Source organism: Staurois parvus, unplaced genomic scaffold (assembly GCF_062004578.1).
Source record: "Staurois parvus isolate SC_StPar_1 unplaced genomic scaffold, SC_StPar_1.0 ptg001171l, whole genome shotgun sequence".
Classification (NCBI taxonomy): Eukaryota; Metazoa; Chordata; class Amphibia; order Anura; family Ranidae; genus Staurois; species Staurois parvus.
This window is the reverse complement of record NW_028318967.1, coordinates 307,667-451,845: the sequence shown is the minus strand read 5'-3', so window position 1 is coordinate 451,845 and position 144,179 is coordinate 307,667. Positions and strand designations below refer to the sequence as shown.

General features: G+C 42.0%; 1 protein-coding gene and 1 long non-coding RNA gene across 2 annotated transcripts; one reads left to right on the top strand and one right to left on the bottom strand.

The window, feature by feature from the left end:
* Nucleotides 1-20,933: 20,933 nt before the first annotated feature.
* On the bottom strand, nt 20,934-27,570 carry LOC149438983 (uncharacterized). Its single transcript, XR_016307885.1, has 2 exons — nt 26,412-27,570; nt 20,934-22,625 (listed from the first exon to the last, which is right to left on the bottom strand). It is a non-coding gene; the product is annotated as an uncharacterized LOC149438983 (long non-coding RNA).
* Nucleotides 27,571-49,769: 22,199 nt separating this feature from the next.
* LOC149438982 (rho GTPase-activating protein 7-like) lies at nt 49,770-143,488 on the top strand. Its single transcript, XM_089659606.1, has 14 exons — nt 49,770-49,828; nt 50,354-50,496; nt 53,786-53,867; nt 54,352-54,415; nt 69,486-70,768; nt 82,638-82,781; nt 96,839-96,998; nt 106,744-106,942; nt 109,564-109,780; nt 122,551-122,665; nt 127,749-127,961; nt 130,788-131,008; nt 136,968-137,141; nt 143,139-143,488. The coding sequence occupies exons 1-14, from the start codon at nt 49,770-49,772 to the stop codon at nt 143,227-143,229; spliced, it is 3,165 nt and encodes a 1,054-aa protein (XP_089515732.1). The 3' UTR covers nt 143,230-143,488.
* The last annotated feature ends 691 nt before the right edge of the window (nt 143,489-144,179 follow it).

Sequence of the window (144,179 nt, the reverse complement as noted above, 5' to 3'; positions counted from 1 at the left end):
CTGTTAGCAGTGTAGCGATCCAAAGGTCATAATTAGAGATGAGCGAAGAAATGAAAAATTCGATTCGACTGATTCGGCGAATTCGTGGACAATATTCGATTCGAGTCGAATAAATTCGCTGTGAATTTAACTTAAAAAAGGGTGTTTCTAGGCTTCAGAGAGACTTAATATTAGTGCAGAACACTGTACCTTTAATTTAAATGCCCTTGGAGTCTGCTGGGGAAGAGAAATAATACTGTCTGTCAGTATGACATGCAGATGAGTGCCGTCGATCTTAGAATCACTGCACACTTCACTCCTTTGGCCAGTCACGGGGCCAAAACCAGTGTTTGGAGCCACAGTGTGGCGGTGGAGGCAGCAGCAATGGGAGGCCATACAGCAACCTATGACAAAATGGAAACCAGCAGGAGCGTGAGGAGACCTGAAAGTGGCACATGGCAGAGTGGGAGCAATGGGAGGCGGTACAGGGACCCAGGTCACACTATGGGCCCAGCAGCAGCGTGACCAGGCGGTACGGGGGCCCATGGCCGATATGGGGCTTGGTGGCACCTATGGAAGGCCTGTAATCTGCCAGCAACCTATGACAAAATGGACAACCGCAGGAGTGTGAGGAGATTTCAAAGTGGCACATGGCAGAGTGGAAGCAATGGGAGGCCGTACAGGGACCCAGGTCACACTGTGGGACCAGCATCAGCGTGAACAGGCGGTACGGGGGCCCATGGCCGATTTGACCTCATTCATCCCATAGTCCTGCCGACTCACGAATAGCGTGGCCTCCTCAAAGGGCCTGAGCAAGCGCAGGTGTCACACATGAGCTGACAATGGCTGACATCTAAGTTACACAGGGAGTACCTTTATCCGCTTTTAACATCAGGAAATCTGTGATGGCCTTTAGCTGTTCGTAAAGGCGGTCTAACATATGTAGGGTTGAATTACACCTTGTTGCAACGTCACAGCATGAGGAGTCGGTACGGGGGCCCATGGCAGATTACATGTCTGGCAGCAGCAATGGGAGGCCCGTAATCTGCCAGCACCCTATGTCAAAAAATTTAACACACCAGCAGTGTGAAGAGACCTGAAAGTGGCACATGGCAGCAGAGTGTGGCGATGGAGACAGCAGCAATGGGAGGCCGTACAGGGACCCATGAGAGACTCTGGACTTGGCAGCAGCATGAGGAGGCGGTATATAGGGGCCCATGGCAGATTAGGGGCCTGGCAGCAGCTATGTGAGGCCCGTAATCTGCCTGCACCCTATGTCAAAAAATTTAACACACCAGCAGTGTGAAGAGACCTGAAAGTGGCACATGGCAGCAGAGTGTGGCGATGGAGACAGCAGCAATGGGAGGCCGTACAGGGACCCATGAGAGACTCTAGACTTGGCAGCAGCATGAGGAGGCGGTATATAGGGGCCCATGGCAGATTAGGGGCCTGGCAGCAGCTATGTGAGGCCCGTAATCTGCCTGCACCCTATGTCAAAAAATTAAACACACCAGCAGTGTGAAGAGACCTGAAAGTGGCACATGGCAGCAGAGTGTGGCGATGGAGACAGCAGCAATGGGAGGCCGTACAGGGACCCATGAGAGACTCTAGACTTGGCAGCAGCATGAGGAGGCGGTATATAGGGGCCCATGGCAGATTAGGGGCCTGGCAGCAGCTATGTGAGGCCCGTAATCTGCCTGCACCCTATGTCAAAAAATTTAACACACCAGCAGTGTGAAGAGACCTGAAAGTGGCACATGGCAGCAGAGTGTGGCGATGGAGACAGCAGCAATGGGAGGCCATACAGGGACCCATGACAGACTCTGGACTTGGCAGCAGCATGAGGAGGCGGTATATAGGGGCCCATGGCAGATTAGGGGCCTGGCAGCAGCTATGTGAGGCCCGTAATCTGCCTGCACCCTATGTCAAAAAATTTAACACACCAGCAGTGTGAAGAGACCTGAAAGTGGCACATGGCAGCAGAGTGTGGCGATGGAGACAGCAGCAATGGGAGGCCGTACAGGGACCCATGACAGACTCTGGACTTGGCAGCAGCATGAGGAGGCGGTATATAGGGGCCCATGGCAGATTAGGGGCCTGGCAGCAGCTATGTGAGGCCCGTAATCTGCCTGCACCCTATGTCAAAAAATTAAACACACCAGCAGTGTGAAGAGACCTGAAAGTGGCACATGGCAGCAGAGTGTGGCGATGGAGACAGCAGCAATGGGAGGCCATACAGGGACCCATGACAGACTCTGGACTTGGCAGCAGCATGAGGAGGCGGTATATAGGGGCCCATGGCAGATTAGGGGCCTGGCAGCAGCTATGTGAGGCCCGTAATCTGCCTGCACCCTATGTCAAAAAATTAAACACACCAGCAGTGTGAAGAGACCTGAAAGTGGCACATGGCAGCAGAGTGTGGCGATGGAGACAGCAGCAATGGGAGGCCGTACAGGGACCCATGACAGACTCTGGACTTGGCAGCAGCATGAGGAGGCGGTATATAGGGGCCCATGGCAGATTAGGGGCCTGGCAGCAGCTATGTGAGGCCCGTAATCTGCCTGCACCCTATGTCAAAAAATTAAACACACCAGCAGTGTGAAGAGACCTGAAAGTGGCACATGGCAGCAGAGTGTGGCGATGGAGACAGCAGCAATGGGAGGCCGTACAGGGACCCATGACAGACTCTGGACTTGGCAGCAGCATGAGGAGGCGGTATATAGGGGCCCATGGCAGATTAGGGGCCTGGCAGCAGCTATGTGAGGCCCGTAATCTGCCTGCACCCTATGTCAAAAAATTTAACACACCAGCAGTGTGAAGAGACCTGAAAGTGGCACATGGCAGAGTGTGGCGATGGAGACAGCAGCAATGGGAGGCCGTACAGGGACCCATGAGAGACTCTAGACTTGGCAGCAGCATGAGGAGGCGGTATATAGGGGCCCATGGCAGATTAGGGGCCTGGCAGCAGCTATGTGAGGCCCGTAATCTGCCTGCACCCTATGTCAAAAAATTTAACACACCAGCAGTGTGAAGAGACCTGAAAGTGGCACATGGCAGCAGAGTGTGGCGATGGAGACAGCAGCAATGGGAGGCCGTACAGGGACCCATGAGAGACTCTAGACTTGGCAGCAGCATGAGGAGGCGGTATATAGGGGCCCATGGCAGATTAGGGGCCTGGCAGCAGCTATGTGAGGCCCGTAATCTGCCTGCACCCTATGTCAAAAAATTTAACACACCAGCAGTGTGAAGAGACCTGAAAGTGGCACATGGCAGCAGAGTGTGGCGATGGAGACAGCAGCAATGGGAGGCCGTACAGGGACCCATGACAGACTCTGGACTTGGCAGCAGCATGAGGAGGCGGTATATAGGGGCCCATGGCAGATTAGGGGCCTGGCAGCAGCTATGTGAGGCCCGTAATCTGCCTGCACCCTATGTCAAAAAATTAAACACACCAGCAGTGTGAAGAGACCTGAAAGTGGCACATGGCAGCAGAGTGTGGCGATGGAGACAGCAGCAATGGGAGGCCGTACAGGGACCCATGAGAGACTCTAGACTTGGCAGCAGCATGAGGAGGCGGTATATAGGGGCCCATGGCAGATTAGGGGCCTGGCAGCAGCTATGTGAGGCCCGTAATCTGCCTGCACCCTATGTCAAAAAATTAAACACACCAGCAGTGTGAAGAGACCTGAAAGTGGCACATGGCAGCAGAGTGTGGCGATGGAGACAGCAGCAATGGGAGGCCGTACAGGGACCCATGAGAGACTCTAGACTTGGCAGCAGCATGAGGAGGCGGTATATAGGGGCCCATGGCAGATTAGGGGCCTGGCAGCAGCTATGTGAGGCCCGTAATCTGCCTGCACCCTATGTCAAAAAATTTAACACACCAGTAGTGTGAAGAGACCTGAAAGTGGCACATGGCAGCAGAGTGTGGCGATGGAGACAGCAGCAATGGGAGGCCATACAGGGACCCATGACAGACTCTGGACTTGGCAGCAGCATGAGGAGGCGGTATATAGGGGCCCATGGCAGATTAGGGGCCTGGCAGCAGCTATGTGAGGCCCGTAATCTGCCTGCACCCTATGTCAAAAAATTTAACACACCAGCAGTGTGAAGAGACCTGAAAGTGGCACATGGCAGCAGAGTGTGGCGATGGAGACAGCAGCAATGGGAGGCCGTACAGGGACCCATGAGAGACTCTAGACTTGGCAGCAGCATGAGGAGGCGGTATATAGGGGCCCATGGCAGATTAGGGGCCTGGCAGCAGCTATGTGAGGCCCGTAATCTGCCTGCACCCTATGTCAAAAAATTAAACACACCAGCAGTGTGAAGAGACCTGAAAGTGGCACATGGCAGCAGAGTGTGGCGATGGAGACAGCAGCAATGGGAGGCCGTACAGGGACCCATGAGAGACTCTAGACTTGGCAGCAGCATGAGGAGGCGGTATATAGGGGCCCATGGCAGATTAGGGGCCTGGCAGCAGCTATGTGAGGCCCGTAATCTGCCTGCACCCTATGTCAAAAAATTTAACACACCAGCAGTGTGAAGAGACCTGAAAGTGGCACATGGCAGCAGAGTGTGGCGATGGAGACAGCAGCAATGGGAGGCCGTACAGGGACCCATGACAGACTCTGGACTTGGCAGCAGCATGAGGAGGCGGTATATAGGGGCCCATGGCAGATTAGGGGCCTGGCAGCAGCTATGTGAGGCCCGTAATCTGCCTGCACCCTATGTCAAAAAATTAAACACACCAGCAGTGTGAAGAGACCTGAAAGTGGCACATGGCAGCAGAGTGTGGCGATGGAGACAGCAGCAATGGGAGGCCGTACAGGGACCCATGACAGACTCTGGACTTGGCAGCAGCATGAGGAGGCGGTATATAGGGGCCCATGGCAGATTAGGGGCCTGGCAGCAGCTATGTGAGGCCCGTAATCTGCCTGCACCCTATGTCAAAAAATTTAACACACCAGCAGTGTGAAGAGACCTGAAAGTGGCACATGGCAGCAGAGTGTGGCGATGGAGACAGCAGCAATGGGAGGCCGTACAGGGACCCATGAGAGACTCTAGACTTGGCAGCAGCATGAGGAGGCGGTATATAGGGGCCCATGGCAGATTAGGGGCCTGGCAGCAGCTATGTGAGGCCCGTAATCTGCCTGCACCCTATGTCAAAAAATTAAACACACCAGCAGTGTGAAGAGACCTGAAAGTGGCACATGGCAGCAGAGTGTGGCGATGGAGACAGCAGCAATGGGAGGCCGTACAGGGACCCATGACAGACTCTGGACTTGGCAGCAGCATGAGGAGGCGGTATATAGGGGCCCATGGCAGATTAGGGGCCTGGCAGCAGCTATGTGAGGCCCGTAATCTGCCTGCACCCTATGTCAAAAAATTAAACACACCAGCAGTGTGAAGAGACCTGAAAGTGGCACATGGCAGCAGAGTGTGGCGATGGAGACAGCAGCAATGGGAGGCCGTACAGGGACCCATGAGAGACTCTAGACTTGGCAGCAGCATGAGGAGGCGGTATATAGGGGCCCATGGCAGATTAGGGGCCTGGCAGCAGCTATGTGAGGCCCGTAATCTGCCTGCACCCTATGTCAAAAAATTTAACACACCAGCAGTGTGAAGAGACCTGAAAGTGGCACATGGCAGCAGAGTGTGGCGATGGAGACAGCAGCAATGGGAGGCCGTACAGGGACCCATGAGAGACTCTAGACTTGGCAGCAGCATGAGGAGGCGGTATATAGGGGCCCATGGCAGATTAGGGGCCTGGCAGCAGCTATGTGAGGCCCGTAATCTGCCTGCACCCTATGTCAAAAAATTAAACACACCAGCAGTGTGAAGAGACCTGAAAGTGGCACATGGCAGCAGAGTGTGGCGATGGAGACAGCAGCAATGGGAGGCCGTACAGGGACCCATGAGAGACTCTAGACTTGGCAGCAGCATGAGGAGGCGGTATATAGGGGCCCATGGCAGATTAGGGGCCTGGCAGCAGCTATGTGAGGCCCGTAATCTGCCTGCACCCTATGTCAAAAAATTTAACACACCAGCAGTGTGAAGAGACCTGAAAGTGGCACATGGCAGCAGAGTGTGGCGATGGAGACAGCAGCAATGGGAGGCCGTACAGGGACCCATGACAGACTCTGGACTTGGCAGCAGCATGAGGAGGCGGTATATAGGGGCCCATGGCAGATTAGGGGCCTGGCAGCAGCTATGTGAGGCCCGTAATCTGCCTGCACCCTATGTCAAAAAATTAAACACACCAGCAGTGTGAAGAGACCTGAAAGTGGCACATGGCAGCAGAGTGTGGCGATGGAGACAGCAGCAATGGGAGGCCGTACAGGGACCCATGAGAGACTCTAGACTTGGCAGCAGCATGAGGAGGCGGTATATAGGGGCCCATGGCAGATTAGGGGCCTGGCAGCAGCTATGTGAGGCCCGTAATCTGCCTGCACCCTATGTCAAAAAATTTAACACACCAGCAGTGTGAAGAGACCTGAAAGTGGCACATGGCAGCAGAGTGTGGCGATGGAGACAGCAGCAATGGGAGGCCGTACAGGGACCCATGAGAGACTCTAGACTTGGCAGCAGCATGAGGAGGCGGTATATAGGGGCCCATGGCAGATTAGGGGCCTGGCAGCAGCTATGTGAGGCCCGTAATCTGCCTGCACCCTATGTCAAAAAATTAAACACACCAGCAGTGTGAAGAGACCTGAAAGTGGCACATGGCAGCAGAGTGTGGCGATGGAGACAGCAGCAATGGGAGGCCGTACAGGGACCCATGACAGACTCTGGACTTGGCAGCAGCATGAGGAGGCGGTATATAGGGGCCCATGGCAGATTAGGGGCCTGGCAGCAGCTATGTGAGGCCCGTAATCTGCCTGCACCCTATGTCAAAAAATTAAACACACCAGCAGTGTGAAGAGACCTGAAAGTGGCACATGGCAGCAGAGTGTGGCGATGGAGACAGCAGCAATGGGAGGCCGTACAGGGACCCATGAGAGACTCTAGACTTGGCAGCAGCATGAGGAGGCGGTATATAGGGGCCCATGGCAGATTAGGGGCCTGGCAGCAGCTATGTGAGGCCCGTAATCTGCCTGCACCCTATGTCAAAAAATTTAACACACCAGCAGTGTGAAGAGACCTGAAAGTGGCACATGGCAGCAGAGTGTGGCGATGGAGACAGCAGCAATGGGAGGCCGTACAGGGACCCATGACAGACTCTGGACTTGGCAGCAGCATGAGGAGGCGGTATATAGGGGCCCATGGCAGATTAGGGGCCTGGCAGCAGCTATGTGAGGCCCGTAATCTGCCTGCACCCTATGTCAAAAAATTAAACACACCAGCAGTGTGAAGAGACCTGAAAGTGGCACATGGCAGCAGAGTGTGGCGATGGAGACAGCAGCAATGGGAGGCCGTACAGGGACCCATGAGAGACTCTAGACTTGGCAGCAGCATGAGGAGGCGGTATATAGGGGCCCATGGCAGATTAGGGGCCTGGCAGCAGCTATGTGAGGCCCGTAATCTGCCTGCACCCTATGTCAAAAAATTTAACACACCAGCAGTGTGAAGAGACCTGAAAGTGGCACATGGCAGCAGAGTGTGGCGATGGAGACAGCAGCAATGGGAGGCCGTACAGGGACCCATGACAGACTCTGGACTTGGCAGCAGCATGAGGAGGCGGTATATAGGGGCCCATGGCAGATTAGGGGCCTGGCAGCAGCTATGTGAGGCCCGTAATCTGCCTGCACCCTATGTCAAAAAATTTAACACACCAGCAGTGTGAAGAGACCTGAAAGTGGCACATGGCAGCAGAGTGTGGCGATGGAGACAGCAGCAATGGGAGGCCGTACAGGGACCCATGACAGACTCTGGACTTGGCAGCAGCATGAGGAGGCGGTATATAGGGGCCCATGGCAGATTAGGGGCCTGGCAGCAGCTATGTGAGGCCCGTAATCTGCCTGCACCCTATGTCAAAAAATTTAACACACCAGCAGTGTGAAGAGACCTGAAAGTGGCACATGGCAGCAGAGTGTGGCGATGGAGACAGCAGCAATGGGAGGCCGTACAGGGACCCATGAGAGACTCTAGACTTGGCAGCAGCATGAGGAGGCGGTATATAGGGGCCCATGGCAGATTAGGGGCCTGGCAGCAGCTATGTGAGGCCCGTAATCTGCCTGCACCCTATGTCAAAAAATTTAACACACCAGCAGTGTGAAGAGACCTGAAAGTGGCACATGGCAGCAGAGTGTGGCGATGGAGACAGCAGCAATGGGAGGCCGTACAGGGACCCATGACAGACTCTGGACTTGGCAGCAGCATGAGGAGGCGGTATATAGGGGCCCATGGCAGATTAGGGGCCTGGCAGCAGCTATGTGAGGCCCGTAATCTGCCTGCACCCTATGTCAAAAAATTTAACACACCAGCAGTGTGAAGAGACCTGAAAGTGGCACATGGCAGCAGAGTGTGGCGATGGAGACAGCAGCAATGGGAGGCCGTACAGGGACCCATGAGAGACTCTAGACTTGGCAGCAGCATGAGGAGGCGGTATATAGGGGCCCATGGCAGATTAGGGGCCTGGCAGCAGCTATGTGAGGCCCGTAATCTGCCTGCACCCTATGTCAAAAAATTTAACACACCAGCAGTGTGAAGAGACCTGAAAGTGGCACATGGCAGCAGAGTGTGGCGATGGAGACAGCAGCAATGGGAGGCCGTACAGGGACCCATGACAGACTCTGGACTTGGCAGCAGCATGAGGAGGCGGTATATAGGGGCCCATGGCAGATTAGGGGCCTGGCAGCAGCTATGTGAGGCCCGTAATCTGCCTGCACCCTATGTCAAAAAATTTAACACACCAGCAGTGTGAAGAGACCTGAAAGTGGCACATGGCAGCAGAGTGTGGCGATGGAGACAGCAGCAATGGGAGGCCGTACAGGGACCCATGAGAGACTCTAGACTTGGCAGCAGCATGAGGAGGCGGTATATAGGGGCCCATGGCAGATTAGGGGCCTGGCAGCAGCTATGTGAGGCCCGTAATCTGCCTGCACCCTATGTCAAAAAATTTAACACACCAGCAGTGTGAAGAGACCTGAAAGTGGCACATGGCAGCAGAGTGTGGCGATGGAGACAGCAGCAATGGGAGGCCGTACAGGGACCCATGACAGACTCTGGACTTGGCAGCAGCATGAGGAGGCGGTATATAGGGGCCCATGGCAGATTAGGGGCCTGGCAGCAGCTATGTGAGGCCCGTAATCTGCCTGCACCCTATGTCAAAAAATTTAACACACCAGCAGTGTGAAGAGACCTGAAAGTGGCACATGGCAGCAGAGTGTGGCGATGGAGACAGCAGCAATGGGAGGCCGTACAGGGACCCATGAGAGACTCTAGACTTGGCAGCAGCATGAGGAGGCGGTATATAGGGGCCCATGGCAGATTAGGGGCCTGGCAGCAGCTATAGGAGGCCCGTAATCTGCCAGCACCCTATGTCAAAAAATTAAACACACCAGCAGTGTGAGGAGACCTGAAAGTGGCACATGTTTGAGGCATGATTCATGGCGGATTTAGTCAGTTGTGTCAGGAACTGGTGGTTTGAAATCCAGACTAATCCACGCCTGATTCATTTTCACAAACGTGAGTCTCTCCACACTTTGGGTGGACAGTCGTGTCCTCCGCGGAGTTACAATACCTCCTGCCGCACTAAACACGCGCTCCGATGCCACGCTACTGGCCGGGCATGACAGCCTTTCAAGGGCAAATTCAGCTAGTTGGGGCCAAAGGTCAAGTTTCGTTGCCCAGTAGTCAAGGGGATTGTCTACCTCGGTTGGCAGGGTGCTGTCCAAGTAGGCCCAAGCCTGTTGTTTGAGCTCCTGCTCCAGGTCCACCTGATGCTGCTGCTGCTGCTGCGGCTGGTTAGTAGTTTCCTCACTGCGCTGGTGAAGAAAGCTACTCATCATCGACTGCAGACTGAGGCAGCCACTGCTGGTGGAGCTGCCACTGCTCCTACCACCCCACCCCTCCCCTGCTGCCATGCCAGCGGAACGCGAGCGCACAGGGCCCACAGTGTCTGAGGATGGACGTTGGCGCACAAAGGCAGAGACCAACTGACTACATAGGTGGTTTTTATAGTACGTAATTTTGGCCTCCCTCTCAGCAGGTGTGAAAAAGGCCACCATTTTGGACCGGTAGCGAGGGTCCAACAAGGTGGACAGCCAAAAGTCATCCCTCTGTCTGATGGTTATTATTCGGCTGTCGCTACGCAAGCAACCGAGCATGCTATGGGCCATTTGTGCCAAGGAATGCGAGGGACTCCCTGCCTCCATCTCCACAGCATACTGCCACGGTGCGTCTGGGTCCTCTGTCTCCTCCTCCTCCTCCTCTACCAGATGCTCCTGCTCCTCCACTCCTGTCCGCTGAGTGGAAAAACCACCCATTTCACTCAATAATTCCTGAGCACAAATGTCCTCCTCTACCTCCTCCTCTTCTTCCTGTCCTGCCCCCACAGGGGTCATGTGGCGTTGAGATCTGTGCGCCACGTCTACCGCACCCTGACCAGCCATTGTTAACAGCATTTGTTCCAGGACGTGCAACAGAGGAATGACGTCGTTCATCCCATAGTCCTGCCGACTCACGAATAGCGTGGCCTCCTCAAAGGGCCTGAGCAAGCGGCAGGTGTCACGCATGAGCTGCCAATGGCTGACATCTAAGTTACACAGGGGAGTACCTTTATCCGCTTGTAACATCAGGAAATCGGTGATGGCCTTTCGCTGCTCGTAAAGGCGGCCTAACATGTGTAGGGTTGAATTCCACCTTGTTGCAACGTCGCAGATCAGGCGATGCTGTGGAATTCCGTTCTGCCGCTGCAGCTCAATGAGGGTGTTCTTTGCGGTGTAGGAATGGCTGAAATGCATGCACAGTTTACGTGACATTTTAAGGATGTCTTGCAGTGGGATGGTGGATTTTAGGAACCGCTTGACAACCAGATTGAACACGTGAGCCATGCATGGCGCATGGCACAACCTTCCTTGACGCAGAGCAGACACCATGTTCTTTCCGTTGTCAGTCAACATGGTTCCGATTTTTAGTTTGCGCGGAGACAGCCATCTGTCGATTTCTCTGTTCATTACACTCAGCAGTTCCTCCCCTGTGTGACTACGTTCGCCAAGGCATACCAGGTGCAGCACAGCGTGACACCGTTGCGCCCTGCACATGTGATATGCCGGTCGGGTAATGGGACTTGGCACGGGGGTGGCGGCTGAGGACACGGCGGAAAAAGAGGTGGTAGAGGCGGACATGCTTGCTGGACCAAGGACGTGCAAACGTGGAGGCAAAAGCGTCGTGACCTGTCCAAGTTGCTGGTGCGGCTGTGCCGGCACCACGTTCAACCAGTGGCCCGTAAATGACATGTACTGTCCCTGACCGTAGTTACAGCTCCACACGTCGGCGCTGCCGTGCACTTTGGCAGAGACCGACATGCTCAAAGACTGGCCCACCATCTCTTCTACATGTGAATGCAGGGCTGGCACTGCCTTTTGGGCAAAGAAATGACGGCTTGGCACTCTCCACCGCGGCGCGGCACAAGCCATCATTTCTCGGAAAGGTGCTGAGTCCACCAGTTGGAAAGGGAGGGACTGCAGCACCAGCAACTTGGACAGGAGGACGTTCAGCTTTTGCACCGTCGGGTGCGTGCTCGCAAACTGTTGTCTCTTGGATACGGATTCCAAGAAAGACTGTTGACGGAATCCGAGAAGAGGAGTAGCAGGAGAAGGAGCATCTGAACGAGCGGAAGATGCCAATGAGCGACAACTCCCCTCAGCAGAGGTGTTGGAGCCTTGACTGGCTGATAGAGGGCGATTGACGACGTCGGGTGACGGAGCAAGTAACGGAGCGGGTGATGGAGCGGGGGCTGGGGCAGGCAGAACCGCCGTATGTTTATCACGGTTTTCCCAGGCCACCGAATGGTGACGCTGCATATGCTGACGCAACGCTGTAGTCCCAACATGGGCCCCCTGGCCACGCTTGCATTTCTGGCCACATAGTCGACATACGGCTACGTTTACTTCCTCGGGCGGCTTGAGGAAAAATTGCCACACCACCGAGTAGGAAACTTTGCCCCCGCTACTCTTCACTGGCTGACTGCTACTTCCTCCGTGCGCACCGGCACCACTACTGGCCGTGGTGGTAGGCTGCAGTGGAGCTGGTGCTCTACTCCGTGGACGTTTGGCTCCACTGACACTGATGCGACCCTGCTGCTGTCTCCTGGGCAACCCACCGACTGTTTTGCTCGCTGCCAAGCTGCCACCCTCTTCTCCTGATGATGCGGAAGAAATTGCCTGATGACGACGAGGCTGCCAAGTGCGATCAACCTCCTCATCATCAAGTAGGGTCTCCGCCTCACTACTAGCCCCCTCGGCTGCGTCTGGGTCAGGAGACAGACCTGTCTCTAGACCGGCTACCGAGCCACTCTCCTCGCCAGTACTTGTTCGCTTGGCTGCTGAAAAGGCCGATGTCTCCCCCCGTTCCTGACCGCCCTCTGTTAGCTCTTCCTCACTGTACAGTGGGGCTGAGCCCACAGCATGCGATACTTCGCTTGGTGAGGGAACAGCAAAGGACAGGGGCAGGTAGAGGACACGTGATTTCAGTGGGCTTGGTCCCGGGCCATGCCAACTAACGGTTGTGTCTGACGTACCCACCGACCGTTGGCTGTAGGTGTCAGAGGTGACCTGGGAAGAGGAAGACGACCGAGCCAACCAATCAATGACGGCAGGGTTGTCGGTGGAGACACGACCGCTGGATGACACCGGGAGCACTGGCCTCTGGCTGCGAATACTGCTGCCTCGACCCCTTCCTCTGCTGCCACGTCTGCTCGCTCCTAAAACATTGCCTCCTCTGCCACTCCTCTGCATGTTGTCTGACATACTATTTAATTCAACGATTAGGTGTCCCTGAGTAACAATTCTCTGGCACTCAGTAACAATTCTGTCTGTCCCTGAGTATGAATTCTGTGGCCCTGAGTAACAATTATGTGTCTGTGCGAGTAACAATTCTGTGTCTGTGCGAGTAACAATTCTGTGTCTGTGCAAGTAACAATTTTGTGTCTGTGCGAGTAACAATTCTCTGGCACTCAGTAACAATTCTGTCTGTCCCTGAGTAACAATTCTCTGGCACTCAGTAACAATTCTGTCTGTCCCTGAGTATGAATTCTGTGGCCCTGAGTAACAATTCTGTGTCTGTGCGAGTAACAATTCTGTGTCTGTGCGAGTAACAATTCTGTGTCTGTGCAAGTAACAATTTTGTGTCTGTGCGAGTAACAATTCTCTGGCACTCAGTAACAATTCTGTCTGTCCCTGAGTAACAATTCTCTGGCACTCAGTAACAATTCTGTCTGTCCCTGAGTATGAATTCTGTGGCCCTGAGTAACAATTCTGTGTCTGTGCGAGTAACAATTCTGTGTCTGTGCAAGTAACAATTTTGTGTCTGTGCGAGTAACAATTCTCTGGCACTCAGTAACAATTCTGTCTGTCCCTGAGTAACAATTCTCTGGCACTCAGTAACAATTCTGTCTGTCCCTGAGTAACAATTCTCTGGCACTCAGTAACAATTCTGTCTATCCCTGAGTATGAATTCTGTGGCCCTGAGTAACAATTCTGTGTCTGTGCGAGTAACAATTCTGTGTCTGTGCAAGTAACAATTTTGTGTCTGTGCGAGTAACAATTCTCTGGCACTCAGTAACAATTCTGTCTGTCCCTGAGTAACAATTCTCTGGCACTCAGTAACAATTCTGTCTGTCCCTGAGTAACAATTCTCTGGCACTCAGTAACAATTCTGTCTGTCCCTGAGTAACAATTCTCTGGCACTCAGTAACAATTCTGTCTGTCCCTGAGTAACAATTCTCTGGCACTCAGTAACAATTCTGTCTGTCCCTGAGTATGAATTCTGTGGCCCTGAGTAACAATTCTGTGTCTGTGCGAGTAACAATTCTGTGTCTGTGCAAGTAACAATTTTGTGTCTGTGCGAGTAACAATTCTCTGGCACTCAGTAACAATTCTGTCTGTCCCTGAGTAACAATTCTCTGGCACTCAGTAACAATTCTGTCTGTCCCTGAGTAACAATTCTCTGGCACTCAGTAACAATTCTGTCTATCCCTGAGTATGAATTCTGTGGCCCTGAGTAACAATTCTGTGTCTGTGCGAGTAACAATTCTGTGTCTGTGCAAGTAACAATTTTGTGTCTGTGCGAGTAACAATTCTCTGGCACTCAGTAACAATTCTGTCTGTCCCTGAGTAACAAATCTCTGGCACTCAGTAACAATTCTGTCTGTCCCTGAGTAACAATTCTCTGGCACTCAGTAACAATTCTGTCTGTCCCTGAGTAACAATTCTCTGGCACTCAGTAACAATTCTGTCTGTCCCTGAGTAACAATTCTCTGGCACTCAGTAACAATTCTGTCTGTCCCTGAGTATGAATTCTGTGGCCCTGAGTAACAATTCTGTGTCTGTGCGAGTAACAATTCTGTGTCTGTGCAAGTAACAATTTTGTGTCTGTGCGAGTAACAATTCTCTGGCACTCAGTAACAATTCTGTCTGTCCCTGAGTAACAATTCTCTGGCACTCAGTAACAATTCTGTCTGTCCCTGAGTAACAATTCTCTGGCACTCAGTAACAATTCTGTCTGTCCCTGAGTAACAATTCTCTGGCACTCAGTAACAATTCTGTCTGTCCCTGAGTAACAATTCTGTCTGTCCCTGAGAATGAATTCTGTGGCCCTGAGTAAGAATTCTCTGGCACTCAGTAACAATTCTGTCTGTCCCTGAGTAACAATTCTCTGGCACTCAGTAACAATTCTGTCTGTCCCTGAGTAAAAATTCTGTGGCCCTAATAACGTTTCTGTGGCCCTAAGTAACAATTCTCTGGCACTGAGTAACAATTCTGTCTGTCCCTGAGTATGAATTCTGTGGCCCTAACTAGCGTTTCTTTGTCCCTAAATAACGATTCTGTGGCCCTCATTAACAAGTCTGTGTCCCTGAGTAATGGTTCTCTGTCCCTAAGTAACTTCTCTCTGTCCCCAATTCTCGTTTCTGTGGCCCTAACTCTGTCCCTGTCCCTAGTACAGAGCGGTCTGCCTCTGTACAATGACTGCAGGCAAATGAAGATTTCCAAAATGGCCGCTATATATACCTCGACCATTACACAGTGCTGGCTGGCTGGCTGCTGATTGGCTGATGCGATCACATGTCGTTGAGGAATGCATTATGGGGCAGCGCGCCTTGTCTGCGCGCCTTCCCCGACATCCCCGCTCCGTCGCCGCACATGTCAGCCGCCATTTTCGGAAAAATTTCGATTCGCGCGTCCGAATTAGGCTGTTTTTCGGATTCGGCACGAATCGAAATTTTTCCGATATTCGACTCGAATTCCACTTCGGATACTTCGATTCGCTCATCTCTAGTCATAATCTAGGAATTATACAGGATTTATATATCGCCAACAGTTTGCACAGCTCTTTCACAAAATAAAGGTAGAGATTACAGTTGCAATAAAATTTTGTACAAGAGGAAGCAGAGGTCACTACTCGTTTTAGAGTTTAGAATCCTAAGAAAATCGTGTGCTTGACTCCAGACCTCCCTTTGAGGCAAATATAAGGCATTCTATAAACCCTGCACCTTGGGGAAATTCATGACAATTGTAGTTTTATAAGATGGTCGAGGCTTTTTTTTTTTTTTTTTTTTTTTTTTTTTTTTTTTTAGGTTGTAGAGACCCTGTACACAGATTAGCCTAGGACAGAGTGTGACAACGATGAATGAGAGAATGGAATGTGTCTTGTACTGAAATCAAGCAAACACTAGAACAATAGAATTGCTGTGGAGACATTTGTACAGGATAGACATGAGATTAAAAGGGTATGAGGGCAGGCACCTTACATTGAGGTGAATTGTAGGAAACGGTGGTTTCCTACAAGTGGGGGAGGGAGCAGGGGGGACGTTAAGGGGGCAGTGATGTGTATGCAGGGGTGATTTTGAAGGGGGGGCAGATGTGAAGAGTGCAGAGCATATTATTGTGGTGGGAGGGTGATCTGAAGGATATGCAGAGGGCAGGGTGATGTGAAGGGGTGCAGTGCTGTGGGGTAGATATAAATGAGGAGCAGTGCTGTGGGGGGGAGATGTAAAGGGGGGCAGTGCTGTGGGGGGGAGATGTAAAAGGGAGCAGTGTTGGGGGGGAGGGGGGCGTGGGGTGTGAAGAGGGGTAATGCTGTGTGTGGGGGGGGGATGCAAAGGGGGGAAGTGTTGGGGGGAAATGTAAAGGGGAGCAGTAGTGCAGGGGGCATGTGGGGGGGGTATTCTGAAAGGGGCAGTGCTGTGAGGGGAGATGTGAGGTAAAGGGGGGCAGTGCTTAAGGGGGGGGGCTGATTTTAAGCAGGGTGGTGCTGTGGGCAGAGAGATTTGATGTGTATGGGGGGGGATGTAAAGGGCGCAGCACTAGGGGGGTTATGTAAAATGGAAGCTGTGGTTTGAAGGGGGGGGGGTTATGTTAAGGGGGCAGTGGACACTAATGTGAAGGGGAAACTGCCGTGAAGTGGAGGACTGAGGACAGGATTTGAATATAAATTGGGGGGGGGGGCTGTGATAGGAAGAAACATCGTACATGCAATTCAGATCTCTGCAAGAAGAAAATTTTTCTGATTTGGCCCTCCCATGAATTTTAATGAATTACCCCTGTATTCATGTTTTTATACACCCTACATTGGTCTATTATGATTTGCAGCAAGCTGAAATAAGATTTCAAGTGTCTTTAATGCATAGCCCTGTCAGTTACATAGTTATTAATCAGGCTGAAAAAGACACAGGTCCATCTAGTTCAACCAATCTAAATAGAAACCTCCATATTCAGAACATGCTAAGCAACAGTTTAATAAATGGCTGTTTTTGCAGAGCTGAGGCTGGGTTAAATTGATTTCTTTTACTGTGATATGCGTTTTTTGTTAAATTACCCGTTGACAGATGTGTGATAAGCATGGAAGGCTGCATGTAGGTTTGTGATTTTGTAAACCCTTTTATATTTCCTGTAAACTTTCCAAAGGATTCTGTATTAAATTTTAGGAAGGGGTTTCTTGTCACCACCCTGCAATGATTTGACAAGTTATCTATTCGCCATCTTTCTGTAAACACATCTTATGTTCCAAAGACAAAACGTAATGGAGAAGCTTTCCTTTAGTTAGACAATTACAGTATAAGATTCAGAGTGGGAACATTTTGGCTTTTTGGCCTTGCATTTTTCTAACTCAGCCTTCGAGTTTTCACAGTCTGCCTGTAGACATTACACAAAGGCAGCCCATGAGTATAAGAAAATACGTGTTTTAAAGTGGTTGTAAAGGCTCAATGGGGTTTTTTTTTGTTTTTTAACCTTCATGCATTCTGTGAATGAAGTGTAGCACTGCTCCTTGGGACAAGCTGGAATATATTATGGGTCCTGCGCTCAATAGATCCAACCCTAAGCAAACCCAATCCCTCTGGCACAACTGGTAATGAATCGCAAATACCCCGCCAAGAAATTTGCTGACACAGGGTTAAATGAAACAAGAACAATTTTATGGAGAATGAAATGCAGTGTAGAGGGGTGGGGTTCCCCTTTCAACTTCAAAACTTACTTTTCTTCTTTTATGCAATGCAGTAAATTTGGTCTGCCACTAGAGGGCTTCACAGCCAAAAATCTCCTGATGGCAGAGTCGCACTTTAAGCAGAATACAACTGATATCAAACAAATAAACTTACTTATACTCTATCAATGAAATGTATTACCCACACCGGTGTATGATTCTGCTTCTGAGGGGCGTTAGCCAAAAATCACCTCAGAGTCAGAACAGAATGCAATAAAGAGTTACCTCTAATAAAGCTACTAAGCCAGATTCCCCCACTTCAGTCCTTCTAACGGTGGAGCTCTAGTTGGTGCACGTTTAGTCCTTACAATGAAGTAAATAGCAGCTGAAGGCTTCTTTGGAGTTTCAGCTGGTGTGGGTTACATCCGATTTCACTAGGTTTCTGGGCTGAGAGGGTCCAACCTCAGTGTCTAAAAGCAACACAAAGCACCCCAAGACCAGGGGCAGTCCCAGGATGCAATCTCCCAGTATGTGTTAGTCCCTGGGGCAGACAGTCTCAATTACACTGGTGGTGAGGGGCAAAGCAGGCAGAGGGATCTGTGGCTTGCACAGGGCCCTGGATGGGTGAGATCCCAGCAGTGGGGTGCGGATGTCCCAGTCTATATGCAAAGTGTAAATGGTATGTCTTACTCTCTCCAGTGGGACAGCTCACCAGAGCTGAACTCTGAACACACAGCAGGGTCCCTCTATCCGCGCTGAGTGCTGTAGTGCCTCCTCCTCTGCTTGGACGGCCTCCACATGTCCCTGTCTTTTCTCCAGCCTGGTGTCTCTCTGTTCTCCCCTTCACTTCCTGCTTCCTCCCCTTCCCAGCGTTCTTTTCTGTGTAGTGGATGAGTCATGAACTTGGCAGAATGCCCAGGTTTTACAAATAGGGGAGAGAGAGGAAGGACTGACTGCTGAACATGTGATTCCTTCTGAATCCTCTTGTACAAGGAGCCTGCTACAGAAGGTAAAAATCTTCTTTGTGATGCAGCCCCCCTAACACCTGAGCCCCTCTTGATCCAGTGATTGTCCACGACAGGTTCAGTTCTCCGTGGACTCCCACTCCTGATTGGCTGAGGCAGGAGCCAATGTCAATCACAGCCAGTGAGTCAATTGGGAGAGGAAGGGGGCAGGGCCAAGCTGTGGCTGTGTGTGTTTATGGACACATAGAGCCATGGCTCAGGAGCTCATCTGCTTGGGTGCCCTCAGAATAAGCTGTTTGCTATGGGGGCATCCAACCGAGAGGGTCCAGGTGTGCCGGTGGGGGACTCGAAGAAGAGGATCCGGGCTGCTCTGTGAAACACCACTGCACCGAGCAGATAAGTATACACACGTTTGTTATTTTTAAGAAAAAAGGCTTTAGTATCACTAAAGTGTAAATATGGGTAAAGAGAAAAATTACATATATAATGAAGTCAGTAATTGGCATGTCCCAGATGTAAAATTTTAGTTATTGCCCGTTGATCCTGCAGTAAATCTGTTTTTCCATCTTTTTGCTACAGGCCAAGCTGTCCACCAAAATTGCCAGTTACAGGGGTCATTAACTTGTCCATGGGTGCATACCACATTCGGCCTTTGTTCAGTTGCTGAATCCCCCTCAATGGAAAAAAAAATCAAAGAATTGCCTGTGCTCAAGAGTAATGTGCTGATGGATAAATGTCAGGTCTTTGTCACTTCCAATGCCGGCACAGTCTTTACTGCCCTCTAAGGGTCAGGGAACCCAGAAGAATAGCTGTAAAATAAGGGAAGAGGATAAGTACAAACTCACAAACAACTGATAACAATTGCTTGTCAAAGTCCAAAGCAACCTGGTCACCAAGTCAACTCCCAAACCTGACTCTGAGGAAGAGGGGAGTACCCCTCGAAATGCTGCACCCATCTAGAATGTCCTCTCATAGTTTGGGTGTTGACTTGGTGACCATGTCGCTTTGGACTTTGACAAGCTATTGTTATCACAGTTTGTGAGTATGTACATATTCTTGTACTATTAACGTTTTTGTGTCTGATACTGCACTAGGCTGGTGCTGCCTTCTTCCCTTATTTTACAATGTCCAATCCCCCTCACCCTGTATAAATCACCAGTAGGTAACAGGTACAAAATGTACTTGTAAAGAAAAAGTTAGATTTATACTTGCCTTATCCCTGTCTTCTGCCGTTGTCACCTAAGCAAGGTTGTAAAAACTGTGGCTCTGCACCAGTAGTGAACTTAAAGTGTTACTAAAGTCAAAAATATTTTTTAATTAAAATAACAAACATGTTATACTCACTTGCTCTGTGCAGTGGTATTGCACAAAGCGGCCCCGATCCTCCTCTTCTCAGGTCCCCCACCAGCAAATTTGGTTCCTGCTCTTATTCATGTGCCCCCATAGAAGGCTGCTTATTATGGAGGCACACAGTGTCTGCATGCTCCTGAGCTGTGTGTCTATGGAGCCCAGCCCCCCACTTCTTCCTCACTGCATTTGATTGCTGTTCAAGCCCCTGTGTGAAGAGGAAGCAAGGGGAGGAGAGATGAAGTGCACAGCGCTGGGAAAAAAGGTAAGCATTGGTGGTCAGTGGTGTTTTCCTCCTTTCCCTTACTAGCATTAGTGGCCAGTTATGTCTGCCCTTCCCTCATTGACAGGTGGTCAGTGATGTCATTCCTAAAGGCATTGGTGGTTAATGGTGTTTACACTCTTTTTTTCATTGACATTGGTGGTCTGTCCCCCCAAATGCATTGATAGTCGGTGGTGTAAACCCCCCATACCCAAATTAATGGTCCGCGATATTCCCTCTTCCTCTGTAAAGGCATTGGTGGTCAATGGTGTTCCCCCACCCCTCATTCCCCCTCTAAAGGCATTGGTTGTCACTGAGGTTTCTTACCCCCCACTTCTCAAGTGGTAGGTGGTATAGTAGTAATTGTTTTTTCTCTTCCAAAGGAGGGAAGGGGCTGGTCTTTGGTAATCTGTCACATGCTCTAACTCCTCCCTAAGCCTTTTGTCATCAATGTTGTCACTGGGGGATGCCCCTGACGTCGATGAAATGCGTAGGGAGGAGTTATGGTGTGACATTGCGCATGGGGACGCAGCGGCCATCTTGCTGGTTGGAAACAACATTGTGGTATACTGAAAATTAACTTTTTAAATGTGAATGGTTTTCTTTGACTAAAATTCTTTTGCTATAATCTTATTACACTATCGCTTTTTCCTTTTAATATATGCTGAAATTACTGCTGTCTATTTGACTGGAGCCAATTTGCCCAAAATTGGTGGTGCCACTGTGTTGGATTTTTAGACACATATAATACTGCTTCTAGTGTCTTGAGGCGATTATGAATGAAAGAGCCATTGAAATAAAAAATGAAGTGTGATTTTATTCTATCACACAATGGTGTCAAATAACAATGTAAAGCGTATTATGAACAGTTCCATGTAGATAAAACTATTGTAAAACTGACAAGCGAAAGTTCAAAGAAAAAGTCACCATTATCTGTCATGGCTGTCCTGGCCATGTGCGATGCTCCATGTCCTTGTCCTTAATGCTGTCCTTCTAGACTTTGTAAAGAAGCCGGAAGTAGATGGAGATGATGATCTGGTCTTGCAGCACCTGGTTCCAGCATCTCAGACGTGTGTATGCTAGAGTGTCATGTTAGTGTGTGAGTGAGTGTGTGTTCCCCTGTCTCTGTGTCTCATGCACTTTTAAGAGGCAAATGTACGTCATACTTCGTGATCTTAATACCTTCTATGGAAAGTATTACTGCTTAGCAAAGCCAATTCATAAAAGGGAAAGATGCTATACATATGATGTTTGATGGACAGGAACATATGTATGCTGATGTACCAATGATGTAACCCTCAGCTATATATAAAGAATAATTATAGCTTAAGAACATATCAATGTATAATCACTAAACTATATATGTATCAGTGTTAGAGACGTATACTAAATATACACAGAAAATACGTAATGTAATAGTAAGTCACTTCTAATAACCTTGACATAACTACCAAATACTTTTAACCAACTATCTCTAAATATAGTCTACTCAACTTTCAACTGGTATATACTATTTCAGCTTAACTTGTATATCTTTTGGTCTCAGCTATAATTGAAGAATAGTAAACACTACCATTTGTCACAGACCACTTACATATATTAATATTAATTATGACTAATCATAAAAACCAAATATTTTGCAAGCTTGCCATCAATATAAATGCCGAATCATAATTTAGATTTAACATTTCCCCCTTATTATGATTAGTCTAAAATTAATGCCAAATCAATGCACACTTCATTCATGTCCCATACACACCGTCTTATACCAAATGATCGTATATATTCTTCATAACTGGACCAATCAAAAAATAACTTTCCTTCAGAACTCTATACCTTATCTTTAGTTTCTCTTCCTAAAAATTCTTAATCATAATGTTAATTGATATATGATAATATAGTAATAATAATAATAATAAAAATAAAAATAATAATTAATGTATTATATTTCCATATTTGTATAATATTTTAAGGTTCCGGAAATATACTTTCCATTCTAAAATGTGTCATACGTTTATATTGCTCCTATAAGAGTAATATGTTTCTTGTATCTTTTAACAAAAGATATTCTAATAACTGGAATAACTCTATGAAGTTTTAACCAAAAAATATTCCGTATATGAATATGTAAAAAATAAAAAATAATAATAATAATAATATCCCAATATGGATGTAAGTATCGGAATAAAAGGATCATTACAATGTATATGTGACCTATAACAATATTTTCAATAATAAATTGTTTTATCACTAATAAATAGATTTCCTCTTGATGAATCTTTTCTTCATGCAATGTCTATAAAATATCTTCGTTAAGTTCTGTAAAGTAGAAACATCTTTGTTGAACGCAATAAATCAGTCACAAGTGTGAAGTATTAAGCTCTTGTTCAATCTTCTTCCATATGAAGAACTCTTCTTTAACGTTCAAATTCCTTCACGTTGGCTTGTAGGAGATTGTTACGCTTCATATTTGATTTTAGATGTCATTTCTGTAAAGAAATGCAGTATCATTACTTTGGCACAAACATTGCATTATTCTTGCACCTATTTCAACAAATATGAAAGATTATGGAACAATCAGTGTATGAGTTTGAAACACATATTGTGAAGTATCATTACTTCCTATTTCCTTTTACAGAAAACTTCTATATATCAATCAAAATACTGTCCTAATCCTGTCTAAGATTACCTAAACTAGAATACAAAAGTAGTGTGTTATTTAGGTATGACAGGACGCAATATTTCATCATAGGTCATGACCGCAAAACCCTGTTTTATTAAACAAAGAAAGGTTTTGTATCACCCCAGAGATGACAAAGGTTTATACCTTTGTTCTCATCCCTATAACTTTAGAAATATGCGTAACTGTTTTCTGTGCTGATGTCATTACTCTAGTGTTAGAGTGTTCTTCATTACTGCATGTGTTGCTGTGAATGTGAGGTAGAGACTTGTCTGATGCAGCTGTACCTATCACACTGTGTTTGGCTAACAGTGCTCTTATCCACTGAGGATACTTTTCATGGCATTCTCTGAATGTATCTTCCTCAAGAATTCTTCTTAGTGAACTGTCAGGAGACTGTAATATGATACTATGTGACTTTACTGTGCTTTGTGAAGCTTTGATTGCATAAAAGAAACTCAACAGTTGTTGTGCCTCTGATGTAAAAGTTCTTTCCAATAGTGATAAATTTCTGGAGAAGTAACTAATTAGTCTCTCATTACCTTCTTTTAATTGAGACAAAGTTACTGAAATTGCATTATCAGATACATGAGTTTTCACAACAAAAGGAGCATTGGAACAAACCTCAATAGTACTTAATGCTGGCGCATTCTGCAAATCCTTTTTCAACACTTTTAAAGCATTATTCTCATTTGGACCCCATTGGTCAACTAAGTTATTTTTACTCTTCAAAAGATGATATAATGGCTTAACTTTCTCTGCAAAACCATGTATAAACTCTTTGCAATGATTTATGTTTTTCAAAAATTGTTGCAATGCTTTATGTGTTGTAGGAACTGGAATGGCAGTGATAGCTCTGACTGTTTCCTGCAATAATTGTCTCTTTCCTTGACTGATCTGCATGTGAAAGCATTTCACCTGACTTTTCATCAGCTGAACTCTTTCCGGGTTTAATTTAAGACCTGCATCCTGTAACAACATAAATAGCTCAGACAAAAGAGTAATATGTTCGTTAACATTCTGCGTACTTAGCATAATTGTATTTACATGCTGAAAAATGCATTCTGGCCTTGAAAATTGTGATAGAATTTTTTCTATGGACTCATGGACTATACCATCACTGATGTCTAAACCAGCTACTAATCGAGTGAATGCATAGGTCTCTTTCTGAAACTTAAAAGCTAGCTTGTATTGACAACTTTTAGCTAAGGGGATCGAAAAATGACTGTTATCGATTTCCAAAACAGAAAACACTTTGGATTCGGCCTTTAAATGTAACTTGATATTAGAATGATCAGGAACAACTGCTTTGTTATTTGTAATATGTTTATTCAGTGTCCTGAAATCAACTGACAAGGAATATGAATTGTCAGCATTTTTGATAGGCCAAATACAGTTATTTACCACTGATTGTGTTTTCTTTACAATGCCAAGTTGTACAAACTCTTGAATAATGGCAGAAAGTGGTCCTATTGATTCTCGTGGTAATTCATATTGAGTAAATGGTATGGGATCTTTACCCTCAATATTCAATTCTGTATCTTTCAAAGTTCCTATGTCATTTTTAAATTTTGACCACAATCTTGGAAAACGTTGTACCAATTCTTGTAAAGCATAATTACCATCAATATCAGGCCATTTTTGTGCTGTAGACATTTTAGAGTTGAAACCAACATCACTGTATATAGAAGGATCCATTAACATTGATTTGGGCCTAGAAGGGTTCCTCCAAATAACTTTCGTCATAATATCAATAATCCACTTTTGCTTATTGATAAAATCAATGCCAAGAATATTCTCGGTGGCATTACTATACCAAATATCAATGTTAGTTTTCACTAGCCCAGGTATTTCAAATGTTACATTAGGCACCTGTCTAGCAGTGGAATGACCTGTATTATTAAAACCTTTTATTTTACACATGGGTGAATTTGGTTTCACAGGTACGTTTTCTCTGGTCAGATTAATCTCAGATCCGCTGTCAATTAGGAATTTGATCTTTTTACCATTTAGTAATCAGTCTATAAAAGGCCTTCCATTGTCATCCAATACAATTGGAGCGACAAATTCTAACGATATCGGGGATGAATGTGGACGTGATTCTATTTTTGGAACTAGTAATAAACCATTTCTGTCAGTGACAGCCCTTCTCACCCTGTTGTCAGAACAGTTGTTTCTAGTCAAAGTGTGGATTTGTTTAACTGATGAGGCATAAGGCAGTTCAGTTAAATTTTTATCATTACACAACACAGCAGGTTGTACAAAAGCTGCTTTTTCACTGTTTATTTCCAGTTTCTTTATTTGTGAGTTAAATATAAACTTCCAACAATGGCGCCTGATATGACCTTGTTTATGACAGTGAAAACATGTGGTATCCTCATTATGACTCGCTTGCTTGCATCTGTCGTTGTCATTCTTACTGGGACCTGTAGTTCCTGGCATAACTGTAATCTGACTGTTTTTGTCACTTTGAAGCGCAGCCACCTCATAAGTGATATTGCTATTTTTCAATTTTCTTCGAATTTTGTCAATGAAACTTACTATATCATTCAAATTTTGTTTTTCCTCTGCTATGACAATGGTTACTGGGTCTAAATACGTGAATTTCTTTACAAAAGCTTTGATCATAGCTGAGTCTTTCTCATTTTCTACTCCAAATATAATTTTATATGCTTTGGAAAACTTGCTTTTAAATTCAAAAGGGTCTTCGTCAGCAGTAGTCTGCAGTAAGTCGAGCATTTCTACAGAAGGTACGTCTTCACCTGTTGAACATAACAGCAATTGTCGCAGTCTGTCTGTCGCGTCATTATGTTTTTTCTGATCTTTATCGTTAACAACAGAATTTTTAATTCGAGACATAAATTTAATTGGGAGCCACATCGGAAACAAATAATTTATGTCATGATCTGAAATCTGATGGCATTTGACATGCATTTCATATACTTCCATGTTGCTATAGATATCTTTATCTGGATCATAAGCAGGAATGTCTTTTAAAACTTTCATTAATTGATTATGTATTTGCAACTTAAGTTTTGCAGTTTTACATAACAATTCTTTATGTTTAATTTGTGTTTCGTCATCAGAGTCAATATCCGAACTTTCAGAGAAATCGGACAGACGTGGCTCTGATTTTGAATCACTCTGTTTGTCATCTATGTTAATCATGGCAACCTGTTTACTGTCATTCTGCAGTCTTAACAAAAGATTTGTCTTTGAGTCAATTTGTTTCTCAAGATTTTCTACGTAAGTACAGAAAATGTCACAGTTTGGGCAACTAGGAGCATCTTGAGACAAATTTTCATGCTGTACAGTGCTACATTCTGTCTGTTTTAATGTACAAGCTTTTTTAACAGGTAAATCAACATTCAAAATCATTTTGTTGAATATTCTTACTAAATTTAAGATGTTAGATATCTTTTTACGTTGTCTGTGCACAGTAAATCTAGATTTATCTATCTGAATATTGGCCTGTAAACATTCATTATACATATAGTGCCATAGCTGACTGTCTTCAGGATATAAAGAAACATCTTTAAATTCTAGCTTACTTTCATTAACTAAGTCATCAATAAATTCCATAATTGTTACTCACCGTAATCAGAAGATTTTCTCGTTTGACCCGGCTCAATCACTGGAATTCTCGTCCAAGTCTGTATAATCGCCTGTTCTGCTAGGTACTTTTCACCGTGTTTTCCCAGGACTTGACAATCACAGAATTGTGCGTAGTGTTCCCCCTTAACAAGGCATGGGGAAATCCGAAGAAAAAACGTTCGGCGGTGGCTGGCTCACCAAAATGTTGGATTTTTAGACACATATAATACTGCTTCTAGTGTCTTGAGGCGATTATGAATGAAAGAGCCATTGAAATAAAAAATGAAGTGTGATTTTATTCTATCACACAATGGTGTCAAATAACAAAGTAAAGCGTATTATGAACAGTTCCATGTAGATAAAACTATTGTAAAACTGACAAGCGAAAGTTCAAAGAAAAAGTCACCATTATCTGTCATGGCTGTCCTGGCCATGTGCGATGCTCCATGTCCTTGTCCTTAATGCTGTCCTTCTAGACTTTGTAAAGAAGCCGGAAGTAGATGGAGATGATGATCTGGTCTTGCAGCACCTGGTTCCAGCATCTCAGACGTGTGTATGCTAGAGTGTCATGTTAGTGTGTGAGTGAGTGTGTGTTCCCCTGTCTCTGTGTCTCATGCACTTTTAAGAGGCAAATGTACGTCATACTTCGTGATCTTAATACCTTCTATGGAAAGTATTACTGCTTAGCAAAGCCAATTCATAAAAGGGAAAGATGCTATACATATGATGTTTGATGGACAGGAACATATGTATGCTGATGTACCAATGATGTAACCCTCAGCTATATATAAAGAATAATTATAGCTTAAGAACATATCAATGTATAATCACTAAACTATATATGTATCAGTGTTAGAGACGTATACTAAATATACACAGAAAATACGTAATGTAATAGTAAGTCACTTCTAATAACCTTGACATAACTACCAAATACTTTTAACCAACTATCTCTAAATATAGTCTACTCAACTTTCAACTGGTATATACTATTTCAGCTTAACTTGTATATCTTTTGGTCTCAGCTATAATTGAAGAATAGTAAATACTACCATTTGTCACAGACCACTTACATATATTAATATTAATTATGACTAATCATAAAAACCAAATATTTTGCAAGCTTGCCATCAATATAAATGCCGAATCATAATTTAGATTTAACACACTGAGAAAATGACTGGAGGTTCTGCTGTGTTGTTACTACCGCACTTTTTGACTGTTCCCGGTTGGGCGGTCAAAATACAGGGTGAGGGACAGTTTGTTATGGAGGTAGAGGTTCTTTCTTTGTGTATTCTATCCCTCACCATAAACTATGGCTTATTCAGTAAGGATCTTTATGGACTGTCAGCTTTTCTTTTAGTTTTTTTTGTACCATCCTTTTGGACTTTTATTTGCACCTTTATTTGCACCTTATGATGAGGTGCTTATGAACTAATTTTATGTTTATCGTTTATAGTTAGCTCTGTACCGCCACTTTGTATAATTTGCATTTGCACATTTGCGGTGCAAAAAAAATGCAGCATGCTATATTTTTTTTTTTTTCCTCCATGCACATGAAAGCCCTGCAGTGGTGTAAACTAGGCTCATTGGAATACATACATTTGTTTGCATATGGGTTTGTACTGCACTTTAAAACACGCCTGATTGCATCTAGTGTAAATGTACCCTAAAACCTTGTTGAAAGGTTTTCTGCCGTACACACTGCTTTCATTCAAGCTAGAGTCTGTGTGAAACTGTCCAAAGAGAGGATTTATCTTTGCATTCTTAACCATAGGCCTACAATAAAGGAAAGGACATTTTTCTCAATGGGACGCGGGCAGCTGAAAAAGCCTTACAGGGGTTTTAGTCCTTTATTGAATCTAAAACAAAATGGTTTGGCTTCAGATACATTCTTTAGGCTTGGTTCACACTACTGTGACCTGAAAGTCGTGCGACTTTGCCAGGTGACTTGCTGGTGACTTGAGTATGATCTTGATGCGCGGCTTTAATACCATGTAACTTTGCCTGGGAATTCTCTCTGTAATGTTGGATCCAAATCACATCAATGTAGATTAGCATCCGACTTGGAGGCGACTTCCATTAAAGTCTATGAGCACATGTCAGCTAGAAGTCGCCTTGTAGCACAGGAAACTTTTCTAAACTTGGAGCAACTTCAGTAGTGCTAATTAAGATGGCTATCATTGACAAACATGGGATTTCACATGTCATCCAAGCCTTTAAGGATGTTTAGGCAGTTGTAAACATTCCACATGTTGTTGTTTTGGTGATCTCTCGCCAATTATCCCTGCATATCTTTAAATAGAAACCTACAAATTTTGTTTTGACTTTCTTTTTGCCTGTGATAATGGTGTCTTCTTCTACACCTGTTATGGCCTTGGCTAAGTAGATCAAAGAATTACTAAAGTTTCTCTTTCCCTGGGCAACTAAATTGTTCTATGGCTTGCTTTACCCACTGTAAACAATCACAATCTTTCATGGGTTGCAGGAAAGAAAATCTCTTGATTCCCCTCATCAACACAGTCAGCGTTGATAAGGTAATCCCTCCCGTAGCACTGTTGTGCTCTTCCGGCGTGGAACCTTCCCTGCCAACAGAACAGAATGATTACTGCCTACTGCTACATCTGCTGCATGTGAAAAATGAGACAGGCTGGTTGTACTGAAGTGGTTCGATAGACAACTCAAATACAACCAGCCTTCCCATAGATGGGTCAAATCTTAGTCGGTCCCTGCTGAACCAACTAAGATGGATTTGATCCATCTATGGCTAAGTTTGCATCATCTGTGGCCCTCGCAGTTTGGGAACTTCAAGCCATCTGTCGCAGTGGCAGATGGGACTTGTAGTTCATTCGTTCACAGATTGCTGTGAATAAATTATGTGGCTGTGTGGGTAGTGCACAGCCGCACGCTTTTTAAATTATGATGGGGGTGCAGGAATAAGATCCCCCTGCTGTTACAATGGGGGATCAGGGTGCAGATATGTGCGTTTAGTAACTAACATGTTAAACTCTGAATATAGATATAACATGTTACTAAAGGTGAACTTATCCTTTTAAAATGTTTATACATACTGTACATGTATAAAATCAAGCACCTAGGCATGCAGACTGCTTCTACAAACATTTTGTGAAAGAATGGGTCACTTTCAGGAGCTCAGTGAATTCAAGTGTGGTACCGTGATAGGTTGCCACCTGTGCAATAAGTCCAACTGTGAAATTTCCTTGCTACTAAAGATTCCACAGTCAACTGCTGGCGGTATTATAACAAAGTGGAAGCAACTGGGAACAACAGCAACTCAGCCATGAAGAGGTAGGCCACGTAAAATGACAGAGTGAGGTCAGTGCATGCTGAAGTGCACAGAAGTTGCCAACTGTCTGCAGAGTCAATGGCTAAAGACCTCTAAACTTCGTGTGGCCTTCAGATGAGCACAACAGTGCATAGAGAGCTTCATGGAATGGGTTTCCATGGCCAAGCAGCTGCATCCAAGCCTTACATCACCAAGTGCAATGCAAAGCATCGGATTCAGTGGTGTAAAGCACACCGCCATTGGACTCTATAGCAGTGGAGACGTGTTCTCTGGAGTGAGTTCCAGTGAAGAACTCTTAAGGTGTCAGCATACCAAGACATTTTGGACAATTTCATGCTCCCAACTTTGTGGAAAGTTTGGGGATGGCCCCTTCCTGTTCCAACATGACTGTGTACCAGTCCCATAAAGACATGGATGTGCAAGTTTGGGGTGGAGGAACTGACTTGCCTGCACAGAGTCCTGATCTCAGCCAGATAGAACACCTTTGGGATGAATTGGTGCGGAGACTACGAGCCAGGACTTCTCGTTCGACATCAGTGCCTGACCTCCCAAATGCGCTTCTGGTAGAATGGTCAAACATTCTCAGACACACTCTTAAACCTTGTGGACAGCCTTCTCAGAAGAGCTGGAGCTGTTATAGCTGCAAAGGGTGGGCCATCTCAATATTGAGTTGGCCCATCCTATAGACGAAGACCCTATGGACTAAGACTGGGATGCCATTAAAGTTCATGTGCATGTAAAGGCAATACTTTTGGCAATACTGTATAGTGTAAGTGCAATGGGTACATGCTGTGTGAAATGTTAAAATCTGCAAAAATGGAATACTTTACAGTTTACCAGTCCTTAACACAATGAACTGCAAGTGTGCTGTGTGTTCCTGTGCAATTCACATGCAGTTCTGTGCAGTGCGTTTTCAGCCTCTTCATTTTGAATGGTCTGAAATCACATCACACCAACTGTAGTGCGTACACTATTTTGGAAATGCACTGCAACTGGATTGCATGGTATTTTTTTCTACCATGTGATCCGGTGCTGGCAAACGCACTTTTTGCGGCCTGCCTTTTGGGGTGTCATTAACTTTGCACTGACACCTGTTGCACATTGCAAGGGCAGTGCGATTTGAATACGGTGCGGGAAACCAGCACATAATGCAGGTTTTCCACATGGCATTCTAGTGTGAAAGGGCCCTAAATGTGGTAGCTGTATTAGTTTTCTTTTGTTAGGCTTTTTCACCTGGTGATCCAACTTGTAAGTCTATTTTTAAGCTTCCTTTACCGTTTTCCCACCACCCTATAGTAGAACTACTGCTATTGGGCGGGAGGGCTGCACAAAATCCTGTCTGTGTCTGTCTCGCCCTTGGTGAGTCAGCAGGAGATTCACTGGCACCCGGTGATCGGTCAAAGCTGACAGGGGAGAGACCTGTGTGTAAACATACTTCTCTCTCCTGCCGGCAAGGACATGCTGCTGAGTATTTCTCTACACAGCAGTATGTTTTCCTAGTAAAACACTCACAGCACATTCATGTGAAACTGTATACTGTAAAAATACACAGCAGCATGTTTCCCAAGTAAAACACACACAGCACATTATATAAAACGGCACACTGACCCTTTTGATTACCCCAGATGTTAACCCCTTCCTGCCCAGTGCCCTTTAGTACAGAGTCAGTGCTTTTTATTAGCACTGATCACTGTATTATTGCAATTTGGATGTCAGTAGCTGTTCCCACCCAGTGTCAGAATGCCCGCTACAGTCCTGCTATAAGTCGCTGATTGCCACCATTACTAGTATGAAGAAAAAAAAAAAGAAATTCAAGTATATATACCGCCATTTATAAACGCTATAATTTTCATGTAAACCAGTTAATTTACATGTATTGGGAATTTTTTTTTTTAGCACAGACATGTAGCAGAATATATTTTGGCATAAATTTGATGCAATTTTTGATTTTTTGATTTTTTTTTTCCTACTGGATATTTTATAGCAAAAAGTAACAAAAATATATATATATTTATTTATTTATTTCCTTTAAATTGATCTTTTTTGGTTTTTAGTGCAAAAAAAAAAAAATGCACAGGTGATCAAATACCACCGAAAGAAAACTCCTATTTGTGTAAAAATCTCATTTATGTACAGTGTTGCATGACCGCGCAATTGTCAGTTAAAGTAGCACAGCGCCGTATCTCAAAAAATGCCTTGGTCAGGAAGGGGGGTAAATCCTTTGGAGGGCAAGTTGTTAACAGACCAAACTTGGCATGTACAGAGTTGTGGCAAACTATATAAAGTAGAATTCCAGGATATACCTAACCAGTATTTAAAATGCTCCCCTCCTAACACCTATGCTGACTAACCTGTGTAAGAATAATGTATATACTTACCTTTTTCCAATCGGCTCTGGTTTGGTCACGTGATCTGGCTCCCCTGTGTCAGTCAGCAGCATCTGCAGGGGAGAGGAGGGAGTGATAATGGATGAGCTGTAGGAGCCTATGACATCACCAGGCTTTTTCTAGGGGATTTTCAAGGCCAAAAACTCCCCAATTTGATGCAGATGGCAAGAAAAAAAACCCGACTTGGTTTTTACCTTCCCTTTTAGGCTTGGTTCACACTAGGCAACTCCAAAGTCATGCCATTTTCAATGTGACTTTCGAGTGTGACTTTTAATGCAACTTTACAATCTCTGGCACTCAGGTCACATCAGATTCACTTCAAAGTAGTGCAGGCACCTTTTTTCAAAGTCTTTGGGATTTCAGGTCACATAGATCAGAATTATCATCAGAAGATTTAAAACCATAGGATGTGACTTTTGTGACCAAATGCGCATGGAGCCTTACTTTATCCAAAATAAAACCACCTTTTTGTTACATTTAAAAGCCTGCACTATTTAGTGGCACAGTGTCCAGAGCATGTGTCCAAAGTAGAACTCGGAGCAAAGAAGACATCAAGGATACCTCTATAGACTGCATGCCCACAGTTGTATTAAACTACTCCCAACTACACTGGAGCTAGCAGAAAAATCACATTTTTATACTAATTTTAGCCCATATTTAAAGTGATATTCAAGGCAATTTTTTTTTTTTTGTTTGTGTTAAAATAACAAAATAACAATCATGTTATACTTACCTGCTCTGTGCAGTGGTTTTGCACAGAGCAGCCCCAATCCTCCTTTCTCTTTTCAGGTCCCCCGAGGTGCTCCTGTCAAGTGCCCCCAGAGCAAGCATATTGCTATGGGGCACCCAAGCAAGCTCGCTACTGTCTATTCACACACAGCTGTGGCTTTGCCCCGCCCCCTCTCCTCGTCTCACTGGCTGTAATTGACAGCAGCGGTAGCCAGTGAGGAGGGAGGGAGAGTCCCTGGACAGCCAGCAAAGGCTCTCGTGCATATCGCTGGTACGCAATAGGGCTCGGGTATGAGGGGTCTGGAGGGACTGCTGGGGAGTTGTAGAATGCATGAAGGTAAACATTGAGGCTCCATTCATATATAGGCGTTTTGAATTGCGGGTGGAATTGCCGCAATTTTGCCTGTGATTTCAAAATGTGCTGTTAAAATGTCAAATAGCACATCAGTGTATTCAGGTACCATGCATTTCAATGGTAGAGTGATTCTGCCACAATTGTCATGGAACGCATGATCAGAATTTCTTTTGGGTGATGCGCATCACGCGATTTTGGTTTGCGCGATTGCAGCGTGCTTTGTCACATGACAATTGCTGTAGAATCACCCCACAGTTTCAGGTGCCATTGAAATGAATGGCACCTGAACACGCTGTGTGCAATGACTAATAGAGCATTTTTAACTTTTGGGGAGAATCCAGGCGATTCCACCTGTGATTCAGAACTCCTATATGTGAACGGAGCTTGAGCCCTTACAAGCACTTTAAGCACGTAGCATTTAGATGTGTATATGTAAAAATTCATTCCATTTGTTTGAATATTCATTGACTGTAGACACCAGAATAAATGATGCCATTAAGCTTCTCTTGGAATGAAGGTTTGGAACTTTTTTTTTTTTTTTTGCCCCTGAATGCTGCTTTAAATCTCAAATTAGAACAGCACAATGTGCATAAACACATTGGCTGAAATAAAGCTGCATTCAGAGGGATAATAAAAAAAGTGGCATGTTTTATTGCCTTGTCTGGAATCACAGGAGATGGAGGATGGACAAGGCAAAAATTCTGTTTATCCACTTTTTTGACCACGCTATAGCTGAATGACAGTCTAGTTCTGGGAGGGCGTCTATTGACATCCTCCCAGAACCTTGCCCCCCACATGCCTGCTGCGGCGTGCACCTGGTGCTGTCTGTGATTGCTGTGTCCTTCAGACACAGCTGATCGCAGGTCACGGTAAAGGGCCAATTACAGCAGCCCTTTACCGCATCATCCACTGTATCCAATGACACAGCTGATCACCATGTAAACACACTTGTCGGTTATCGGACGTTCGTTCCTCATGCTGTCACAGCGTGAGGAGAGGAGAGCTGGTAACAGCAAGTGTGAAAGGGGACATCAGTGCCACCTATACGTATTGCCTATCAGAGCCGCCGATTTGCGCCCTTCCGCATATTAGTGCAGCATCATCAGCGCACATCGGTGAAGGAGAAAAAATATCGGTTTACAGAAACTAAGAACTTTTTTTTTTTTTTAAAAATAAAAAAAAGCAGTGGTGATTAAATACCACCAAAAAATTCATGATATAAATGTAATATAGGTACAGTGTTGCATGACCGCGCAATTGTCATTCAAAGCTGAAAATTGGCCTGGGCAAGAAGGGACTGAAAGTGCCCGGTAGGCAAGTGGTTAAATTTTCTTTGCAAAGTGATGTTTCCCCACGTTCCCTTGCACATTGCAACTTCTCAATGTGATCAGCCTATATTTGCCTTTGGTAAATCAACCCTTTGCATCAAACACCATGAGATCTGGTATCCGGAGCCACTACAGAGCTAGATTGCTTCCTGTGAAATCCTTTTTAAATAGGATCTGAACATTTTTGAAACTTCAGATACATAGATGTCAGTACAGTAATGGACAAGTTTGCAAAGATACCGATCTCATAACAAGTATGGGAAAAAAAAAATTATATATATTTTTATTTTGGATGAGTGACAGAATAGGGTAGACAGAGACAGGTTTGCAACATAAGAGACGTAGCACTGATAATATTTTGTCATGTTTACACTCTCCTACAGAGTTTAGGACTCATTTGTCATGGATAGTCCACATGAATGAAGCACTAAGCATTGGCTAACACTGTCCATACACAAACAGATTGATGATTAGTGATTTCCTAATCTCTTGAATCAGCTGCAGCCTTTTGTGAATGGTTCCATGTGTTCTGAGGACGCAGTGATTTTATATAATTTATAGCAATGTACAGGCTGGCTTCAGATATAATCATGGACTGCATGGGGTGGGTGGCCTCATCTGTAATAGATTATATCATTGAGTTGTTTGCTGTATATTTTTTAAATGTATTTAATGTGTCAGAAGATGAAATTCCTGTACAAGTTGCCTAGAACAGCAGTTTAGAAAAGGTTGGAGTCTCGATTCCTTCTTTTTGCCTCTTCCTGGCCCCTGTGAAACAGATGGCCTATGTGAAACATCTTGAAATTTGTGTTGCACTCCTTAGATTTTACTGCTGTTCTTTGCTGCTAAAACCTACTAAAGTTGTTTACATTTTTCAGGCATCTGGTGTGTGTAATTGTGGAAGGTTACAGCCTGACCCTGCTCCTGTGGGAATGGAAAAGCATTGCCTCTAGAGTGTTTTTATTAATTGCCGCAAAATGAGCAGTTAAATCTCAACATCTGTTGCCCGTAGGCTAGAAAGCAAGTAGAATAGTGAGGTGAATTTGAAAAAATTGTGGAGAGAAGCTAACAATTTATTTTATATTACATGTTTTTTTTTTTTCTTCCTAATCTTAATTTATAGCTAATTGTTTGACTAACCAAATGGAAGTAAATGTTATGTACAATAATTCCAAGGTGTGATCTTTGTATTTCCTATTTAACTTCTAACATCACCCTCAGCACAGTAGCTGTAGTATAGTTATTAGAGAGCGTGTTCAACCTGCGGCTCTAAAATAACCTAAAAATCACATTAAGTATTGCATAGGTTTCCCAAAAAAAGAATACAATAAAGACACAACATGCCCCCCAATATGTAGGGTTAGTGTATGTTTACAGCAGGGCAGCTCGTATAAAACTGTTCCACTTTCAAGGTAAAATCTGCAGCTTAAAGTAGAACTTCATCCTAAAGGGGAAGTTCCACTTTGTCACGTAATGTCCCCCCTCTGCCACATTTGACACAATGTAATTTTTGGAGGGAGCGAGTACTTGGTTTTGACAATTGCCTACTTCCAATTCTGCTCATATCTCCTATGCTCCCCCTTCCCTTTTGCCCACAGCCTCCTGGGATATGTCACAGGTCCCAGAAGGCTGCGGGACCATTCAGAGTGCAGCACAGCTCGAACAGGCACAGTGGGAAGCTGTGAAGCTGCAGCTGGCTTCAGGGACCTGAAGACTGGTGAAGATAGCGCTGGATCCCTGGGCAAGAAAGTTGTGTTTTTTTGGGGGGGGGGGGTTTGTAGCTGCTGACTTTTCATTTTTTGTAAGTGTGTGTGTAAAAGAATGTGCTATATATTGCCTAAAGATAAACCAATCTGAAAAACCCCAAGCACTTGTGGCTTTTTGAAGTTCTTTCATTCTGATACTAACTTTATGAAGGCGAAATTGTATAATACATTTGAAGTGCTACCCCTAAAAGGGCCACTGGTAATAGTTGGTTCTTCCCAAATAGTACAGAGGTTTCCCACCAACACAAGCACGAGTCCGTACACTCCAGTTCCAATAACAGTCTTGGAGATTTCTTTTGAAGACTTATTGCTTGAAGAAACTTCAACAAGAGAGGGGTTAGGACATGGGATACTCCAAAACACTTGGCACATAATGTTTTAGAGGACGCTCTTCTCCTTGAGTAATAGTGGGTCTTGAACAGTCTAAGTCAGGGGTCCTCAAACTTTTTAAACAGGGGTCCAGGACACCGCCATGCACTGTACTCTTTAACGCACTGGACACTGCCATGCACTGTGCCTGGTGTGCTTTCCTCCTCTCCTGTTGCTCCTCTGGCTGCAGCAGGTGAAATCAGGGGCTTCCAAGCTGCCGCTCGCTTGGTCCTGGCCGAGGACCCAGTCAGCAGCCTAGCTATTTGATGTCTGGCGCCGTGGTGTTTTTTTTTTTTTTTTCTGTTTTTGTTTTGTGGGTTTTTTTTTCCCGTGTATGAGTTTTTTGCCTTTTTTTTTTTTTTTTTTTTTTTCTTCCGGCGGGCTGGATAAATGGCTTCAGTGGGCCGTAGTAAGGCCTCATAGATGAAGACCATATGGGGGGGGGGGGGGGGGGAGTCTTTTGGGTGTCTGGTTACCTTGTTCTGATGCACAACTGCTGGTCCCAGCAGTGTTTCCAAAATGCTATACAGTCACAGGGATCTGTTTATTTTATGCACAAGTCCCCAGGACAGCTGCCAGCTTCCTCTGGGCACGGTCCAGTGAGTGAGATGGTACCTTTCAAGACCAGATCCTCTGTGGAAACCCACAGCAGACCAGGGAAAAAAACAATCAATGCTCCCTTGATTACAGAAGGAGCCAAAAAATGTAATTTGCCTAGCATCCTACACTATGAGAATGCTACAATTGCATACAAAGTGAAATTCCATATCCAAACATTTACACCCCAGAATTCAATTTTTAAAATTCACGTGCATAAGGAGACTAAGAGATAAAGACCATGATGATAAAATTTGAAATAAAATGAGAGACATGCAAAGAAAGAATTGGGAGATACAGTGAGGAACAGAAGTATTTGAACACCCTGCGATTTTGTAAGTTCTCCCACTTAAAAATCATGGAGGGGTCTGAAATTCACATTGTAGGTGCATTCCCACTCTGAGAGACAGAATTAAGAAAAAAAATTCAGGAAATCACATTGATTTTTAAAGAATTTGTCTTGCACTGCTGAACATAAGAATTTGAACACCTAAGAAACAGCAAGAATTCTGGCTCTCAAAGACCTGTTACTGTGCCTTTTAAAAAGTCCACCTCTACTCCACTCATTAATCTAACTTAGTAGCACCTGTCTGAGCTCTTTAAAGACACCTGTCCACTCCACAGTCAGTCAGACGCCAACTACTACCATGGGCAAGACTAAAGAGCTGTCAAAAGACGCCAGAGACAAAATTGTGGACCTCCACAAGGCTGGAAAGGGCTACGGGGCAATTGCCAAGCAGCTTGGTGAAAATAGATCAACTGTTGGAGCAATTGTTAGAAAATGGAAAAGGCTAAAGACTGCTGTCAGTCTCCCTCAGACTGGGGCTCCATGCAAGATCTCACCTCATGGGGTATCACTGATAAGAAAGGTGAGGAATCAGCCCAGAACTACAAAGTAGGAGCTGGTCAATGACATGAAGAGAGCTGGGACCACAGTTTCAAAGGTCACAAATCCTGCATTGCACGGAAGGTTCCCCTGCTCAAGTCATGTCCAGACCCGTCTGAAGTTTACCAATGACCATCTGGATGATCCAGAGGAGGCATGGGAGAAAGTCATGTGGTCAGATGAGACCAAAGTAGAACTTTTTGGTCTAAACTTCACTCATCGTGTTTGGAGGAAAAAGGATGAGTTGCATCCCAAGAACACCATCCATACTGTGAAGCATGGGGGTGGTAACATCATGCTTTGGGGGTGCTTTTCTGCGAAGGGGACAGGATGACTGCACTGTATTAAGGAGAGGATGAATGGGGCCATTTTGTGAGATTTTGAGCAACAACCTCCTTCCCTCAGAGCATTGAAGATGGGTCGTGGCTGGGTCTTCCAACATGACTATGACCCGAAGCACACAGCCAGGATAACCAAGCAGTGGCTCCGTAAGAAGCATACCAAGGTTCTGGAGTGGCCTAGCCAGTCTCCAGACCTAAATCCAATAGAACATCTTTGGAGGGAGCTGAAACTCCATGTTGCTCAGCGACAGCCCCGAAACCTGACAGATCTAGAGGAGATCTGTGTGAAGGAGTGGGCCAAAATCCCTGTTGCAGTGTGTGCAAACCTGGTCAAGAACTACAGGAAACGTTTGACCTCTGTAATTGCAAACAAAGGCTTCTGTACCAAATATTAACACTGATTTTCTCAGGTGTTCAAATACTTATGTTCAGCAGTGCAAGACAAATTCTTTAAAAATCATACAATGTGATTTCCTGAATTTTTTTTTTTTTTTTTTTTTTTTTTAATTCTGTCTCTGAGTGGGAATGCACCTACAGTGTGAATTTCAGACCCCTCCATGATTTCTAAGTGGGAGAACTTGCAAAATCACAGGGTGTTCAAATACCTCTGTTCCTCACTGTATACTATAAATAAGATAAGACTTCTATAGTGATGGAGACCAAAGGGAAAAAGCTAAGGACTTCAGTTGTGTGATAAAGAAGCATTGCTGGTCTGGCAGAAGAACAAAAGGTCTTTTTTAGACCAGTTTTCACACATGTCCACAGCTCTTTCTCAGGAATCTTCTCATATTTATTTCTAATTTAATTAAATTGCTAAAACATACAAATCCTGGGAGAAAGTTGTGTGAAAATGTATTTGTAACTAGACTCCATTGTTTCTTGTTTGGTCATGGTTTTCAGGAGTGGGGAGGTAAATTGAGGCAAGTTTATTTATATGGAGCACAAGATAACAATCAGGTGTGATGTGAACCTCTGCAATCAGGAGTTTTGTCATGCTGCTCTACTAGCCATTTGTGTTCCAGACCAGAACACAAACTATCCCTCAGCTTGCATAGATGGGAAAATACAGTATACTTTCAGATGAGTGAAAATGTGTAGGTGGCAAATTCAGAGAGGGCAGTTCAGGCACAGGTGACAGGTGTGTTTTACCTACAGTTGAGCTATTGTTCAAGCTCTAAGACTACTTTTTGCTTTCCTTTGACTTGTATGGAGAGCAAAGCAAATCTGGCAAACACAATCAGATGTTCCCAGGATCAAAAATTGTTAGTGTTATTACCTACAGCAGGGTTTCTCAACCTTTTTTTTTAGTCAAGGCACCCTTTACAGTTTAGAATGGGGTGTCTCCAGATAGTGCAAAAATTTGAATAACTAAACTAGTAGTTTTACGCATCACAGCAGCATCCGACGTAGAACACCCAACATTAGATGTGATGTATTCTTCCAAAGCAAATACACCTTTTGCATAGTGGTACTGACTAGTATTCCAATGTTTCTCTCCTCCAGTTTCTCCCCCTCTCAGCTTATGTGACTCCCAGGGCTGACCTAGAGGGGCAAACAAGGTTTCTGTGCAGGGGCCCAAAATCCTCTAAAATTAATGAGGTGATTGGTTGTTAGGATTCCGGTGACTAGAAGGTTGTAATGGTGCACAATGAAAACCTGCGGGTTTGTGTAACTAAAAGATAGTCTTTCCCCTCTCACTGACTGCTATACAAATTTTTGTAAATTTTTAGGCATTTTGCCATGGAACCCCTGAAGACAAGTGAAGGCACCCTGGTTTAAAAAGGCTGACCTACAATATAATGATAATATACAGATATATGTTGTGTTTTTAGGAATGCATTCAGCTTTTTTTTTTTTTTCTTTCTACTGAGCTGTCTATTCTAGCTGAACTATTCTACGTTTTCACAGCCTTTACTGGGAGGATGTGGATGTTAAATCTTTCTCCAGACCTAAGTGCCCCTGTCAGGGATCCGGGTATGACCAGAGATGTGTGGACTGACACAGGGAAACGCAGGCTTCAAGTATGGTGTAAAACAATATAATTTATTAAGACTATACAGTACATCCAAACACACAGTGCAAAAACCAAACCTCCAACAGATCACAATATGTGCGGAAACACAAGCGTAGTCAGGCAGGCCGGGTAGGTAACTATCGGGCAGACAAGGTACAAAGGAGCAAGCAGGAGAGTGGTAAGGAATAGTCGGGGTCGGTGCCAGCAGAGTTCTAGCACAGTCAAGATCAGGCAGGAAGCAGACAGGATGCAGGTACAGGGACTCATGGGAACAAACACCAATGCACTGATTGCAGGCCTGGTCCTGCTTAAATACACCTCCTGCAATCAGCCTCAGGTGATGGCTTGACTGCAGGAGTGAGATTCTGGCTGCTGAGAGCACTCGCTGGCCAGCACTGGTACTGCAGCCCACAAGGCAGGTGAGCCCCAGAACCACCTGTGGTGAGTCCATTCCTGACAGCCCCTCTGTCCTTTTTGCAATGACTTTAACGTGAGTAAAGCTGGCTATACACTAGTAGATTTTCCAACAAACATTTGTACCATACAATATATATATATATATATATATATATATTAGCTTCTTGGTCTTTCGGCTAGCATCAAGTGTAGTTACATATAGTTAGTCTGGATGAAAAAAGACAAAAGTTCAACCATAGAAAAAAAAAGTTATAATCCTATACCCACAGTTGATCCAGAGGAAGGCAAAAATAAACCCAGCAAAGCATGATCCAATTTGCACTTGCTGGGAAAAAAATTCCTTGCTGATCCCCCGAGAGGCAATCAGATATTTCCTGGATCAACTTTACCTATAAATGTTAGTATCCAGTTATTCTGTGTATCTAAGAAATAGTCCAGGCCTTTTTTGAAGCAATCCACTGAGCTGGCCAGAACCAACTCTTGAGGGAGTCTATGCCACATTTTCACAGCTCTCACTGTGAGGAAACCTTTCCGTGTTTAGAGATTACACCAAGTTCACTATATGAACCACTGATGTATTTATACATGTTGATAATATCCCTCTTAATCTCCTCCTCAAGAGATAATAAATTCAGTTCCTCTAATCTTTCCTTATAACTGATCTCCTCCATGCCTCGTATCGGTTTAGTTGCCCTTCTTTGTACTTTCTCAAGTTCCCCAATGTTCTTTTTGTGAATTGGTGCTCAAAACTGAACTGCATATTCCAGATGAGGTGTTACTAATGATTTGTACAGGGGTTATATGATATCTCTCTCTGGAGTCTATACCTCTTTTAATACAAGAGGATTTTGCTCGCTTTAGAAGACGCAGCTTGGCATTGCATGCCATTATTAAGCTTGTGATCTACCAGAACCCCCAGATCCTTTTCCCCAGTTGTACCCCCCTAGTATGTATGATGCATGCATATTCTTAACCCCAAAGTGCGTAACCTTAAATTTTTCAACATTGAATCTCATTTGCCACATAGTTGCCCAATTAAACAGTGCATTGAGGTCTAATTTCTTGAGGTCCAAGAATGTCAGAACCGTACAGATATCCCCCAAATTACCCCTTTTTGCAAAGTAGACAGTCTGACGTATTTCATAACAGGCATGGAATGTTTTTTGAAGTTGTCATTTTTTTTGTAATTTTTCGGAAATGAATAAAAAAAAAAAAATATATATATATATAATATATATATATATTTTTTTTTTTACATACTGTCACCAGTGCAGTACAGTGTCATCATACAACTGGCATGGTGGTGATCAGGCACACTGACTGGTGATGGTACAAAAAATAGATTTTTTTTAAACATTTTGTATTTATTAATTTTTTTTTTTCAAGATTTTTTTTTTCATATTTCACTATGACCAAAGTAGTACAATGTTACCATAGTAACATTGTACTACTTTGGGGAAGTGATCTATATATATATTTTTTTTTTTACACAATTTGCTTGTAGCAAAGAATTACTTTGCTATAAGCAAGCATTTACCTGAATGAAATCGATTCAGGATTTTTTTTTTTTTTTAACTGTGATTTGGCCACAGCTAATCACATGACACAGCTGGGCTGTGATTGGCCCAGCTTGTGCATGTGATCGCTGTGATCATTCACAGCTAGCCACATTTGTAGACAATGGATGGCTATCATGCCATCCATTGTATACAACTGTCATGTGACCTGCTGTGATTGGTCAGAGCAGGTCACATGGTACTGGCAATGAGGCCGGTACACAGATCTTTCATTGGCCATGTCCGAGGTACACAGCTGGTGACAGATCGCGCTGCTAGCATGCAAACTGCGCATGCCTGAAAGGATGCCATATGGCGTCCACCCGGAGGGACGAGGGTTTTTGCTGGCTGCCATTCGGCCATAGGCTGGGTGGGAACCGGTTAAATACTCCAGCCTTCCCATAAACCTCTCCCCCAGCACAGCAGACCCCCTTCCATTTAGTTGCAGACCATCTCTAGCATATAGGTTGCACCTCAATGAAAAGTCAGCCTAGTGCTCTAGAAACCCAAATCCTTCCCTCTTACACTAGGTCTTCAGCCATGCATTGAGTTCTCTAATCTCCCCCTGTCTCTCCTGAGTTGCGCATGGCACAGGTAATATTTCAGAGAATATCACCTTGGAGCCTAGTTCTTTAAATTCTTAAGGAGCCTCCACCTTCCATGTATTCTTTCATTGGTTCCAACATGAAACAAGACAGCTGGGTCATGTACAGCCCCTCCCAGTAATTTATCAACCCAGTCCACCACATGCCAAACCCTAGCACCAGGGAGACCGCAAACCATTCGGCTGAGGTGATCCTGGCGACAAATTATTCTATCAGTCCTTCTGATCATAGAATCCCCTACTACCACCATCTGTCTAGGCCTCCCAGATGGTCTGCCCTCCCGGCTGTTAGGGATAGCAGTGCCATCCAGGGCTGCCACCCCCACACCTTCACCCAACTTGGCAAATCTGTTTGGGTGCTCAAACCCAGGGCCAGCCTTCCTTTTCTGTGAGCTCCTACCACTCCCTCTCGTTACAGTAACCCATCTTCCTACCTGATAATCCTGATTAGTCTGTCCGCCCTCCACATCAATCCCATTAGCTATATGCTCAGAGAGCAGAAGATAGCTCTGCCCAGTGTTGCAACTTTCTCCTCCAGACCTCTAATGCGAGATTCCAGAAGGGCAAGCCGCTCACATCTGTCGCAGTGGTATCCATCCTGGAGCTATTGCTGCATACATGCAGCACACTATGCACTGCACAAAACCCTCAACCCTGCTAGCACTCATATCCCAGTTACAATAATAACAGGATAGATCAGTTATCAGTTACTTACAGGTTAGTAGACTTGATTTAAAAAAGCAAAAGATTTTAGCAAGACCCAAAGAAGAAAATAAAACAACTGCAATCACCAGCAGTCAAAAGTAAAACTTTTTCAAATTTCCCACTCTTTTTAGTGATCAGCCAGCATAAAGTGTAGTATGTATGGTGATTGTACCCTCCATTCATTGCCTCCTTTTCAAGAAAAACAATTCAGTTACGCTAATTTTTCAGTTCATTTAGCCGCCAAGCGCATAACTTTGGATGTTGGGCACATACGTTTTACCTCTACCTAACCCTTTCACTGCCGGAACCAATTTTGCATTTTTTTTTGCACACGTATAAAAAAATCATGTTAGGCCTGAAAATTGCACAAAAACCTCAAACGTATATTTTCTGAAAGCCGACACCCTGGAGAATAAAATAGTTGCAGTTCCAATTTTTTATGTCACAAGATATTGTCGCAAACGTCTGGGAAACTCAAAATGTTAGTAAACACCCTAAACTGAATTTTACGGCAAAGAAACACAACAAATTATCCAAATTTGTGATGAAATGTAACAGATGAGGTTGCACTGAGTAAAAGATACCCAACATGTCAAACCTTAAATTTGTGTGCGTCTGTGAAATGGTGACAAACTTCAGCATGCTATATTTCCTATAGGCGACACTTCAAAAGCCCCTACAGGTCATCAGTTTAGTGTTAAAGAGGAGGTCTTTGGGGGGAGACCCCCCTGCCCCAAAGCACCCCCCCATATTGAGGGCATGTGGCCTGGTATGGTTCAGGAAGGGTTCCCCCGCCTGACCTGCATGATCGGGTCTGGGACCCCCATGTGTGTGGTGTTTTTGTTTCTTTGTTTTTTATTTATTATGGTGCTGGTTTTTAAATTTAATTAGTGCTTATTTTTTGTCTTCACTATATAGCTCAGTAATTCAGCTGTCACTCCCCCCCCCCAGCTAAAAGTGTTTTTTCCCCAAGGTGAAAGAAACAATGTTTCCTTTTAGTTTCTTAAAAGAAACAAAGCCTCCTTTTAACTCCGGGGAAAGTGACAGCTAATTCTGTGAGCTACAGTGAAGGAAAAAAAAAGTCAGCAATTGCATTTAAAAATCGGCACCGACATACACTTCGTATTGCATTAACCGCCTCCAGCCCGCCATATAAGGTAATGACGGGCGCAAGGTGGTTCCCTCGTTCTGGGAGAGACGTATGACGTCCTCCCATCCACGGGAGCGTGCAGCGGGGCGATCGGTGGTGTGCTGTGTCCCTCGGACACAGCGGATCACTGATCAATGGAAAGAGCCAAAGCTGTCAGCTCGGTCATGTGATCAGCTATGTCTGATCACATGTGAATAGGGAAATACCGGTTATCGGCATTTCTCTCCTCACGAGCTGTCACGCTGACAGCACGAGAGGAGAGCCGGTAATCTGCTTTACTCAGAGGGGACATGTACACTGATCATCAGGACACTGATGATCTGTGTAGCCCCAGCAGTGCCACCTGCCAGTGCTCATCAATGCCACCTGCCAGTGCCCATCAGTGCCACATATCAGTGCCTACCAGTGCACATCAATGCCACATCAGTGACCATCTGAGCTGCCTTTTAGTGTTACCTACCAATGCCTATCAGTGATGCCTGTCAATGCCCATCAGTGCCACCTACCAGTGCCTCCTCAGTGCAGCCTATCAGTGCCCATCGCTGCAGCCTCATTGGCGCACATCAGTGAAGGAAAAAAATCAATTATTTACAAATTTTATAACAAACTAAGGTATAAAATTTTTTTTTTCTTTTTTTCAAAATTTTCAGTGATTTTTGGTTTGTGTAGCAAAAAATAAAAAAACCCAGAGGTGATTAAATACCACCAAAAGAAAGCTCTGTCTCAAAAAAAAATTATAAAAAATTTCATATGGGTACAGTGTTGCATGACCGCGCAATTGTCATTAAAAGTGTGACGGCGCTGAATATTGGCTTGGTCAGGAAGAGGGTATACAGTAAGTGCCCGGTAGGCGAGTGGTTAAAAAAGCGAGGTATTATTTTCATTCGTAAACCGAAAATTGTTAACTGAGGCATTTGTAAACTGAGGTACACCTGTATTAAATGAAATCCTTTAACGGTTCCTGCTACCGAGATTCTTTTATATGAACTTTAGTAATAAGCTTCACATTGAGATTGCCAGGTCCAGCAGAACATCATTGTCACTGTTCCAGCAATACCATTACTCCAGTCAATTTCAGGGTAATTGAAATCTCCCATTACTACCTCTGGTCTAACCCTTGCAGCCTATTCTATTTGCGCAAGGTATTGTCTCCACTCCCTCATTGACACTGGGTGAACTTTAACAAACTCCAGTAACGAACTTTGAAGTATGCACACCCCCTGTGCAGTTCCACCCATTATGCATCAGCCCAATCACACTCTCCCATCAGCAAGGTTCTCTGTTACAGTTACGCCCACTTTCGATCACCCCACACATAGACAGACACCACATCCAGATTCACAATCCGCAGTACCGATAAAATCACAGTTTTGTCCATTCACCAAAGCTTCCAACTCACCTATTTTACTTGGTAAACTTCTTCATTGGTGAACAAATGTTTAATCCTTTGTTGCATTTTTTAACTTGTATTTTCCATGTCTTTTTTGTAGTATTGTAATTACCAATGGTTGTTTGTAACATGGCAATCTCCTTATCACCTGCCTTGGCTCTCCCCCATTCCTTCCTCTTGGTGTCTGACCCATTATATTGTACAGTAACTCCCTCTATCCCTAATCCTAGTTTAAATACGCATCTCTCCTAGCACAGCAGACTCCCTTCCATTTAGATGCAAATCCTATTTAGCATATATGTTGTACCCAAAGTAAAAGACTGCATATGGATTGCCAAGATCACATTGCTGAGCACCGACATCCATTAGAATTACATTGCTGGCCACCAACATCCATTAGGCTTTGTGGGTGTCCTGGCATATATAACACTGTACACCACAGTTAGAATGTCAACATTTTAAACACTCGACCTGCATGTTAAACCCCCTTCCTGTCCAGTCCTTTGTTCAGTTTTCAACACTGACATACTTTGGCAATTAATCAGTCATGCAACACTATACCCAAATTAATTGTTTATAATTTTTTGAGACAGACAGAGCTTTCTTTTAGTGATATTTAATCACTGCAGGGTTTTCAATTTTTTTACTATATAAAGTAAAAAAAAGACTGAAAATTCAGAAAAAAAGGTTATAAAACTTTATAAAAGCTTGGTAAATCGCAAAACAACAAATAGGTGTATATTATTTAGTATATGCGTCATAGTCTACAAACTATGGTGTATGTATGTATGTATGTATCGCTCCATAAGACGCACCTAGGTTTTAGAGAAGGAAAATAATAAGAAAAATATATTCTGAACCAATGGACTGTGGGCATGGTACAGGAGATGACCAGAGACTGCGTACAGTGGGGATCGAAAGTTTGGGCACCCCAGCTAAAAATTTGTATTAATGTGCATAAAGAAGCCAAGGAAAGATGGAAAAATCTCCAAAAGGCATCAAATTACAGATTAGACATTCTTATAATATGTCAACAAAAGTTAGATTTTATTTCCATCATTTACACTTTCAAAATAACAGAAAACAAAAAATGGCGTCTGCAAAAGTTTGGGCACCCTGCAGAGTTAATATCTTGTACTGCCCCCTTTGGCAAGTATCACAGCTTGTAAACGCTTTTTGTAGCCAGCCAAGAGTCTTTCAATTCTTGTTTGAGGTATCTTTGCCCATTCTTCCTTACAAAAGTCTTCCAGTTCTTTGAGATTTCTGGGCTGTCTGTCACGCACTGCTCTTTTAAGGTCTATCCATAGATTTTCAATTATGTTGAGGTCAGGAGATTGTGAAGGCCATGGCAAAACTTTCAGTTTACGCCTCTTGATGTAATCCCCCGTGGATTTCCAGGTGTGTTTAGGATCATTATCCATTTGTAGAAGCCATCCTCTCTTTAACTTCAGCTTTTTCACAGATGGCATCAAGTTACCATCCAAAATTTGCTGAAATTTTATTGAATCCATTTTTCCTTCTACTCGTGAGATGTTCCCTGTGCCACTGGCTGCAACACAACCCCAAAGCATGATTGATCCAACCCCATGCTTAACAGTTGGACAGAGGTTCTTTTCATTAAGTTCTGTGCCCCTTCTTCTCCAAACGTACCTTTGCTCATTCCGGCCAAAAAGTTCAATTTTAACCTCATCGGTCCACAGAACTTGTTTCCAAAATGCATCAGGCTTGTCTATATGTTCATTTGCAAAGTTCAAACGATGATTTTTGTGGTGAAGACCATATTTGTACAAGTATCTCTTTATAGTGGAATAGTGTACCACAACTCCAGTGTCTGCCAGATCTTTCTGGAGGGATCGTGCAGTCAAACGTGGCTTTTGAATTGTTTTTCTCACAATCCTGCGAGCTGTTCTGTCTGATATTTTTCTTGGTCTTCCAGATCTTGCTTTAACTTCCACTGTTCCTGATGACTGCCATTTCTTAACTACATTCCGAACAGAGGATATAGACATCTGAAAACGCTTTGCGATCTTCTTATAGCCTTCTCCAGCTTTGTGAGTGTCAACTATTTTCAGTTTCAGTTTTCTAGACAACTGCTGAGAAGAACCCATGGTGCTGATTGTTGGGGCAAGGTCAGATGAGTCTGGGCATTTAAAACCTTTGAGACTGACATCACCTGGTCTTCCCAGACAATGATTGAGAACAATCCATGACACTGGCAGGTCTCAGCTTTGCAAAGGGGGCAGTGCATGCTATAAATTCTGAAGGTGCCCAAACTTTTGCAGACGCCATTTTTTTGTTTTCTGTTATTTTGAAAGTGTAAACGATGGAAATAAATTCTAACTTTTGTTGACATATTATAAGAATGTCTAATCTGTAATTTGATGCCTTTTGGAGATTTTTCCATCTTTCCTTGGCTTCTTTATGCACATTAATACAAATTTTTAGCTGGGGTGCCCAAACTTTCGATCCCCACTGTACCTTGGTGGAGCGGGTACCTGAATTTGACAAGTACCTGCTCCCACGTCCACTGCGATCGCATAGGCGAGCGGAAGTTGTCTTCCCTCCCCGTAGTCTTCTGGGACACGTCAGGTCCCAGAAAAAGCCGGAGAAAAGCCCCCAGAAAAAGCAGGTACTCAGTGCAACCCAATTAGTATGACTAAAAGCACACAATGTTTATTATGGACTTCAGAGTATTAAACACAATTACAATAATTACCACCTCCACCCAACACTAAAAGGGGACAACATTGCCAATGCTAAAACACCAGAGTCCGGACTCAGAAATGACTACATTCTATTAGTTTGTCACCATACATCTATAAGATCCTTAGATACTCCCCGGCTCAGTCAGGGCATTCACCAGTAGCTAATGTGTCTTTTAACCAGAATAGGGAGAAAAAGAAGGGAGCAAATATCTAATGGTGACCGCTTTCATGGCTAATCAGCAATCTGGAATGAACGTCTGGCACTAGCAATGACATAATCAAGCTGTAAGCAAAAAAGAGAGCATTAACAAGATTAGAATTGAGTCAGGTAGGGCAGGCATATATGCATCAAACAGTGAACAGTCATTTAGGACTAACTATCAGGAGCATATCTGCAGTGAGGCAAACAAGGCATTTGCCTTGGGCGGCATTTTACAATGGGGTGGCACTGCCCCCAGGCAGAAGGGACACTGTAGGTGAGTGGCAGGGCCTCAATTGGGGGAGGGACAGCCGAGCCGTCGCACAAGTAGGGACCAGGGGACCGGCGGCAGAGCGTGGAGTGGTGGGTACATCCCCAGTGTGTGCAGAGAGTGGTCGAGGGCTGAGGCCAGCTGTCAGTGTGTGCGTGTGTGTGTATGTGTGTGTGCTGGGCTGTGCAGGGTGGCTGAGATCAGGAGGTGCCAGCAGACAAGGTCAGGGTGGAGGAGCCCACCCTGCTTTTTGTTGCAGCTGCCGCCAGAGATCCTGGTGGAGATGGGACACAGGCTCAGCCACCACTCCTGGCACCATCTGGAGGAGCCGTTGCTGGACAGGTAAGAGCTTGAAGGACTGGTGCTTCTCCACTCCTGTCACGCTGTCCCCCTCCCCTATGACACTGCCCCCTCCCTTTTTTTTTTTTTCTTCTGCTGTCCCCCACCTGTTCCGCTGCCCCCTCCTGTCCTGTCCTGTCCTGAAGGGGTGGATCTTAAAAATGAAGGGAAAGGACATATTTAGATGGGGTACAAAACCATAATACACCACTGCTAATGGCAGCAATCTCTGCATGAGGTGTCCCCATCAGAGATATTCCATACATATATTCCCAGAGATTGTTACTCTACCTACTCTTTAAAAAAGGAAAATGTTTTGGCTTTAAATTTAGTGCCAGGTGGGCAAGCATTTATATATATATTTAGTTATGAATGTTAACCTTTGATCTCAAGAGTCACTAATTGTGTTAACATTTTTCTGCTTCCTACTGTTGTACATACAGTAACTTCTATTTCCAGCTATGCACAGAGGTAGCCTAATGTATTGTGAGATTCAAATGTGTACAATAGACGTGTATATTATCTCAGTTGTTCTATACAGGTTGTCAGTCAGATTTACAAGTGTGTGTGTGTGTGGTTTTTTTTTCTTTTGTCATTAGAGATTGAAGCAAAAGAAGCCTGTGACTGGCTGCGAGCAGCTGGATTTCCTCAATATGCACAGTTATATGAAGGTAATTGTATAGACTAGGGTTGGCCAGCCATTCACTACTTCTGCTAGAATGCTTAGGACTCAGTTAAATGAAATCAGTGCTGCTGGAACTGATAACAATTTTAAAGCTAAGGAGTATGCTTTGGTAGTATACAGCTCCAGGAAAATATTATTTTACGTTTTTGTAGCATTGCAAGAAATAGTTTTCAAAATGCCTTTTACTATGCCATGGTTAAAAAAAAAACAAAAAAAAACATAGGGGGTGGTTTACTAAAATTGGACAGTGCATAGCCTATCTATAGAAAATTCAGCTTCTGGTGGTGGTGGTGAAAACTTAACTGAATAAGCTGAAAGTTGGCTAATTGGCTACCACGCACGGCTGCATCAGATTTTGCACATTATCAAAAGAATGGATCGCAGAATAAAATTTGCATTTGTCAAAATGGATGCACATAAATGTCACCTTCTAATTCCATAATATCCAGTATACTAATTTTGGGGTCTAATGTGAGGTTGAGTTGAAAAACAATTTAGAGTGGTAAGAAGTACACTCAAATATCATGTATTTTACAACATCTCCACTGTATATGAATCAAATGTCCAAAGATGCCTCTGACATCTACCACAGAGTGGCTTGCCAAGTTTACCCATCTTCTAAATACTGTAATGCCAAAAGTATTGGGACACCCCTCCAAATCATTGGATTCAGGTGTTCCAATCACCTCCATGGCCATAAGTGTATAAAATCAAGCACCTAGGCATGCAGACTTCTTCTACAAACATTTTGTGAAAGAATGGATCTCTCCCAGGAGCTCAGTGAATTCAAGTGTGGTATCCTGATAGGTTGCCATCTGTGCAAGAAGTCCATTCGTGTAATTTCCTTGCTACTAAATATTCCACAGTCAACTGTTAATGATAATATAACAAAGTGGAAGCAACTGGGAACAACAACTCACGTAAAATGTCAGAGCTGAGTCAGCGCATGCTGAAGCACCAACTGTCTGCAGAGTCAGCAGCTAAAGACTTCTAAACTTTGTGTGGCCTTCAGATTTGCACAACAGTAGTGTGTACAGAGTTTCATGGAATGGGTTTCCATGGCCCAGCATCTGCATGCGAGTGCAATGCAAAGCGTTGGATGCAGTGGTGTAAAGCATGCTGCCACTGGACTCTAGAGCAGTGGAGACCTGTTCGCTGGAGTGACAAATCACTCTTCTCTGTCTGGCAATCTGATAGACTTGTTTGGGTTTGGCAGTTGCCAGGAGTATGGTACTTTCCTGACTGCATTGTGCCAAGTGTGAGGTTTGATGGAGGGGGGATTATGGTGTGGGGTTGGGCTTGGTCTCTTCCAGTGAATGGAACTCTTAAGGCATCAGCATACCAAGACATTTTGGACAATTTCATGCTCCCAACTTTGTGGGAACAATTTGGGGATGGCCCCTTCTTATTCCAACATGACTACGCACCAGTGCACCATGCAAAGTTACAAAGACAAGCGAAAGTTGCAAAGATGTTGATGAGCGAGTTTGGGGTGGAGGAACTTGACTGGCCTGCAGAGTCCTGCCCTCAACCAGATAGAACACCTCTGGGATGAATTCGAGTGGAGATTGCTAGCCAGGCCTTCTTGTCCAACACCAGTGCATGACCTCACAAATGTGCTCCTGGAAGAATGGTCAAACATAGACACATTCCTGAACCTTGTGGACAGCCTTCCCAGAAGAGTTGAAGTGGGCCAACTCAATATTGAAAGGTTAAACCCTACAGACTAAGACTGGGATGCCATTAAAGTTCATGTGCGTGTAAAGGCATGCCTCCCAATACTTTTGGCAATATAGTGTATGTAGCGTTACCCCTCAAAGAGCCACTGGATTTTGGGCATTTTCTACACACTCCAAATAGCTCCAGAAAACAGTCTAGGGGTTTTGGTTTTTATTTTTGGGGAGAACTTGGGTAGGGATTAGGATACATGGAATGCCCCACACTGAAGGAATGTTGCAAACTATGATGTTCTGGAACTCACCTCCTCTGTGTCTTTTCCTCCTCTCTTTTTACCCCCAGCACAGGAGGTTCCTCCAGACGACTGGACCCCAGATTCTGCTCCCAGACTGCCAGGTTTCTCAGTATTTATGGGTTGTTTCCACCACTTCTGGGACCTACCTCCCCAAGGATTGGTGGAAACGCCATAAATATTCAGGCTGCATCCTCTGTCCCTCTGCCCACTAGATTTTGAAACTATCCAGAAAGTTCCAGAAGACGTGTGGGTGGGGGAGGTAACAAGACCACAGCCTATGAAGCTCTGCACAGACTTCTTAACCAATGAACTCCTGCTCCTCTGGCTACAGAGGAGCTAAACTAAATTTATCTACACTAGCAATCTCAGAGGGTGCTACATATACTGTGCTGTGAAAACGTATTTGTCCCCTTCCTGATTTTACATTTGTTTGCATATTTGTCACACTTAAAAGATTAAGATCATCAAACAAATTTTAATAATACACAGAGTAAATAAAAATGCAGTTTTTAAATGATTTAATTTATTAAGGGTAAAAAAGCTGTTCAATCCTGCCTGGCCCTATGTGAAAAAGTTAGGGTTGTCCCCACTTTCAAACGCGCACACACACTTTTTGGAAATTTCACTTGCCGCACTCAGGCCTGATTACTGTCAGACCTGCTGAATCAAACCATTACCTAAATAGAAGCTGATAAAGTGCTGCATAATGAGTTGCTTTTTGAGATCTTTTAGCGTGTTTCAATCTAAAGTAATTCAAGAACAGAAAATGTGGAACAGTGGTGAACCTTCCCAGGAGTGGCTGGCCTACCAAAATTACCCCAAGATCACAACGACTCATACAGGTGGTCCTAAAAGAACCCAGAACCCAGCATCTAAAGAACTGCAGGCCTCTCTTGCCTCAGTTAAGGTCATGATTCAACAATAAGAAAGAGACTGGGCAAAAATGGCATCTACGGGTGCGATCAAAGACGAAAGCCACTGCTGATCAAAAAGAACACAAAGGCTTGTCTCATATTTGCCACAAAAATCTGGATTATTTCCAAGATTTTGGGGCAAATATTTTGTGGACTGATGAGACAAAGTTGAACCTTTTGGAAGGTGTGTGTCCCATTACATCTGGCGTAAAAACAAAGCATTTCATTAAAAAAATGCTATACCAACACTCAAATGTGGTGGTCTGGGGCTGCTTTGCAGCTTCAGGACCTGGACGAATTGCCATGTGTTCAACTGAATGATGATGATAGTACTGGTATTTCTGAAAGTTTTGCAATTCACAACTTTCATTGCTTCTCTTCTGTTTTAGATTCTCTGTTCCCCATTGACACAGATTTTGTGAAGTACGATCATGAATTCCTTGATCGAGATTCGATGGAATCACTGCTCAGGCAAGTTTTTTTTGTAGAAGATGACCCATTTGAGGAAATGTTACACCCCTGTAGCTATGACTGTCCTTACAGATACAAGCTGCAATCACTACTGATAGGAAAATGTAACTACTCTCCTTACTAATGATTCTATTTGAGAAAATCTGGTGTTACCGCCCTTATTGTCCTTACCTATTCTTTACCCAAGAGGTAGTCAACTGTGGTAACAAGATTCTAGAAGTCCAAATGAATGAGGGGTAGAGCTGTTCATCCTAGCACTAGGTAGCTTGATTAGCCTACATGTTTTTCTGATTGACTGGCCCTAGACTGTTTCACTGCTAGAAATTGGTAAACCATTAGATTTTCATACATGGCTTCGTCCATGTGTGTTGTTTCCAGTCTCTACTGATTTCTCGTTGGGGATAAAATTCACAGCTGACTGTAGGATCTATGTATTTCAGCATACTTTTTCACACTGCATTACCAATAGAACTTCTTTTTCCAGGCGTCTGAACACCTTGAATAAATGTGCAGCTATGAAAGTGGAGATAATTCATCACGGCAAACAAGTACGTTTTTTTTATTTGTGTTAGTACATTTTCCCTTTCATAATTTATTCTATTTGACAACTATTTGAAAATTAACATCTGTGTGCATATTACATTTTCTCTGGAGTAAAATATACTTCTTATCCGATTATTACTTATTTTATACAGTATTTATCAAGTTTTGGCTTGAGATAAACAAAGTGGTTGGAAAGGCTCAAGGTTTTTAACCTCTATGCATGAAGGTAAAAAACCTTCTCTGTGCAGCATCACCCTCAGCTCCCCCTAATACTCACCTAGGCCCCCCCCCCTCGATCCAGCGATGTGCACTGGAGTCTTGACCCTCTTCTCATTGGCTGAGACAGAAGCGGGAGCCATTGGTTCTCTTTGCTGTCAGTCAGTGAGCCAACGAGGAAAGAGGGGGTGGGGTCGAGCCATGGCTCCATGTGTGAATGGACACACAGTGCAGCGGGTGCCCCGATAGCAAACTGCTTGCTTTGGGGGCACCCGACAGGAGGGAGAGGCCAGGAGAGCCTGCGAGGGACCTAAGAAGAAGAGGATCCAGGCTGCAAAACACACAGCAGGTAAGTATAGTCATGTCTGTTATTTTTTCTTTAAAAAAAATAAGACTTTAGAATCACTTTAAATATCCATTTTTAAAATGGTTTACTTACAGCTAAGTGCTATCACAAGTTCTGCTTAACCAGCTTCAGCCCAACCACTCTTACCATAGAGAAATTGGTTCCTAATAAAGAAAATAAACTTGCAGCAAAATATTATTTATCCTTCATTTTTGATAAACACTCCAAATAGTGTAAATCCAGGGAACCACCATTGCAGCTGATACATTCATTCACTAATGGGGATTGGGCAGAATTTCAAAAATATCTCATTCTCCCACAGTGATCGCCTATAAAGACAAACTAATCCTAAATAGCATCCAATTTAACCTCTCAGTGGCCTTTCCAAAACATATGTGCATTAAGCTGGCCATAGATGAATCGAAATCCGTCGGGTTTAGCAGGAACCAGACAAATTTCGATCTGCTCACAAACGGACTTGCTGGAAAATCTTTTAGTTCGATCAAAGCTGTGGCCAAAAGGCTACAACGATGATCACTGTATTCTGACAGCAGAGGGATCCAGTTGACAGCAAAGAGGATTCCTGCATGCACCTTAAATGTGTGGATGGGGGAATCCGTTCAGTTTTTTTTTTTTTTTTGTTCAGCCTACCAGAACGAAACAAAAAAGAGCTATGTATGGCAATCTTTACACCTCAGTGCTCACTCACCAGGGTATGTGCCTTTATCCACACCTCAGTGCATGTGCACTAACCTTTCAGTAGCCACTCAAGAATATGTGCATTTAAGTGGAACTCTAAATGATTAGACAAGCATGGGTCAGGCCCCAGTGTATGTGTGCTAACGCCTTGCTGGCAACTATGTAGCGCATGTATACAAAATTATAAACATCCGAGCAAAAGTTTTCTATGAAAAAGTAAAACCTATACAGAGAGATTTGTATGCTCCTGGGTCTAGAGCAAGGGTGTCAAACTGGCGGTCCTCCAGCTGTTGCGAAACTACAAGTCCCATCATGCCTCTGACAGTTACAAGCATGACTCCCAAAGGTAGAGGCATGATGGGACTTGTAGTTTGGCAACAGCTGGAGGACTGCCAGTTTGACACCTGTGGTTTAGAGGAAAAGGCCCAATCACACACACTATTTAAAGACTCCCCCTTCCCACATTGTTTAAACCTAAAAAAAAAAACTGACTGGCATTTCAGATCACCAGATCAACTCTAGTAAGCTGATATACTCTCTATTCAAGCTTGGATTTTGGAAATACAGAAAGTACATTTATTTATGCAAATGTGTATATCTCTTTTAAAATCATTAGTTTAGTTTTAAACAGGCGAGTACTGTTCGTGATATATATATATATTTTTTTATTTTTGCACTAACATACAATTTTCAGGACAAGCTTTTGTGGCATGTCCCCTTCCTCAAGGTCCAAAAGCAGTACTACTTCACAAAGTTTTAGCAGATTGTTAAAAAAAAAAAAAAAGTCTGAAGGCAAAAAAAACCACAACAAACCAATGTACACAGCAATGGTAATAAAACTAAGATAGGTAGGGAGATAGTACAGAGCAAAAGTGTAGACTGGGAAGAGGGAGGTTGAAAGTCAGAGGAGTCGTAAAACTGTTGGATAATGAGTGAGAAAACCCATGCCTAAATAAAGGCCGATATTTTTTTTTTGTATCAAATAGAACTATCATTCCTAGTTCAAAAGTCTTCCTTTCCTTAATAGTTTTGAAAGTCCCTTTTTAAGAACTAAGATATTAAGGTCTTCCATAGTGTGGTCTGGTTGTGGGAAATGATGTCCTACAGGTGTGCAGAACTCATCTTCTTTGTTCCTTGATGGTGTGTTTGTGCAAATTCTGCCCTGTTTTGCCAACATAATATCCATTGCTACATTTTTTTTTTGTACTGAATAAGGTACACAACATTACTGTAGATGCAGCTGTATGATCCGGTGATATTGAAGGTTCCTTTTGAGTGTGCAACACTTTTTTTTTTTTTTATTAATTTGGTTGCACAGTTTGCATAATTTTTGTTATTGCAGGGTTGGCTTCCATTTGTGACTTCATAATCAGAATGAAGTTTCCTACTGATTAGAGTTTGCTCTAAGGAAGGGAGTATGGTCCCCGAAATGCATCATGATTTAATACATCTTGCCTTCAGTTGGAGGTGGAGAGCGATCCACATTGTGTACTCATGCAGTTACAAGCTAATAGCTCACTTGGTTTGTGAGTATAACCTTTTTTGTCTCTTCTTTTTGTAGTAGTTTTTAAAGTAATGCACTAGGTGTTTGCTCCCTCTCTGTTTTCATGTTTTTGTACTGATTAGTTTGTCTGAGGTTAGGGGGTTGTCTGGAAGCTAGTGTTGGGGGTTGCTGAAATATTTTTCAGTTTTATCCTCTGTTGTGATGAGTTGTAAATCTTTGATTATTTTTCTTATTTGTTTTAGTGCTGGAGTGTATGTGCTTACTAGAGCTACGTGGTTGTGGTTGTTGGTTGTTGTGATTGTTTGTTTTGTGTTTTTTTTTTTTTGTTTTTTTCTCTCTGCATTGGAATAATTTTCTCTTCAGGTTATCAAAGCTGTGTTTATGCTGGTGTTGATTGGTTTTGTCCTTGGTGTTGTCTTGTGGATGGAGTCTGCTAGTGTTCTGAGATATTTCTCTGTCTTCATATTTGGTGATATCTGGTGGCCGGACTGTGTATGATGGCCCCTTTAGTGTGTTGGGGGTGAAAGCTGGAACTGTGGCGGTAGTTAAATCTGTCTGTGGGTTTCCTGTATATTGAGGTGTGAAGCTTGTCATCCTTGATGTATACTGTGGTGTCTAGAAAACTGACGTGTGTTTGAGTATTCCATTTTTACTTTGATGGGTGAAAAGTGTTGATCAATCAGTAAAATTATTTTAGATTTTCTTCACCTTCTGTCCATATCATGAAAATATCATTGCAATATAGCGATAGTATCTGTGAGTCTTTTGTTGTATGCTGTTCAGGAATTTTTCCTCCAGGTCAGCTAGAAATACATTTGCATACTTGGGTGCCATTTTACTTCCTATAGCTGTACCCATACATTGAAGATAGATGTCATTATTGAAAGCGAAGTAGCTTGTGTGTAAGAATGAATGCAATGAGCTGTGCAACATCCTCAGCACTGTATTTATGGTTTGGTGAGGATGATGGGAATCTGTGACATGCAGCCTAACTCATCCTTGTGAGGGATGTTGCTGTATAGAGATTGTACATCCATAGTGGCTAGAAGTGTATTTGGTGGTAATTGCTGTATGTTGATCTTGTTCAGAAAATCAGTTATATCTTGGAGGAAGCTAGCAATATTCATGACTAACAGTGTAAACATTTTTTTCTACAAGGCCTGAGATATGTTTGGTAAGTGTGTTATGGTGGGTCTCCTTGGATTTCCTAGCTTCTGGATCTTGGATAACATGTAGAAGTCCCTGATTTCTGGATTATCAAGAATTACATTGATAAGTTCTGAATATAGGTGGGCTGGTAGTGTTTTAATGAGACCTTTTAATTACTTGGTCAAATCCTGGGTTGGTTCATAATCTAGTTTTTTATAGTAAATATAATTTTCCAGCTGCCTCTGCCCTCTTGTATGTATTTGTTTGTATCCGTCACAGCTGCTCCCCCTTTATTCGCTGATTTGATGGTGATGGCCTGATTGTTGCCAGATTGTGTCTTGCTCTGTCTTATCTCACTACTTATCCTAGTTTTATTACCATTGCTGTGTACATTTGCTTTGTGTGTGGGTTTTTTTTTTTTTTTTTTTTTTTACCTCAGAGATTGTGTCTGTCTGTCATCCTGCTAAAACTTTGTGAAGTAGTGCTGCTTGGACCTTAGAAGGAGACATACAATTTTTAAGACAAGCTTTCGGGGGTATGTTAGTGCAAATTAAGAAAAAAAATAAATCATGGTCAGTACTCAATTGGTTCTGTTGCAAGTGCACCCATATGGCTACAAACACCTTAAGTTTAACCGCTTCCCTCCCACCCGCAATGTACTGCAGCAGAGCGACCATTACAGGCAAAGCAATGTACCCGTACATCGCTCAGACTGTACTAACACAGCAGAATGAAGATCCCGGTGATCACTCTGTGATCACATGATCACAATGTAAGTAAAGCTGGTATGAATCAATCTCATTCATAACAGCTCTGCTTCTCATCCTAGTGAGCTGTGAGTGGCCCACAGCTGTCACATAATACATGGGGGTCAACCACAGCACTCTGTACCATGTGACCAGCTCCAGCCAATCACAGATCACCATCCTGAGCTGTCAAAATTTAACTCAGTTCATGAATGAGTTTGGTTCTGACAGCAAGCTTTGCATTGAAGTAGAAATTATCTTTTATATCTCCTGCAAAACAAAGTGTAGAAAAAAAAATAACTTTACTATGGTAACATTGTACTATTCTTCTTTTTTTTTTTTTTTTTTTTTTTTATAAATATTTATTAGTTTTCAATCCACATACAAGTCATTTCAACATATCTCTTGAAATATTTATCAAAAACATACCGTATTTATTCGAGTATAACGCGCAAAATTTTCTACCAAAAAAAGAAATCAAAGTTTGGGTGCGCGCTTTAAACGAGGGCTGGGGTGGGGTGACGCAGTGGCGGCCGATCCATTGAGGGCGCAGGCGCTCACTGTACGCGAGGGCGAAGAAAAAAAAACGTCCCCTGTGCCGGCCCCGCCCCTTTAAGGGGCGGCGAAAACAGGGGATCGTTTTTTTTTTCTACGTCCCCTCGTCGCATACAGTGGGCGGCCCGAACTGGCGAGATGCACTGGTGGGGTGACGCAGTGGCGGCCGGTCCATTGAGGGCGCAGGCGCTCACTGTACACGAGGGCGAAGAAAAAAAAACGTCCCCTGTGCCGGCCCCACCCCTTTAAGGGGCGGCGAAAACAGGGGATCGTTTTTTTTTTTCTATGTCCCCTCGTCGCGTACAGTGGGCGGCCCGAACTGGCGAGATACACTGGGGGTGAGAATTCTTATCCGCTGTAACATATGGTCGCCTCTTCATTTCCTTTCCTCGCCTCGCCCACACGTTACGGTAAGCATTGCTGTTTTGCTGTTTTGCACAATTCAGTGTTCTTCATATTTTTGGTTCTTCAAAAAGTGAAACAAAATTTTATGCCGATTTTTTTAATCGAAAATTAGGGGTGCGCATTATACACGTGTGCGCGTTATACTCGAATAAATACGGTATTTTCTCCTTATAAAATTTATTCCTATATATGACTTTCTTTTCATACCATCCCCCCTCCCAAACACCCCCCCCTCCTTCTCCCCGTCCCCTCCCTTCCCTCCCTCACCTTCCCACGCTCTATATTCTCTCTTCTCTCATTTACTCCATATAATTCTATTATTCCTAAATCCAATTCTGAACCGACTACCCAGGACCTTATCTCTTCACCTTTTTCGCCATTTCTTTATATTCTCCCCATCCTTTCCATTTTTTATTGTACATCTCCAGCTTATCCTCGTGCGTATAATACAATCTCTCTGTCCCAGAAATCTGGTTTACTCTACCCATCCAGTCTTCCTCCGTTGGCACCTCTCTTTTCTTCCAGTACCTGGGTATCAAGCTCTTTGCTGCGGTTAAGTAATACCATATCCCTGACCTCTTATATACTTTTACTGGGAGTTCTGAGATATGGAAGAGGCATAATTCTGGGTCTAATCCTATTGATTTTAGTAATCTTCCCTATCAAGTAAACTATCCTTCGCCAGAACACCTGTATTTCTGGACACTCCCACCACATATGATACCACGTGCCCACCTCTCCACAGCCTCTCCAACACATCTGTGAAATTTCCGTATTCATCTTGTGCTCCAGGTAAGGGGTAATGTGCCATCTATTCAAACACTTATAATTTATTTCCACTTCTCTCATACTAATATTTTCGTGAATTAATGTGAACATCTTCTTCTCCTCCTCCTCTATTTTTCTTCCCATATCTCTTTCCCATTTATCTATGTGCATTAATTCTGTGTCTGTGTCAAGTTCCATTAATATCTTGTGTATTTTTGCCGTTCCGTGTCTACCATTTCCCCGTGACTCAAAAGTTCTCTCAAATGGATTCCAGTCTTTTCTAGTTCTTATAGGTTTTGGAAGGCTTTCAAAAAAGTTCTTCAGTTGGTAATATCTTAATCTATCCATCTTATTAAAGACTTCACCCTTTCTTTCCTCCATATCCTTATATGACCCAATTTCCTCTCCTACCATTATATCTCTCAATTGCGCCTCCTGTTTTATAATCCATTTCCCTGCTGCTATACTATCTTTACCCGGGATGAAATATTTTGTGTTCCTAAGTGGTATTAGTTGTGAATTAAAAACCCACCCCTTTTGTCTATGTAATAAATCCCATTCTTTTAAAACAATAAAAGTATACGTGCTTGTGCTCTCCTCTAATTCTCTGTATTGTGCAGGCACCCAGATACTATTACTCAAACCTATTCCACTCAGTGTTTTCTCAATTTTGACCCAACTTTTCTCCGGATTATGAATCCAGTCAAAGATTCTTGCGATAATCCCCGCTTTGTAATATCTCCTAAAATCTGGTACCCCCAGTCCTCCTCTTTCTTTACTTCTAGTCAACGTTTCATACCCTATTCTAGGCTTTTTATTCCTCCATATACATTTTATTATCATTTTCCTCAGTTCTTTAAAATATGCCTCTGGGAGTTTGATTGGGATCATTTGAAATTTATATAATACTTTGGGGACAATTACCATCTTTATCAAGTTTATACGACCTATCCACGATGGATTTCCATTTCCCACTCTCCTCAATTCCTCCTTAATTTCATTTAATAACATTATATAATTGGCTTTATAAAGGTTTTTATTTGAGGTTGATAGTTTTATTCCTAGATATTTTAATTCTTTATCTCTCCAAAGGAAAGGGAATTCTACTTGTAGTCTTTCTTTTTCACTGTTTTTGAGATTTATGTTTAAGATTTCGGTCTTTGTCGGGTTAATTTTCAGGTTTGACAGGTCTCCGTACTCCCTCAATGCTTTCATTAAATTTGGAAGTGATGTTCTAGGGTTTCCAACATAAAACATCAGGTTGTCCGCATAGGCCGCTACCTTATGTTCTCTATCACCTATCCTTATTCCTTTTATGTCTATGTTCTTTCTAATCATGGACAGTAAGGGCTCCAGTGATAACACGTATAGCAGTGGGGACAATGGGCATCCCTGTCTTGTACCATTTGACATCTTAAAGTACTCTGATCTTCCTCCATTTACCATTATGGTAGCGGTAGGCCTTCTGTACAACTCTCCAATCCACCCTCTCATTCTATCTCCCACTCCCAACGCTTCCAGAGTGTCCATCATAAAACCCCAACTCACTCTGTCGAATGCCTTCTCAGCATCTATCGACATCAGTATCATTGGGGTTTTCCCTTTTTTGCCCTCCTGTATAAGCAACAGTGATCTCAGAGCATTATCTCTACCCTCTCTTCCCGAGACAAACCCCACCTGGTCTTCATGTACCCACTCCGGCATCAGCTCTTTCAGTCTATTTGCCAGAACCTTTGCATATATTTTAGTGTCTACATTCAGCAGCGCTATGGGACGATAACTTGCACATTGTGAGGGATCTTTATCTTCTTTCTGTATCAATACTATATTCGCCTGTAAAGACTCTCCCCTTATCTTCATCCCGTTCCCCAAGGCGTTCATATAAATCTTCATTTTGGGAATTAAAAGCTCTTTATATTTTTTATAGTATTTGGCCGTATATCCATCCGGACCTGGGCTTTTCCCTCCCGCCATGCTTTCTAATGCTGATTTTATTTCCTCTGTGGTTATTTCTGCCTCTAGAGAGTCCAGTTGTGTTTCGCTTAGTTTCGGTAGGCTCCTCTAGGTATATCTTTCTTTTCTCTCTATTTACTGTTTCCGTTTTCCTAAACGTATCCTGAGGTATGATATTATACAACTCATTGTAATACTCTTTAAATATTCTAGCAATATCCTTGGTTGAGTGTACAAATTCCCCCTTGGGGTTTCTTATTTTCTCAATATAATTTCTATTTTTCTTCTTTCTTAAAGTTCTCATTAAATACTTTCCCGGCCTATCTCCCCATCTGTACCTTTCACTTGTTATTTTATTAAAGACTCTTCTTTTTTCCTCCTCCATTACATTCTCTAATTCTTCTTTCTTCTTTATTAACCTCTGCATTATCTCCTTAGTTCTTTCCCTTTTATGCACCTGTTCAAGATCATATATTTCATTTAATAATCTATTTATCTTTTCTCTCCTTTCTTTTTTCTTTTTTGCCCCCATTGCAATAAGTAGGCCTCTGATGTAAGCTTTATGTGCTTCCCACACCGTTGCAACCGACACATCCTCTGTTTCATTCTCATCAAAAAACCATTCAATTTCTCTCTCAATCCTTTGACCAATCTCTTCCTCCATGAGAAGTGCCTCATTCAACCGCCATACATAACCTTCTCTCCCTTCTCTACCCCATCTTAACTTCATAGCAACTGGGGCATGATCCGACTGGGTGCTTCCTTCAATTTTCACTTCTACCACCCACTCTATCACTCGATGTTCTACTAATATGTAATCTAGTCTAGAATAAGTCTCATGAACGTGCGAAAAGAAAGTATAATCTCTCTCCTTCATATTCCTAATTCTCCAGATGTCCACCAACTGACACTCATGCATCAATTTCTTTAACATTCTCAAGGATTTGTTTTCCTCCCTCCTCACAGAGGAAGTGGTATCTATCCGTGGGTCCATGCAGATGTTAAAGTCTCCCGCTACTATCATACACCCACTTTTAAAATCCATCAATCTCTTCAGCACTTCTCTCATAAACCTCTCTGGTCTCTTATTTGGGCTGTATATATTTGCTATTGTACACTCAATTCCCTGTAGTTTACCTCTCAAAAATAAAAACCTCCCCTCCGGATCCGTTAATCTCTCCTCCACCTCGAACCTTATATTCTTTGCGAAGCCTATAGCAACTCCTTTTGCTCTTTTAGTTGGTGAATCTGCATAGAACCATGTTGGAAAATGTCTAGTCTTCAGTCTAACCTTTGACTCTATCTCTAGATGTGTTTCCTGCAAGAATACCACTGAGGATTTTCTATGTTGAAGTTCTTTAAATAACCTGAATCTCTTTCCTGGGCAGCTTAACCCTTTTACATTATAGGTTATATATTGGATTTCTTCCATCTTACTCTTTTCCTACCGTCTCCCTCTTCCTCCTTCCCTTCCTCTTTCTTATTGCTATAGAGCGTTTTTATCCCTCTACCCTTTTCTCTCTCCCTCTCCCTCCCCCCCTCTCCCAATACTCCCCCCCATTCCCTTTCCTCTCCCCCCCTCCCCCTCCCACACCACCTCTCCCCCCCTCCCTCCCCCCTCTTTTTAGGCCTTTACTTTGCCTAACCATCATTTGTGGAAGTAGCATCCACCTTTGACTTAAACCTTAGGGCTTTACTCTTCCCATGGACAGCCTCCCCTCCATCCAGATCCCCCCTTTGACCCCCTCTCTACTCATCTTTCTATAGGAGGAAAAAGGAGTCAAGCTGGAGGGACAAGGGGGGAAAAAAAAAACAAAAAAAAAACACACACTTCTCTCCCCTTCACTCTCCTTCCCCGCCCCTCCCCCTCTCCCCGATCCGTCTCCACCCCTCCCCTCTTTCTGCTCTTTCTTCCCCAGATTCTTCTTCCCAACCCTTTATTTCAATTTTCTGCATTTCAAGTCTATTGCAAAAATTTCTCAAGTCCTCTGGGAGCCTCAAATGGGCTGTTATTCCATTTTTCCATCCTATTAAACACTCGAACTCCCCATCTATATTGCACCTTCTGTTTTTTCATCTGCTCCAGCAAAGGCCTCAGAGCTCTCCTCCTCCGGAGAGTCTCTGATGACAAGTCCGCATATATTTGAATATCCATTTCTCCATACTTTATTACTGGTTTTCCCTTAGTGTTCCTCCAGATTTTTTCCCTTTGTTGTAATTCATAAAATTTTACAAGTATGTCTCTCGGCCTGTCTTTCTCATGATTCCCCTGGAGTTTCCAGTTTCTAGAGATTCCTTCTATATTAGTCCTTTCGATTTCAGAGTTTCCCATTATAAAGTTCAGTATTTTGCAAACCATCTCTTCTAGTATTTCTCCTTTTAAACTTTCCGGTACCCCTCTTATCCTTATATTTCTCCTTCTTTCTCTATTTTCTTGAATTTCCACCTTGTACTGCAATTTTTCCTGAGCTTTTTCCATATTAATTATCTTCTTCTCTAATTCGGAAATAATCTGGGTCTGGCTTTTAACTTTCTGCTCCGTTTTTTCCACTCTTAACAACAACTGCCCCAGATCATTCCGAATTTTTACCATTTCTTGCTTTATTGTTCTCTCCAGATCTTTGAACATTTCTGTCATCTCTCTTTTATTTGGGATTTGTAGTTCTTTTTCTGTCTCTGATATTTGTTGATTACTGATATCCAATTCCATTGACTGTTTAGGACTATTTTGCATACTTAAATCAGACTCTCCTTTATCTTCTCTGCTCTGGGGCCTTTCTGGGGTCACATTTCCCTGGGATGCGTACTTTTTAATTGTCCCTGTTTGTGTCCCTTTAGGCCCGGTTCCCTTTGCACTTTTATTTTTCATTTCTTCTGTAACCTTTATTTTCTCTTATAAACTTATACTTTGCAAAACGAAGAAATTAATAAGGTGTAGAAATAGAATTCCCAGCTTTGTCTTCCCACCTTTCTGTATGCCTTTGCCTGCACCTTGCGTTCTTCTCCTTATTTTTTATTCTTATTCTCTGGGGGTCCCCCCCTTTTCTTTCTCTCCCTGCTTTCCTCCAACTCTATACAATTTTTGTGTTTGGGGCCACCGCCAGACTCACTCACCCCTCCAACTCGTGAGACGGCTCCAGGCTCCTTCCTCCAATTCTTTTCAGCAGGTCCGCTCTCTTCCTCTCAGGGGGACCCTCCAGGACTTTCCTCCATGCTCTTCTTCTTTGTCTTTGTTGGGGAGGCTCACCATCGACCGCCTGTTAGGGCTCCCTGGATTGCAGGTCGTCCGGCAGAGCAGAATCTCTCCTGCTCCCTGTCAGCCTCCGGCCAGGCGGCCGGCTTTCTTGCCTCCCAGAGGTGCACTGCGGCCGGTCGCATGTCACAGCCGCGCCTCCCTGTCACCCGGCAACCAGACTCGGCGTCCAGGCTCAGCGTCCCTGCCACACTCCGCTGGTCTCCGCTCTCAACTCCGGGGAGCCGCTCAGCCAGAGGAACCCGCCCGGTCGAGGTAGGTCTCTACCCTCTAGAGCTCCATCTGCTAGGGGGGAATTTTAGAGTCCAAGGGGGGGTCGGTCGGAAGAGGCCCGTGCGGGAGCTCCTACCACGAGCTCTCCGCCGCCGCCATAGTCAGGCTCCGACTCCGTACTGCCTGTCCCCACACATTGTACTATTCTGATAAAAGTATTAAAGGTTATAAAAAATAAAAATATTGAGAATTAAAAAAAAAAAAAAAAAAAAAAAATGTAACTACTTGCCAACCGCTTACCCGCATTTTGCGGGTGAGCAGCAGCTCTTGGCAAAGCGATGTAATCTTGCATCACTTCCTATTTTGGGGTGTGAACGCACCTCTGCCCACCCCACCCGTTGGTCCAGGTAGAGAAGTGAGAACGCGGCACCGAGTAAAAGCACCAATACATTTTACACACACGTTAGCTTAGCACATTTAACACTTTGATCAACCCTATTAGCCCTTTGGTCACCCCACCAGTGCTATTAGTACAGTGTATATAGAATTGTAGTATAATGTAGTGTAGTATATAGAATTTTTCACTGTATTCCTGCCACTAGCAACATCAGTTAACGTCAGTGTTAGCACACCACCCAGCCAGGGTCAGCTAGCGTTAGGTTGCCTGCACACTATCGCACTCACGCTATAGGTCACTAATCACCACCATTACTAGTATAGTGTTTGTACGGATCAAGATATTGATCACGTACAGAACTATACTAGTGCCTCCTTTGTATAGTGTTCACAAAAACGCAGAGTTAGTAGGATTGGCCCCATTCACTGCCAGCACTAGCATTTAGACCCTCCACTGTTTTTCATGGAAGATTTGTACCAATTGATTGTGGGCCAAGGCAATTTATACGCACAACAATACATGGCCGCCCACCAAAATTCAGCTCTTTCCAGACAATTTTCATGGAAACCTATCATGGTTTCTGAATTTAAAACTCTTTTGGGCCTAACCCTCAACATGGGAATTACAGAAAAGAATGAATTGCGGTCATGTTGATCCACAGAGCCAATTCATCGTATGCCTGTGTTGTCTCTTACATATATGCCCAACATGGACCAGCAATGTACTGGCACGTTGCTGGGCTTTGAGTGGTTTATACTGGGATAATGCCTGCAGCTATAGGCATCATTCTGGTAGTTTTTTTTTTTTTTATTTCAGCTGGCAGTTGACTGTTGGCAATTAGCTGCTGAATTGTTTTTATGAGCAGCAGAAAGGGACATTCCCCTCCCCTGCTGACTTTTCGCAGTTTTCTTGGCCTCTCCTGTCCCATAGGGGAATCCAAGAATGCAGCAGGCAGTTCCGCTGGATAACCATAGAGCTGATCAGAGACCAGAATGGCTCCAATCATCTCTATATAGTCTTAAAACCGGAAGCTTTGAGCATTCAATCACTTCAGTTTTGCAGGATATAAACAGCGCTATTTGTAAACTGGGAAAGCATTTGATCTTGGTGAGATTAGATAATGTAAGGGCAGAGATGATAGACCCCAGATTTCTCAAAAAAGAATATGACAATGCTCATCAAAGTTATAGGGGATATTTGCTTTCTCTGTGATCGCATTAAAAGTGATTGAAAAAAATAAATTAAAGGGACAGTGTAAAAATTTCAAAACTCAAAAAAAAAAAAAAGATGGAGAGCAGTAATTCTAGCACTAGACCGCCTGTGTAAATATAAATTGATGACCTTTTAACGCTTTCAAAGCGTCGCCTATCAATAATAAAAATGTATGTACTTTGTTGCCATTGCACGGGCATGCACAATTTTAAAGCATGTCATGTTTGGTATCTATTTACTCAGTGTAACATTTTTTATATTTTATCAATGAATTGGGCAATATCTTTTTTTTTTTTTTTTTTTTTTTTTTTTTTTGTGCATTAAAATTTTAAAGTGTGTTTTTTCCTAAAAGATTTGCATTTGAAAAATCGCTGCGCAAATACTGTGTGACATAAAAAATTTCAACACCCACCATTTTATTCTCTAGGGCCTCTGCTTTAAGAATATGTTTTTGGGTTCGAAGTAATTTTCTAGCAAAAAATTGTTTTTTTTTTTCATGTGAACAAAAAGTGTCAGAAAAGGCTTGGTCTTAAAGAGTGGGTGATGTGTGGCGTAAGCTTCTAATGTAGTCTTGAAATGCCAGGATAGTAGAAGCAACCCAAGGTATTTGTAAAGAGGCATGGTGAGTGTTTTTGGAGATCTCATTTGTTGCCACGTTTTTGGAAAACGAAGAAAGAAAAAAAAAATTTTTTTTTTCTTTTCAAAACTCTGTGACAAAAAGGACATAAATTTCGTTTAGGTACAGCATTGCACGACCGCACAATTACCAGCTGAAATAGTGCAGTACTGAACAGCAAAAAATGGCCTGGTCAGGAAGTGGGTAAATCCTCAGGAGGGCAAGTGGTTAAAAATATGGGTATAGAAAAAACTATACTAGTGTCATACTGTACATCTTTTTAATATACACTGTGATTTGTGTGTGCTTTAGCCCATTTTCTACAATCCATGCATTTATAAATGGTGGTTTGTGGACTGTTCTTTACCCTTCGCTGTCTATAAACACCAAAGGAGGAAACGCAATTGGGTGGCCGTTGTGCTAATCAGTTTAGCAAACTACTGCTACTGTTTTCATGTAGAAAGTTATGAATGGAAAACAAATGAGCTGCTGATTAATTCCATCACTGACTATAGGATCTTTTTAACCTTTTTACCCCCACCTCATTCTCCTGTACATATGATCTCCCGACAATGTCTGTATACCTGTCTGAACTGTATATCAGCCTTTCATCTCTTATCCTGCATATTAACTCCTTACCCTCCCTATGACCTGTACAATAATCTATCCAAAGCATGATTAACAAGCTCCAGTTTTAATTGTGTAATCACAGTCTTAATTGTGTAAATATTTCAGACTTTCCAGAAACACAAAGAAATGTTTTTAATGTTTCCATGTTTTTAAACTACTAAATGCCAGCATGTTTCTTAACTTCCAAAAATTGTGGCAAAAAATGTAATAACCTTGCTGTGTCTACTTTCCAACAAATGGTCATCTTGTGGGTTTTCATATTGTCGAAAACTCAAGTGGTTAATAAACAGAGGATTTCTTATTGTAAAGGCTTTGGCTAGATGTGTGGTTTACCTAGCAATTTATAATATTGACCTGTTAAGATTATTGCTAAGTTGCCTTGTTTTTCAAACCCATTACTTTTTATTTTTAAGAGCGATGAGTCAGAAGATGATGAACCATGTGCCATTAGCAGTAAATGGTCTTATCAGAGACAAAGCAAACGCTGGTCCCGCCTGGAAGATTTTGATTTTGCTCCATGTGAACAAACCTCTTCCCTTTCAGTACGAATAGAAAAGATCCCAGTAGTGGATGCTTTGGATCAAAGAGAAAGAAATGATGCATCTTCAATGCACAGCTCAAGCAGTAGTGAGGGTGACTGCTTTTCTAAAACATATGAAGATCTAGCAACAAACAGATCCTCTTCTAGAGCTTCATCTGTAAAACATATTTCTCAAGATTCGGCTTTAAGTGGCCCTCCTACTTCCAATGAGATGCTAAATATAACAAAGGAGAAGTTGGTTAATAAGCCCCCTGGCAAGAAAGATAGTCTGATCAGGAAAATGGAGAGGTTTCGGCTTAGAAGCTCTGCTATGAAAAGAACTCCACATCCAAAGGTCAAACCTATCATAAGTAGCCCAGTTCTTCTTGATGATCCTGATAATGAGAAATTGCGCAGTCTTAATTGTGTTAATATTTCAGACTTTCCAGAAACACAAAGAAAAACTACTTTTTCTAGCTCTTTCCAAACATGCAACAGTAGTAGTCCATCTGAAAACAGCAGCACCATGAGTACCCCAAGTCCAGTTATTAGAGTCAGAAGTCATATGAAGAAACGGGGAGTAGATGAAGAGAATGTTGAACACTCAAATCCTTCTTTATGGAATGAGAATTCTAAACAAAAGTTGAAAAATGAAAGAAATTTGCATGAATGTCAGATATTTCACACTCCACAAGGCCATAAGCCTGGGACATTTCCTAAAACTATTACTGTAAACAGGAGAACTGGAAGCTCCCACAGCTTTGATAGTAACAGGATTAGATCTAATGGTGTCAAAGTCCCTGAAGTTCCACTCTCATCACTTGACCATCGACTAAGCATTTATGATAATGTACCCAATATCTCATTCCAGATTGATAAAATGTGCTCACCTAATGATGTCTTTTCAGAACTAGATGATGTAATGGAGGATGTCAATGGACTCCGCAAACTGGTCAGTTCTTGGTCTGAAAAGTTGTCAGATGATGGAGGCTCTGATTTTGTTGATTCTATGTCGTCATGCCAATCCTCTCCTAAAACTGGTCATCATCAAGGGAAGGACAAGTTGAAAGACTATTCAGACTTTAACTTTTCTAAACCCCACACAGACCGCGAATATCAAGATCTGCAATATATAAATATTTCAGAAATTAAAGCTCCCTTAAACACCTGTAGCAGGTTAGTTAATGATGAATTTTGCCTTTGCTGTGAAGTGACATTGCTGGACAAGTATCTTGGGTAATGGCGTGCTTATTTTTAGGCCTCATGCACACTGTACATTATAAAAAAAAATGCCAGTAGTGTTAGCTGTAGAGTGCTGTGTTTTTAAAAACTCTAATTTTGTTATCCATTTTTTTTTTTTTTTTTTTTTTTTTGCATTAGCGTTTTTCGGCATTTGCAAAGCTGTACTTCCACAAAAGCTTGAGGCTCAAAAACACTCAAACACAAGATAGTGTGTTTTGCTGCATTTTTCAGCGTTAGAGCGTTTTTACAACTGAAACTCCTCTGCAAACATAGTATTTCTGGGGGGTTTTTCCAGCCTGAAAATGCCCCTGCCAGAAAACGCTTATGTGTACATGGACACATAGGATAACATGCTGGGGAGTTTACTGGCTGTAGAAAAAAATGCCTAATGCCCAAAACAGTCGCTGTAAAAACACCCAGTGTACATGAGTCACTGGGTTAGGTTAGTGTGTGTCGGGGGGGAGGATGGGTTCAAGTGGAGATCACCTTCGATGGGGAAAAAATGTATTCCAAATGGCAGGTCTTGCTTAAAAGTTTGACTTGAAGCCAGTTTAATTTAAAAGGTTGCAATTAAAACCGAACAAAAGAGAAAATGAATCCTTGCCATCCAGGCAACTAAACAGTACAGATTCTTTTCTGACAGTTGAAGGGCTTCTTGCAGTCACCAACAAAAAAAATAAAAACCACGCATTTTGCAAACCCTTTTTTTCTCTTACAGAGCAATTTCCACATGTAGCTCTGTCAGGTTTAGCTTCCTGAGTCCCAGACCAGAGCAACCTCTTTCTTTAGTTCTTCATTTATCCCACCTGCTGCTGGCCACAAAATTCAGTTCGGAGCCCTCACTGCCAAGGTGGCTTGGAAAACCCACCACATTTTGCCTTCATTTCCTACATATGAAAGCATGCAAGGTGTAACATACTGTCCCTCAACAACCTCACCTTTTTATTATGTCCGTGTCAGAAAAAAAAGAAACTATATATATTGCTTCAGTGTCTCTGCAATACATGCAACATTTGTAAAAGGGAAAAAACATGGGGAAAGGAGCAAGTATAAAAAAAAAAGGTGTGCTCCTAACTTCCTGTAGTGAGCTGATAACTCTGCCTCTGCTGTACTGAAAGCTCAAGAAAAGTTATTCCTGAACTACAGAATACCTTCCCCTCTCATTTCCTTAACTTACAATGAAGGAGCTCGTAAGAGTAGGGCCCTCTTACCCCTCGTACATTGTTTGTTGTTGTTGTACTGTGCCATGTATTGTCCCCCCTATTGTACAGCGCTGAGCAAACCCTTTGGCGCTATATATACTCGTAGTAATAAATAAATAATAAGGTGTTTTGTGGTCCAAGAAAGACTTGAGCAGAGCTGTCGTACCACTTTGGGATCTCTTTGCAACAGAGGCAGCATTGTCCCCTTCAGTAAGTTAGCAGCATACTGGATTTCTAGAAAGCTCAAAGGGTATCATTCTGTATTTGGGTTTTTTGGTGTATTAGTGACAAAATCTGGTGAAATGCCCATGTATTGCACAGATGTAATTCTGTCCAGACTGTTTGATATCTACTTTTTACTTCTTGACTGCGGTTGTTTTAGCTGTAATCCTCAATGCACAAAAATATGTACATATTATTTTACATCTATTTCATGAGCACTCCATGGAACAAGGATGGTTCATTTTGTTTTGTTTTTTTTCCACAAAGTTAGGGCAGTCAAGGACTCAACACAACTTATCAAACAGACTACATTTATATATCTTCAAACTGTGGCTATCCAACTTTAGATTAGTTTACTATGACAATATTTGCAGTTTGAGTACCACATGTAGAATCTGCCATGTGTACTATCCATCAACCCTATTTAAAAAGGCATTCATGGAACAACATAATTAAAGGGTCATTGGAAATCTGGAGGCTTGGGTGCTTGCTCATGACCTCCTTAATTGCTGTCCCAAAGGGCTTAATTAGTAGGCTTTCCCATCACAAGTGCAGCAGTGTCATCTTGGTCTGCACCCCCTCCCACAGGCTGCTAGCATATTGGGGTGTCTAGTTACAAACTTGTTCACTCTACCATCAAGAATACAGTTTTATAGCAGGTTTCCTGCATCTTGAACCGAATGACCTCCCAGTAGGGCAAGACGGAGCTAACAATAGCCAGGGGGTATTACAGTTCGGTCTACTCCACCCCTGCAATATACAGTCTACAAGTGAGGAGGCAAGCTCCGGCAGTCCACTATAGCTGTTAATGATATGGAACATTACAAAAGCTTTAGGTCTGGCAGGCCTCGCCCACCAGCACTTTTGGATCTCCATAAAATCGCATAAACTATTCTGGTCCTAGGGCATTGCCACACAAAAGTAGCCGTGAAGAAAAAAAATTACCCAATTGCTATAAGCAGTATCTGGAAGAGCAACAACACCCTTGGTAGGATATTTAAATTGTATTAAAAAGTATTTGTACCCTTCCCAGCTAAATAAAAGCAGCCCTGCCCCAGTTGTGTAGGTATTATAAAGTGAGTGTGGGTCATTTGTAGGTTTATTATCTAAGTAACCAATGATCTGCTGCTGCCATGTGTACTGCCTGGAATGCTGCTTTGAGATGAGCTATAATATCAAACCGTGATATAGCTGCTATATCACTGTTTGATAGGATAATTAGAAAAACTTCCATTTTTATGAGCTTAATCCTAAAATTGGACAGTTCTCAATCTTATATTATATTTGAAAGTTAAAATCATGGTTTGGTCACAAAAACAGGATGTCGTCTATGAAGACTGCAGTTTTGTGCTGTGCTGAGGCTATTTGACAAAATACACAAACATTCATATATATAAGCTAGTAAAATATTCATAAACAGATCATACATCCAAGAGAACTTCGTAACTCTTCCCCTTTTAAATGAAGCCTCATCTTCACAATGCAGTTCAGTTTTGGTTGGCAATCTTCAGGAAAGATTTTGTAGAATTAAAAAGTTCAGCGAAGAGCAACAAAATTAAAATGGTAGTAGAGTTAACAAAGGGTCCTCTGTGCACGTTTAAGCCATAATATTTTCTCCTACGTATGCACTCTGTGCAACGTTACAAACAATCCTTTCCCTCTCTCTGATCACTACCTTGTTAGCTTTGCTCAATCCCTGACTTCTACCTCCTCTCCCTCCAACCACTTAACAGTTACTTACAGAAACCTCTGCCACCTTAACCCTTCACTACTTTGCTACTGGCCAACTCTGACAAAATATCACTCCTGTCCTGCCCCAACCTAGCCACTTCTGTCTATAATAGTTCACCATCATCCTTCGTAGACACAATTGCCCATCTCACTACACACAGAATAAGGTGCCGACTCCTACAACCTTGGCAAATGGGTAACACCAGAAGTCTGAAAAAACCTAGACGTAATCTTGAGCACATGTGGAGAAAGACTAGGTCTCAGAAAAATTTCGACCAATATAAATCTGCCCTTCAAAAATACTACTCCTGCCTCCATTCTGCCAAGCAGACCTATTTTATCACTCTCATTAACACCTTCTCATCCAGTCCACGTCAACTCTACCTTAAAAAATAAGATTATTACAATTCCTGATACGATATCCACTGTACAGACATCTACCCCACCTATCACTCCATGTCTACAGGTACACTCATTACTTCCCTCATTCAACACGCCACTATAGATGAGGTTTCTTAACTTTTTTTCTAATACCCACTTAACTACTTGCCCCCCCCCCCCCCCCGGACGCTGCTCCCTCACAAATACTACGATCACCCTCTAGCTGTATCCTACAATCTCACATCTTCAATCTCTCCCTCTTTTCTGGCGTCTTCCCCCAACTCTTTAAAACATGCACTAGTTACACTCATACTTAAAAAGCCCTCACTAGATCCCACCAACCTTAACCTATACCTCATCTCCTTGCTTCACTTTTCCTCCAAACTTGTTGATTGCCTAGTCTTCAACCGATCACATGACAGTCTTACTGATCATAAACTTCTTGATCCACTTCAGTCTGTATTTCACTCTTAACACTCCCCATAAACTGCTCTGCTAAAACTCACAAACTATTTTGTAACTGCTAAAACCAATGGACGCTATTCTGTACACCTACTTCTGGACCTCTCTGCTGCCTTTGACACAGTGGATCATCCCATTCTCAAACTACTCCATTGGTCTCCATGACTGTACTATCCACTGGTTCTCTTTCTACCTCTCACCACACCTTCAGCGTCAATTGCAATCCAATTTCCTCCTCTCCTCTCCTCTTCTGTACTCCATCAGGGTTCCCCAAGGTTCTGTCCTTGGACCTCTCCTATTCTTGATCTACACCTCCTCCCTGGGTCAATGGATAGCCTCCCATGGCTTCCAATACCATTTCTACGCTGACAACACCCAAATCTATCTCTCTACCCCACAGCTCACTCCATTAGTCTCCACACGCATCACTAATCTACTAACAGACATATCAGCCTGGATGCCGCACCACTTCCTCAAACATCTATCCAAAACCGACCTCATATTTCCTCCCTCACATGCCCCTTCCCCTGACTTCTCTGTCAAGAAGGCACAACCATCAACCATCCCAGCATGCCAAGGTGCTAGGTGTTATCCTGGACTCTGAACTATTCTCTCGAGCCCCCCCCCACATCCAATCGCTGTCCAAAGCTTGCAGCCTCAACCTACGCAACATTTCCAAAATGCACCCCTTCCTAACCAATGACACTGCAAAGATTCTAATTCATTTCCTGGTCATCTCTTGCTACAACAGTAACTCCCTCCTCAGTGGATTACCTTTACATAGGCTATCCCCTCTTCAGTCCATCATGAATGCTGCTGCCAGACTCATTCACCTTACCAACCGTTCAGCGTATGCTACTCCGCTCTGCCAATCCCACCACTGGCTTCTACTGTCCCAACAAATTTAATTCAAAATACTAACAACTTTCAAAGCCATCCACAACTCTCTGCCCCTAGATACATCACTATCCTAGTCTCAAAATGCCAACCAAATCGCTCTTTGTACTTCTCAAGACCTGCTTTCTTGCTCCCTTGCCATTTCCACCCATGCTCGTCTCCAGAACTGCTCCCAAGACTCTCACATCTTATGGAATTCCCTACCCCAATTTGTCTACATTTTAGACGATCCCTGAAAACCTATCTCTTAAGACGAGCCTTTCCTGTCCCCACCTACTATCTGTAATTGTGGTTTTTTTTTTTTTTTTTTTTTTTTTCCCCCATCAGCTCATTCTCTTCCCCCCCCCCCGCCCCCACAGTTATTACCTTTTTTGTATCAATTGACCCTCCCCTTTTAAATTGAAAACTGTAATGAACAGGGCCTTCTCTTTCCTATTGTATTGTGCTTATACTGTCTGCCCTCGTGTTGTAAAGCACTGCACAAACTGTTGATGCTATATAAATCCTGTATAATAATAATAAAGTGCTAGTGTGCGCTGCCTTTAAAATGGATCCCTCCAGCGGCACCCTGTCGCCACTGACAGAGGTTCCATCTTCACCAGGTCTTCTGTGGTTGTGAGCTCCGGCCGTTTCATTGGCTGAGCATACACGCAGGAGCACCGGGCATGGCACAGAGCACTGAAGGAACATTATGGGTATGCTGTTCCTTCAGAGCGCATGTGCTGGTGACACTGACGGCTGCTGCTCGCTGGAATATCTCCTAAACAGTGCACATTTAGGAGATATTAATTTTACCTACAGGTAAGTTTTTTATTATAAGCTTACCTGTAGGTAAATTTGCAAAGGGGACATTACTACATCTTTATTGGAGGGTTGGAGAACATCCGCTATGAGGACTGATTACATAGATTAGTTATTCACGCTGGATAATAGGTTCTTAAGGCCAAGATTTATGTGAAAGAATTAAACAAAAATAGAACAAGGGTCATTATTTACCTTTTTAGTGTGATGCGTTGCTGGTTTAGCAGAAATCTTCCTCCTCCGATGTCTTCCACCTCCAATTCTGTAATATTCCGGTGCAGTGGGGGTTATTGAAACTAAGGCAGTTGTGACAAGCTAGTGCCTGACTATGCCTGCCCTTTCCACCCAGCTACTACATATATAGAAGCTGGTACTACAGCTCCTATGAATGAAACCTATGAATTGAGGGGATTACTTTCTTTTATTTTCCACTGTCCCTATGCTTTAGTGTTACAGAGGAGTTATGGTGCTAAAATTATTGCTTACTCCAGCATGCACGGCGGTATGTAACGTGCGTTCATGTTCGTTCGTGTGTGTGTGTGTGTATATATATATATATACAGTGGGGATCGAAAGTTTGGGCACCCCAGCTAAAAATTTGTATTAATGTGCATAAAGAAGCCAAGGAAAGATGGAAAAATCTCCAAAAGGCATCACATTACAGATTAGACATTCTTATAATATGTCAACAAAAGTTAGATTTTATTTCCATCATTTACACTTTCAAAATAACAGAAAACAAAAAAATGGCGTCTGCAAAAGTTTGGGCACCCTGCAGAGTTAATATCTTGTACTGCCCCCTTTGGCAAGTATCACAGCTTGTAAACACTTTTTGTAGCCAGCCAAGAGTCTTTCAGTTCTTGTTTGAGGTATCTTTGCCCATTCTTCCTTACAAAAGTCTTCCAGTTCTTTGAGATTTCTGGGCTGTCTGTCACGCACTGCTCTTTTAAGGTCTATCCATAGATTTTCAATTATGTTGAGGTCAGGAGATTGTGAAGGCCATGGCAAAACTTTCAGTTTACGCCTCTTGATGTAATCCCCCGTGGATTTCGAGGTGTGTTTAGGATCATTATCCATTTGTAGAAGCCATCCTCTCTTTAACTTCAGCTTTTTCACAGATGGCATCAAGTTACCATCCAAAATTTGCTGAAATTTTATTGAATCCATTTTTCCTTCTACTCGTAGGATGTTCCCTGTGCCACTGGCTGCAACACAACCCCAAAGCATGATTGATCCAACCCCATGCTTAACAGTTGGACAGAGGTTCTTTTCATTAAATTCTGTGCCCCTTCTTCTCCAAACGTACCTTTGCTCATTCCGGCCAAAAAGTTCAATTTTAACCTCATCGGTCCACAGAACTTGTTTCCAAAATGCATCAGGCTTGTCTATATGTTCATTTGCAAAGTTCAAACGATGATTTTTGTGGTGAGGACGTAGAAGAGGTTTTCTTCTGATGACTCTTCCATGAAGACCATATTTGTACAAGTATCTCTTTATAGTGGAATAGTGTACCACAACTCCAGTGTCTGCCAGATCTTTCTGGAGGGATCGTGCACTCAAACGTGGGTTTTGAATTGTTTTTCTCACAATCCTGCGAGCTGTTCTGTCTGATATTTTTCTTGGTCTTCCAGATCTTGCTTTAACTTCCACTGTTCCTGATGACTGCCATTTCTTAATTACATTCCGAACAGAGGATATTGACATCTGAAAACGCTTTTCTATCTTCTTATAGCCTTCTCCAGCTTTGTGAGCGTCAACTATTTTCAGTTTCAGTTTTCTAGACAACTGCTTAGAAGAACCCATGGTGCTGATTGTTGGGGCAAGGTCAGATGAGTCTGGGCATTTAAAACCTTTGAGATTGACATCACCTGGTCTTCCCAGACGATGATTGAGAACAATCCATGACACTGGCATGTCTCAGCTTTGCAAAGGGGGCAGTGCATGCTATAAATTCTGCAGGGTGCCCAAACTTTTGCAGACGCCATTTTTTTGTTTTCTGTTATTTTGAAAGTGTAAATGATGGAAATAAAATCTAACTTTTGTTGACATATTATAAGAATGTCTAATCTGTAATTTGATGCCTTTTGGAGATTTTTCCATCTTTCCTTGGCTTCTTTATGCACATTAATACAAATTTTTAGCTGGGGTGCCCAAACTTTCGATCCCCACTGTGTATGTGTGTGTGTGTGTATGTGTATATATATATATATATATATATATATATATATATATATATATATATATATACATGGGGACAATTAAAATAAATAAATACATTTTCATCACATAGGGGACAAAGTCCCCATGTAGTGATTTTTGGTGTCAAGTTCTCTTTGACGTTCCTGGCTGTAATCCCGAGTGTGACTCAGGGTTAATTTCAGTACCAAAAGCAGTAACCCCAAGCAACACTCGGGATTACACTGCAGCGATCCCTCGAGCCTTACCTTGTCCCACAATCCCGCAAGGTCCTTCAGCTGTGTCCCCCGGTCATGTCCGTCGGCCGCTGCCGAGTTCCGTTCCCTGCGAGCGTCGGGACCTACGGGGGGGGGCGGAACCAGCAGGAGATTTAAAAAAAGTAAAAATTTGACATACACAATACACTGTAATCTGCTAGTGTTACAGTACTGTATCAAACCATTTCACATACATTTTGTCCCTAGTGCTTTGTCCTGTGCCCTGCCTGCACTTTTACTGTTATTTCTGCCTGGAAACTGAGAAATGTCCATGGCATTCAAAAAGCGTCCCTTTTAGGTCAAAAGCAGTTTTAGACCAGCTAGAAAACAGTGATTGTGAATTAGAATCACTTGCAGAATTGAGCGATTAGTGATTCGTGGGGAAATTCATCAGACACTGAAAACGATTCTGCGGTTGAGCTCAGCGATGTGCGAACTTGGTGCTCTTGTTCCAATTTCAGTGTTTTTTGTTTAATTACATTACTGAATTAAATGTATTATATTTTTTATAATTATAATTTATGATTTCGGGTTTCAAACTTTATCATACCCGGGATGTTTACTAGACTCTTGTTTGGACAGATTTAAGTGAGTTATTCCTAAGAATTACAGGCCTACAATATACAACCACAAATTTCTATGCAAAACAATGTACTGCTTTGACATTCAAAAATATTGATTAAACTGCCAGGGATGTTAATGGTTGTCTCCCCTCTGCTGCAGTGCATGTAATCAATGCAATATATTGCGTGCAATATATTCTTTGGAAACTGACATGGGGACCAGGAAGTGAGGTTTTACACCTTACTTCTGGGTCTGCAACAAGGAGAGGAGATCAGACATGTGCCTGCTCTGCGCTCACCCATCGGCACCCGCTGTGCTGGTTTTGGGACCATAGATGGGCAAGTGGAGCCCAGAATACATGGAGTGGCACATGCCTGTTACTGGGGTATGATATAACCTGTCGCCACCTGAAGCGCTAGAGTACTTTTCATCTGACAGCCAGAAGTCAGCTTGTTAGATTTACAGTGTGCGCAAAACCCCCTGCTGTCAGGTCTGAGCAATGTATGGACCTGGCAGCAAAAGGGGTAAATCTACATCTTTTATGCTAGTGATATTTCAAACTACTTTTTAAATTATTGATCATGATTGTTTGCCTACATCCTGCCTGCTCACAGTACATTTATTGCGGGCAGTGGCATGGGCAGGCTGGATCACATGTATGTATGTCATCAGCCTGTTCCTGGTTAGGGACACGCATGCTGGCTACAACAAGATTTTGTCAGCAAGTCAATTTATGGCTGAAATTTGCTGATTGGCTCTAGCCAACCACAGCACAGAGGCCTGTGTTTTTTAAAAACACATAAGACTCTGTACACAGAGCACTAATCTGGCTGTTTCAAAAACTGCCAGATCTGTAAGTCAAAGTAGCACATTTTACACACATTACACATTAAGCACACAGTTACCCCTTTGATTGTCCCTTGATGTTAACCCCTTCCCAGAAAGTGTCATTGGTACATTGACGGTGCTCTTTGTATTAATGTCAGTCAGTGTACCTCCCAGCTAGCACAAGATCACCGCCATTACCAATATAGCGTCATACATGCGTAAATTCCAGTGTGTGTATGTATACCATAGTTTGTAGATGCTACAACTATCGCATAAACCAATGAATATACTCTTCTTGTTTAGTTAGAAGTAGAATATATTGTTTGGGGGGTTTGGTTTTTTGTTTTGTTTTTTGTTTTATATAATAAAAAAAAACCCCAGTGGTGATCAAATGCCACCAAAAGAAAGTTCTATTTGTGTAGAAAGAAATATAAATGTGTGCACATTGTTGCATGACCAAGCAATTGCCAGTTAAACTATCACAGTGCTGAAAAACAAAAAATGCCCTGGTCATGAAGGGGGTAAAAACTTCCAGAGGTAAAATGGTTTTTAATTATACTATGAGCACCCACACATATTCTAGTACTAGTTCAGTTAATATCTTCTCTCATTGTCTTTTCTAAAGTGATCACACAGCATGGTTTTTTTTTTTTTTTTTTTAATCAGATTTTATTTAAAAAATTTCAGAGATGGGCAAAAAAAAAAAAGTTGGAGTACAGAAACTATCCAATGTACTTGGACCTAGAACGGCATCACTTCAAACACAATGATGTCAGTACAAAGAAAATGGTAGCTGGAGACTTAGTGGGGCACATACACTATATTGCCAAAAGTATTGGGACACATGCCTTTACACGGACATGAATTTTATTGGCATCCCAGTCTTAGTCCATAGGGTTCAATATTGAGTTGGCCCACCCTTTGCAGCTATAACAGCTTCAGCGCTTCTGGGAAGGCTGTCCACAAGGTTTAGGAGTGTGTCTATGGGAATGTTTGACCATTCTTCCAGAAGCACATTTGTGTGCTCGGGCACTGATGTCTGATGAGAAGGCCTGGCTCAATCTCTGCTCTAATTCACCCCAAAGGTGTTCTGTGGGGTTGAGGTCAGGCCAGTCAAGTTCCTCCACCTCAAACTCCCTCATCCTTGTCTCTTATGGACTTTGTTTTGTGCACTGGTGCACAGTCATGTTGGAACAGGAAGGGGCCATTTCCAAACTGTTACCACAAAGTTGGGAGCATTAAATTGTCTAAAATGTCTTGATATGCTAATTCCTTAAGAGTTCCCTTCACTGGAACTAGGGGCCCAAGCCCAACCCCTGAAAAACAACCCCACATCATAATTCCCCCCCCCCCACCAAACTTTACACTTGGCACAATGCAGTGAGGCAAGTACCGTTCTCCTGGCAATCGCCAAACCCAGACACGTCCTTCGGATTGCCAGACAGAGAAGCATGATTGGTCACATGTCTCCACTGCTCTAGAGTCCAGTGGCAGTGTGCTTTACACCACTGTACCTGACGTTTTTGCTTTGCACTTGGTGATATAAGGCTTGGATGCAGCTGCTCGGCCATGGAAACTCATTCCATGAAGCTCTCTACACACTGTTGTGCTAATCTGAAGGCCACACGAAGTTTGGAGGTCTTTAGCTATTCTGCAGACAGTTGGCGACTTTTGCTCACTGTGCGCTTCAGCATGCACTGACCCTGCTTTGTCATTTTACGTGGCCTACCACTTTGTGGCTGAGTTGCTGATGTTCCCAATTGCTTCCACTTTGAGACCACTAACCGTTGACCATGAAATATTTAGTAGCAAGGTAATTACACGAAGGGACTTATTGCACAGATGGCAACCTATCACGGTACCACTCTTGAATTCACTGAGCTCCTGAGAGCGGCCCATTCTTTCATAAATGTTTGTAGAAGCAGTCTGCATTCCTAGGTGCTCGATTTTATACACCTGTGGCCATGGAGGCCATGCAAGGAGAGGAGAGAGCTGCTCCACAGGTCTGGGGAGTTTGAAATCACCGCAGCTACCTTTCTTCTCCTTGCAAGGATAACCGTATGTGTATACATGTACAGAATACATGAAGGTAAAATACCTTCAGCCTTTAGAACCACATTAAGGTTTGTATAGTTTCTTACTAATTATTATGAACCATGCCTATTTTTTTACTTTTGACTATATTCCTTTTAAAAAATAATGTGCTAAGTATCCTGGGATACAGTAAGCATTTTAAGCCATTTGTGATCCTTGATCTTGCAGAGAAAGTCCAGAGCATGAAAATATTTCCATGCAAGTTGAAAGACAGTCAGCAGCTCACTTGAACAGGATCCAGAAACTGTCTTTGTTAAAGCTCACAGCGCTGATGGATAAGTATTCCCCTTCCAACAAACAAGGATGGAACTGGTGAGTTCATGGGAATTCTGTGTGACACAATCTGCTCTAGCTGAACCTCAACCTATATTTCAGTGGAACATTCTTTGAGGTTTGTGCAAAAGCATAAACAAGTTTTGATTGTTTTCTATGAGTTTTTTTGCTTTTCTCAGTTTTACCAAGGGAAGGAGTAATATAATTGCCAAGTTTAGTGTAAATTTTTTTGCGTTTTTGGATAGAACATGGAAAAACTAGAACCACTTTCACATTTGTATTGCTCTTTGTGATATTGATTGCTGTCACTGCACATTTGTTGGGGAAGAGGTGGAATCCAGTCTTTTATGGTTGTCACTAGGACCTGTTCTGGTGACAACTTTTTTTTTTTGCGAAGTTTGAAGAAATGTCTATTCTGTCATGTCTCTGGGAAAGTATGTTAAAATGAATTTCCCCAATGGGAACACAGAAAAAAACACAGAAAAAGTGTGACAGAGATCCCTGCCAAAAAAATGGAAAAAAAAAAATTACTGGAGTTCTACTTTTAAATGGTTAGATCAACAAAAGCTGATATCTTCTGCTGAATTGAATCGAGGTGTGGTGTTGTGTGTTTTTTTTTTTTTTTTGTTTTGTTTTTTTTTCTGTAAAATCCCTTGTAATGATGCATGCATCATATATTCTAGGAGGAGAACAGCTGGGGGAGTCAACAGTTGATAAGAATCTGGCTGTTCCGGTAGATCATAGAACTAAGCCAGCCATACATGGATCAAACTTTGGCTGGATCAGCAGAGACTGGCCAAATTTCAATCCTTGTAGGGCAGGCAGTTGTACACAAGTCTATCTATTGATCGGTCTGATTGTGTACAACCATTCTGTTGGAAAATTTTCTCTCATTCAGTGGTAGCAGTTGAACTGTATTCTGAGGGCAGGTAGTCTCCTCCCTGTCAGAATACAAAGGCTTCACAGGAGGATTCTCCCATCTACATCAGTAATTTTTCTTTCTTTCAATCCACTGATTGAACGATAAAACATGACTCGTGTATGGCCAGCCTTAGTAAGGGCATGCTATGCCAAGCTGCAGTTTCTAAAGCTAGCAAAATACTTTATATTAAAAGAAGTATAGATACCAGAGCAAGATACTAATGATTTGTACAGGGGTAAAATGGTAATACCTCATCTGGAATATGCAGTTCAGTTTTGGGCACCAGATCACAAGAAGTATATTGGAGAACTGGAGAAAGTGCAAAGTATGGCAACTAAAACTGATGAGGCATGGAGGAGCTCAGCTACGAGGAAAGATTAGAGGGCCTAAATTTATTCTCTCAAGAAGAGATGTGGAATAGAATCCCTCAAGAACTAGTTCTGGCCAGCTCAGATTGTTTAAAAAAAAAAAAAAAAAAAAAGACTGTATGCATTTCTAAATGCATAAAATATAATTGGATAATTGCATTTTATAGGTAATAACACCAGGGGTAGTTGATTCAGGGAATTCATGTGTTGAGGTTTTACCTGGCAGTACAGAGGCTGCTTAGGGTGGTGGTCTAAGGATCTGGGTGAGCCCAATGCAAGGGCCTGTCTGTACACTTACAATCTACACACTGACACAGGCACCACTCTCTCCATCCCCCAGCCGCTACATGCACACAACTTATCTTCCATGTGCCGGACCGGCTCCTGGATCCCCAACACATTGGGAGACATCACATGCTATCCCGGATCACAAACAGGAGCACATTGGATAGAGCAGCATATGGTGTGTCCAGCGGGGCACTGCACACAACAGCCCAGCTGTACTCAGATCCCAGAGAAGGGAGCAGACCAGAGCTGAGTGTGTGTGTGTGTGTGTGTACATGGGGGGGAGCTAGGGACCATCTCCTGTCAATACATGTGCAAGCACAGCACCTTCCCCATGGCATTGTGTAATGGTGGCCATACACATTTTCATCAATCATCATTAATGAAATCATCTCTGATCCATCTATTGTCAGCGACCCATTCTATCTGTATGGGGAGTGGACAGGGAAGAGAATTCCAATCCATAGTTGAAAGATACAGATGTAAATTTTTGATTGAATCTCTGTATCAGACATACAATCTGATCAAAACTTAAACGGATTCACAATGTATTTCAGTCCTGTTATTCAATACAACACGCTCGATAATTTTCTGCTCTGGCTGGTCTACTCAGTTTTAGCCAACTGAGGCAGCTGCCTAAGGGTGCCAGCATGTCTATTGCTAAAATGCACCTTCACCTGTGTAGAGAAAAATCCTTGCACCGGCCCCGACTACCATACCGTGAAGTCATACAGATGGCACATGCACAGTTCAGTGTACTGTGAATGAGCACAGGCTATTTAAATGCTGAAGAAATTGATCTGGGAAGTATGAACAAACATTTTATAAATGTACTTGCATTTTACATGGGTTCAGCTGAAAAAGGGCTACATGGTCCTAGGAAGCACATATTTAATGTTTCTATAAACACAGCAAGACTGAATGCACTGTGATGCTGTTGAATATGTAGGTGTGCATTCAGCCATAGAAAAGCAATACATGTTTCCAGATGTGCTTAGAAATTATCTCCAAAATTACACTTCTGTGCCTGAAGCCTACCTAACCAACTGGTATTTTTTTTAGATAGGGGAACATGGATGTAAACCCATAAACACACAGAGGGAACATGCAAACTCCATGCAGATAACTTCCTTGTGCAGAATACAGCTCAGGAATCTGAAGTATTGCTGCAAGAGAGTGAATGACAATACAATCAGGGCCAGATCTAGCCTGACTGATCTGAGGAGGCAGTGAAAAAGTAAAGGGGCCTGTTTTCCAAACTAAAAAAGATGCATAACAAACTACTAATATAATTTGACAAAGACGATGCACTAGGTGATGCTAACCAAATAAAGAACACGTGCACACTGTACAGCACAGATTTTGCTGCGCTACAGACTACATCGCAGATAAATTGGGTAGATCCATGGAGATTGCCCCTTGTTTTTCTGACTCTCCAGCCTCTTTTCCCACTCTGCTCTTGCCTCTGTTCTGGTGGCTGTTACTAGAAGAAACCACTCTGTTTACAGTGCAGCTCTAAGCATTCCTCCTCCTGGCCATCCTATTACAGAATTCCCACGCTGCACACCGAGCTCTCCCAAGTACTGGCATTCTTGGCATTGTGAAGGACCTGGGGCATCACATCACAATTTTTAAAAAACTTAAATTCTTCAATTGCATATGTTGTATGCCCACAGAATATAGACCGAGAACTAATAGTTTCTTAGCCCACCTTAAAGAAGAACTTTATTAAAATAGTCAGGGACTGCGTAGCAACCAGCAACTGTTGAGGCAATGAACACTTTGGGCAGCAGTCTAGAATTCCAACATAGCATATAGAGCAGCGGTCACTAAATGACCACGGTCCGAGAACAGCCCTAGCAGCACTTCCTTCTGGACCGCGAGCCCGCAATGACAGATCTGCCGCCATGTAGGGCGATTGTCACGACAACAACAAGTGTGCGCCCGCCCCTTGCAGCTCACTGGCTCTCGCTCCCTGCCTGTACACAAGCAACCTTCAGCAAGGATCCTGGCACAGCTCCTGTCTGCCCTCAAGGTAGCGTGTAGTCTTACAGTGGCACTCTGATGGGCACAACATAAAATGTGCCCATCAGCATGCCCCTTATTTTATGTGAATGGGTGCTCTGACGGGCCCATTTTGTGGAAAGGCGCACTCTGATGGGCACATACTGTGAAAAGGGGCACTGTGATGGAGATATCTGATGTAAGGGGCACTCTGATGGGGACAACTGATGTGGTGGGAATACCTGATGTAGAGTTGCACTCTGATGGCAACACCTAATGTATAGGGGCACCCTGATGGGCACAGCCTATTCGGACCTTGGCCAGAAGAATTTGTGACCGGACCTCCTTGAATTTTGATTCAGTATCCCTGATATACAGTATAGGGGTCAGGGGTATATAATGTGCAGTAGTTAGAAGTGTGTCCTTTACAGCCCAGTGTTCAGAGTGCAGTGGTAATGGGTACATTATGTACAGTCAAGAGTACAGAGGGCAATGTACCACACAGTACAGCAATTCTGCTGCAACCGATATGCTGTGTTGTACTTTGCACTCTCCAGACCACTACCCTGTATGCTGAGATAGACATTATATAATTCTAACCCCTGCTCTCTTTACACTAGACTGTTACATACTGCTGAATGTTGCATTCTGTAAGCTGTGCCATACATTACATCTGACTAACTCTATAGACCATACTGTACTGCACAAACACTGCTGTACTTTGAGCATCCAGAGTGGTGAGGATTATGTAATATATATCCTCACAATAACCACCCACTGCTCACCTCTGCACCACTCTTCTACAGTTTACCTACTATGCCCAGCATATGCCTATCCCCATCTCTCCCTCCTATGCCCAGCATCTGCCTATCCCCACCTCTCCCTCCTATGCCCAGCATTTGCCTGTCCACACATTTCCCTCCTGTACCTAGCATCTGCCTATCCACACCTCTCCCTCCTGTGCCTGGCACCCCTCACATTCACAGCTCTCTCCGTTCCTAGCTCCTCCCCATCCACAGCTTTCTCTCTGTAGGCTCACCTCCATGCTGCACACTCCAAAACCCTCCTCAATTCTAGGCTCACTTCTCACTAGCATTTTTTGAGTTGCAGCATCTAGGAGCAAAAAAAAAATGTAGGTTTTTCCACCAAAAAAATGCTAAATGCTCCTGAGCGCTACTGAAATGCTTCTAACAGCTGTTTCTCTAGCTTTCCCCCCTCTACGTGTACTGTAAAAACGCTACAGAAAAAAACATTACCAGCATTTTTTGAGCTTAAGAAAAATGCTAGTGTGCATGGAGCCTTAAACTGTCCTCCAGACAAATGACCTTGCCTAGCCTGAGATGTTACCTCTCTGCTGTGGGTAGGAGGACACATTAACTCGGTCTGCCTTTCCACTAGTGATCAGACTGCATAACAGTTGTTGTGTAAGTCATAAGGTGAGAGGCTGCAGCAGAAGCTTTTCTGTGTCACACATTTATGAACACCGCCAAGGAGTGCAGACTCCAGGATTTGAGTCATCTGCAAGCCATCATCTCAGCCCAGGAAGTAGCTTCTTAAAATAGGATAGTACTTGTAAAAATATGTCTCTGTGACCATCAAGAATTCCACAGGCACCAGCATTTGATGGTCATCTGCAAGCTAACCTATCAGCTCAGAAATTAGATGCTTACTCTGGATGATGCCTTTACAAAGATGGTGTTCTGTTTCTGGAAGGAGGTAGTACTGCGATCTGTGCTTGGTAATAAATATGTGCATGTCTATTAAACAAATACATCTGTTGCTCAGTTTTGCCTCAAAGTAGAATTAAACACAATTTTTTTATTTTTTTTTTTGCATAAGGTAGGGGAGACATAATTGGATATAATTTTTAACATTTCGCTCTATTCAAGTGACTGTTTGGGAAGTGGTATTGGCCACAGGGCCAAAAAGGCAGTCGCAGTCTGACCACTGGGAGAACGTGGATGGAAGAACTTTCTCCAGCCTAGGCAAAATCTCTTGATTTGAGCTCAGACTGCTTTTTAGGCTAGGTTCATGTGAGATGGGGAAACAGCTCTCATTGTGAATTAAACGTTTGGAAATGTTTTACTGACATTCTGCGATTTAGCCACAAGATGTCACTGTTTTTCTAACAGCCTCAGACTGCATAGATATTTCTATATTCAGGAAGGGGTGGGGTTTTACACATGAGAGCTCAGTGAACAGGAACAGAGACTGCAGCCATGTTTTGATGGTGAAGGAAAAGAGCCATGTGAGCAGAGAATCCGTTGGCATCCAGGTGTGAGAACTGCAGCTAGTGAAGCTGATGGTGTTCAAGACTCTGATCCTGTTCAGAGAAAGGAAGATCGCTGCCAGGAAGGCTGAGGAGATCGCATGCTTGTTGGAGAGACATTTGTTCTGTTCTGAGTCACCAGCGGATCCAAGGAAGACCCGGGTCGGTAAGATCGTGCACGCACCTCATTTCAGTGTTGGCACCTCCAGAGACTGAGACAGGCCTATAGTTAGTTAGGGTCTCTGTTTGTGTCAGGCCACAAGTGTTGTTACTGATCATTGGAAGGACTCCACAACTTAAAGTGACATAAAATCCCACAAACTCAAGCCAGACTGGCGTTTTGCTCAGAAGGAATACTCGGGCACGTGCTACAGGACCAGTTATGGGAGGGGGAATACTGTAGACTTGTGTAAGATTGTAAGCTGTTGTGCTGCACTGCAGGCTAGCCCATACCGTACACCCATACACTGATTCCTGCTCTTTTAGGGTAATAACAGGTAAGGTGTGGCAGCTTAGTTGTGCCCGCCAGTAGGTAAATTACTTCGCTTTCTACCTTCATCCATCAGAAGGCGCCGTGCTGTGCAGCACAAGGGTCTCAGCTTTTGGGCTGGGTGTATGTAAATTTATTGTACGTTCCCAACATTTGTGGTTGTGTTTATTTGCCACATCTAAGTAAAAGTTCTGTTGTGGCAAAACCTGGTGTTGGGGTTGCCTTCCTTGTTCGTGAATTCACTGTATCCTGGGGAGCCCAGCCCGGTACACGGCTTACATTCACATTTAAACTTTAACTTTTTTAAGCATTTTCAACTGAAATATGGAAAACTACTTACTAGTAGTTACTAGAAGTAGAGTCAAGTATCTGCAAAAAACGTGTAAGGTGTTTTTCAAGCGCTTCTATTGAAATCTACGAAAACATGGGACTCTGCCCCAAATAAGCTAATGTAGTTTTCAGAGCTTCATACGACAAGCTACAAGTGACATGACTGAGCTGTAAACACCATTGAATGTAATGGGATTCTTGAGTGCTGAAGTACTTTGGGAAACTGGCTTGGAATTACTCAGGTGTGTCCCTAGCAAATAGTTGATATTACATATAAACGTATTCATGCAGACATCCTGCAGGAGTTGGGCTTCTTTCACATTTAAGTTTTCTGGGAATGTGGGCAGAAATGTGCAAAATTCACATTGCGCTTGTGATGCTATTATTTCTTACTCCTGGTTCACACTGGTGACCGTTCCAAATCGCATGAGAACGCTCACCCTATTGTCAGAAATGCAACTGTTCATATTAGTGCCACTCCAATTTTGCAATTTGAAAAAATAGTTCCTGCACTATTTTGTTGCGATTTCAGGTGCGACTTGCATAGACATACGTGTATAAATTTGCACAGATGTCAGGCAAGTTGCACCTGAAATCGCACTGACCTGCTCCATTTAAATTTTGCCACTTCAATTTGAATGTCAGATTTAGTGTGAACCTAGTGTTAAAGGCATCCCAAAAGTGGAAAGCAGTCCTGCACACAAAAATGCACGTTGCAAAACGCGCTTGGCTCAGTGCTGAAAAAAGGTACATGAGCTACTTTTGTATTCACAACAGATATTGCACTGTCATTCACAGGGTATCTTCTAGGACAGGGGTGTCAAACTGATGGCCTTCCAGCTGCTACGAAACTACAAGTCCCATCATGCCTCTGCCTTTGGGAGTATGTTTGTAACTGTCAGTCTTGCAATGCCTCATGGGGCTTGTAGTTTGGGCCAGCTGAAGGGCCATCCATTTGACACCTGTGCTCTAGGGGAATACAGCAAAAAAATCTGTCCGTTCACATACCCATGGGAGCTCAGTCCACTGCTTATTTGCTTTACTCCAGTGCTCTCCTGTGATGAACACCTTTAACCCCTTCTTCACCACAAATTGTGATAGTGCTATTATGGAAACAAAATCGCTCTTCCTTGAATAGTATCACAAAGATTTTGTATTGTATAAAAACATCACTGTACTCACAAGCAGATCTGTGTCATAGGTTTATCAGAACATACAGTCAGGTCCATAAATATTGGGACATCAACACAATTCTAACATTTTTGGCTCTATACACCACCACAATGGATTTGAAATGAAACTAACAAGATGTGCTTTAACTGCAGACTGTCATCTTTAATTTGAGGGTATTTACATCCAAATCAGGTGAACGGTGTAGGAATTACAACAGTTTGCATATGTGCCTCCCATTTGTTAAGGGACCAAAAGTAATGGGACAATTGGCTTCTCAGCTGTTCCGTAGCCAGGTGTGTGTTATTCCCTCATTATCCCAATTACAATGAGCAGATAAAAGGTCCAGAGTTCATTTCAAGTGTGCTATTTGCATTTGGAATCTGTTGTTGTCAACTCTCAAGATGAGATCCAAAGAGCTGTCACTATCAGTGAAGCAAGCCATCATTAGGCTGAAAAAACAAAACAAACCCATCGGAGAGATAGCAAAAACATTAGGCGTGGCCAAAACAACTGTTTGGAACATTCTTAAAAAGAAGGAACGCACCGGTGAGCTCAGCAACACCAAAAGACCCGGAAGACCACGGAAAACAACTGTGGTGGATGACCGAAGAATTATTTCCCTGGTGAAGAAAACACCCTTCACAACAGTTGGCCAGAACAAGAACACTCTCCGGGAGGTAGGTGTATGTGTGTCAAAGTCAACAATCAAGAGAAGACTTCACAAGAGTGAATAAAGAGGGTTTACCACAAGATGTAAACCATTGGTGAGCCTCAAAAACAGGAAGGCCAGATTAGAGTTTGCCAAACGACATCTAAAAAAGCCTTCACAGTTCTGGAACAACATCCTATGGACAGGTGAGACCAAGATCAACTTGTACCAGAGTGATGGGAAGAGAAGAGTATGGAGAAGGAAAGGAACTGCTCATGATCCTAAACATACCACCTCATCAGTGAAGCATGGTGGTGGTAGTGTCATGGCGTGGGCATGTATGGCTGCCAATGGAACTAGTTCTCTTGTATTTATTGATGATGTGACTGCTGACAAAAGCAGCAGGATTAATTCTGAAGTGTTTCAGGCAATATTATCTGCTCATATTCAGCCAAATGCTTCAGAACACATTGGACGCCGCTTCACAGTGCAGATGGACAATGACCCAAACATACTGCAAAAGCAACCAAAGAGTTTTTTAAGGGAAAGAAGTGGAATGTTATGCAATGGCCAAGTCAACCACCTGACCTGAATCCGATTGAGCATGCATTTCACTTGCTGAAGACAAAACTGAAGGGAAAATGCCCCAAGAACAAGCAGGAACTGAAGACAGTTGCAGTAGAGGCCTGGCAGAGCATCACCAGGGATGAAACCCAGCATCTGGTGATGTCTATGCGTTCCAGACTTCAGGCTGTAATTGACTGAAAAGGATTTGCTACCAAGTATTAAAAAGTGAAAGTTTGATTTATGATTATTATTCTGTCCCATTACTTTTGGTCCCTTAACAAGTGGGAGGCACATATGCAAACTGTTGTAATTCCTACACCGTTCACCTGATTTGGATGTAAATACCTCAAATTAAAGCTGACAGTCTGCAGTTAAAGCACATCTTGTTAGTTTCATTTCAAATCCATTGTGGTGGTGTATAGAGCCAAAAATTTTAGAATTGTGGTGTTGTCCCAATATTTATGGACCTTACTGTATATTCCAACTAGGTCAATCTGTTGGAGGCTGGATTTCTTATTGCAGTAACCAGGGGTATCTGATTCTAACCCCACTAGAGTGCACTGATATATAACCCTACACATTTCGAATGTAGATCCTTCATCAGCGGGGAGGAGCATGTGACAGTAACTTTCTTATAACTGGTTACTTACCCTTACATAATTTGCAATATATTAACCATTTATAGTACAGCTCAAGTAAAACTATAACATTGCACGTTTTTTTTTTTTGTATTTTCATACATTCCCTTCAGACACCACCAACTGTGGAAGGGAATTCCACATCCTTTACAGCTCTAACAGTAAATAACCCCTTATGGAGCTCAAGACATAACCACCTCTCATCCAACTTCATTGTGTAGAAATCATGTTTTCCTTGGAAACCTTAGGTAAAAAGGTTTCCCCCCCCCAGTGCTAGAGTCACCATTCAAAGATCTGTATATTGAAATCCTATTCCCTAATAAGCGTTTAATGTTTGTAGTCATCCTGGAAGGTTTTACCAGGTCATTTTTTCCTGTTAAGTACTGCGCTACTTTAACTGGTATTTTTATTGGATTTTTTTTATTATAATATAATATATTTTTATTACTAATGGCAGTGATCAACGACTTATAATGGGGCTTTGATAGTGCAGTGGGCAATCTGACACTGACGCTGGAGGGAACTAACTGTCAGTAACTACATCACCACTGACAATAATACAGTGATCAGTGATAATACTGTTGTGGAAACCCAAAACTCATGGGTTTCAGTAACATTTTGACCGCTGAAGCCAGATTGAAAAGTAGATGTTTATTTATACAAGCATGTAGCTAGAACTACATACAGGGAGAGCAAAACAATACAGTGTTGGATTCAAAAGTAATGCTCTACCTAGCTAGGGACTTCGAATACAATGTGTATGTCCTAAGATGGGATGGTACCTAGCTATCTGACTGCTTTGAAGCTACATTCTGGTTTCTGGTGGAGTTTTTTGAAATGTAAATGGACATTCACACAAATGTTACTTCCCATTGCTTCTTTAGATAGCAATCTTCCCAGCTGGAGGTGTAAATGGCATTCTAACACAAGAAATACAGCTGTTACACAATAAGACTTCTAATAACAAAATATACATTCAATATATAACCACTTAATAAAAACTAAATGTTTGATATATAAAATGGCTGTTCCACTTTCCCTCACAATGCTATACACTGTCACTGTACTAATGGCACTGCCTGGGAATGGGTTACCTTCTAGGGTGATCAAGGGGTTAAATGTGTGCCTAACAATGTGTAATATTTGCCATTTTTACTAACAGATCTTGGTTTCTTATCCCTGCTTTGCAGAGCTAAAAAACCAAGATCATTCTCTGTACAGAGCCCTGTGTTGACAGTCAACACAGGGCTCTGGGCTGTGATTGACACAATCAGCAGATCCCTGCCATGAACCATTGGCCTGGCCATAAATTATACAATTTTCTTGAGATTTTTTGTTTAGACTTACCAAAAACCATATAATAGGTCAAGCCTAACAACACTTTTAATTGTATCCAATTAGGCAGGTTCTTGCACTACATAGTTGAAGGTAAATATAAAGGAAATTGGACAGAAAATTGTAACAAAATTGTATAGTGTATGGCCAGCCAAACTCCCGCTGTGTATAATCTCAGTGGGTGTGCATGCGTGCGCCCTAGACCAGGAAACGGGCAGTATGTTGCTTTGCCAGCATGGGCTGCCCGTCTGCAGTACATTGCGGGTGCGCAGTCCTTAAGTAGTTAAATCTGAGTGCCTCCAGCCTCATTATTAGCTTTGTTACTCTTCTCTGGACTCTCTAGTTCAAGCACATCCTTCCTGAGGATTGGTGACAAGAACTGGATGGCATACTCTCCAGATGTGGCCGAACCAGTTTTTTTTTTTTTTTTTTTTTTTGTTTTACTTTTTAAAGTGGAAAATGTAGTTTTATTTCTTGTGTAAATACCATTTTTAATGCTTGCTAATAGTCTGCTGGCCTTGCTTGCCGTAACTTGGCATTGCATGCCATTTCTGAGTCTGTGATATACTAGACCCCCCCCAGATCCTTTTCCATCTTCGATTTCCCCCAGAGTTTCTTCCCCTAGCAAGTAAGTATATTTTTAGCTCCCAAGTGCATTACTTTGCATCTTTCTATATTCAACAACTTCTGCCTTCTCCTCTATTTTAAGCCAGTATTAAACCCAAAAGCAAACTTTTAAACCGCAAACATTCTATTGCAGCTTAACAATTCTTAGATGTGATGGCTGCATTAGTTTTACTTTTTAGGCTTTCTTTATTTTCACGAGAACAAGCTGTCCTGCAGATATAGCAGTTGGAGGGTTGTGACAAATTATTTACCACTGACCGGGGGGAGTTTTCAGTGATCAGCATTTATATATGTAAAACTGTTATCCCAAAAGGAACAAAACTGTTGTAACTGCTTATAAAGTGGTAGTTGGAGTATGCCTTCATTAGTTAAGTGTATCTAAATCTGCTAGCTCATTTAACCCTACCCTCCCTTCAGACTGACAATGCTGCTGTCTGTGTTCCTTCATCCAGAGTGTAGACACCCTTACACAGATGTGTTAATAGCCAGATCACCTGGGTGAAAATATATGGAATACAACCCAGAAAAACATAATGGGTTTCCACCGGGTTCTCCGGTTTCCTCCCACACTACAAAGACCTGCTAGTAGGTTAATTGGGTCCTGTTTAACTTGGGCCTAGTATGTCTATGTATGAATGGGACTTTAGATTGTACACCCCTTGACAGTTAGAGACTGATGTAAATGTAAAGCGCTGCGTAAAATTGACGGCGCTATATAAGAGCCTGTAATATAAATGCAGCCACCACTTCGATTAAAGCTGCAATATATTACATTTTTGATTTTGGGTTTAATACTACTTCAAGTAGGTCCTATTGCAAATTTGTTCTATCCTGTTTTGACATTATTACCCTGCTTAGCTTTGTCTCTTCAGTAAACCCTGAGATTGAATGAATTATTTATTCCAACCTCTATATCGTTTATGAACAGGTTGAATAGAATTGGTCTCAGGCCTGAGCCCTGGGGCACACTGCTCACAACCGTTAAACTGCCATTAATCATAACCCTTTGAACATGCTACTGCAACCTCCTGCTTTCTATCCAGATACATATGCTCTAATAAAAGCCAAAAGACCTTAGTTTGTAAATCAAGCATTTATGGGGTACTGAATCAAATGCCGTACCGAAACCTAAATATACTATGTCCATAGGCCTCCTCTATCCAAATTAAAGCTCCCCTTCTCGTAGAATGTTAAAAGGTTAGTCTGGCAAGAATGGCCTTTCATAAGTGTAGGTCTGTTACTACTAATGGTACTATTTTCATCAGCAAATTCTTTGATATGGTCCCTTATTATTCCTTCCAATACTTTGCATACTAACTCGGCCAAAATTAGGAGTGATGGTTTGTTGGAGGATGTGACCTGTTGGATAGAGTTCTCATTTGGTCTTGAGGAGTGACCATGGAAGAATCCTCTGACTTGAAATCACCACCACAGTTTCAAACTGTAGTCAAATGATTAGTCAAACTGTAAAATCATATATTCATTTCTACATTGTATTTCAATTATTAGCCAACTATTATTATGAACAATCTTAAAGTTTTTGTAGACTGACTTTGTGAAACTCCCCATACATTTATTTCCTGGAATTCTTTGACACCTACTCATTATGTCTTTCTGATACGCACTGCTGTGTCAGAAAATTCACAAAGCCTGCCTTCTAAACTACAGAGGTGCTAAGAGGAGTCTTGGGAATCACAGCTTGCAGGCAGCAAGGTACCATGAGATTTGTAGTCCTTAGAAATTGAAAATAAGCAGTAGAGAAGCTGCAACGCTTGCAGGAAATCCAGAAAGTTGTGGAAAGTGATGGTTACCAGACAGACAGGGCTCACAGCATAAAAGGAGAAATCTTGTACTGGATTGTCAAAACTAACTATTGTTACAATGCTGATATTATAACATAAGTATATGCTATGACCATAGATTTACCTTTTTAGTAGCAATGCATCATGTTAAATTGTTAGTGGCAGTTGAGCCAAAGCCAAAACCTATCGAATGATAAACCTAATCCCAGCCCCACTCTAAACATAATCTACTGTATCTAATCCTGTAAAGAAAAGATTGCTATATTTATTCTGAAGCCGCTCTGGTCCGATCTCCAGTGGCGGCTTGTGTGCATAGAGAGAAAGTGGACAACAGCTGAGAAATGAATAGGAGATGGCGTCACCTTTAGACTTACTATGGGGCATACGTTGTCAGCTGCTTCTGCTCTACACAGAAGCCAACGCTGACAGCCTGGGACCGGACCAGAGCAGTTTAGGAATAGGTAAATATAGAAATCTTTTCTTTACAGGATTAGATAGATTAGGTTTAGAATGGGGTTTGGGAGTAGGTTTAGCGTTTGATCAGAGATGGGTAGATGTCTTTGTTGTGGATATGCATGCTGATTTGTGCAGTTCCTTTCTTAATAAATCATTTGCATATGATTTCTTTATTTTATAGGAATGTTCCCAAATTTATTCGTAAAATAAGGGTTCCAGACTACAAAGATAAAAATGTGTTTGGTGTTCCACTTATCCTAAATGTGCAGAGGACAGGCTATCCTATTCCAAAAAGCATCCGTCAGGCTATGGAATATTTGCGGATACACTGTGTTGATCAGGTATTTTTTCATCCAGCAACTAGTATTTCCAGTTAATCTTTTCTGCAAAGCAGTTAGGCTACATTTCACATTTTGTCACATTAACTAAGTCTCCGCTCACACTACTGCTCCCTGAAAGTTGCACAACTTTCAGGGAATGCATGGGTAATCTTCCTGTAATGTTGGATCCAAATCACATCAATATAGATGAGGATCCAACTTGGAGGCGACTTCTATTAAAGTATATGAACACAAGTCAGAAGTTGCCGTGAAGTAGTACAGGTACTTTTTTCTAAAGTCGGAGCAACTTAGTAGTGCTAATCAAGACAGTGCTCATGGACTAACATGGGATTTTACATGTCATGCGACTTGGGTTCTCACAAGTCGAATCCCAAGTGTGAACTGAGCCTTATGCTTCTTCTGCTTTCTGTTATTAGTAAATACAAATTGTTCATATGCAATATTTTATATTTACCTAACTCAAAATAAAAGCTTTTTTTTTTGTTTTTTTGTTTTTTTTTAGCCCTGAATATAATTTGCATACAAAAGCAATATGCATGCCCTTTAAAAATTACTCTATCACAAATCTTAAAAATTTTAAAAATAATGAAAATAAATGCATACGGAGAGGTTATTCATGAAAATGTCATAAAAAAAAAAACAGAAATAAGGGTAGTTGAGGTTGGACTCAAACCTTGATTTTATTTTTTTTTCCTGTAATTCTTGAGCTTAGTCCCACTCCACTCCCAATTTGTGACTTTTTTTTTTTTTTTTTTCCAATACAAAATCCACTTTTATAACAAGTCATAAAACGCGTAGTTACCCCTTTTGTTTTCTTTTCATTTACTTCTTGGTATTCTAGTAAACTTATCCACCCTCTTATCTGTTTTTTTCTTATCTGTTTTCTTCTCTCCTGTCCTTCTCCATACTCTTTATTTCTATTACTGCCTCCTTCTTTACACTCCAACAGATTCTAAATATCTTTTGATCTTTTAAAATCGTACCAACTACCCCAAGATTTTTTTTAATTTTGTCCTCATCTATACGGTATAGTTCCTCCATCTTATGTATATACTCCACTCCAGCTATACAGTCTTTTTATTTTGGGGGGGGCTCTGTTGCTTGCCAGAGTTTAGGAATAAGGCCATTGGCCACATTTATTAAGTGATACAATAACGTGTTCTCATAGTGTTTCACAGAAGTCTCAGATATGTGAAAGAGACAGATCCACGGATCTAGCGGTATACTAATCTTCAGTATCTCCTGTATGTATGTATGTATTGAATTATCACCTGCCAGTACTCCTGTATTTTGGGGCATCTTACAAGACATTTATAATTAGATTCCTGTATAATATAATAACTGTGTTCATATTCACCGTTCCATGTGTTAATCTAAACATTTAATTTTTTTGTTGCTTATTCAATTTTGTTCCAAGCTCCTTTTTCCACTTATCTAAGAACCCTTGGGATCTTATAGATTCTAGAGATAGCATGTTTTTGTATTTTATTTAAACTAAACATATGGGATTAAAATTTCAAGTCCTGAGCTACTAGCCAGGCCTTAAGAGTTACTCGCCACCAACAAACACACACAGAGACACCTGTACACACACACACAGACATACACATACACACACAGATACACACATACACACATAGATACATGTACACACACAGACACATGTACGTACATACACAGACACGTGCATCATTGGTGTCAGTGTTGGGGGGGGGGGGGGGATAGTGACCCATAATTGGTGTCAGTGGGGGGGGAAATACTACCCCATCGTTGGTGTCAGTGGGGGGAATAATACTGCCCCATTGTTCTTGTCAGTGAGGGGAGGAATAGTGCCCCATCGTTGGTGTTAGTGGGAGGTATCAGTGACACCAATGATGGGGCACTATTCTTTCCACTGACACCAATGATACTTACCTTGCTGACCCCTGCTCCAGCCTGGGCTCGCTCCCTCCCTTTCCCATCCACAGCCAGCATAACTAGCAGCAGAACCATCTGCATGACACACACTTACTGGTCAGCTGTCTTCCTTCTCCAGCTGCTCTCTTCTTCACTTGCGCCGGCTGCTCCCTCACTTCTTTGATCTTCACGCTGCTGCTCGGCTCCTCGTCTCCAAGCTCCGCCTCCTTGTCAATGACTGGCCACGTGTGTGCCTTTCCTGAGCTACAGTTCTGGCTGCCAATCGGCAAGGAAGCGAAGCTTGCAGAGGGAGGGACAAGCTGCCATAGGCTGAGTGATCCCGGGGGTGTGGCAAGATGGCAGGGGCAGCATGTCATCCCGCCCACACATTGCGATCCAGGGAAATGAAGACACTGGACCCGCTGACCACCTCCCTACCCCTCCTCCTGGACTGGATCGACTTGGGACTGGGACACAGAGTCGCGGACCCAGGTAAGACACAGCAGCTTGCCCCTGTAAGAAGTGTCCCTTCCGTGGGAAAGAGGGGGGCAGCATTGCCGCTGCGCCACCCCCCTAAAAAGCCGCCCTAGGCAATCGCCTTGTTTGCCTCGCGGCAAATACGCCCTTGGGGGGCACACTCTCCTCCACCATAATTTCCACTCGCCGTTGGTGAGCAGGCGAGTGGAAATTTTCAAGGCCTGCTCTAAAGGGTACATATCCTCCTCTGTCCTTAATGGTTGTGGGAGCCTTGCAACAAATGTCTCAATTGATAATATCGCCATTCAATATTGAAAATGTTTATTTCCTATTTTTTAAATCGAGAAAAGAACATAATGCCCCTTTATTTACAATATCTTTCAAACGTGTGTTACTATCCTTTATCCATTTTTCCGAGATATTTTCTTTCCCGATGGGAAAAATTTTGTTCCCACCAATGGAATTTAAAAGTGAATTCTACTTCCATTCCATTTGCTTGTGTAATACATCCCATATCCTCAATACATTCCCTGTCAAAGTGCTAGTGTCTTCACCCAATGTGTGAAACTCATGTGGTATCCAAATCTAATTGTGCCTTACTTAGTGTATTCTCCATTTTTACCCAACTTCTTCCCTGTGTATTATATATCCAATCCCCTATTCGTGACATTATTACTAAGATACAATGTCTCCTGAAATACAGCATATTTAGTCCCCCTCTCAGTTTATTATTACTTAAAATTTCATATTTCTCGGCACATATGTATCTGAAAATTTTTTTTTTTTTTTTTTTTTTTTTTTTTTTTAAGGGCCGCCAAAAAAAAAAAAAACCCTGATAGCTGTATTGGGAGCATGTTAAACTTATACAAGACACAATTTTGTACTATGATCGTCTTTATCATATTTATACAACTTATCCAGGACAGCCTACTTCTTGAAATTCTCCTCATTTCATCCGTTTTATTTAATTTATTAGTGGGATATAATTTGCCTGATATAAATTTAAGGATATGGTTAATTTTATTCCCAATTATTTTTCCTTCCATGTAAAAGGAAATTATTTTTGAAATTTGTGTCTCCTTTTTTTGGGACATTAATATTTAGTATCTCTGATTTTAATGATTAATTTTCAGATTTGATAACTCTCCATAATCTTTTAATCTCATTAAATTAGGTAATGTTAGTCTGGGGTTTGTAATGTAAAACAGCATATCATCTGCATAAACTGCGACTTTATGTTCAACATCTCATATCCAAATTTCTTTGACATCTACACTGTTTCTCACAGTTGCCAATAACTGTTCCAAAGATACTACAAACAGAAGGGGAGTAAGTGGGCATCCCTGCCTTGTTCCGTAGTACATTCTGAAAAAAAAACTTTGACAGCGATCCGTTAACCTTCACTGCAGCTGATGGACTCCTCTATAACTCTTTAATCCATTTTCACATTCTGAGCCCAGTTCCTAACATCACCAATGTATCTATTATAAATACCCAATCTACTCTATTGAAGGTCTTTTCAGCATCAAATGATAAGATAACCTCTGGAACCTTACCCTTTTTTTACTTTTTTGAAGGAGGAGCAATGATCTTAATCCATTATCTTTTCCTTCTCTGCCCGGAATGAATCCTACTTGATCTAAGTGTATCCAATTTGGCATCAGTTCTTTCTTTCAACCTAGTTGTTAATACCTTTTGCATATAATTTTGTATCCACATTTTAATAAATATATTGGTCTATAGCTGGTACACTGAGACCCATCTTTCCTCTCCTTGGGTATAAGTGTAATATATGCCTGTAGTGACTCCTCCCTCATCTTTGTTTCATTTCCTAATTCCTTCATATATGTACACATTTTGGGAACTAGTTGTTATCACTGCAAATCCATCTGGCCCAGGACTCTTACCTGCCGCTGTGCTCTTTAATGCTAAGTTTATGTCATCTTGCAAAATTAATCTTTCTAAAGCTGTTAATCTAACTTCATCCAATCTGGGTAAGCCAGCTTCATTTAAATATGTCTGCCTTCTCTCCTTCCTTCATCTTTTTTCTTTCTGGTTCTTAAATTTTGCTCCATATAGACTATATTTCTGGAATGTCTCAGTGATATCAGTGGTTACATAGTTACATAGTCTGGCTGAAAAAAGACAAACGTCCATCCAGTTCAACCATTAAAAAAAAAAAAAAGTTATAATCCTATACCTATAGTTGATCCAGAGGAAGGCAAAAAAAACCCCAGCAAAGCATGAACCAATTTGCTCCTGCAGGGAAAAATCTTCCTTTCTGATCCCCCGAGAGGCAATTGGATATTCCCTGGATCAATTTTACCTATAAATGTTAGTATCCAGTTATATTCTGTGTATCTAAGAGAATCCATGCCTTTTTTTAAAGCAATCTACTGAGCTGGCCAGAACTAACTCCTGAGGGAATCTATTCTACATTTTTACATTTTCACAGCTCACACTGTGAAGAAACCTTTCTGTGTTTGGAGATTTAAATTTCTTTTCCTCCAGATGTAAAGAGTGCCCCCTTGTCCTCTGTGATGACCTCAGGGTGAATAGCTCTACACCGTGTTCACTATATGAATCACTGATGTATTTATACATGTTGATCATATCCCCCTTAATCTCTTCTCTAGAGCGAATAAATTCAGTTCCTCTAATCTTTCCCCATAGCTGAGCTCCTCCATGCCTCTTATCCGTTTGGTTGCTCTTCTCTGTACTTTCTCCAGTTCCCCAATGTTCTTTTTGTGAATTGGTGCCCAAAACCGAAGTACATATTCCAGATGAGGTCTTACTAATTTTTACAGGGGAAAAATGTGATCTTTCCACCTCTCTCTCTCTCCCCCCTCTCCCCCCTCTCTCTCTCCCCCCCTCTCTCCCCCCCCTCTCTCCCCCCTCTCTCTCTCCCCCCCTCTCTATCCCCTCTCTCCCCCCCCCTCACCTTGACCTTTACACCAATCCAGTGGTACTATGCCAGTCATTAGTCCCTAAAAATTAGAAACAATGGCTTTGAAATGACGGAGCTCAATTCTTTAAGAACCTGTGGGTGTATGCCATCCAGTCCAGGTGCTTTATTCACCTTTTATTCTATCTCTAAATATTTTTGGATCATCTCAATTGTGAGCTAATGTGGATTATCTGGAGCTGTCAATACCATGCTCATTATGGACAAGAGCTCCCCCATGCACCTTTTGTATACACAGAGCTAAAGAAGGTATTTTTAATAAATTGGTTGAATAAACTCTTCTCCTCCTCCTTCTCCTTCTACTTCTCTTTTTTTTTTTTTTTTTTTTTTCCTGCTCCAATTTAAATCAGGATTCCCCTAATGTAGGCCTTATGTGCTTCCCATACTGTAGCCACGGACATGTCGTCATTCTAATTTAACCAAAAATATGTTTTTCAATTTCCTCTTAACCTTTTTTCGGTTTCAAGGTCTTATAAAATTGTCTCATTTAATCGCCATATATTTATTTTATTCTGCTCACTTCCAAGCCTTAGTCTCATTGTGACAGGAGCATGATTTGATATAGATATTACTATGCTTTCACCAGAGACTCCAAAAGTCTATGTTCAATCATCATATAATCCAGTCATGAATACATCTTATGTGCCAAGGAGAAGGTATAGTCCCTTTCTCTTGGATGTTTAACTCTCCATGCGTCTATCAATTGACATTCATGCAAGAGCTTTTTAAAATACTTTTAGACTCCTGCCTCCCTCTCTTCGGGCACATGATGTTGCATCCATCTCTGGGTCCATGCAAAAATTGAAGTCCCCTGCCACAATCAGACATCCCTTCTTAAAGTCTGTAAGTTTTCTTAATATCCCTTCCAGGTATACAATTGGATTTTTATTGGGACAATAAATGTTTGCTAAAGTACATTCCAAACCCTGCATGTTTCCTCTCAAAAATTAAAAAATATATTTTATATTTCTCCCAAACCAGATACTCCTTTTGCCCATCTTATTGGTGAATCTGCATAATGCTAGGTTGGAAGTAGTTGGAGTAGTTGGAGTGTAGTTTCACATTTGTATCTTGGGTTATATGTGTCTCTTGAAGAAACATCACTTTGATAGAGCGTTGATATTTCTCTTAAAATCTTATGTCTTTTTTGTTGGAGTGTTCAGACCTTTTACATTATATGTCATAAAGTTGATCATATTCATTCTTCTATCCTCTTCTGTATTCCCTTTTATATTTATATTTTTGACTTGGAATCAATTGTGCTTCATTATCACAGTTGGTTCCTGTCCTGGGGCGAGGCTTCAGACACACGCCCAAACAGACCCCAGTATCTCATCTTGAGTCTGAAATTTGGCAGCGTGTTTGACTTCCTGACTTTCCGTCGTAATTCTTGGTCTCTCTTGGAAAAAAAAAAGTATTATTATAAAAAAAATAATTATGTAATACCATTTCACTCTTTATGGATCTTTCTAATTTTTTCAAACATTTCCGCAATATCTAAGTTTGTAGGCATTTGTGATCTCGCTTTCTGCTCTTCCGTGCTTTTTTCCTATTTCATTTTCCGAATCTGTGACTTCTTTAGTCTGGATCTTATCCATTGCCCCAAAGGATAGTCTCGTTTGATCTCCAATGCAACTTACATCTCCTTGTCTTGATTTGATCTTCTGGACTCTTCTCCTGTGAATGTATATACTTCTTTATTGTGCTTGTGTTTAGACTCAGTTGGAGAGTGTTTGTGCCTCCTCCTTTAATCTATCTGCTCTTCATCTTATTTTAATTTATACAATAATTTCTATGACTTCAGACAGGGTATTTTTTCACTTTTTCCTGGAATATTACCACAGATACAAATCCGGCTTTTAATCCTTCTTCTTCTTCTTTTTTTTTTTTTTTTTTTTTTTTTTTTTCTTTCAGTTTTTTCTGAGAGTTTTAGTCCATCTACCACATCCTGGGTGCCCCCTCCTCTCGTCTATTGATCTTCTGGTACTTCTGTATTTTTCCACAATCCCACCGACCTCTGAGACCCTTTTAATTCTATTATTTCCTCTTTGTTTCCAGTATCAGAAACAGCAGTAACACTGGTAATTGACCGCCTCCCGCGGCGACTCACCCACTCCTCCTGAGCTGATACTGGATTTATGTTGATTGTATGTCTTCCAGGGTCTCAGGGAGATGCCCCTGGTGTTCGGGGGGGTCACACTCCACAGGTCCTCACCCTGTGCCGTCTGCCAGTTACTCCGGGACTCCACTCCACCGTCACGTGGTCACTCCTAGCGTTTCTCGCTCCTCCGCCAGACCTTTCCTCTCTTCCAGCCCCACAGCGGCTCACTGGCTTCCCTCAGTGGCAGGACCTCGGCTCCTCAGGTCATGCCAGGCCTCCTCAAACAGAACCCACTTCAGAAGTGTATAGGGTAAGCGGATGTAGCTGTACAACATTATACGGCGGGTGTCTAGAGCGCCTTGCAGCTGCAGCTTCTGAGTGACATGTTTGTGCCCCGCCGCCCTCTTGTGACTATCTATTGGCCATTGAGACTGGCTATCACTTTATAGGACCAATAGGGATGACTGAAGTTGACAGGAAGCCTCAAGTGTCGACATTATACACCGTGTTCCAAATTATTATGCAAATTATATTTTTTCTCATTTACCTAAATAATTGATGTAATAACAGTCAGCATAACTCTCATGTTATCAACTATTAAGAGTACAATTCAAATTTTATTGAACAAACCTAATAACAGGATTTTTTTTAAACATAAACTTACAATGCACTGTTCCAAATTATTACGCACAGTAAGTTTCAAAACACTTTATAGGTTGTAAAGAACTGCAAATTGTCATTTGTTGTGTTTGCAGCATATTTACTGAAATCAAAAGCTATTTCAATCAAACTTTTAACATTTTTAACTTTTTTTTAAACATTTTAACAGGTCACGTTACATTTTAACATAGGACCCCTTATTTGATAGCAGCTTCACAAGTCTTGCATCTCTTGAACTTGTGAGTTTCTGGACAGTTTCTGCTTGAATTTGTTTGCAAGATGTCAAAATAGCCTCCCAGAGCTGATGTTTGGATGTAAACTTCCTCCCACCCTCATAGATCTTTTGCTTGAGTATGCTCCAAAGGTTCTCAATAGGATTGAGGTCAGGGAAGGATGGAGGTCACACCATGACTTTCTCTCCTTTTATCCCCATAACAGCCATTGATGCAGAGGTATTCTTTACAGCATGAGATGGTGCATTGTCATGCATGAAGATGATTTTATTACAGAAAGCATAGTTCTTCCTTCTGTACCAGGGAAGGAAGTGGTCAGTCATAAACTCCACATACTTTAGAGGTCATCTTTACAACTTCGGGGGCTCTAATGGGGCCGACCAGCTCTGTTCCCATGATTCCAGCCCAAAACATGACTCCACCACCGCATTGCTGATGTCGTAGCCTTGTTGGAACAGGGTGGCCGTCCACCAACCATCCACTACTCCATCCATCTGGACCATCCAGGGTTGCACGACACTCATCGGTGAACAGGACTGTTTGAAAATTAGTCTTCATGTATTTTTCTGCCCAATGCAGCCGTTTCTGCTTGTGAGCATTGGTTATTGGTGGCCGAATAGAAGGTTTATGCACAGCTGCAAGACTCTGGAGGACTCTACACCTTGATGTCCGTGGGACTCCAGAGGCACCAGCAGCTTCAAATATCTGTTTGCTGCTATGTAATGGTATTTTAGCAGCTGCTCTCTTGATCCGATGCATGGATTTGGCAGAAATCTTCCTCAATGTGCCTTTATCTGCACAAACCCGTCTGTGCTCTGAATCAGCCACAAATCTCTTAATAGTGCAAGGATCACGCTTAAGTTTTTGTGAAATATCTAATGTTTTCATACCTCGTCCAAGGCATTGAACTATTTCACTCTTTTCGACAGCAGAGAGATCCTTTTTCTTCCCCATATTGCTTGAAAATGGCGCTCTGCTTAATAATGTGGAACACCGTCCTTTAGTAGTTTTTCCTTAAATTGGGCTCACCGGACAATCTAATTATCACAGGTGTCCGAGATTGTTTTCAGTGATTAAAAGAGCCCTGACACACAATGCCATCCATGAGTTAAACTGAAAACAAAATATTTCATCTTTGTGACACTTAAATAGAATTTGCATAATAATTTGGAACGCGGTGTATGTTTAGATCTATGAAGTGTTTTAAAAGGTAATCTACATTGTTCTTTTATGTTTTCACACAATTACTTTACATTGCCTTGCTTGCAAAGCTAAAAGTGTTGTCAAGTTGTAGAAATATCCCCCTTGATTTAAGGATAATTTTTAATTGTATCACATGAAAAAAAATGCTTATAAAATACTGAAAACAAATTTATATACTGAAAACTATTACCAATGATTATCTTTGTACAGGTTGGTCTTTTTCGAAAGTCTGGTGTAAAGTCTAGAATCCAGTCTCTACGAGAGATGAATGAATTAAACTCTAACTTTGTGAATTATGAAGGCCAATTTGCATTCGATGTGGCAGACATGGTGAAGCAGTATTTTCGTGATTTACCTGAACCTATATTCACCAGCAAGTTGTATGAATCTTTCCTGCACATTTATCAGTGTAAGATGCTTCTGTGTGTGTGTCTGTGTTCTTTGTCACCAAGAAATTGATTGAAGTTTATTCATTAAAGAGACTGTCAATGTGCCCATTCAGAGTAAAGTGCCAGGTTCTTTTTCAAAAGAACAGACCCCACTCACTGATACATACCTTCCTCCATTCTGTTCCATTTCGAGAGACAGAAATTCTAACTCCCTATAGGCTTTGGCACCATCTGAAACTACGTTAATGACTTCCTCTTCTCCTTTCCAGGATAGTATTCAGAAATGGCAAATGGCCACACAGTCCCAAGTACTATATTCTGGGAGGACGACGCGGTTTAGGTTTTGTTTTTGATGGCCTCTGTCCTATGGGTGGCCAGAGAAAGGGGGGAAGGAAACAGGCAGTTGAGACATGGTTAAATCCCCCCTGACTGACTGCCCACCATAACATGCAGCCGGAGGGGACTGTACATATGACATGGCAAATTTCTTTTACAGCTGGCGTCTGTGTTCTGAAGGAATGGCATACCCAAGTTGTTCCTTCAGAGCACTGTGCCGTGTCCCAAGACTCCCGTGCGCATGTGCGGCAGGGATGTTATCGGGGCTCAGCCAGGAAGTTAACCAAAGCTCGCGAACCTGGAAAGAAGACCAGGTGAAGATGGAAGCCTCTACAGCGGTGACCGTGTACCGCTGGAGAGCTTTATTTTAAAGTAAGCTTTGCATGTTAGATGAACTAGAGATGAACTACTGTTGATCCAGGGAATATCCGATTGCCTCTCAGGGGATCAGGAAGGAATTTTCTCCCCTGCAAGAGCAAATTGGATCATGCTTTTTTGGGGGTTTTTTTGCCTTCTTCTGGATAAACTGTGGGTGTAGGATTATAACGTGTTGTGTTTTTTTTTTTGTTTTGTTTTTTTATGGTTGAACTGGATGGACTTTTGTATTTTTTTTTTTTTCCAGCCATACTAACTATGTACTTACTGAATTATGTTGTCTCTTCACTATGCCCTGTGAGTAGGAACTGCTGTGTCACACATTTCACAGAGCCTGCCTTCTGAAGGCGTTGCAAGAAGTGGAATTAGTGCAGGAATCTCAGTTTGCAGGCAGCAAGGTAGCACGGGATATGTAATCCTTAGAAACTGAAAGTAAACATCAGAGGAGAAGCTGCAATGCATGCTGGAAATCTAGGAACTTGTAGAATTGGGTAGGCAGCATTCACAAGAAGATTTTTTTTAAGTAAGCTTAAATGGGATTTTCAAAATTAACTATTGTTTATATTGCTATTACAATGCTGGTTTTATAAAATGAAAGTGTGTATGTTTGGGCTATAGAATCCCTTTAAACTGCACCACCTATCAAATTGAAGTCAATGGTGCTGCTCCAGAGCTTCGAGCAAAACGCTTGGATTGCAGTTGCGATGCAATTTTTCTATACAAATACCATGTTTAGTTTGGAGGAAAAAAAAGGCAAAAAACTGTTCAGGAGGTGGCAGGAACATCTCCTGAATGCCTAGAACCTGCTGTATTGCTGCCCAATGTGGATCGCTTTTCAGAGGGCAATAGAAACTGCCCATGTGAAAGATGCCACACACACTTGTTGAAAACTGGGCAGTAAGAGGTGTTCTGTCACGGAACAGAAACAGAATGATGTCTAAAAGAAAAGGTAGTATCCCACCAAAAAGAGTGAGTATATGGGGCACCAGTGGTAATCCAGCAGTCAGATAATTGTAGCGATACCCTCTTGAGGGCCAGAGAGGAGGGAGAGGGATCTCATTTGGGTGCAGTGTTTCGTGACTGCTCAATTGTCAGTTAAAGTAACGTAGCGCCATCAGGAAGGGGTGTAAATCCTCTGGAGGGCAAGTGGTTAAAACATAAAAAAATATACAAAAGACCGGAGCATTGTAAGTTACTTTAACACATTCCAAACAGCAGCGTACATTTTGGCACATCATCTGCACACCCAAAGTTAATGCCAGCTCCATAGTAGGATATGGAGATATATATATATATATATATATATATATATATATATATATATATATATATATATATATATATATATATATATATAATGTATGTATATCTCTCACACATGTGTAAATACCTGAGAGAGGGGATCATGGCACTTTTGAAGCCTTAAAGTATGCGGTCTATGATCAAGTCAACTGGGGCAAATCCAGGAACCTCTAGCCAAGGGGCCTATAGCTTGTCAAATTTACCACTACCATCTCTATGCTGGTAAATATATTGTTGTAGCCAAATAGTTTCCCACATTTGGGATGTCCATTGCTTCAGCGTGGGGGGATCTGTAGATGCCCAATGTCGTAGAATCCGTATGCATACCTGAAAAAGGGCTCTAGCTATTGCCTGCTTGGGAATATCCTCAATTGGAAGGTCACTGAAAATACTCAAAAGACAATATTTGGGGTCTTCTGGTATCTGCATGTTTTATTTATTTTTTTAATGTAGAAAAATATTGTTTGGGAAAACGATATGCTGCTAAAACTAGCAGCTTTGCTAAAGTAATGTAAGAACAAACACTTGTGTTACTGCCTTCAGCTGAACTTGTTTGCAGCTGTTTGGTTGTTCAGGTTTCCTTGTGAAGACTGAATCCATATATATATATTTTTTTTTCTTGTCTTAGATGTGCCAAAGGATCAACAAATGTTTGCAGCTCAAGCTGCTGTAATGCTACTTCCAGACGAAAATCGTGAAGCCCTTAAGATGCTTCTATATTTCCTGAGAGATGTGGTTGCTTGCGCAAGTGAAAACCAGATGACCCAAACAAATATTGCTGTGTGTCTCGCTCCCAGTTTATTTCATTTAAACTCCCTCCGAAGAGAGAGCACGTCTTCAAACAGGTATGGTTATGATTGCCCAGTGACTTGTGTTGTAAGAGTAAAATGTACTTTTTTATGGCATTTGTCTTATCAATCCTATACTTAGATTGAAGACCGTTCAGGGAAGTAAGTTGCATTGTAGTTTTTTATGATTTATAAATGTTCTTCCTCTGTCCTTGTTTTACATTTTATAGTATGTTACAATATATAGTATATGTTCTAGTATTTAAAACAATAGATATATAGCGAGCGCTCAGAGATATCAGCAGCTGGAACACTTCAAGGAATCATCGGACCTCACAACAGAAACATAGTATACATATAGTGCAGCGCTGTGATGTGATTCAAAACAACATGATTTAAAATAGTTCATCAAGTCTTTAGTCACAATAAAATCAGATATGTGCAGGCCTTCTCCTCATTAGGTGACTGGAAAACAATAAAAATGCGCACTCACCGACCGCACATTTTAAATGCGCCTGTGTGTAAACTTATCCAGAGGACCAGCCAAGCATGCAGCTCCAGAACACATATGGATCCTCCCTCTCAAGCACTGATATCAACCTCGGGTGCAGTAATACCTCCAGATCCAGAGACCCTCTCGCCCCAAATGATAGGCAGACTGGGATCCCCCTCGTGACTCCAGGCACCCCAAAATTGGAAGGTGTAGATCTGCAACCCTCCAACAGGAGAGTCAAGGAAAGAAAGGGGTACGCCAATAGTGTGGTAGATTCAGAACTTTAATGTAGCAACACTCATAAAGCCAGGATCAGTGGCGTCCATCCTCTGATGAAGTGCATTTGGCACGAAAGGCCTCAGGAGGAGCCATTAGCAAGTGTGACTTCCTGACCACTGAGACCACGAGGAGGTCCAGTGGTCTCTAATCTTTACTACTGCCGGGTTAGTACCATTTTTTCATACTTACTGGCTAATAGTGTATGTATGTATATGTGATCCTGGCTTTATGAGTGTTGCTACATTAAAGTTCTGAATCTACCACACTATTGGCGTACCCCTTTCTTTCCTTGACTCTCCTGTTGGAGGGTTGCAGATCTACACCTTCCGTTTTTGGGGTGCCTGGAGTCATGAGGGGGATCCCAGTCTGCCTGTCATTTGGGGCGAGAGGGTCTCTGGATCTGGAGGTATTACTGCACCCGAGGTTGATATCAGTGCTTGAGAGGGAGGATCCATATGTGTTCTGGAGCTGCATGCTTGGCTGGTCCTCTGGATAAGATTACACACAGGCGCATTTAAAATGTGCAGTCGGTGAGTGCGCATTTTTATTGTTTTCCAGTCACCTAATGAGGAGAAGGCCTGCACATATCTGATTTTATTGTGACTAAAGACTTGATGAACTATTTTAAATCATGTTGTTTTGAATCGCATCAAAGCGCTGCACTATATGTATACTATGTATATGTTCTAGTATATACTTTATGCTTGCAGTACTTGCATAACTTCACCAAGTCTGTCAGCACTTGTTGAGGCCAACAATTGACAGCCTTACCAAAGGAATGAATAGAAAATCTGTTATGCATGCACTGCCCAACCCAGAAAAGAGATGTCCCTTAGCCAAAATCTCAATAAACTGTGGACAGGTAAGTAGCGAATTTGGAGAACAGTGCATATTCTTTAATCCCTTTGGGGAGAAAACATCTGAAAGCTAAAAAAGGACCAGTCTTCAGTTTGCCTCCTAATTTTCATTGCTGCCAATAATGACCAACTGAGTCTTTACATTTCTGTTCACCAAAAAATATATAAGGCGTTCTGCATATGCATACACTTCTATTCCAAACATGTGTCCACATATGTCAAAGCTTGAATCTGTTCTATTTGATTCATGCAGAAAACATCACATTTTCCTTTTTTTTTTTTTTTTAAACCGCTTGCTGCACACCCACAGTAGTTGTACTGCAAGTGGGCAACAGCTGCAGGCCAGTTGATGTACTGGTACATCGTGACCTTTCTTGAAGGTTTGGGGCGCACATGCGTCTGCCCTGCTGACCTGTGCTGTGATTGGACACGAGATTGGCAGTTGATTTCAGCTAGGTATTTTGGCTGAAGTCAGCTGATTGGCTGTGTCTTATCACACACATAGAGTTCTGTGTAGACGCAACAGAAGCAGGGAGAACAAACAGCCCTACAGTAGTAAAAGTAGCACACATAATACACATTAAGCACACAGTTAACCCTTTTGAGTGCCCCTAGATATGTGGTACTCAACCTTTTTTAACCACTTCCCCCGCCGCCCTATACAGAACTACTGTTACAGGGCAGCGGGGCTGTGCAAAATCACGTGATTTTGCATTTCTGGGTAGGGGGTCTGCGCACTGCCCAAACCGCGCTGCCATTGGCAGCTACAGATGTCCATCACCAGGTCCCAGCTGGCACCTGGCGATCGCCGAGAAACCGTGACAGGGGAGAGAACTGTGTGTAAACAGCACAGGTCTTCTCTTCTGCCAGCAGTAACATGCTGCTGTGTAATTCTCTGCACAGAAGAAAAATACACAGCAGCATGTTTCCCAAGTAAAACACACGCGGCACATTATATAAAACGGCACACTGACCCTTTTGATTGCCCCAGATGTTATCCCCTTCCTGCCCATTGTCATTAGCACAGTGTCAGCTTTTTCTTAGCACTGATCACTGTTAGTGTCATTGGGATGTCAGTAGCAGTTAGTCAGTTCTCCCCCAGTGTCAGAATTGTTGGGAATGCAACAGCATGTACTATAATGTACTGTATATAGTATTTCTGTGTTAATATCACTTGACCAGTAGATGGCACTGTACGCTAAAGGTTACTAGTTGTGTACGTGTAAAACTTGCTGCTTCTTTCTTCTTCTCTATCATCTCTTCAGGAAGTAATATGTCTGCTGTTATACAGTCTGCTGAAATGTGTTCTGTATGTTTGTAACTTAAGCCACACAAGTAAAGCCTGAATTCTGCTATCACTACCAGTGTCTTCTATAACACATAACCAACAAGAATGCCCACCACAGTTCGCTCTAAGTTGCCAGTTGCCGCCGTTACTAGAACTAAAAAGAAATCTGTGTGTGTGTATATAGTGCCATTTGTAGACTATAACTTTCATGTAAACCAATTAATTTACATGTGTTTTTTTTTTTTTTGTTTTTTTGTTTTTTGCAAAGACGTGGCAGAATACATTTTGGCCTATATCAAAAAGTAAATTTTTTAATTTTTTTTATTTTTTCCAAATTTGTCGGTCTTTTTTTGTTTATAGCGCAGAAAAAAAAAATGCACAGATGATCAAATACCACCAAAAGAAAGCTCTATTTGTGGGGAAAAGGACATAAATTTTCATTCATGTACAGCGGTGCTTAACTGCGCAATTACCTAGTTAATCTGGCTGAAAAAGACAAATGTCCATCCAGTTCAACCATTTAAAAAAAAAAAATAAAGTTATAATCCTATACCCATAGTTTATTCAGAGGAAGGCAAAAAAAACCCAGCAAAGCATACTCCAATTTGCTCCTGCAGGGGGAAAAATTCCTTCCTGATAACCCGAGAGGCAATCGGATATTCCCTGGATCAACTTTACCTAAAATGTTAGTATCCAGTTATATTCTGTGTATCTAAGAAATAATCCAGGCCTTTTTGAAAGCAATCCACTGAGCTGGCCAGAACCAACTATTAAGGGAGTCTATTCCACATTTTCACAGTTCACTGTGAAGAAACCTTTCCGTGTTTTGCAGATTTAAATTTCTTTTCCTCCCAGACGTAAAGAGTTTTGTCCTCCAATTGTCAGTTAAAGTAATGCAGTGCCATATCACAAAAAATGGCCTGGTCAGGAAGGGGGGTAAATCCTCTGGAGGGCAAGTAGTTAACGAAAGAGGGCCACTTAAAGGATAAGTTCACTTTTTTTAAAAAAAAGCAATAAATGCTCCTCCCTTTTTTTTTTTTTTTTTTTTTTTTTTTTTTGTAAAAATGTGCATTTATTTTTTTGCAGATCGCTGGTGCCATGCAGGACTCCTGCAAACTGTCAGTGTATTTGCTTGCCTGTACATCCAGTACGGGAAAGCAGATACAGTCTGATAGGAAGACTCCACAAACTGCCACAGCGCTCAACAGTGCTTATATTTTTTTTTTTTTTTTATTCTGACTTGCATAATGAACATTTAAATACTGCAGCCGCTAAATGCCAGCAGAAACAAGAGGAAGTAAAGACTGCTTTCAGCTGTTGCAAGAGGATTGGTTCCTGTATATGCTGCCCCTCTTGTCTGTGTATAAAACAGAATGTGACAGGGAGGCCGTATGGGCCCCTGAAGCATGGGGCGGGGATTGCCATTGCGACACCTGATGCTACATCAGTGGTTTAGGTGTGTGTCTGTCTGAAAACATGTCTCAACTGAAAATGAGTATATACTGTCCTGAGCCCCCTATAAGGCTGCTTTCACACTGATGTGCTGCAGTTTACCTGCACCGTGGGTGCAGCGCAGTGCGCCTCTGACTTTCCTGCTGGTTAGCTGCACTTCTATTTATTCATGCAGGTAGCACACCAAACCCTCAGGTTATGCACCTGCAGATCAGTGTGAAAGCAGCTTCATAGTGGTTTACCCTTTTATAGGTGCTAATATGCCCATTGCAAAAGTGCAGTGTATGTGTTTAAGACACTGGCCCTCTTTTCCTCTTCCAGCTTCTGCTGGCATCCCTCTACATTTACAAGCTGCTAGAAAGTTTAACGGCAAAATGAATTTGGTATTAATCCACCTGGGCCAAGAGCCAGCACTACGGAGGTAACATCGAATTATGAGGCTCCTGCTCCGTCCATGGCCTCCCGCCACTGTTGACACGGCTCGATGCACTCTGATGCTTTCGGATAGCATGCTGGCAAGTCCAGATCGCGATCAATGGGTTGCCAACCCCAGGCATGCGCTTCTCTGGTTTGAGGTCGAAGGCCACAGGTTCAGCACCCCTGCCCTATATGTTAACCCATTTCCAGCCAGTGTCATTAGTATAGTGTCAGTGTACAGTATTAGCACTGAACACTGTATTAGGGTCACTGTCAAGGTCAGTCCCTTCCAGCCAGCGTCGGCTTGCGTGCTACACTGTCAGTCCCACTATTAGATTACAGCCATTACTAGCATAATCTCATAGCTGCGTAAATTCCGGTATATAAACCATAGTTTGTAGATGCTATAACTTTCACATGAACAAATTATTATACACGTATTGGGATTTTTTTTTCTTACCAAACACATGAAGCAGAGTCCATTTTGACCTAAATTTTCTGAAGAAATTTAGATTTTTTAAAAAATTTTTTTTATTTTATGAGAATGGTTTTATAACAGAAGGTAGAAAATATTTTGTTTTGTTTTTTTTTCTTTTCATATCGCAAAACATAAAAGACCCAGTGGTGATCAAATGCCACCAAAAGAAAGCCCTGTGAAAAAAAAAATTACAATTTTATATAGGTACAGTGTTGCATGACCACACAAATGCCAGTTAAAACCGCACAGTGCTGAAAAGCAGAAAAGCTCTGGTCATGAAAGGAGTAAAACCTTCTGGAGCATAAGTGGTTAAACATAATTTATTGGTCGTATATTAATAGAACACCTTTTTTAAAATTTTAAATAGGTTGCAGTTTAGTGATATCAGTTGTCTGGTTGTGTGGGAAGACCTTTATCTCAAACTTACTGGATCCCATTAAAAATGATGTAAAGAAAACAAATTTCTCAGGCAGCTGTGGGAGCAAAGAAAAAGCTAGAGTGGGCTGCATCCGGTCCACATCCTAACATCTGGATGATCCTACACTAGACCAGAGTAAAAGCACATACTTCTGCCGTGGGATGGGATGTCTGCTATTTAGTTTGGGTGAAAGTCAAATCTGCCAAAAAGTTTTTTTAATAATTTACATGTTTTAGTCCATAGTCCTTCATTTTCTTCAGAAATCACTCCCTACACCCTATTAACATGCATGGAGACTGATAATCCTTTTTAAGCAATTCTGCTTAAATGTCTAACTTTTTTTTAAATTTTGAATGACCTAATTCTCCTGCTCTTTACAAATCGTTCTTGTATGCAGCTTGAGTAGTTCAATGTGGTGTGTGGGTTTTTTTTTTCTTTCTTTTTTTTTTTAATAAAGCGTCTTTTATACTTAAAAGACTACTTTGAACTTTGAAGGAACTGACCAGATATATAGATGTTAATGTTTTACTTTGTAATGGAGTCTTAAAAGAAGTATAATCTGAAAGCCTTAGCTCCAGGGATTAATCTCTTATCAGTGGCTTCTTTGTGTGGTGTCATTCACAAGTGGTGTTCTGTAGATAATCAGGCAGGAAATGTGTTGTAATGATGTCATAAAGAACTTTTACTTAAAGTTAATTGTGAAAGTGATTATTTACCTAGAATTGTCAAATTCCTAATTCTATTAGATGAAAGTTTACCTTCATGTATACAAGACCTATTATAAATAATACGTTTTTTTAAAAAGGTAATTTTGTCTTGAACTGCTTGGTGCTTATTGGGCTGAATGCTGTATGTTTCTATGCTTCCACTATGTTTTTGTTGCAGTTACAAATGTTTAGGCATTCTCTTGTTTATTTCTTTTGTACTGTATGAAACAAAAAAAATTGGGGAAACAAAAGGCCAAATCTGACACATTTTGCGCAAAAGCTCAAAAATGGACTGGACAAAATTGTTGGTATCCTAAAATTGAATTTTTGGTAGCATACCCCTTGGAAAAAATAACTGAAATCAGTCTCTTCCTGTAACCCACATTGGGTTTCTTACACCGCTCTACTGGAATTTTGGACCACTCTTCTTTTGTCAACTGCTACAGGTCTCTCAGATTGTAAGGGTTCCTTTTCCCAACTGCTATTGTGAGATCTCTGCACAGGTTCTCTATGGGATTGAGACCTGGATTTATTGCTGGCTAGTTCAGTACTCTCCAGCGCTTTGTCTGGAACCATTTCTGGGTGCTTTTTGATGTGTACTTTAGGTCATTGTCCTGCTGTAAGTCCCATGACCTCTGACGGAGACTCAACTTTCTGACACTGGACCCTACATTGCACCCCAGAATTCTTTTGGTAGTCTTCAGATTTCATAATCCCATGCACATGGTCAAGACATCCAGTGCCTGTTTTGGCAAATGCCAATCTGGCTTTTTTATGTTTGTGTCAGCAGGGGGGTCCTCCTGGGTCTCCTACCATAGTGTCCCTTTTCATTCAGATGGCGACATATAGTATGAACTGACATAGTAGTACCCTGTGCCTGAAGGTCAGCTTGAGTTTGTCTGGAAGTTGTTTGAGGTTTTTTAGCCACCAGTCGAACAATCCTTTGATGCAATCTTTGAACAAGTTTTTCTTTCATCCACATCCAAGGAGATTAGCTACAGTGCCATGGGCTGTAAACTGCTTGACAATGTTGTGCACAGTGGACACAGGAACATTAAGATCTCTGGGGATGGACTTGTAACCTTGAGATTGTCCATGCTTTTCCACCATTTGTGTTCTCAAATCCTCAGGCAATTCTTTTCTGCTCTTTCTCTCCTCCATGTGGCACACAGAGAAACACAACAGAAAAGTTGAGTAAATTTTTCACCATTTTAACTTGTTGCTGGTGTGATTTCTACATGATCAGTACTTTGTAATTAAACTCACCTGTTTCAATTAACAATTACAGGATTATCACAAGTTTGCAATTGTTTCTTACAATTTTGAGAAGGCGCCAATAATTTTGTCCAGTCCATTTTTGCATGGAATGTATCAGATTTGGCTTTTTAGTTTTTTGTGCCCATACCAATACAAACAAAAGCAACAAACATGAGAATGCCTAAACATTTGTAATTGTAACAATTGTCTGGGCGAAGTGGTGCATTATCTGCCAATATTTTTGACCGTGTGTGTATGTGTGTATATATATATGTATATGTGTGTGTATGTGTATATGTATGTGTGTATATATAGTTTATATCACATGTGTTTGGCAGCCCCATAACCTCTCAGAAATGCCTTTTTTAAATGGGGCTTAAAAGAAGTATCTTTCCTCATCTAGCATGCTGTATGGAATCATTGGTCTCTCTGCAGAAGTGCAACATACCATATCCTATCTAGTCATCAGGGAGCATGAGATTTACTAATTGAAGAGCTATAGGTCTGACTTGTCAGGAGACATGCAGGACCTAAAGGAAGACCACTGCAACCACACGGAGAGCAAGGTTTCTTCTCTACTGCCAGTTCACATGAAATAGACTTTTCCGCTCAGGCTGTGGCTGCTTTCTTAAAGTGGTTGTGAAGGCTAAAGGTTTTTTACTTTCATGCAGTTTATGAATGAAGGCAAAAAACATCCAGTGTGCAGCTCCCCCCTCAGCTCTCTTTAATAGTTTCCCGACTGTCCTATAGCAAATATACTGCTACAGGGTGGCACGGGTGTGCAGAATCGCTTTGTGTGTGTGTGTGTGTGTGTGTGTGTGTGTGTGTGTGTGTGTGTATATGTATGTATGTATGTGTGTGTATGTATATGTATATGTATGTGTGTGTGTGTGTGTGTGTGTGTGTGTGTGTGTGTATGTATATATATATATATATATATATATATATATATATATATATATATATATATATATATATACATATACATACATACATACGTGTGATTTTGCATTTCCGGGTAGGGGGTGCAAGCGCTACCCATGCTGCCTTTAGCGGTCACGGCTGTCAATCACCGGGTCCCGGCCGGTGATTTAATCGCCGGAACCAGTGATTGCCGAGCATCTCCGATGGGCTGGAGAACTGCATATAAACAATACAGTTCTCTCTGTCAGCTCCTACACACTGCTTTGGATGGCAGAGCACAGCCATCCAAAGTAGTGTGATTACAGTGAAGCACACACAGAGCTGACCTGAATCCGATTGAGCATGCATTTCACTTGCTGAAGACAAAACTGAAGGGAAAATGCCCCAAGAACAAGCAGGAACCGAAGACAGTTGCAGTAGAGGCCTGGCAGAGCATCACCAGGGATGAAACCCAGCGCCTGGTGATGTCTATGCGTTCCTGACTTCAGGCTGTAATTGACTGCAAAGGATTTGCAACCAAGTATTAAAAAGTGAAAGTTTCATTTATGATTATTATTCTGTCCCATTACTTTTGGTCCCTTAACAAGTGGGAAGCACATATGCAAACTGTTGTAATTCCTACACCGTTCACCTGATTTGGATGTACATACCCTCAAATTAAAGCTGACAGTCTGCAGTTAAAGCACATCTTGTTGGTTTCATTTCAGATCCATTGTGGTGGTGTATAGAGCCAAAAATGTTAGAATTGTGTCGATGTCCCAATATTTATGGACCTGTCTGTCTCTCTCTCTCTCGCGCGTGCTTTGGAAGCTTGTTTTTCAATTGAGTTGTACAGTCTGTAGGTCACATTAAAGGTGGAAAAAGTTCTGAATCCTTTTTTTTTTTTTTTTTTTTTTTTACGTCACAGATACCTGACATTTTAACAGGGGTGTGTAGACTTTTTATATCCACTGTATGTTACTGGCCAGGTAACCAAGTAAAAACAGAGGGACAAAAGCTTAACAAAAAACTGATGCGGCCTCCACATCTAATGATTGGTAAGCTGCTATATCGGGAGAGAATTAGTATGAGTTGATTTTGACAAACAAAACTCAAGTGCTTTAACCCCTTCTTGCCCAGGCTAATTTTCAGCTTTCAGCACTGTCGCACTTTGAGTGACAATTGCACAGTCATGCAACACTGTACTGCTATGAAATTTTTATAATTTTTTTTTCATACAAATAGAGTTTTCTTTTGGTGGTATTTAATCACCACTGGCTGTCTATTTTTTGCGCTATAAACAAAAAAACAGCAAAAATTTAGCAAAAATTTATAAATCGAAACAAAAAGTTTTTTTTCAAACAGGTAGTTTTTTTCTCCTTCACTGATGTGCGTTGATGGGGTGGCACTGGCAGGCACAGGTGGGTGGCACTGCTGGGCAGTGATTATTAGTGCCCTGATGATCAGTGCCGATTACTTCTCTGACAATTACTGGTTATCGGCAGTACTTTCCTCATGCTGTGACTGTGTTTACCCGGTGATCTGCTATGTCATTGGACACAGCTGATCACGTGGTAAAAGGCTGCTGTGATTGGCCGTTTACTATATTTCGTGATCAACTGTATCCGTAGGACACAGTGATCACTGGCGGTACAGGGTGCACACCGCTGGTGGCATGCAGGGGGTGTGTTCTGGATTGACATCCATTTTTTTGGTGTGTGTGTGTGTGTAATTTTTTTTACTTAGCAGGGACCTCTTCTCCATCGTCTGAGCTGTCTGTCAGGGTGCCACTGCTGTCTACAAGTTTGTATTTTGAGGCAGATTCTGTAAGTGAGGCTTCCTCTTCATTCTAACCTGACATGGTCAGAATCCTCCAGGCCTCTTCACTAGAGTACCTTTCATTGTACATTTTGGCCACTAAATTTATAGGTACCTATTTCTACTCACGGGAAAGAGCGCCTGGCTGTCAGGGACTGTTTGAACCACTACAAAAAAATGTACCTGCAAGTGCTTACAGCGATCAAACCTGATTCTGTGATCACTGCAATTTTGTGTGCAATATATCACGTGACAGTGATCTACTGACACTGCACTTGCTGGGGGGGGAGGGGATAAGCATTGGGGCTAAACGCAGGTGCCGGAGCTGATCCCACTAATGCTGCATTTTAGAGGACACTACTAATGTGAACGCTGGTATAGTGCTGATCCGATCAAAGATATTGATCTGTTCAGACACTAGACTAGCAATGGAGGTTTATTGTGTATGTTCCTGGCAATCAAGGGGTTAAATGAGATGACTGGTGTAGTGACGGGCAATCTGACGCTATCTGGAAGGGACGCTAACACTATCTAAAGTTGCCGGTGACACTAATACAGTGATCAGTAAAAAAAAATCTGTACACTGTACTAACGACACTGGTGACAGGGCAGTGAAGGGGTTAACTGGAGGGGCGATCAAGGGGTTAAATGTGTCCTAAAAGTGTTCTAAACTGTGTAAGTGTGCTGCTTTTACTCACTGTTTCTTCTTTCTTCTCTCTCTGGGACGGAATGTGCTCAGACAGTGAAAATTGCTTAATTTCCTGTACCTGTGTAAGTGTAAACACAGGTACAGGAAGATCTGTGCTAGGTCAGGGATCGATCATCCAATTTATCACTGGCCTAACTCGGATGATTGATCCCTTGGGGACCGAATCATGGCACCTGTGGGTCGGCGGGCACACCCATGCCGCCCTGCAGCAGTATTACTGCTATAAGGCGGACGGGAAGCTGTTAAAATAACCATAGCACGTGTATAAAGAAAATGTATTTATACTGTAAATCTGGCCTTAGATGGATCAAAATTTGGCCAGTGCAGCAGGGGCCAGCTGAAGATTGACTTCTGTTAAATGGGTTTGTCGGGAAATTTTTTGCTTGATTAGCAGCTGCAATACAATGTCTTTAGTGGGGAGAATTCCTCTAACCACCTCGATTTGTGTGAATGGAGAAATCTTTTTTTTTTTCTTTGTTCTGCCTGCTAGCTGGAAAAAATATTATACAGTATATGGCCATCTTAACCTCTTGACGTTACAAAAATATGTGGCCTCAAGGAACTGGGCTTTTTCCGTGGGGTCGCATATTTGCATACCCGTCTTTTTGCTGGGAGCGTACCACAGTGCGCGCTCCTAGCACAAAGACCGTGTTATCACTGAGAGCCCCAGTCCTGTTCTAATGATCGGGACTCCCGATCCCGGGTCTCATGATCGCTGTGATAGCCTCTGATTGGCTATCACAGTGATCAGTCACTGTGCAGCCCGGCCCCCTAGTGTTTTGGTTTTTTTTGGTTTTGTTTTTTTCTCTCTGTGAATGGAGAAGAGAGATACATTGTATCTCTCCAACTCCTGGCATAGAGAAAAAAAAAGATTTTGTTAAAAAAAAAAAAGATAAATATTAAAAAATAAAGAAAAAAATACCTAGATCAAGGTTTGATCTAGTTCAGTGCCAGGGTTATTGTTTGGGTCAAGGTCAAAAGTTCAGGGTCAAAGGTCAGGATTTTAAAAAACAATTGGTGTCTGTGTGTTTTTAGGTTAAAAAAAAAAAGACAAAAAAAAGACAAAAACGAAATGCCCACTATTGTTTCTGGGCTGTACTACGGGCACAAATAACGTACACATATATGGTATCGCTGCGATCGCCAAGAGCTGGAGAATTTATTTTGGTTTGTTCTTTGGTGGTAGGTTATGGTAGTAACAAGAAGCACACAGTAAAAAAAAAAAAATATATATTTTTTTTTTAATTTAGCTATTTTGGGCCAGTTTTCCTTTGGTGGTAAATGGTAATGGATATCTCCCTGATGATTTTTTTTTTTTATCAAATGAAAGCTCAATTTGTCCTGAAAAAAACGGTATAATTCACCTGGATGTACAAAATAGTTGTGGTGATATGTATGGTTTTACTAACACATGTCAATGTTGGAAAATTGTGCTTTAGTATTTAGATTTGTTTTACCCTTAGGTGTGAAGGGGTTAAGGGTGCAACACTGATCAAATTATTCTGAAAGTGAAGGGAGTCCTGCTGTCAGAATAGAATAGCTTAGCTGGGAACCTTTCCATAGCCCATCCTGTGGGGGGGGGGGACCACTCATTTTTTTCCATCAGCCTTCTGGCTGATCGACAAAAAAAAAAAAATCAATGTATGGTAGCTTAACTTCAAACTTTATCGTAGTGTTTTTCCTTTTTTTAAAAAAAGAGCTGAAATCTGTTATGCGTAGATATCTATCTGTATCTTTTTCTTTGAATTTAGGTCAAGTCAGAGGAAATACAGTACTGGAAAACCAGACCAGAAAGACTTAAGTGAAAACTTAGCAGCAACTCAAGGCTTGGCTCACATGATTTCAGAGTGCAGGAGGCTATTTCAGGTACATCATTTAAATATATTGATTTTTATCACAAGAAGAAGTAGCCTTTGCTATTGACATTTTTTAAACATTTAAATTTGTAAATATTTAATACACAACTAGATGCATATACAGTCATGGCAAAAAATATTGGCACCCCCACATTTCTGTCAGAAAATGCACCACTTTGCCCAGAAACTTGTTACAAATACAAATGTTTAGGCATTCTCATGTTTCTTTTGTTTTGTGTTGGTAGAACACAAAAAAAAGTAGAGAAACAAAAAGCCAAATATTACACGTTTCATGCAAAGCGCCAAAAATGGACTCGACAAAATTATTGGCACCGTCTCAAAATTGTAAGAAATAATTACATTCTAAGTTTGTGATGCTCTCGCAATCTGTAATTAAACTCACCTGTATCAATTAACAAGTGCTGAGCAATAATAAAATATGGAGAAATATACAGATCTTTGCTGATTTAGCAGCGGGAAGAGGGTATGGGGTGGAGATAGGTAGTTTAAGACTCTGTGAAATAGTGGGAGAAACATCAGTCTGGAGAAATCCTAGAGACCAAAGGGGAAGATGTGGAGGAAAGAGGAAGAGAGAAGAGATAGGGAAGATAGAGGTGTGGAGAGAACAATGGAAGAGATTCACTTTGTGACTTATAATGTTAAAGGGTTAAATATCCCTGGGAAGAGATTTGGGATTTTTAAAGAAATTCAATATAGATTTTCTTCAGTGTTTTTTTTTTACAGGAGACACATTTGGTGCACGAATCAAATGTGAAATTAAATTCCAGATATTATCCAATGTGGTTTTATGCAGATTCCCCAATTAAACGTGCCAAGGGAGTGGCAATAGGTTTTGCGAAAAATATAAGGTTTAAGATGGAAGACAGATTGGTAAATCCGGAAGGGAGGTTTCTGTTTCTGAAGGGAAAATTACAGGAAATAGAATGTACATTAGCAAATATTTATTGCCCAAATAAGAAACTGGAGGTATTCCTAAAAAATACTCTGAGGAAGTTAATGGATTTCAAAAAAGGCAATTTAATTGTGGCAGGTGATTTCAATCTCTGTATGGATCCCCAGATGGATATGACGTCCCCTGTACAGAGAGATGGTAGTAGGTCTCTGAAATCCTTGAAAAAAATGATATATACCAATGTCAACTTGTAGACACATGGAGAATTAAGCACATGAAGGACAGAGACTATACGTTTTATTCTCATGCATATGAGATGTATTCAAGACTGGATTATATATTGCTGGATCATCGACTTATCGAGTCTTTGATCAAAGTAAAAATAGAATTTATGTCAGTATCGGACCATGCCCCTGTCACAATGCAATTATTATGGGGAAATGAGCAGATCGGGGGGGAAATTTATGGAGGTTAATTGAGACACTTCTTCAGGATTCAGAGGTGGATCAAAGAATTAAAAAAGAAATTGAGCAATTTTTTGAGGAAAGTTATTCTGGGGAAGTGTCCGTAGTAGCAGTATGGGTGGCTCATAAGGAATCCTGATAGCGATTGGAGCAAAAAAAGAAGAGGGAAAGAAGAGAAAAAATAAACACGCTTCTTAGTGAACTCAGAGCAGATACATAAAGTAACAAAAGAGATTATGTAGAGGGTAATAAATAAAAGAAGAATTAAATACATTTCTGGAAGAAGATAAGAGAGTGTTCAATAAAATAAGTAAGAGATACAGATGGGGAGATAGGCCAGGAAAGTATTTATTGAGGGCTCAGAGAAAAAAAAATGTAGGAACGATGTAGAGAAAATAAGAGACCACAAAGGAGAATTAATGTATTCAACTAAAGATATAGCTAAAATGTTTAAAGAATATTATAATAAGCTATACAATATTATCCCCCACAGCTCCATAAGTAAAGATGAAGTAGGGAAAATAGAAAAAAGACAGATATACTTAAAAAAGGCAGGATTACCAAAATGAAGTGAGGAGCAATTAAAATCCCTAGAATCAGCAATAACGCAGGAGGAACTACACTTAGCATTAAAGAGCACTATAGATGGGAAAAGTCCAGAACCTGATGGATACACCGTGAGATATTATAAAAAATATAAAGAATTATTAGTACCTAAACTGAGGATATATATGAATGCATTGGGAGGAGAGATGGAAATGAGGAAGTAATCCCTACAAGCCCATGTAGTTCTCATACATAAGGAAGGTAAAGATGATACTCACTGTTCAAGTTACAGACCAATTTCCTTATTAAACACAGATACTAAACTATATGCAAATGTTATGGCAAACCGGTTGAAAGACCTATGTTGGAATGGATACGCAAGTAGGCTTTGTCCCAGGGAGAGAGGGTAGAGATAACTGACCGAGATTTCTGTTTCTCATACAAAAAAGTAGGAAAGAGAAAATCCCTGTGGTGGTACTCTCTATAGATGCTGAAAAGGCATTTGATAGAGTAGATTGGGGATATATGTTGGATACATTGGAAGTATTGGGGATAGGACCTAGAATGAGAGAGTGGATAAGGAAATTATATAGTCAACCCTCAGCAGCAATCATGGTTAATGGGGAATTGTCAGTTTTTTGGCATGCAGAACGGAACTAGACAGGGATGCCCTTTGTCTCCATTGCTATATGTTTTATCATTGGAATCTCTTTTGGCTACAATAAGGAATAGTATAGATATAAAAGGAATTTGGATAGGAGATACAGAGCATAAGGTGGCAGCTTATGCAGATGACATGCTGTTCTATGTGGGAAACTCAAGGATAACCTTTTGTTTGGAGAGAAAAAGAATTGAAATATCTAGGAATAAAATTAACTGTATCCACTAAGAACTTGTATAAATTGAATTCTATCCCATTGTTAAATGAGACCAGGGATGAACTAATGAAATTAGGAGGGGGAACCCCGTCATGGATAGGTCGTATAAATTTGATAAAAATGGTGATTGTTCCAAAAATATTATATAAATTTCAAATGATACCAAGTAAACTACCAGAAGTTACTTTAGATCAATTCAAAAAAGTTAAGATTTATTTTGAGGAATAAAAGCCGGGAATAAGCTTGGAAGTCCCAGATTTCCACAGAGTTTTTCCCCCCCGGGTAAAGAAGGTATCATAGGGAAGTGGATTAAGAAGGAAGATGCACAATTAAGGGATATAATGGTGGGGGGGGGAAATAGGATCACTTAAGGAATTGGAAAAAAAAGTTACGAGAATGGATGAGTGGCGTTCTTTTCAATTGAAACACTTTATAGGAAAGCTTCCAAAGCCTTTAAGAATAAGAGAGGATTGGAATCCTTTTGAGCACTTATTAGGTACCCGGGGAGATGGGAAACACAGAACCTCTAAAATATATAAGATTCTCACTGAAATAAATGCAGATATAAGTCCTCCATATATAGAAAAATGGGAAAGAGAAATAGGAGTTACAATAGATGCGGAAAAACAGAGGAAAATGTATAGAATAATCCTTGAAAATATAAATATGCAGGAGGTAGAAATTAATTATAAGTGTTTGGCAAGATGGTATATTGTCTGAGGATTTGAGAACAAAAATTGTGGAATAGCATGGAATCTTACAAGTCTTACAGCAGGACAATGACCCAAAGCACACCTCCAAAAAGCACCCAGAAATGGTTTCAGACAAAGTGCTGGAGAGTACTGAACTCTCCAGTCCAGATCTCAATCCCATAGCGCACATGTGGTGAACCCTTCCATTCTGAGAGACCTGGAACAGTTGGCAAAAGAAGATTCCAGTAGGGAGGTGTATGAAACTCGCTGATGATTACTGGAAGCGATTTTTGATTTGTAATTTTTTCCATTTGCTACCAAATATTAAATTGAGGGGGCCAATAAATATGTCCAGTCCATATTTGGAATTTTGGGTGGAATGTGTCAGATTTGGCTTTTTTATTTCTCCACATTTTTGTGTCATACCAATACAAACTAAAAATATAAACATGAAAATGCCTAAACATTTGTAATTGCAACAATTTTCTGGATGAAGTGGTGCATTATCTGACCGAAATGCGGGGGTGCCATTTTTTTTTGGCTATGACTGTGTTATACAGCATCATCGCATAAAAATATATAGATAAGGTGAAACTGAGAGCAGTGGGTAATGGAAAAAGCTTCTCCTGAGGTGTTTTCCCTTTTTTCACAATCTACTCCCAAGTTTTGCTAAAGGATGAATCTGGTACACTTGTAGTTTTTTGGGTTTTTTTTTTTACACTTTGTTTACTAATATAAACAGAAAAAGAAGGCTTTCGATTAATTGGAAAATAGATGTACTCATTAATGACTGGCTTTGTACCATGGGAATAGCCCAAGGCCCATGCAGTGCATATTGAAAAAAAGGATCCAAGTCTTTACCAAGTAACTACAGACCTGTTTGCCTTCTTCAGTTATGAAAATACTGGAGAATTTGATAAAAAAAAACAAAAAACCCCATGGAAGAGTTTTTGCTAGAAAACCATATTTTAAGCAATGGACAGCATGGATTCATGAACGTTCAAATTTTGTTGAACAAGTCTGATTTCTTTTTATGAAAAAACTTAGACAAAGAAGTGGCTGTGGATAGTTGGACTTTGCAAAAGTGTTTGACACTGCCCCCCCTCACAGTGATGTACCCCAAGTTTCAGTGTTGGGACCCTTTACTGTTTAACCAACCTATACATGATATAGAGTTTGGGGTTAAAAGTACCATTTCTGTTTTTGTAGATGACACCAAGCTATGTTGTGAAATAACTTCCTTATAGGGTATCTCCAACTTACAAGCAGATTTAATGCACTGTTTGGGTGTTCTGGTAGATCATAGAGTTAATATGTTAGTATGCAGTGCCAAGCTGCGGTTTCCAAAAAATGAAATGACTTTCTTGTATTACAAGGTATAGACCGCAGAGAGGACATAATTTTGTCCTTGTGCAAATCATTAGCAATACCTTATCTGGAATATGCAGTTCAGATTTGTCACCAGTTCATAAAAAGGATTTTGGAGAAAGGTGCAAGCAAACTGATAAGTCATGGAGAAGCTCAGCTATAAGGAAAGATTTTATGTATAAAATGTATTTTTTTTTTTACATAAAATGTATTTTTTTTTTGTGTTTTGAAGGTACCAGACTACTGCCATGACTTCTGTCATCAGCCAATATCTTCACCTTTTAAAGTGACCAAAGACACATGCACAAACACATTGGCCGCTTATTGCAATACTCTCATATCCCTGGAAAACTCTATGCAGAATCTTCTGAGAGACGCAAAGGACAGATTCCGTAGCTGGGTGACATGTGCAGGATTTGAAAATGTTGAACTAGCTTACAAAAAGGTTTGTAAAATATACCTGGTTTTTTTGAAGATGCTGTGCCTTTCACTGGAGAACCATTTTCAGCCAACTTTTATGGCAAAAACTACTGAACACTTCAATGCAACCTACCACCAACAGTTTTTTTTTTTCTTTTAAACTCTGAAATGCTGTTTTTATGTTGTTTTCCTTTTATATTGTAATCATTTTTTTTTTTTTTTTTTTTTTTTTTGCAATTGGAAGAAAACATAAAATGTCCCTTGATGTAAATCCATTGCCAATCATGATGAATAATACCTGCTGACTGCCAAAAGAAAAATATGCCAGACAAAAAATAATAATGACAGATTCCCAGCTGACAGCTGGTTTGTAAACAAAAGGACAGGTATGGTGAATGATGTGATTGACCAGTTATGGCCATGTTTGGCCAGTGATGCCCACCACCATCCCCAAGAGCTGAATGGCAAAGAATATATCACTTACCACTGTAGCTGGAGATTTTGTTCAGATGAAGCAGCTGTAAACCTTGGGTCCAGTATTTGACCAGAGCTCCTCCAAACAGTGGATATGACTGAGGATGTGTACTTTTTTCTTGTTAAATGGTTTACTGTAGATGAACTGTAAATACTCCAATGCTGTCTTAAAGTGGTTGTAAAGGCTCAAGGTTTTTTTTTTACTTTCATGCATTCTATACATAAAGGTTAAAAAACCTTCTGTGTGCAGCAGCCCCCCTAATATTTACCTGAGCCCATTCATGATCTAGCGATGTGTACGAGAGCTTCAGATCTCCAGGGACTCTCCCTCCTCATTGGCTGATACAGCAGTGGGAGCCATTGGCTCCCACTGCTGTCAATCACAGCCAGTGAGCCAATGAGGATAGAGCCAAAATGTGGCTTTGTGTGTGAAGGGACACTCAGAGCAGCGGCTTGGGAGGGAGCCTGTTTGGTTGCCTCCATAGCAAGCTGCTTGCTCTGGAGAGCGCTGGCTGATCATTAATTCACACCTTTCGAGAGCCAATGATAGTTTATGCAAAATTATCCGAAGGGACATGCACAAATATATTTCTTGAACGTTAACAGAACAAACAATTTTTCACTTAATTAGTACAGTATTCATCCATAAAAAATAGAGTGACCAAGATTGTGCATGTTCGGAAACAAAAGAATACATTACAATACAATAAATCATAACAGAACATTGTATTCTGCCTTACAAAAATTTTTGTACCTTTTTAGTAACCTATTCCTTTTCGATATAAGACTAGGATTCACCTGATATTTTCATCTTGTGTACAAGGCTTTCTGCCTATTGTTTTAAGGAGAACACAACTGGCCTTGTGCAAACACTTGTTTAGACAATAGCATGTGAAACCAATTAATCTGATAAGAAAACTGAACTTTTTGTGTGTGCAAAAAAACAAAAGTGTGTGTGTATCTGTGTATGTATAAGCACACCATTGATGCTAGCGTATGCAGTAGAAACCTGTCAATTTTGGAGTCTCTTTACGGCTCAGACCTTGCAAGGAGTAAGGTCCATGCTGTTTACTGCTATAATGAAATGTCCTAAAACAAATAGATGCAGCTGCCTCTGATTTGTACTAATAATCTTCAGTCTAGCAGTAAGCATCGGAGGTATGACATCAAATTACAGTATTCAGAGTAGCTTATTGAAATTTATGTGTTTTCAAATGTGTGTTTCATAGACTTGGAATGAGGTGATTGTAGCCGTATTAGTGCATTTGCTACAGAAACAATTGAGTATTGTCCGTGATACTTTTTTTATTTGCACTAACATACAATTTTGAGGACAAGCTTTCGGGGTATGTCCCCTTCTTCAAAGTCCAAGCAGTACTGTACAAATCACAAAGTTTCAGCAGAATGTTAGAAGAGATGAAGAAAAAAAAAGAGAGGCTAGAGATAAGATACAGCCAAAGTGAGGGGGGGGGGGATACTACACTCACACAGAGGGAGTCAAGCTAACTAATAGTCATAAAACTGTTGGATAATGAGTGAGGAATCCCATGTCCAAATTATTGCCGGTATCTCTTGTGTCAAATAGAATTATCATTTTTAGTTCAAAAGTTTTTCTTTCCTGGATGGATTGGAAATTTCCTTTAAGAACTAAAGTATTGAGGTCTCCCATTGTGTGGCCTGGTTGTGCGAAATGGTGTCCCACAGGTGTGCAGAAGTCATCTTCTTTATGTTCCTTGATGGTATGTCTGTGCAAATTCATCCTTGTTTGCAACTTCTGTCCTGTTTCGCCAACATAAGATCTTTTGCTGCATTTTCTGCACTGGATAAAGTACACAACATTACTGGAGGTGCAGCTGTATGAGCCAGAAATATTGAAGATCCCTTTTGAGTGTCTGACACTTTTTGATGGATTGATTTGGTTGCACAGTTTGCAGCATTTCTTATTGCAGGGTGTGCTTCCATTATTTGTGACATCTTGATCAGAAGGAAGTTTCCTACTGATTAGTTTATTTCTGAGGTTGGGGGGTTGTCTTATGACTGTTTTATGACTATGAGCTAGCTTGACTCCCTCTGTGTGAGTGTAGTATCCCCTCTCCCCCCCCCCCCCTCACTTTGGCTGTATCTTATCTATAGCCTCTTTTTTTTCTTCTTTTCTTCATCTCTTCTAACATTCTGCTGAAACTTTGTGATTTGTACAGTACTGCTTAGACTTTGGAGAAGGGGACATACCCCGAAAGCTTGTCCTCAAAATTGTATGTTAGTGCAAATAAAAAAAGTATCACGGACAGTACTCAATTGTTTCTATAGATTTGGAATAAAATTATAGATCCAAATATCTGGAGATCTGTAATGCTGATGGTTTGTGTATATTTCTCAGGTGGAAAGTAATGATTATCCGATCAGGTTATGGAAAGTGTCCATTGAACTTAATGCAACACCATACGTGGCCTTACAATATATTCTTAGAGAACAGCATACATGGGATCCAAGTCTACAACAGTCCAAAATTTTAGATACTCTGGATGCAGATACTGAAATCTACCACTACTCTACAGAGAGCATGCCTCCAATACCATACAAGGAATATGTTATTTTAAGGTAATTTTCTCTGTATGCAATTAATGTAGTAACATGTACATGAGCAGTACCAGATAATTATTCCTTTCTACAGAACTAACAAATACAACAAAATGCCAGATGATTCGGCCATATATCCACTGCTGTCCTGTCTTCTAATGTACTCTGCAGTGTTCTCTTAAGCATGATTAGCCTTGCCCAAATCACCTTAGTGAACTACAGAGCACTACCCCCCCCCCCCCCTTGCATTGGTGTACCTAGTATATTTGATTCCCAGGGCAAATCATTTTCCTACATATGTCAAAAGCAATTATTAATCATAAATTAAATAGTAATACATGCTAGAATAGAAATAGATCATGAAAATTGTCTCCTATTTGCACAGTACAAGGCACAGGCTGAATATTCATACACCCTGGGTTATAAGCTGGTACCTTTTTAGGTGATTGAACACTGGAAAATAGTTAAAGGACACGCCCCCTTGGCATCCCCACTATGCCTAGGGAGTCCCCAGTTTTTGTTGATGTCCTAAGGCTTTTGGAGAAATTACTCTTGGCTAACACTTATTTTAAATCTTCATTCAACTCCTCACTGTTTTGTACTATCACAATAGAAGCAGTGCATGCAAAGCACCCCTCATGCAGGTTGAGGTTAAACTGCTTCTCTTCCAACTTCATTGAGTGGCTATGTGTCTTTTAAAGTGACCCGAGACTGAATAGTTTTCTCCCTATGCTGAAATCACCATTCAGATATTTGTATAGCGCTAGCATATCCACTCTTGATCTTCCCTTCTCCAGGGAGGATAAGGTTAATGGGAGGATAAGGTTAATGCTTTTAGTTGTCCTCTGTTCCCCTTATTAGCTTTGTTTCTCTTCTCTGGACCCTTTTCAGCTCCAGCACATCCTTCCTGAGGACTGGTGACAAGAACTGGACAGCATATTCAAGATGTAGTTGGCCCACTGTTTTGTAAAGTGGTAGAATTAGTCTTATCTCCTAAGTAAATACCCTTTTACTGCAGCTTGGAAATGCACGCCTGAGCCTGTGATCTGTTAGGAACCCCAGATCGCTTTCTATCACGGATTCTCCCAAAGGTTCACTTTCTAGCGAGTAACACTCATGAATGTTCGCTCCCAAGTGCATTATTTCACATTTTTCAACATTAAACCTTATTTGCCAGACCCTCAGCCAACCATTACATATTTATCGGCAGATCACTGTTAGCTTACATTTGCATGATCTTTGGACTATACCATACTGTCCCTAGCCCAATCGATTCTTGTCGTCCCTCTCTAAGCACAGGGTTTCCCCAGCGCTCCAATTGAAACTCTGATCACTCTTTGCAGTCTTTTGCTCCTCCACCCATTTTGCCTGTCTTATCCATCAGGCTGCTGAAGTGACCATCCTCTGTTATTAAGCTCCCAATGTCAACAACCTACCCTTCCTTTCCTACCTCTTGGAATTACTTGGCACTCATGCCACAGTGGCCATTTTCGTAGGCCGAGACTCCAAATTAATCACTCACCTCAGCATGGATAAGTACTCCTACTGTGACTTGGTCAGATCATGACCCAGTTTTCATTTTCTGACGATCTCTGATACAGAAATCTGAACCATCAAACTGGGCTCTGAATGATTCGCTACTTTCACACCATGAAGTGATGGACAAATTGTGATCTCTTCCCTGAAATCCGCCTGGACAAGGCAAGAGCTGAGCTTTGTTTTACTAACATCTCGGAAAGGCAAATAGGCTGGGCCAACCAAAAATTCTATGTCCAAAGTAATAAACCTAACACTATGTTGGTGAAACGTCTGTGTCGCTTCGCCATGCAGATAAAACCAATCGCTCTTCATACAAGGCAGCACACTCTCACAAGCAACCCAAAGGGAGCTTTGGCTGAATTTGAAACACAATCTATCTCATCTATACTTGACCTCTGGGGCCTGGGCTGAGGCATTCTGTAGTAGAGCCTGACTTCCTGTTATCCTTGTGCACTACCAGGAACATTTAAATGCAGACATTACCACCAACGAAGTCCAGGCTCCCATCAAAAGTCTCAATGTCCTAAAACAACCTGGCCTGGATGGATGCAATTCTTTATTCTACAATAAGGTATGACTTCCTTACAGCACAATTGCAGTGTACTTTTAACCATCTCAAATAGGGAAACTTTCCTCAGGAGTCTCTGAAGGCCAACCTGGTCATGATTCCTAAACCAGACATGGACCCTCACTCATGGCCTAACTATCGCCCTATATCCCTCTTAAACACTGACATGAACATTTTAGTCAAGATCCTGGCAACCCGACAACACATTATTGGGTAAACCAATCCACAAAGACCAAGTAGCCTTTGTCCCACTGAAAGGAGCGGGTGACAATGTACACAGAGCAGCTAAACTGCTATGCCGTTGTCCCTTGATGTCCGTAAGGCATTTGATACCCCCTCCTGGGATTATATGTTTATTTGCCCAACAGAAGTGGGGTTTTGATGAACATTTCCTGTCATGGATCTCAGCTCTTTATGCCCAACCTTCAATCACCCTGACATATATATGCAGGCTTCGCCTCAGCCCCCTTCCCAATTTGAATAGGGTATGAGACAGGGATGCTCCCTCCTCCCTATACTGTTCATCCTGGCATTTAAACCCTTGGTCATGACTATTCAGGCCAACCCCGGACATCCGTGGCCTTGAGATAGCCGGGGAACATCATAAATGAATGCTTTTCGCTGATGACATCTTAATATACATCTGCTCTCCCCATATTGCCCTCCCCAGTCTTTGTGGCTGTCACGGTCTTCGGGCGCATCTCAAACTTACAAGTCAAGGAGGCTTAATCTAAGGCACTAAACCTAACCCTGACTCCAGACCAAGTTGGGAATGTTCAAGACAACTATCACTTTGCCTGGCCTACCTCACTTAGGTGTCAAATCGGTCTTCTCTTTCAAAACCTTTTACAAGGTTAAGTATCTCTATTTAGGGACTTGATCATTCTTCTCGCCTCCTGGAATCTACACCATAAAATGTATTTGCCTATCTAAACTGTGTACTATTTCATCGTTCTGCCAGTCCCCATACCAAACCATATTCTTAAGATTCTACAACATAAAACTGTTTAACTTTATCTGGTTTGACTCCAGGTCGTGATTGTCCATGTCGACGCTATATCGTCAATGGTTAGCTGGTGGATTGGCAGTACCCTCCCTCTGGCACTACTTCACAGTGGCTCAAATTGCCCCTCTGGTAAATGCCACACATGAAGCACCTTTGCGGATTCTTAACAGTTCCTGCGGCACTCACACACACAGCCTTTGTGCAAAAATTAAACCTAACAGTGCAAATCCTTTGTCTTGGTTTATTGTTATACGTACACTTCATTTATTTTATGTTTATATTTGCACACTTACTATATTTCCTGCTGCATGTTGTTTCTGAGTTGTGTTGCTTCAATGTTACTAATGCAGTGCAAGCATGTGTGTGCCTAATGATGAGTACAGTAGGAGCAGCGCAAGGAACAGGCTGGGCCCTAGAAACTGGCAACTAACCTGTATTTAATAGTGAATAATCTGATGACCGTGCACACTCTGTAGCAATGTCCCTGTACTTGTGACGTCACCTCCCGCCTATACCGACAATTGGATATATATATCTTGTATATCTTTCTCAAGGAAGATTTCTTTGTAAAAGAAATCCTTTGTAAAACTGAGAAGAATGTTTTTAATACAGTTGCCTTCACCTTGTCATTTGTAACCAACTTCCAACAAATGCTATGTATTACCCAATTTTTTGGGGAAGTTATAAAATGAGGATGCACCGAGTAAACAGATCCAATATATCAAACCTTAAAATTGAACATGCCCATAAAACAGTGAAGAACTTTGGTACCCTATAATTCCATAGATGATGCTTTAAAAGCACCCATAGGTCATCGCACTGGAGTTGACCATGAATAATGGTCGTAGATTTATTACTCTCATTGCGGCATGTGTGGCAATATGTAACGTGTAGCGCAAGTGATGCTTTCATACATAGGTGCCCCCAATGTTTTTTATAATGTCTTTGTGGGTTTTGCTTATTGAGACATCAAGGCTCTAATAGACATTTCCTTTGAAGAAACTATGTATCCCACAATCCTTGGTCTCTGCAGGTGAGAGCTAAAGTCTAAAGAGTAATTAGATCTGATGCAGACACAAACAAGCAGAGCAATTAACAGAGAACTCGCCATTCTAGAAGAGGTGTTTCATCACATTAGGATCAGCACATTTGCAATGTAGAGGAAATGGTAAGGCATGTTTGGATGCTGTTTTGAAGCAAAACAAACAGTTGCCTGTCTCTAGAGACAAGTTTGATGAATTAACACATGGACATAAGGGATGATCTCAGGCATGTTCAGATCATAGTCCAAACCCACCTAAGCTATCACATCAGGAAGCTGTCACTGCAACGCCATGCAACACAAAAACTAAAAAAAAAATGCAGGCGAACACAACACCCCAAGCAATTTGGTACCTGGTGCTTCCGCTTCCATGACAGTGGCAGAGGGGAAGCCCCCTTCCCTGTTCTGGTCATATGACAGAGCCAAGAGGAGGACTTCACTTTCTCTGAACTGTCACTGTTTCTGGTCTGGTGAGAAAGTTTGGGGAGGGGGAGTCCTTTCCTGCAGATCAGTACTGGGAAAGAGGGGTGGGGAGATGACTTTCCTGAAAGTTTTGTACAGGGGAGGGGGGAATGACTGTCTGGAGGAATCCGTACTGAGGGGTCTGTATTGATGTGCCTATACTAAGGAGGGGGGGGGGTCACTACTGGTGTGCTGTATAGGGGAGATGGTCTGTACTGGGGCAGAGGTCTATACAGAGGGGTCTACACTGTACACTGGGAAGGGGTGTCTGTACTGAGGGATCTCCTAAATAAGTCCCATAGTAACATTTAGGTTAACTAAGGCCCCTTTTACACGGGACAGATTCCAGTTGGATCAGCTGATCCCCTGCTGATCATAGCAGGTGGATGACAGGTCCACATCTAATCAGTTTATGCTGTCCGATCTTCCTAGAGTGTGAGGGACAGATCCCCCTTTGCGTGAGTGTGGTTTTTTTTTTTGGTTTTTTTTTGTGGCTCAGATTGGTTTGAAGGTAGGTGGGTGTAAACTGATATCTGAAGTCTGTTTACACCTACCGGTCCATAGGGGTGAATGGTGCGTCCGATCAGGTCTGTCTGAAAAACTGAGAGGTAGACCTGATTTGGACCCTTCATGTGAAAGGAAGCTTCGCTTAAAAAATAAATATTATTCACTTCTCAAAAATTATTGCAGTTTTAGCACAGGAAACTTCCCCCTCAACCTCCAAATACTTGCCAGAGCCCCATCTTGTTCCAGTGATGTCCAAGAGAGCCTTGACTCTACGAGGACTCTCCCCTCCTCATTGGCACTGAGACACCAAGTGAGACCATGAGGAGAGAGAGGGGTGGGGGGCCCCCAGCCATGGCTCTGTGTGTGAATGGACGAGCAGAGCATTGGCTAAGGAGCAAGCCTGCTTGGGTGCCCCATAGCAAGTTGCTTCCTCTGGGGGCACTTGGCAGGAGGGAGGGTCCATGCGTGCCAATGGGGGACCCCACAAGAGGAGAAATGGGGCTATTCTGTGCAAAACCACTGCAAAGAGCAGGTAAGTATATGTTTGTTATTTTAAAAAGAAAACAAAATGCCTTTAATGTCACTTTAAAAAACCTAAAAAGAAATGCAAACGTTTATCTTTGTAGAGGGAATTGTTGCTAACTAATTTCCTGGGAATATGAAATAAAAAAAAAGTGTCCAGGCTTTAACTTTAAATTCCTTATTTCTCCAGCTTTTTACAAATAGCCTTGAGAATATATAATTGAGACAGTCATTTCCATACTAGAGTGCTAACATATTTTTGTCTTTGGTCTTGGTAAATCTCTGCTATACAAGATGTTTTTGCTATATTTGCATTCAATACATTATTTTTCAGGACATGGAGGACTGACCCTCAAAGTGGCACCTGTATTTTGGCAGCAACTTCAATTGAATGTGAAGATGTTCCGATCACTGGAATCCTGGGACATGTTGTTTTGTGTGAGCACCTCATAGAAAACCTTGGCACTCAGAAGTGTAAAGTTACCCATGTCTGTAGGACAGACACAAGGTAAAACGCATTGCATCATTCAAGGCCGGATTCCCCAACAGGCACTGTAGGCATGTGCCTACAGGCGCCCTTTCTAGAGGGGCACCCGTCTGTATGATAATGGGATGATCATGTAGCAACCCTAATTACCCCCATGCACTGGGATTTCTTCTAGCAGAAATGCCAGAACTCGGTCCGGCAGCTCTGCTAAATATACACCAGTGGCAGGCGGCTGTGCTGTGAGTGGGAGGCCATTTTGTGTAAACTTCAATTGCTGTGTGAGAAGTCAGTGCAGCCAAGGACTTCAGCCGTAGTCCACTGAGTAAGCATGCAAGCGGGGAGTCTCCATATTTTACGATGCACCCACTCTAGTTTCAGCTGCATGTCCCTTACATTAGACTGTGGAGGGATACAGCTGCACTCTGCCTGCCCTCTGGTGTCTCTTCCAAGCAGGTAAGAAGACTGTGACAAATTAAAAAAAAAAAATGATAATGTAAAAAAGGCAACAATATATGAACAAATGGTTGGCTCAAAAAAGACTCAATCCCAACCTCCAACATTCTTAGGAGCCACAAGCGATGCTCTGAGCGAAGAGTGCATCATGTGAGTTTGAGTTCCCAGAAGTGTTGGAGGCTGGGTCTGAGGTACGTGTTTTTTTTGGGCAAAGGTTTGTTTGCAAATTACTTTTTAAAGTCCGTTCTGTTGGGGAAGGGGGGTCCCTAAAGCACCTTATGTTGGAGGACAAGGGCCTCTTCCCCCCAGCCCTGGGGGTGACCTATCGGAATCTGGAAGCCTCCTTAAACAAGGGGGGCTTCCAAATCCTGCCCTCCCATATTGTACCCCTACATATTCACCAAAAAGTGTCAAGAGTAAAATCACAACCATTTTTGACAAGTCCTTCATCGTGATTGACAATTTTTTATTTTTTATTTTTTTAAATTAACACTGCCACCAACTTGAGAGAGCGCTTTGCACCCGACAAAGGCTCTCCTGCACAACACCCCCCATGTTGAGGGCATATGACCTGGTGTGGTTCGCTCGCTTGTGTACCCCCACACCCCTCCTCTTTCCCGACCTGCCGGGCTTCATGCTTGGGTGAGGGTCTGGTATGGATTTTGGGGACTCTGCGCCATGTTTTTATTTCCTGAATTTTTTTTCTTCATTGTCGGCAATTGTATTTTTAATCAGCTGTCGGGAAGGAACCCCGCTGGCCACTGATGACTCAGTTGTTAAGGGCATTGCAGCCTACTCCCTGATAATCAGGGCACTGATTAGCAGTGCCACCTGTCAGTGCTGCCCAGCAGTGCCGCCAAGCATTTGCACCAATCAGTGTCCAGCAGTGCCACCTATCAGTGCCCATCATTGCTGCATATCAGTGCAGCATCATTGGTGCCTCCTCATCAATGCTGCCTCATTAGTGCAGCCTATCAGTGCTCATAATTGAAGGAGAAAAATTACCTGTTAGCAAAAATTGAAAAATAAAAGTTTTGTTTCTACTGCAACATTTCTAATTTTTTTGTTTATAGTGCAAAAAATAAAAGCCCCAGTGTCTATTACATACCACCAAATAAAAGCTATATTTGTGTGAGAAAAAAATAAAAATTTCATATGCGTACAATATTGCATGACTGTGCAATTGTCATTCAAAGTGCAACAGCACTGAAAGTTGAAAATTGGCCTGGGCAGGAAGGGGGTAAAAGTGCCCGGTAGGCAAGTGGTTAAGCTAAAATTGCCCTAGACGGATCATTTTGTCTTGGAAATAAATTGGTTATAATTGTCGAATGGCGAAGGTGCAACTGACTTAAAGTATATGTTACCCAAACATTCAATATTCCTGATATGTCTGATACCATGAAACCATGAAACAAGTATTGTTTTCTCTTTGTATTGCTTCCTTTGTGTGAAATCCCTGGTGATCCTGCCAGCGCCCATGCTTTCCTTTTAAAAACTGACCACAACAGGCATGGCAGTACATCCATTCCAGCATGGTCAGTCTTCTGTTTTGCATTCTTCTAGGGAGCACAGAAGTCAGACTTGTGCTAACATTCCCCCCCGTACAGATCTTCACAGAGAAGACCAGTGTTCTGTTTCCTGGTGCCTTCATGGCAGCATACATATGGTTGATGCATCATTCCACAGGAACAGTCATAGTGCTATAAAAAAATTAGGCTTTAGCCCAGGCTCACCCTTCAGTTTTTGTCCTTCAGACTTTCAGGATCTAATCTACTGATCTTTTGCATTAGTCCTCTATTTAGGTTCATACTCTCCTGTTGGAAGTCTTTAGTCATACTACTTAGACTACTAAATGTGCCCATGAGATAAGCAGTTCCATTTTTCTGTGGATCTTTTTCAGATATATTTTAGGTCTTTGGACTGGGATTCAGCAGCAGCAGTTTCAGAGCTTTGTTTTTCTTTATTTTTTATACAGTACCTGTTCTGGCATTTTCTTTTTTCTTATTTGTTTACTGATGTTTTGTATGTCCTGTCACTGCTTTTATCTTTTGGGTTACCGAGTTATAAATACAATGACGTATTGTGTTCCCCTTATATACATAAATACTGTGCTCTTATAATTAAAGTAAAACATATGTAACATCACATTAAATGAATTTATGGTTTTTCATTGGATACTTGTGTGAAAAATGATCAAGTGAAATTGTCCATGTAAAGCTATAGTAAACTCCTGAATTTGATTTTTATCTACAGGTAAGCTTATAATGAAACTTGCCTGTAGGTTAAATTAATCCCTTCCAAACGTGTACTGTTTAGGAGATACTTGCTTGGTTGGAAGCCAGTTACATCGCTGGTGCATGCGCTCACATAGTCACATAGTCTGGCTGAAAAAAAGTTATAATCCTATATCCACAGTTGATCTAGAGGAAAGCAAAAAAAAAACAGCAAAGCACAATCCAATTTGCTCCTGCAGGGTTAAAAAATTCCTTCCAATCAGATATTCCCTGGATCAACTTTGCCTATAAATGTTAGTATCCAGTTATATTCTGTGTGTCATGCTATTCCTTCAGAGCTCTGTGCCATGGCTGTGACTCCTGCGCACATGCACGGGAGTGAGGTCATTCAAGCAATTCAAGCAAACCTGGGTGAAGATGCAGTGGTGACAGCGTGTTTACTACCGCTTTAACTTGTCCTTTGTAGTTATATAATTTAAGTATAAACAAATGTTTCTAAAAATCCAGATCTTCATTCAGGTCTCAAAATATGCTCCAGCAAACTGTGTGCAGTGGACTACAAAACATATCCTTCCCAAAACACAAATCCAGTGCTCTCTTCATGCTCGCTCTCACCAAACCGCCATGACCCTCTTAACATAAATAAGTGGGTCCACATTAGCTTGGAAGGCTGCCTGGAATGACTGCATAAATCTAAGTCCCCCCTCTCCAGCTTCTGATCTTTGCATCTTTTATTCCTCCAAATGCATTTTGGCCATCATGAATAACCAATAAAATAGAAAGCCATAGTGCAGTCATTTTTCTTGCAGTAGTCAAACTAAACACTTCTAAGTGTGCACTCGCATTGAAAATACAAATGCCAGTATTCAATTATACCACATGGATCCAAGATGGTTGCTGCTGACCCATCTTGCTGTTTGTTTCCTGTGTGTTCCACACACCAGAAGTGATGTAGGCAGAAATGTCTTCACAATCAATGGCCCGAGTTACCGAGTGCGTGTGCTCTGTTTGGCTGTTATTGGCACGTGTGCACCACTGGCAGTAGTGTTCTGCTGTTTTCCCTGGGAGAAGGATTTTCTTCTATCATGCTTCTATTCTACCGCTTTGATCTACCCTTAAGTAAGTTGTTTTCTTATAGGCATATACTTCTGTCTTTTGCATCCTTTGTTGGTCTCTAATCTTGATGCTGCTCCTTCATCTACCTGCATGGACAATTTACCTTACCCCCCTCCTGTCCAGGCCAATTTTCAGCTTTCAGCGCTATCACACTTTGAATGACAATTGCGCGGTCATGCAACATTGTACCCATATGAAATTGTTGTCCTTTTTTTGAGACAGATAAAGATTTCTTTTGGTGGTATTTATTCAACACTGGGATTTTTATTTTTTTTGCTATGTAAATGAAAATGTCCAAAAATTTTGAAAAGTGTTTTTTTTCTTATAAAATTTTGCAAATAAATAGTATTTCATCATAAATCTTGGTCAAAATGTATTCCGTTTTTTATCTTTTTAGTGTAAAAAAAAAAAAAAAAAAAACCCAAATTAGTTTATAACCAAAAATTATCATTTTTAAACATTTTTTTTTACTTTTTTATATTATTCGTGTTTTTGGGGTTTTTTTTTTTACATACTGTCACCCTAGCAGTACAGTGTCACCATGGTGACACTTTACTACTTGTGGGGGGTAGTGAAGATTTTTTTTTTTTTTTACACTGATTGCTTTTACAGCCTTTGTAAAAGCAAACATTTCTCCTCTCTAGCTGCATTCTTGCAGCTATTGAGAACTACTGTGTGAGCTGTGATTGTGAATGGCCTTGTATCATGTGACCTCTGTGATCATTCACAGATTTCACACGTAGTAAGCAATGATGTCAGAAGTGACATCTTGCTTACTACTCTGCATGTGATCACTGATTGGCCAATCAGTGATCACATGATTGGGACCTGATGATCAGTGTTTCACTGTGTCCGGAGGACACAGCAGGCACCAGATCGCGGTGCTGCGTGCTCCCAGGGGGCAGGCACAAGCAGGGTGCAGGGAGGCCATTTATAAATGGCCACTCGACCCTGCAGTGCCACTGTCCGGCCGTTTATATACATGGGCCGACAGGAGGTGGTTAATCAAAAGATTCTCAACACACCACTAGGTAAGAGGCCAACGCTATTAAGTATGGCAATTCAATGAGCACGTTTTTGATGGGCTGTTTATTTTACAGCCCTGAACAGAGAGAAACTCAGTCTTGCTCCTCAAGACACTGTATCTTTTCTGTCTTGCAAAAATTCTAAAAATAGACAAAGGGTTACCTCAAGCACTCTGAATGTGCAAGTGGTGGCCCTTACTGTTTGTCTAGAAAGAACCTTTGCGCAAGACCCTTGTGTTTTTTTTTTTTTTGTTTTTTTTTCTTTTGGTTCTTTAGGGCTCTAGCCAGGTCCAGGCCAATGCCCTTGAAAGTGGAATATTTCAGTTATTTTTCAGGCTCTATTTAAGGAGCCATTTGAACCTTTAGACCTGCAGAAGAACCAATGTTGAGACTGCTCGTGTTGAAAATTGTTCTCTTGGTGGCAGTCACTTCAGCTCAGAGAATTTAGTGAATTTCAGGCTTTATCCATATAAATCCATTTTGACTAATTTTGAGTCATTTTTGACAAATTTTCCTTATAAAAAAAAACCCAACATGATCAGTTTTGAGAACTATTATTTTTATTTTTTTTTTGCAAAAGGTATCCAACTTTCCATCATACACACGATTTGTTCTTCCTATTTTCTGTCTTCCTCCTTCGGGAAAGAGTTTCACACATTAGATATCAGAAGATACGTGATTTGTTACCTGGACATCACTCAGAGTTTCAAGAATCTTGTTTCTGCTGTTTTTGGATATCTGTAAAGTGCAAAAAGCCAGGTAGCTTAGATTGCTATTAAAGAGGCTTGTGCTGTTTTTTGAGTCTGGTTGCTCTGTCAGGGATTGAGCTCATTCTAAGAGAGCAGTGGCAGCATGTTGAGCAGAAAGGTCTGGCGCCAGTCCAGATTAGGTCTGTAGAGCAACCAAGGATGGATTTAACAGCTAGGTCAGTCTTCTTGCAGGACGTTCCTGCAGGCTGTTGTCCCACCCTGATGGTAAGTACTCCATTATCCTCTCTACTGTCCTGGAAAGACTCCTACCAGTTACTGGTAAGTCTAACTTGGGGTTTTGCCTTCCTTTTTAGATCAACTGTGGGTAAAGGATTCTATACAAGGTTTTCAATGTATTTATTTTCTTGAACTAGATGGACCTCTGTCCTTCTTTTTTCTTTTTTTTTTTTCACGTATTCAGTGAAGCTTTGTTTTTTACAGGGGTCGTACAAGTGAATGGTACAATAGCGTTTTTGGTCACACATGTGCCACTGAGATCCAGAGAATAAAAAGCTCCTTTGACAAGAAATAAGCAATGAAGACATGAACTGAGAAGCCATATGGATGATGTTTCCTGTAGACTTTGCAGCAAAATGAATGTTACCAGAAAGGCAAATGCAATTTTTATGAACAGTTTTGGCTAGGTTTAAATAGTTCCTGCGTGTATTATTTTTAAATTTTTTTATGTAGGAAAGGTACTTGAATTTTGTTTTAATTTTATAATACATACAGATTTTATTTATACACAAATGGTACATTATGACAGATTTATTAAATGTATTCTAAATGTGTGTGTGTGTGTGTGTATATATATATATATATATATATATATATATATATATATATATATATATATATATATATATATATATATATATATATAAAAAAACTATTTGTAAAAACATTTTTGAGATGAAGCGCATGATTGTTTTTAAAGATGACTAAAGAACCAACAATTCTATGTATTAAAAAGCATAATATTGTACATGTTTGTAAAATACTTTACTTTTTGCGTATAAGGAAAAAGAAACCATGGTCGATGCTTTGAGAAAATCGATACAAAATACAACAATGCTTTGTGACCCATAGCTTTTGTGACAATTCTAAATTAATAAATGTAGATTACCTTGCGTTATGCAATACATGTAATTGGTTTTACAGAAAAAAATGGGAAAAGTAGTTTTTGAAAAATATTTAATACAGGTTTTTTTTTTTAGCTTGATTAACCTCTTCCTGATGAGCGGCCTCACGTAAGTGGGTCTTTATTTGTGGGGCCCCATATATGTGCTGCGAGTGCACAGCAAACCATGCTCCCAGCACATATACCCAGGGCTGCTGCTAAGGGGGGTAGCACCAGCCTCACTGTACAGGGACCAGCCCCATCAGCTGCAGAGAAGGGGGCCTGAGGAGCGGCTGCAGATGGGCTTGTCCGCTAAACTACATTCAGGTTTCCTGCCTCCTGTCATTCTATCACAGAGTGGC

Coding starts and splice junctions, on each gene's coding strand:
- LOC149438982 (XM_089659606.1), top strand. CDS start 49,770: ATGGGACACAGGCTCAGCCACCACTCCTGGCACCATCTGGAGGAGCCG. Junction 49,829..50,353: donor GAGGAGCCGTTGCTGGACAG/GTAAGAGCTTGA, acceptor ATATTATCTCAG/TTGTTCTATACAGGTTGTCA. Junction 106,943..109,563: donor TTTCCTGCACATTTATCAGT/GTAAGATGCTTC, acceptor TTCTTGTCTTAG/ATGTGCCAAAGGATCAACAA.